This window comes from Callospermophilus lateralis (genome assembly GCF_048772815.1).
Source record: "Callospermophilus lateralis isolate mCalLat2 chromosome 14 unlocalized genomic scaffold, mCalLat2.hap1 SUPER_14_unloc_1, whole genome shotgun sequence".
In the NCBI taxonomy this organism is placed as follows: domain Eukaryota; kingdom Metazoa; phylum Chordata; class Mammalia; order Rodentia; family Sciuridae; genus Callospermophilus; species Callospermophilus lateralis.
The window spans coordinates 2,053,140-2,197,318 of NW_027510158.1; positions in this window are offsets into that span (position 1 = coordinate 2,053,140).

The window sequence follows — 144,179 nt, forward strand, 5'->3', positions numbered from 1 at the left end:
TCAAGTGAGTTATGAACTCCCATTTCTACCCCATATACACATTGCACAATAACATTGTTTACACATCCACATTTTTACAACATGCCATATTAGTAACTGTTGTATTCTGCTACCTTTTCTATCCTCTACTATCCCCTCTCTTCTGCCCTCCCATCTTCTCTCTCTATCCCATCTGCTGTAATTTAAAGTTTGGGAATTGGAAACCACACTTTAAACTCACTCTGCTCCCCTTTTTCCCTTCTGTCATATTACTCATCATCTTCATCTATTTCTCCTCCTCCTCCTCCTCTTCCTCTTCCTCCTTATACCTTTCATTCATTCATCATACACTCATGCATTGGTTCATACATTATTTTCACATATGGAGTTGGGGATCCAACACAGGACCTTTGAAAGTGCGAAGCCAGCACACTAGTGCTGAGCCAAAATCCCAGCACCTGTCTTTCTGATTTTATGACTGTTTATATGAAATTCAGAATTGCATTCTGCTATGGTTCACTGATATGTGGATTGACCTAGTCCTTGATTTCTGAGAGACTTTTGGAAAATACATATAAATTATTAGGAGGTTGAAATGAAGAAACAAAGAGGAAATTCCCCAATTTCTTATTCTTAAATTCCACACTCTGACTCTGCCTACCTGGTATAAAAAACTTTTAAATGCTTACTCCCCATTTCTATATCATTGCCAACAAGTGAACATTCACTGCCCTACAACAAACCAGAGAATTCACATTGAACAATGTTTCCCCATTAGAGACCAAGAAACAATACTTTTTACAAAAAATACCCTAGTTATGAATTAGTAGTTAAAGCTTTATTTGAGTATTAAATGTGCTCTAATTATGTGTTTGTGTGTTTGTTGATGTGTGTGTGTGTGTGTCTGTGTGTGCTTGAGTGTCAAACATGCACTGAGGTGTAAAATAAATGCAGGATTGCAACGGCCTTCTTAAAAATAAGAAGCAGCTTTATTACATTTGAAGCCCAGGGAAGAATCTGCCTGATACTTGACCTACAATTAATTGAAATGTGAAAAATTCAGACCTAGAAAAACAAAGCCAACATACATAATAAATCTAATCAGTCTGTCTCACCTGTTTTCAAATCAGTTCTTTAAATAAACCTAAATTGCCAGCATAAAACATCAGTTGCTCTAAACTTTAATGAAGGTAATTTCAGGCTGCAAAGGAATAAATTGATTTTACTAACTGGTTTTTGGAAAACACTTCCATGAGAAATTGTCAATATGTTCATAAAGGCATCTACATGTCTTTCCACAGGGGTTTTACTTAATGGGGGAGGGGGTGAGGTCTGGATATAACTTAACTGTCCATTAGTAGGTAGAACAATGTAATGGGAATCACAATGCACATACTGGTTTGAACTCAATCTAGGTAACATGGATTCATTTCTGTGTAAGAGGCCTGCTTCTGAAAAACACAATGTAGAGCTCCAAAAGCAGAATGATACTTTCAGAATACCATGTTATGTTTGTAAATAGATAGACAGATAGATATACAGAAATCAAAAATCTGAAAACGGTCTGGAAGTGTACATTTCAATAACTTACAATGTCAGTAGTGGGAGATTAATAGCAGATCAAGAAGACTGTATCTGCATGCGAGATGGTTCAACTTTTAAAGAGTTTTTTAAATGACAATGGACAAAGAATTCAAAGGGTTACAGTAAGTGTTGAGGAGTGACTTGGTAAAAGGAGCACCGAGGTGAGAAAGAATTAAGTAGAGTTCAATAGAACCAGGTATAATATCTCTACACATGACTCCATGAACAGGAGCAAAGGGGACAGTTAAAGAAATCATAAGGACTAAGGAGAGATCAGGATTAGGGGGCTTGTAGGAAGAGCTGAAAAAAACAAAAACATGCAATGGGCAGAAACTCTGGAAGAAAATGCCTCACAGGTGGTAAAATGATAGATCTCTCCCTGGTAGTTCATCTGAATGAATAACAGTGAGGCCGGCTAAGTGGCAAAGTACTTGGAAACTCTGTTCATGCAGACAACAGAAAGTGCCACCAGAGTGAAAAAAGGAAACCTAGTAAGGCAGCTTAGCCCCTTCTCCTCGGTGTTTTATGCAAGCTATCTTTCTTACTGTGCCTCTGTTCATCTACACTGATACGTGTTAGGTCCAAAGGCAGTGGCAAACATTGTTACATGTATTGATGAATCCTGCCAATTCCACAAAGCACAGCCATTTTACTTAGTGTTCTCAATACCTTCTTTTTGACTCTCATCTCGTTTGAAGAAACACTTTCAGAGGAAAGAAGTTCTCCCTAAGCCACATGTGTCCTTAAGTAAACTATGAATTGAGTGCTATTTCAAGGTGTTTGGGCTGATTCCTCCACATGGCCCGTAAAACCTAGAAAAGTGTCATGCACCAACAGGTAGTACATCTTCACTGAGTCCTGTTCCTTGCACTCCAGGGTCATATAATTGTCCATTTAATGGTAGGAAAAACAGTGTTACAGTGAGTATCCTTCTTAGTAGTAGGACTAAAGTGTTTTGGACTCGCATGTTCAGTTACTGAAAAGGCTCAGGGAAGTCCACTTGAGAGCTGGTCATTCGATACAGGTACTTGAGAGGAAAACAAGCTACTCTCATTTGGCAACTTTTAGACACTGATACAGCTTTGGCCATGTAAGTGTAAATAATAACAGGTCTAATCATTCATGGTGGCCTATGGGTTTGGAACTTGCATGCTTAAAAAACCAGTGATTACTTGTGCATCTTCTCCTTCGAACATCATATGTGAATCATCAACTAGTCAAGTGTTAACTTGGGAGGAAAACATAATCTTGGGATGTCCTTTTTGTACATCAAGCCATGAACTCTTTGTCTTAACATCAACAATATAATTAATGTTCAGGAGTTACATCTATTTCAGAGAGTCATATCCATCATTCTTTTGGCTGTATATTTTTAAGGACCAGCCAGTTTCCTTAGATGTTTTCAAGACCATGAAAAGACCAAAAGAAATAAAAAACATCTAAAAGAAGAGTTTGAAGAATTTTCAACAAATACTAATCTAGAAATGTTGACATGAAAACCAGCTAAAGTTTTCAACTCCTACTTTTTTGGAACATTAGCTGTGCTGTGCTTTTCAAAAATGACTTCTCAGAACTGACTTGTGCCCATCTTAGCAACTCTTCTGAAATTACTTTGAAAGTAGACTAATGTGAGAGTTTCTCTTTATAGATAACTTGCATCGGAAGTGGCAGTAGGTCTGGGGATGTTGTAGCTCAGTGGCAGTGACCTTGCCTAGCTTGGGGCTGGCCTGCGATGGACTTTCACCCAAACACTTGCAAGAAGAGAAAATGGAGGGAAGGGAGAGGGAAAGTTGGAAGGGAGGAAGGCAATGTTGGAGGGATGGAGGGAGGTAGAAAAGAAGGAAGAAGAAAAGGAGAAAAACCAGGAATGGAGGAAGGAAGCAAGGAAGGAAGGAAATAGGGAGAGCACAAGGGCAGGGAAAGGACTGAGTCACTAAAACAAAAGGCAAAGGACACAAAGACCAATAGAGGTCATAAAAGCTGTTGGAACAGTTTAGACAGCTTTAGAATTTGAGTGACATCAAACTGAATGTTATTATGACTGGATGGAATCTTCCTACTTAACCCCGCCTTGGCCTGGCCTAAACCAAATCAAGGGGTGGGTGGCATGGAGAGGAATTCTCTCTGGCTGGAGTGGGAGGGACCTAAACCTGTGGAACTTGAGGATGCACTGGGTAGGGAAGGGGACAAGAGTCCCCTGATGGGCAGTTGAGCACAACAAGGCTCCTGGGAGCCCTTGATCATGGCTCCTACCGCCATACGCCCACCACCCGCCATACGCTCAGCCCCTGAAGGGGATCACAGTGGTCTGCTCCGTTGCCTGGTGCAGGTTGGAGTTCCTGACCAAACACCTGAGTGTCCACAGCCTGTGTTGGCCTGACTGGGCAGGCTGCGGTTGTGGTGGCAAGAGCCAAAGCAATCTTGGCGTGATGAAGGAGCCAAGGGCTGCCTCTCAGCCATACTAGTGGGTGGTTCTGGAAGAAGCACCCAGGGTTGTGGCAGCATGGTCCGAAGACATGAAGCCAGGCCATTTTTCTTATGGCTTTCCTTGGGAGTTGGTGATGTGTACAGCTCTTGGATTTTTTGCTCTTCTCTCACTTTTCTGGAGAAGTATTCAGTCGGTTAGTAGCAGGCTTTACGTGGCAAGAGAAAAAAAGCTGGCTCTAAATCTTGCTGGACTTATTGAAAACAAATGTGGACTTCTTGAGAAAGTTAGCCTTGTTGAAAAAGAACATGAAGGCTTAGATTCATCTTTAAAGGATTGCAGGTTTGAGAAGGGTTCAAGGGAAGCACAACATCTGGAGGCAACCTACGAAAAGCTGCATAGGTCCGAATCCAGCCATCGCGTTGAAGTGCTCTTTCTGGAAGAAGAGCTCAAATCACAGAAGGCTAAACATGGTCAACAGGATGAAACGATGGCGCATCTATCAAGAAGGATACAGTCCCTCCAAGGTGAAGCTGAATCCCTCAGATCACAAATAGCTGAAGCTAAATCAAACTGGATACTCTTTCAAGTCAATGAGGAAGAACTGAAGCTGGCAATGAAAGAGGTTTTGAATGAAGGATCCCAACTTCCGCAAACGCAGAGACCAACAATACAAGGAGAAGCTGAAGCACAGAGGAAACAAAGAGGTGTCCAATGTAAAGCAAAAATCCCATTAGAGGACTCTAAAGTCACTGGAGAACAAGTTCTAAGGGACACAGAAAATCACATGGAGTCTCTGAGTGTATGCTTGCTGAAGATGAAGCATAGGTCTTCTCCAAGCCTGGGAGCCCAAAGGGATGGTGGTCACCTGGAATTGGGAAGGACGAGTGAACCAGAAATTGGTGCTCACTTGGAGGATGAGTCCAAAGGAGCTTTGAGGAACCTGGTTTATGGTGCTAAGCTAAAGGCCTCCTTAGAAATCTTGGCAGGAGGAAGAAATAAAAAATGTACTTTCTCATCTGAAGTGGCGAAAACCACGGAAGACCTTACAGAACACCTTAAAAGTCTGCAGACTGAACAGGCATCCTTGCAGTCAGAAAATGCACAGCTACAAAGTGAGAATGAGACCCTACAGAAGAACTTTAAAGTCATGGTGGAACGCTATCAAGAAAATATGATGAAACTGCACAGGAAATTAAGAGTGGAGAAAAACTCCCGGGTGGAGCAAGAGGAGAAACTTTCCAAAGTCGAAGAAAAGTTGAGCCATACAAAGGAAGAGCTGGAGACGTACAGAAAGAGAGCCCAATATCTTGAAGAAGAATGGCAGAGAACCATTCATTCCTGTATGGGGAAAATTATTTCCTCTGAGAAAGAAGCACAAGCAAGTGAGTTGGCAGCTCGGATTCCTGAAAGAAACCTCAATTATTTCAGGAAACAAAATGCGTGCAACAGTCAAAAATTAACTGAGAAGGAGCTTAGATTGGAACTTGTAGAAAAAGATCCCTATGATGCACTGGATGTTTCCAACTCAGCAATGGGCAGAAAGCCTTCTCCAAATGGGCCCTCACCAATAGGTCAGCCTTCATCGGAAAGGAGACCTCCTCATTTTGAAAAGAGTGGTCCACTCACACTCTCACCTTTCACTCCAGTGGGAGGAGGAAGAGGGTCAAGGGGCCCTGGAGAATCCTCTGGACCATGCGACTAGCAGTAAAGGAAGAGAATCCGGCTGTCATAAGTTCACTGATTTTCAGAGAGCACCTTCTCAGACTGGGCCCCTCTCTCCTCCAGGGGAACTGGCCAGCAGGCTGATGATCCCTCCACCAGGCCAACCATATTCTTCTGATCCACATCTTCCTCTACAAAGGCAAGATAGGTTTTACTCAAATTGTGGTAGACCATCGGGACCAGCAGAACACAGAACTCCTAATATGCCTCCTTTGGATAAATGGGATGGGCCTATGTCTTTACCAAGGCAATCCAGTAGAAAGGAGACCATAGTCGATCTCAGGGACTCTGACGTGCCTGATTCACCTCTCCATGCTGAAAACCAAGCAAGTGGCTCTGGCTCTGTGTTGGCACCTTTCCCTCCAGTCAGAGGTGCCTTGTTTCCAGTTGACCCACGGAGTCAGTTCATGAGAAAGGACCTTTTTTTTCCTCCACCTCTCCCAGGAATCGTGTATGCGAACCTGGAGATCATTTTCCACCAGGCCTGCCACCCACTCCATTTCCAATGGGAAATGACTATGCAGGGAGGGGGTTTTCCTCACAATCTTCCCCCAAGAGCTGGAATTAAGCCCTCTACACCCGCATTCCGAAAGTACAAGTGAATTCCCTGAAGGGTTCCTTCCACCTGCAAAGAAGCCTGTTACTCAACATCCAGAACCAAACAAGAAACCTCATGCTGTTGCTCTCTCTTCAAATGTAATTGGACTTATCTCTCATTTTTAGTTTTTAAGTAACTGTTTTTACTTCAGTAATTGACTATACTTTGGCTCCATTTGAAGCTCAATGAAACTATTATTCTTAAGATAGTATTTTGTAAATAAATTGGTTTACGTAGGAATCTTATGAGTAAATTATTCCTATTTTATTTTATTCCAGAATACAGCATTTAATCTGATGAAGCCACTATTATATAAACAAGAATGGGAGTTCTAGGTACTTGTAATCTAGCTGATGGAAATATACTCTAAACTCCCAACAAAGAAGTGTATTTAGTATGACTGTAGCAAATGTCAAGTGACTTTAGGCTTAATGAAAAATTGTCACTGATTTACAGACTGGTGGGGCATATCAGCAAGTTTTTCCATATCAGAATAACTAGAGCATGGGAGGACCGAAGGAGAGAACACAACGAAACATGTCACGGAAACAGGAGATCTCAACTACAAAGAAAAATGAAGACCTCTTTTTTATATTGGTTGCTGAAAACATTACATAGCTCTTGAGATATCATATTTCCTACATTAGATTCAAATGAGTTATGAACTCCCATTTCTACCCCATATACACATTGCACAATAACATTGTTTACACATCCACATTTTTACAACATGCCATATTAGTAACTGTTGTATTCTGCTACCTTTTCGATGATCTACTATCCCCCCTCTTCTGCCCTCCCATCTTCTCTCTCTCTCCCATCTGCTGTAATTTAAAGTTTGGAAATTGGAAACCACACTTTAGTCTCACTCTGCTCCCCTTTTTCCCTTCTGTCAAATTACTCATCATCTTCTTCTATTTCTCCTCCTCCTCCTCTTCCTCCTCCTCCTTATACCTTTCATTCATTCATCATACACTCATGCATTGGTTCATTCATTCCTTTCACATATGGTGTTGGGGATCCAACTCAGGACCTTTGAAAGTGCGAAGCCAGCACTCTAGTGCTGAGCCAAAATCCCAGCACCTGTCTTTTTGATTTTATGACTGTTTATATGAAATTCAGAATTGCATTCTGCTATGGTTCACTGATATGTGGATTGACCTAGTCCTTGATTTCTGAGAGACTTTTGGAAAATACATATGAATTATTAGGAGGTTGAAATGAAGAAACAAAGAGGAAATTCCCCAATTTCTTATTCTTAAATTCCACACTCTGACTCTGCCTACCTGCTATAAAAACTTTTGAATGCTTACTCCCCATTTCTATATCATTGCCAACAAGTGAACATTCACTGCCCTACAACAAACCAGAGAATTCACATTGAACAATGTTTCCCCATTAGAGACCAAGAAACAATACTTATTAAAAAAATACCCTAGTTATGAATTAGTAGTTAAAGCTTTATTTGAGTGTTAAATGTGCTCTAATTATGTGTTTCTGTGTTTCTGGATGTGTGTGTGAAATAGGGAGAGCACAAGGGCAGGGAAAGGACTGAGTCACTAAAACAAAAGGCAAATAACACAAAGACCAATATAGGCCATAAAAGCTGTTGGAACAGTTTAGACATCTTTAGAATTTGAGTGACATCAAACTGAATGTTATTATGACTGGATGGAATCTTCCTACTTAGCCCCGCCTTGGCCTGGCCTAAACCAAATCACTGGGTGGGTGGCATGGAGAGGAATTCTCTCTGGCTGGAGTGGGAGGGACCTAAACCTGAGGAACTTGAGGATGCACTGGGTAGGGAAGGGGACAAGACTCCCCTGATGGGCACTTGAGCACAACAAGGCTCCTGGGAGTCCTTGATCATGGCTCCTACCGCCATACGCCCACCACCCGCCCTACGCTCAGCCCCTGAAGGGGATCACAGTGGTCTGCTCCGTTGCCTGGTGCAGGTTGGAGTTCCTGACCAAACACCTGAGTGTCCACAGCCTGTGTTGGCCTGCCTGGGCAGGCTGTGGTTGTGGTGGCAAGAGCCAAAGCCGTCTTGGCGTGATGAAGGAGCCAAGGGCTGCCTCTCAGCCATACTAGTGGGTGGTTCTGGAAGAAGCACCCAGGGTTGTGGCAGCATTGTTAGAAGACATGAAGCCAGGCCATCTTTCTTATGGCTTTACTTGGGAGTTGGTGATGTATACACCTCTTGGATTTTTTGCTATTCTCTCACTTTTCTGGAGAAGTTTTCAGTCGGTTAGTAGCACGCTTTACGTGGGAAGAGAAAAAAAGCTGGCTCTAAAACTTGCTGGACTTATTGAAAACAAATGTGGACTTCTTGAGAAAGTTAGCCTTGTTGAAAAAGAACATGAAGGCTTAGATTCATCTTTAAAGGATTGCAGGTTTGAGAAGGGTTCAAGGGAAGCACAACATCTGGAGGCAACCTACGAAAAGCTGCATAGGTCCGAATCCAGCCATCGCGTTGAAGTGGTCTTTCTGGAAGAAGAGCTCAAATCACAGAAGGCTAAACCTGGTCAACAGGATGAAACGATGGCACATCTATCAAGAAGGATACAGTCCCTCCAAGGTGAAGCTGAATCCCTCAGATCACAAATAGCTGAAGCTAAATCAAACTGGATACTCTTTCAAGTCAATGAGGAAGAACTGAAGCTGGCAATGAAAGAGGTTTTGAATGAAGGATCCCAACTTCCGCAAAAGCAGAGACCAACAATACAAGGAGAAGCTGAAGCACAGACGGAAGAAGGAGGTGTCCAATGTAAAGCAAAAATCACATTAGAGGACTCTAAAGTCGCTGGAGAACAAGTTCTAAGGGACACAGAAAATCACATGGAGTCTCTGAGTGTATGCTTGCTGAAGATGAAGGATAGGTCTTCTCCAAGCCTGGGAGCCCAAAGGGATGGTGGTCACCTGGAATTGGGAAGGACGAGTGAACCAGAAATTGGTGCTCACTTGGAGGATGAGTCCAAAGGAGCTTTGAGGAACCTGGTTTATGGTGCTAAGCTAAAGGCCTCCTTAGAAATCTTGGCAGGAGGAAGAAATCAAAAATGTTCTTTCTCATCTGAAGTGGCGAAAACCACGGAAGACCTTCCAGAACACCTTAAAAGTCTGCAGACTGAACAGGCATCCTTGCAGTCAGAAAATGCACAGCTACAAAGTGAGAATGAGACCCTACAGAAGAACTTTAAAGTCATGGTGGAACGCTATCAAGAATATATGATGAAACTGCACAGGAAATTAAGAGTGGAGAAAAACTCCCGGGTGGAGCAAGAGGAGAAACTTTCCAAAGTCGAAGAAAAGTTGAGGCATACAAAGGAAGAGCTGGAGACGTACAGAAAGAGAGCCCAATATCTTGAAGAAGAATGGCAGAGAACCATTCATTCCTGTATGGGGAAAATTATTTCCTCTGAGAAAGAAGCACAAGCAAGTGAGTTGGCAGCTCGGATTCCTGAAAGAAACCTCAATTATTTCAGGAAACAAAATGCGTGCAACAGTCAAAAATTAACTGAGAAGGAGCTTAGATTGGAACTTGTAGAAAAAGATCCCTATGATGCACTGGATGTTTCCAACTCAGCAATGGGCAGAAAGCCTTCTCCAAATGGGCCCTCACCAATAGGTCAGCCTTCATCGGAAAGGAGACCTCCTCATTTTGAAAAGAGTGGTCCACTCACACTCTCACCTTTCACTCCAGTGGGAGGAGGAAGAGGGTCAAAGGGCCCTGGAGAATCCTCTGGACCATGCGACTAGCAGTAAAGGAAGAGAATCCGGCTGTCATAAGTTCACTGATTTTCAGAGAGCACCTTCTCAGACTGGGCCCCTCTCTCCTCCAGGGGAACTGGCCAGCAGGCTGATGATCCCTCCACCAGGCCAACCATATTCTTCTGATCCACATCTTCCTCTACAAAGGCAAGATAGGTTTTACTCAAATTGTGGTAGACCATCGGGACCAGCAGAACACAGAACTCCTAATATGCCTCCTTTGGATAAATGGGATGGGCCTATGTCTTTACCAAGGCAATCCAGTAGAAAGGAGACCATAGTCGATCTCAGGGACTCTGACGTGCCTGATTCACCTCTCCATGCTGAAAACCAAGCAAGTGGCTCTGGCTCTGTGTTGGCACCTTTCCCTCCAGTCAGAGGTGCCTTGTTTCCAGTTGACCCACGGAGTCAGTTCATGAGAAAGGACCTTTTTTTTCCTCCACCTCTCCCAGGAATCGTGTATGCGAACCTGGAGATCATTTTCCACCAGGCCTGCCACCCACTCCATTTCCAATGGGAAATGACTATGCAGGGAGGGGGTTTTCCTCACAATCTTCCCCCAAGAGCTGGAATTAAGCCCTCTACACCCGCATTCCGAAAGTACAAGTGAATTCCCTGAAGGGTTCCTTCCACCTGCAAAGAAGCCTGTTACTCAACATCCAGAACCAAACAAGAAACCTCATGCTGTTGCTCTCTCTTCAAATGTAATTGGACTTATCTCTCATTTTTAGTTTTTAAGTAACTGTTTTTACTTCAGTAATTGACTATACTTTGGCTCCATTTGAAGCTCAATGAAACTATTATTCTTAAGATAGTATTTTGTAAATAAATTGGTTTACGTAGGAATCTTATGAGTAAATTATTCCTATTTTATTTTATTCCAGAATACAGCATTTAATCTGATGAAGCCACTATTATATAAACAAGAATGGGAGTTCTAGGTACTTGTAATCTAGCTGATGGAAATATACTCTAAACTCCCAACAAAGAAGTGTATTTAGTATGACTGTAGCAAATGTCAAGTGACTTTAGGCTTAATGAAAAATTGTCACTGATTTACAGACTGGTGGGGCATATCAGCAAGTTTTTCCATATCAGAATAACTAGAGCATGGGAGGACCGAAGGAGAGAACACAACGAAACATGTCACGGAAACAGGAGATCTCAACTACAAAGAAAAATGAAGACCTCTTTTTTATATTGGTTGCTGAAAACATTACATAGCTCTTGAGATATCATATTTCCTACATTAGATTCAAATGAGTTATGAACTCCCATTTCTACCCCATATACACATTGCACAATAACATTGTTTACACATCCACATTTTTACAACATGCCATATTAGTAACTGTTGTATTCTGCTACCTTTTCGATGATCTACTATCCCCCCTCTTCTGCCCTCCCATCTTCTCTCTCTCTCCCATCTGCTGTAATTTAAAGTTTGGAAATTGGAAACCACACTTTAGTCTCACTCTGCTCCCCTTTTTCCCTTCTGTCAAATTACTCATCATCTTCTTCTATTTCTCCTCCTCCTCCTCTTCCTCCTCCTCCTTATACCTTTCATTCATTCATCATACACTCATGCATTGGTTCATTCATTCCTTTCACATATGGTGTTGGGGATCCAACTCAGGATCTTTGAAAGTGCGAAGCCAGCACTCTAGTGCTGAGCCAAAATCCCAGCACCTGTCTTTTTGATTTTATGACTGTTTATATGAAATTCAGAATTGCATTCTGCTATGGTTCACTGATATGTGGATTGACCTAGTCCTTGATTTCTGAGAGACTTTTGGAAAATACATATGAATTATTAGGAGGTTGAAATGAAGAAACAAAGAGGAAATTCCCCAATTTCTTATTCTTAAATTCCACACTCTGACTCTGCCTACCTGCTATAAAAACTGTTGAATGCTTACTCCCCATTTCTATATCATTGCCAACAAGTGAACATTCACTGCCCTACAACAAACCAGAGAATTCACATTGAACAATGTTTCCCCATTAGAGACCAAGAAACAATACTTATTAAAAAAAATACCCTAGTTATGAGTTAGTAGTTAAAGCTTTATTTGAGTGTTAAATGTGCTCTAATTATGTGTTTCTGTGTTTCTGGATGTGTGTGTGAAATAGGGAGAGCACAAGGGCAGGGAAAGGACTGAGTCACTAAAACAAAAGGCAAATAACACAAAGACCAATATAGGCCATAAAAGCTGTTGGAACAGTTTAGACATCTTTAGAATTTGAGTGACATCAAACTGAATGTTATTATGACTGGACGGAATCTTCCTACTTAGCCCCGCCTTGGCCTGGCCTAAACCAAATCACTGGGTGGGTGGCATGAAGAGGAATTCTCTCTGGCTGGAGTGGGAGGGACCTAAACCTGAGGAACTTGAGGATGCACTGGGTAGGGAAGGGGACAAGACTCCCCTGATGGGCACTTGAGCACAACAAGGCTCCTGGGAGTCCTTGATCATGGCTCCTACCACCATACGCCCACCACCCGCCCTACGCTCAGCCCCTGAAGGGGATCACAGTGGTCTGCTCCGTTGCCTGGTGCAGGTTGGAGTTCCTGACCAAACACCTGAGTGTCCACAGCCTGTGTTGGCCTGCCTGGGTAGGCTGTGGTTGCGGTGGCAAGAGCCAATGCCGTCTTGGCGTGATGAAGGAGCCAAGGGCTGCCTCTCAGCCATACTAGTGGGTGGTTCTGGAAGAAGCACCCAGGGTTGTGGCAGCATTGTTAGAAGACATGAAGCCAGGCCATCTTTCTTATGGCTTTACTTGGGAGTTGGTGATGTATACACCTCTTGGATTTTTTGCTATTCTCTCACTTTTCTGGAGAAGTTTTCAGTCGGTTAGTAGCAGGCTTTACGTGGGAAGAGAAAAAAAGCTGGCTCTAAAACTTGCTGGACTTATTGAAAACAAATGTGGACTTCTTGAGAAAGTTAGCCTTGTTGAAAAAGAACATGAAGGCTTAGATTCATCTGTAAAGGATTGCACGTTTGAGAAGGGTTCAAGGGAAGCACAACATCTGGAGGCAACATACGAAAAGCTGCATAGGTCCAAATCCAGCCATCGCGTTGAAGTGGTCTTTCTGGAAGAAGAGCTCAAATCACAGAAGGGTAAACCTGGTCAACAGGATGAAACGATGGCACATCTATCAAGAAGGATACAGTCCCTCCAAGGTGAAGCTGAATCCCTCAGATCACAAATAGCTGAAGCTAAATCAAACTGGAGACTCTTTCAAGTCAATGAGGAAGAACTGAAGCTGGCAATGAAAGAGGTTTTGAATGAAGGATCCCAACTTCCACAAAAGCAGAGACCAACAATACAAGGAGAAGCTGAAGCACAGACGGAAGAAGGAGGTGTCCAATGTAAAGCAAAAATCACATTAGAGGACTCTAAAGTCGCTGGAGAACAAGTTCTAAGGGACACAGAAAATCACATGGAGTCTCTGAGTGTATGCTTGCTGAAGATGAAGGATAGGTCTTCTCCAAGCCTGGGAGCCCAAAGGGATGGTGGTCACCTGGAATTGGGAAGGACGAGTGAACCAGAAATTGGTGCTCACTTGGAGGATGAGTCCAAAGGAGCTTTGAGGAACCTGGTTTATGGTGCTAAGCTAAAGGCCTCCTTAGAAATCTTGGCAGGAGGAAGAAATCAAAAATGTACTCTCACATCTGAAGTGGCGAAAACCACGGAAGACCTTACAGAACACCTTAAAAGTCTGCAGACTGAACAGGCATCCTTGCAGTCAGAAAATGCACAGCTGCAAAGTGAGAATGAGACCCTACAGAAGAACTTTAAAGTCATGGTGGAACGCTATCAGGAAAATATGATGAAACTGCACAGGAAATTAAGAGTGGAGAAAAACTCCCGGGTGGAGCAAGAGGAGAAACTTTCCAAAGTCGAAGAAAAGTTGAGCCATACAAAGGAAGATCTGGAGATGTACAGAAAGAGAGCCCAATATCTTGAAGAAGAATGGCAGAGAACCATTCATTCCTGTATGGGGAAGATTATTTCCTCTGAGAAAGAAGCACAAGCAAGTGAGTTGGCAGCTCGGATTGCTGAAAGAAACCTCAGTTATTTCAGGAAACAAAATGCCTGCAACAGTCAAAAATTAACTGAGAAGGAGCTTAGATTGGAACTTGTAGAAAAAGATCCCTATGATGCACTGGATGTTTCCAACTCAGCAATGGGCAGAAAGCCTTCTCCAAATGGGCCCTCACCAATAGGTCAGCCTTCATCGGAAAGGAGACCTCCTCATTTTGAAAAGAGTGGTCCACTCACACTCTCAACTTTCACTCCAGTGGGAGGAGGAAGAGGGTCAAGGGGCCCTGGAGAATCCTCTGGACCATGCGACTAGCAGTAAAGGAAGAGAATCCGGCTGTCATAAGTTCACTGATTTTCAGAGAGCACCTTCTCAGACTGGGCCCCTCTCTCCTCCAGGGGAACTGGCCAGCAGGCTGATGATCCCTCCACCAGGCCAACCATATTCTTCTGATCCACGTCTTCCTCTACAAAGGCAAGAGAGGTTTTACTCAAATTGTGGTAGACCATCGGGACCATCAGAACACAGAACTGCTAATATGCCTCCTTTGGATAACTGGGATGGGCCTATGTCTTTACCAAGGCAATCCAGTAGAAAGGAGACCATAGTCGATCTCAGGGACTCTGACGTGCCTGATTCACCTCTCCATGCTGAAAACCAAGCAACTGGCTCTGGCTCTGTGTTGGCACCTTTCCCTCCAGTCAGAGGTGCCTTGTTTCCAGTTGACCCAAGGAGTCAGTTCATGAGAAGAGGACCTTTTTTTTCCTCCACCTCTCCCAGGAATCGTGTATGCAAACCTGGAGATCATTTTCCACCAGGCCTGCCACCCACTCCATTTCCAATGGGAAATGACTATGCAGGGAGGGGGTTTTCGTCACAATCTTCCCCCAAGAGCTGGAATTAAGCCCTCTACACCCGCATTCTGAAAGTACAAGTGAATTCCCTGAAGGGTCCTTCCACCGGCAAAGAAGCCTGTTACTCAACATCCAGAACCAAACAAGAAACCTCATGCTGGTGCTCTCTCTTCAAATGTAATTTCACTTATCTCTCATTTTTAGTTTTTATGTAACTGTTTTTACTTCAGGAATTGACTATACTTTGGCTCCAATTGAAGCTCAATGAAACTATTATTCTTAAGATAGTATTTTGTAAATAAATTGGTTTACGTAGGAATCTTATGAGTAAATTATTCCTATTTTATTTTATTCCAGAGTACAGCATTTAATCTGATGAAGCCACTATTATATAAACAAGAATGGGAGTTCTAGGTACTTGTAATCTAGCTGATGGAAATATACTCTAAACTCCCAACAAAGAAGTGTAGTTAGTATGACTGTAGCAAATGTCAAGTGACTTTAGGCTTAATGAAAAATTGTCACTGATTTACAGACTGGTGGGGCATATCAGCAAGTTTTTCCATATCAGAATAACTAGAGCATGGGAGGACCAAAGGAGAGAACACAACGAAACATGTCACGGAAACAGGAGATCTCAACTACAAAGAAAAATGAAGACCTCTTTTTTATATTGGTTGCTTAAAACATTACATAGCTCTTGAGATATCATATTTTCTACATTAGATTCAAGTGAGTTATGAACTCCCATTTCTACCCCATATACACATTGCACAATAACATTGTTTACACATCCACATTTTTACAACATGCCATATTAGTAACTGTTGTATTCTGCTACCTTTTCTATCGTCTACTATCCGCCCTCTTCTGCCCTCCCATCTTCTCTCTCTATTCCATCTGCTGTAATTTAAAGTTTGGGAATTGGAAACCACACTTTAAACTCACTCTGCTCCCCTTTTTCCCTTCTGTCAAATTACTCATCATCTTCTTCTCTTTCTCCTCCTCCTCCTCCTCTTCCTCTTCCTCCTAATACCTTTCATTCATTCATCATACACTCATGCATTGGTTCATTCATTATTTTCACATATGGTGTTGGGGATCCAACTCAGGACTTTTGAAAGTGTGAAGCCAGCACTCTAGTGCTGAGCCAAAATCCCAGGACCTGTCTTTTTGATTTTATGACTTATATAAAATTCAGAATTGCATTCTGCTATGGTTCGCTGATATGTGGATTGACCTAGTCCTTGATTTCTGAGAGACTTTTGGAAAATACATATGAATAATTAGGAGGTTGAAATGAAGAAACAAAGAGGAAATTCCCCAATTTCTTATTCTTAAATTCCACACTCTGACTCTGCCTACCTGCTATAAAAACTTTTGAATGCTTACTCCCCATTTCTATATCATTGCCAACAAGTGAACATTCACTGCCCTACAACAAACCAGAGAATTCACATTGAACAATGTTTCCCCATTAGAGACCAAGAAACAATACTTATTAAAAAACATACCCTAGTTATGAATTAGTAGTTAAAGCTTTATTTGAGTGTTAAATGTGCTCTAATTATGTGTTTGTGTGTTTGTGGATGTGTGTGTGAAATAGGGAGAGCACAAGGGCTGGGAAAGGACTGAGTCACTAAAACAAAAGGCAAAGGACACAAAGACCAATATAGGCCAAAAAAGCTGTTGGAACAGTTTAGACATCTTTAGAATTTGAGTGACATCAAACTGAATGTTATTATGACTGGATGGAATCTTCCTACTTAGCCCCGCCTTGGCCTGGCCTAAACAAAATCACTGGGTGGGTGGCATGGAGAGGAATTCTCTCTGGCTGGAGTGGGAGGGACCTAAACCTGAGGAACTTGAGGATGCACTGGGTAGGGAAGGGGACAAGACTCCCCTGATGGGCACTTGAGCACAACAAGGCTCCTGGGAGCCCTTGATCATGGCTCCTACTGCCATACGCCCACCAACCGCCATACGCTCAGACCCTGAAGGGGATCACAGTGGTCTGCTCCGTTGCCTGGTGCAGGTTTGAGTTCCTGACCAAATACCTGAGTGTCCACAGCCTGTGTTGGCCTGCCTGGGCAGGCTGCGGTTGTGGTGGCAAGAGCCAAAGCCGTCTTGGCGTGATGAAGGAGCCAAGGACTGCCTCTCAGCCATCCTAGTGGGTGGTTCTGGAAGAAGCACCCAGGGTTGTGGCAGCATTGTCCGAAGACATGAAGCCAGGCCATCTTTCTTATGGCTTTCTTTGGGAGTTGGTGATGTATACAGCTCTTGGATTTTTTGCTATTCTCTCACTTTTCTGGAGAAGTTTTCAGTCGGTTAGTACCAGGCTTTACGTGGAAAGAGAAAAAAAGCTGGCTCTAAATATTGCTGGACTTACTGAAATCAAATGTGGACTTCTTGAGAAAGTTAGCCTTGTTGAAAAAGAACATGAAGGCTTAGATTCATCTTTAAAGGATTGCAGGTTTGAGAAGGGTTCAAGGGAAGCACAACATCTGGAGGCAACCTACGAAAAGCTGCATAGGTCCGAATCCAGCCATCACGTTGAAGTGGTCTTTCTGGAAGAAGAGCTCAAATCACAGAAGGCTAAACCTGGTCAACAGGATGAAACGATGGCGCATCTATCAAGAAGGATACAGTCCCTCCAAGGTGAAGCTGAATCCCTCAGATCACAAATAGCTGAAGCTAAATCAAACTGGATACTCTTTCAAGTCAATGAGGAAGAACTGAAGCTGGCAATGAAAGAGGTTTTGAATGAAGGATCCCAACTTCCGCAAAAGCAGAGACCAACAATACAAGGAGAAGCTGAAGCACAGACGGAAGAAGGAGGTGTCCAATGTAAAGCAAAAATCACATTAGAGGACTCTAAAGTCGCTGGAGAACAAGTTCTAAGGGACACAGAAAATAACATGGAGTCTCTGAGTGTATGCTTGCTGAAGATGAAGGATAGGTCTTCTCCAAGCCTGGGAGCCCAAAGGGATGGTGGTCACCTGGAATTGGGAAGGACGAGTGAACCAGAAATTGGTGCTCACTTCGAGGATGAGTCCAAAGGAGCTTTGAGGAACCTGGTTTATGGTGCTAAGCTAAAGGCCTCCTTAGAAATCTTGGCAGGAGGAAGAAATCAAAAATGTACTTTCTCATCTGAAGTGGTGAAAACCACGGAAGACCTTACAGAACACCTTAAAAGTCTGCAGACTGAACAGGCATACTTGCAGTCAGAAAATGCACAGCTGCAAAGTGAGAATGAGACCCTACAGAAGAACTATAAAGTCATGGTGGAACGCTATCAGGAAAATATGATGAAACTGCACAGGAAATTAAGAGTGGAGAAAAACTCCCGGGTGGAGCAAGAGGAGAAACTTTCCAAAGTCGAAGAAAAGTTGAGCCATACAAAGGAAGAGCTGGAGACGTACAGAAAGAGAGCCCAATATCTTGAAGAAGAATGGCAGAGAACCATTCATTCCTGTATGGGGAAGATTATTTCCTCTGAGAAAGAAGCACAAGCAAGTGAGTTGGCAGCTCGGATTGCTGAAAGAAACCTCAGTTATTTCAGGAAACAAAATGCGTGCAACAGTCAAAAATTAACTGAGAAGGAGCTTAGATTGGAACTTGTAGAAAAAGATCCCTATGATGCACTGGATGTTTCCAACTCAGCAATGGGCAGAAAGCCTTCTCCAAATGGGCCCTCACCAATAGGTCAGCCTTCATCGGAAAGGAGACCTCCTCATTTTGAAAAGAGTGGTCCACTCACACTCTCACCTTTCACTCCAGTGGGAGGAGGAAGAGGGTCAAGGGGCCCTGGAGAATCCTCTGGACCATGCGACTAGCAGTAAAGGAAGAGAATCCGGCTGTCATAAGTTCACTGATTTTCAGAGAGCACCTTCTCAGACTGGGCCCCTCTCTCCTCCAGGGGAACTGGCCAGCAGGCTGATGATCCCTCCACCAGGCCAACCATATTCTTCTGATCCACGTCTTCCTCTAGAAAGGCAAGATAGGTTTTACTCAAATTGTGGTAGACCATCGGGACCAGCAGAACACAGAACTGCTAATATGCCTCCTTTGGATAACTGGGATGGGCCTATGTCTTTACCAAGGCAATCCAGTAGAAAGGAGACCATAGTCGATCTCAGGGACTCTGACGTGCCTGATTCACCTCTCCATGCTGAAAACCAAGCAACTGGCTCTGGCTCTGTGTTGGCACCTTTCCATCCAGTCAAAGGTGCCTTGTTTCCAGTTGACCCAAGGAGTCAGTTCATGAGAAGAGGACTTTTTTTTCCTCCACCTCTCCGAGGAATCGTGTATGCAAACCTGGAGATCATTTTCCACCAGGCCTGCCACCCACTCCATTTCCAATGGGAAATGACTATGCAGGGAGGGGTTTTTCCTCACAATCTTCTCCCAAGAGCTGGAATTAAGCCCTCTACACCCGCATTCTGAAAGTACAAGTGAATTCCCTGAAGGGTTCCTTCCACCTGCAAAGAAGCCTGTTACTCAACATCCAGAACCAAACAAGAAACCTCATGCTGTTGCTCTCTCTTCAAATGTAATTGGACTTATCTCTCATTTTTAGTTTTTAAGTAACTGTTTTTACTTCAGTAATTGACTATACTTTGGCTCCATTTGAAGCTCAATGAAACTATTATTCTTAAGATAGTATTTTGTAAATAAATTGGTTTATGTAGGAATCTTATGAGTAAATTATTCCTATTTTATTTTATTCCAGAATACAGCATTTAATCTGATGAAGCCACTATTATATAAACAAGAATGGGAGTTCTAGGTACTTGTAATCTAGCTGATGGAAATATACTCTAAACTCCCAACAAAGAAGTGTATTTAGTATGACTGTAGCAAATGTCAAGTGACTTTAGGCTTAATGAAAAATTGTCACTGATTTACAGACTGGTGGGGCATATCAGCAAGTTTTTCCATATCAGAATAACTAGAGCATGGGAGGACCAAAGGAGAGAACACAACGAAACATGTCACGGAAACAGGAGATCTCAACTACAAAGAAAAATGAAGACCTCTTTTTTATATTGGTTGCTTAAAACATTACATAGCTCTTGAGATATCATATTTCCTACATTAGATTCAAATGAGTTATGAACTCCCATTTCTACCCCATATACACATTGCACAATAACATTGTTTACACATCCACATTTTTACAACATGCCATATTAGCAACTGTTGTATTCTGCTACCTTTTCGATGATCTACTATCCCCCCTCTTCTGCCCTCCCATCTTCTCTCTCTCTCCCATCTGCTGTAATTTAAAGTTTGGAAATTGGAAACCACACTTTAAACTCACTCTGCTCCCCTTTTACCCTTCTGTCAAATTACTCATCATCTTCTTCTATTTCTCCTCCTCCTCCTCTTCCTCCTCCTCCTTATACCTTTCATTCATTCATCATACACTCATGCATTGGTTCATTCATTCCTTTCACATATGGTGTTGGGGATCCAACTCAGGACCTTTGAAAGTGCGAAGCCAGCACTCTAGTGCTGAGCCAAAATCCCAGCACCTGTCTTTTTGATTTTATGACTGTTTATATGAAATTCAGAATTGCATTCTGCTATGGTTCACTGATATGTGGATTGACCTAGTCCTTGATTTCTGAGAGACTTTTGGAAAATACATATGAATTATTAGGAGGTTGAAATGAAGAAACAAAGAGGAAATTCCCCAATTTCTTATTCTTAAATTCCACACTCTGACTCTGCCTACCTGCTATAAAAACTTTTGAATGCTTACTCCCCATTTCTATATCATTGCCAACAAGTGAACATTCACTGCCCTACAACAAACCAGAGAATTCACATTGAACAATGTTTCCCCATTAGAGACCAAGAAACAATACTTATTACAAAAAATACCTTAGTTATGAATTAGTAGTTAAAGCTTTATTTGAGTGTTAAATGTGCTCTAATTATGTGTTTCTGTGTTTCTGGATGTGTGTGTGAAATAGGGAGAGCACAAGGGCAGGGAAAGGACTGAGTCACTAAAACAAAAGGCAAATAACACAAAGACCAATATAGGCCATAAAAGCTGTTGGAACAGTTTAGACATCTTTAGAATTTGAGTGACATCAAACTGAATGTTATTATGACTGGATGGAATCTTCCTACTTAGCCCCGCCTTGGCCTGGCCTAAACCAAATCACTGGGTGGGTGGCATGGAGAGGAATTCTCTCTGGCTGGAGTGGGAGGGACCTAAACCTGAGGAACTTGAGGATGCACTGGGTAGGGAAGGGGACAAGACTCCCCTGATGGGCACTTGAGCACAACAAGGCTCCTGGGAGTCCTTGATCATGGCTCCTACCGCCATACGCCCACCACCCGCCCTACGCTCAGCCCCTGAAGAGGATCACAGTGGTCTGCTCCGTTGCCTGGTGCAGGTTTGAGTTCCTGACCAAACACCTGAGTGTCCACAGCCTGTGTTGGCCTGCCTGGGTAGGCTGTGGTTGTGGTGGCAAGAGCCAAAGCCGTCTTGGCGTGATGAAGGAGCCAAGGGCTGCCTCTCAGCCATACTAGTGGGTGGTTCTGGAAGAAGCACCCAGGGTTGTGGCAGCATTGTTAGAAGACATGAAGCCAGGCCATCTTTCTTATGGCTTTACTTGGGAGTTGGTGATGTATACACCTCTTGGATTTTTTGCTATTCTCTCACTTTTCTGGAGAAGTTTTCAGTCGGTTAGTAGCACGCTTTACGTGGGAAGAGAAAAAAAGCTGGCTCTAAAACTTGCTGGACTTATTGAAAACAAATGTGGACTTCTTGAGAAAGTTAGCCTTGTTGAAAAAGAACATGAAGGCTTAGATTCATCTTTAAAGGTTTGCAGGTTTGAGAAGGGTTCAAGGGAAGCACAACATCTGGAGGCAACCTACGAAAAGATGCATAGGTCCGAATCCAGCCATCGCGTTGAAGTGGTCTTTCTGGAAGAAGAGCTCAAATCACAGAAGGCTAAACCTGGTCAACAGGATGAAACGATGGCGCATCTATCAAGAAGGATACAGTCCCTCCAAGGTGAAGCTGAATCCCTCAGATCACAAATAGCTGAAGCTAAATCAAACTGGAGACTCTTTCAAGTCAATGTGGAAGAACTGAAGCTGGCAATGAAAGAGGTTTTGAATGAAGGATCCCAACTTCCGCAAAAGCAGAGACCAACAATACAAGGAGAAGCTGAAGCACAGACGGAAGAAGGAGGTGTCCAATGTAAAGCAAAAATCACATTAGAGGACTCTAAATTCGCTGGAGAACAAGTTCTAAGGGACACAGAAAATCACATGGAGTCTCTGAGTGTATGCTTGCTGAAGATGAAGGATAGGTCTTCTCCAAGCCTGGGAGCCCAAAGGGATGGTGGTCACCTGGAATTGGGAAGGACGAGTGAACCAGAAATTGGTGCTCACTTGGAGGATGAGTCCAAAGGAGCTTTGAGGAACCTGGTTTATGGTGCTAAGCTAAAGGCCTCCTTAGAAATCTTGGCAGGAGGAAGAAATCAAAAATGTACTTTCTCATCTGAAGTGGCGAAAACCACGGAAGACCTTACAGAACACCTTAAAAGTCTGCAGACTGAACAGGCATCCTTGCAGTCAGAAAATGCACAGCTGCAAAGTGAGAATGAGACCCTACAGAAGAACTTTAAAGTCATGGTGGAACGCTATCAGGAAAATATGATGAAACTGCACAGGAAATTAAGAGTGGAGAAAAACTCCCGGGTGGAGCAAGAGGAGAAACTTTCCAAAGTCGAAGAAAAGTTGAGCCATACAAAGGAAGAGCTGGAGACGTACAGAAAGAGAGCCCAATATCTTGAAGAAGAATGGCAGAGAACCATTCATTCCTGTATGGGGAAGATTATTTCCTCTGAGAAAGAAGCACAAGCAAGTGAGTTGGCAGCTCGGATTGCTGAAAGAAACATCAGTTATTTCAGGAAACAAAATGCGTGCAACAGTCAAAAATTAACTGAGAAGGAGCTTAGATTGGAACTTGTAGAAAAAGATCCCTATGATGCACTGGATGTTTCCAACTCAGCAATGGGCAGAAAGCCTTCTCCAAATGGGCCCTCACCAATAGGTCAGCATTCATCGGAAAGGAGACCTCCTCATTTTGAAAAGAGTGGTCCACTCACACTCTCACCTTTCACTCCAGTGGGAGGAGGAAGAGGGTCAAGGGGCCCTGGAGAATCCTCTGGACCATGCGACTAGCAGTAAAGGAAGAGAATCCGGCTGTCATAAGTTCACTGATTTTCAGAGAGCACCTTCTCAGACTGGGCCCCTCTCTCCTCCAGGGGAACTGGCCAGCAGGCTGATGATCCCTCCACCAGGCCAACCATATTCTTCTGATCCACGTCTTCCTCTACAAAGGCAAGATAGGTTTTACTCAAATTGTGGTAGACCATCGGGACCATCAGAACACAGACCTGCTAATATGCCTCCTTTGGATAACTGGGATGGGCCTATGTCTTTACCAAGGCAATCCAGTAGAAAGGAGACCATAGTCGATCTCAGGGACTCTGACGTGCCTGATTCACCTCTCCATGCTGAAAACCAAGCAACTGGCTCTGGCTCTGTGTTGGCACCTTTCCCTCCAGTCAGAGGTGCCTTGTTTCCAGTTGACCCACGGAGTCAGTTCATGAGAAGAGGACCTTTTTTTTCCTCCACCTCTCCCAGGAATCGTGTATGCAAACCTGGAGATCATTTTCCACCAGGCCTGCCACCCACTCCATTTCCAATGGGAAATGACTATGCAGGGAGGGGGTTTTCGTCACAATCTTCCCCCAAGAGCTGGAATTAAGCCCTCTACACCCGCATTCTGAAAGTACAAGTGAATTCCCTGAAGGGTTCCTTCCACCTGCAAAGAAGCCTGTTACTCAACATCCAGAACCAAACAAGAAACCTCATGCTGTTGCTCTCTCTTCAAATGTAATTGGACTTATCTCTCATTTTTAGTTTTTATGTAACTGTTTTTACTTCAGGAATTGACTATACTTTGGCTCCAATTGAAGCTCAATGAAACTATTATTCTTAAGATAGTATTTTGTAAATAAATTGGTTTACGTAGGAATCTTATGAGTAAATTATTCCTATTTTATTTTATTCCAGAGTACAGCATTTAATCTGATGAAGCCACTATTATATAAACAAGAATGGGAGTTCTAGGTACTTGTAATCTAGCTGATGGAAATATACTCTAAACTCCCAACAAAGAAGTGTAGTTAGTATGACTGTAGCAAATGTCAAGTGACTTTAGGCTTAATGAAAAATTGTCACTGATTTACAGACTGGTGGGGCATATCAGCAAGTTTTTCCATATCAGAATAACTAGAGCATGGGAGGACCAAAGGAGAGAACACAACGAAACATGTCACGGAAACAGGAGATCTCAACTACAAAGAAAAATGAAGACCTCTTTTTTATATTGGTTGCTTAAAACATTACATAGCTCTTGAGATATCATATTTCCTACATTAGATTCAAGTGAGTAATGAACTCCCATTTCTACCCCATATACACATTGCACAATAACATTGTTTACACATCTACATTTTTACAACATGCCATATTAGTAACTGTTGTATTCTGCTACCTTTTCTATCCTCTACTATCCGCCCTCTTCTGCCCTCCCATCTTCTCTCTCTATTCCATCTGCTGTAATTGAAAGTTTGGGAGTTGGAAACCACACTTTAAACTCACTCTGCTCCCCTTTTTCCCTTCTGTCAAATTACTCATCATCTTCTTCTATTTCTCCTCCTCCTCCTCCTCTTCCTCTTCCTCCTAATACCTTTCATTCATTCATCATACACTCATGCATTGGTTCATTCATTATTTTCACATATGGTGTTGGGGATCCAACTCAGGACCTTTGAAAGTGTGAAGCCAGCACTCTAGTGCTGAGCCAAAATCCCAGGACCTGTCTTTTTGATTTTATGACTTATATAAAATTCAGAATTGCATTCTGCTATGGTTCGCTGATATGTGGATTGACCTAGTCCTTGATTTCTGAGAGACTTTTGGAAAATACATATGAATTATTAGGAGGTTGAAATGAAGAAACAAAGAGGAAATTCCCCAATTTCTTATTCTTAAATTCCACACTCTGACTCTGCCTACCTGCTATAAAAACTTTTGAATGCTTACTCCCCATTTCTATATCATTGCCAACAAGTGAACATTCACTGCCCTACAACAAACCAGAGAATTCACATTGAACAATGTTTCCCCATTAGAGACCAAGAAACAATACTTATTAAAAAAACATACCCTAGTTATGAATTAGTAGTTAAAGCTTTATTTGAGTGTTAAATGTGCTCTAATTATGTGTTTGTGTGTTTGTGGATGTGTGTGTGAAATAGGGAGAGCACAAAGGCTGGGAAAGGACTGAGTCACTAAAACAAAAGGCAAAGGACACAAAGACCAATATAGGCCAAAAAAGCTGTTGGAACAGTTTAGACATCTTTAGAATTTGAGTGACATCAAACTGAATGTTATTATGACTGGATGGAATCTTCCAACTTAGCCCCGCCTTGGCCTGGCCTAAACCAAATCACTGGGTGGGTGGCATGGAGAGGAATTCTCTCTGGCTGGAGTGGGAGGGACCTAAACCTGAGGAACTTGAGGATGCACTGGGTAGGGAAGGGGACAAGACTCCCCTGATGGGCACTTGAGCACAACAAGGCTCCTGGGAGCCCTTGATCATGGCTCCTACCGCCATACGCCCACCAACCGCCATACGCTCAGCCCCTGAAGGGGATCACAGTGGTCTGCTCCGTTGCCTGGTGCAGGTTGGAGTTCCTGACCAAACACCTGAGTGTCCACAGCTTGTGTTGGCCTGCCTGGGCAGGCTGCGGTTGTGGTGGCAAGAGCCAAAGCCATCTTGGCGTGATGAAGGAGCCAAGGACTGCCTCTCAGCCATCCTAGTGGGTGGTTCTGGAAGAAGCACCCAGGGTTGTGGCAGCATTGTCCGAAGACATGAAGCCAGGCCATCTTTCTTATGGCTTTCCTTGGGAGTTGGTGATGTATACAGCTCTTGGATTTTTTGCTATTCTCTCACTTTTCTGGAGAAGTTTTCAGTCGGTTAGTAGCAGGCTTTACGTGGAAAGAGAAAAAAAGCTGGCTCTAAATATTGCTGGACTTACTGAAAACAAATGTGGACTTCTTGAGAAAGTTAGCCTTGTTGAAAAAGAACATGAAGGCTTAGATTCATCTTTAAAGGATTGCAGGTTTGAGAAGGGTTCAAGGGAAGCACAACATCTGGAGGCAACCTACGAAAAGCTGCATAGGTCCGAATCCAGCCATGGCGTTGAAGTGCTCTTTCTGGAAGAAGAGCTCAAATCACAGAAGGCTAAACATGGTCAACAGGATGAAACGATGGCGCATCTATCAACAAGGATACAGTCCCTCCAAGGTGAAGCTGAATCCCTCAGATCACAAATAGCTGAAGCTAAATCAAACTGGAGACTCTTTCAAGTCAATGAGGAAGAACTGAAGCTGGCAATGAAAGAGGTTTTGAATGAAGGATCCCAACTTCCGTAAAAGCAGAGACCAACAATACAAGGAGAAGCTGAAGCACAGACGGAAGAAGGAGGTGTCCAATGTAAAGCAAAAATCACATTAGAGGACTCTAAAGTCGCTGGAGAACAAGTTCTAAGGGACACAGAAAATCACATGGAGTCTCTGAGTGTATGCTTGCTGAAGATGAAGGATAGGTCTTCTCCAAGCCTGGGAGCCCAAAGGGATGGTGGTCACCTGGAATTGGGAAGGACGAGTGAACCAGAAATTGGTGCTCACTTGGAGGATGAGTCCAAAGGAGCTTTGAGGAACCTGGTTTATGGTGCTAAGCTAAAGGCCTCCTTAGAAATCTTGGCAGGAGGAAGAAATCAAAAATGTACTTTCTCATCTGAAGTGGCGAAAACCACGGAAGACCTTACAGAACACCTTAAAAGTCTGCAGACTGAACAGGCATCCTTGCAGTCAGAAAATGCACAGCTGCAAAGTGAGAATGAGACCCTACAGAAGAACTTTAAAGTCATGGTGGAACGCTATCAGGAAAATATGATGAAACTGCACAGGAAATTAAGAGTGGAGAAAAACTCCCGGGTGGAGCAAGAGGAGAAACTTTCCAAAGTCGAAGAAAAGTTGAGCCATACAAAGGAAGAGCTGGAGACGTACAGAAAGAGAGCCCAATATCTTGAAGAAGAATGGCAGAGAACCATTCATTCCTGTATGGGGAAGATTATTTCCTCTGAGAAAGAAGCACAAGCAAGTGAGTTGGCAGCTCGGATTGCTGAAAGAAACCTCAGTTATTTCAGGAAACAAAATGCGTGCAACAGTCAAAAATTAACTGAGAAGGAGCTTAGATTGGAACTTGTAGAAAAAGATCCCTATGATGCACTGGATGTTTCCAACTCAGCAATGGGCAGAAAGCCTTCTCCAAATGGGCCCTCACCAATAGGTCAGCCTTCATCGGAAAGGAGACCTCCTCATTTTGAAAAGAGTGGTCCACTCACACTCTCACCTTTCACTCCAGTGGGAGGAGGAAGAGGGTCAAGGGGCCCTGGAGAATCCTCTGGACCATGCGAATAGCAGTAAAGGAAGAGAATCCGGCTGTCATAAGTTCACTGATTTTCAGAGAGCACCTTCTCAGACTGGGCCCCTCTCTCCTCCAGGGGAACTGGCCAGCAGGCTGATGATCCCTCCACCAGGCCAACCATATTCTTCTGATCCACGTCTTCCTCTACAAAGGCAAGATAGGTTTTACTCAAATTGTGGTAGACCATCGGGACCATCAGAACACAGACCTGCTAATATGCCTCCTTTGGATAACTGGGATGGGCCTATGTCTTTACCAAGGCAATCCAGTAGAAAGGAGACCATAGTCGATCTCAGGGACTCTGACGTGCCTGATTCACCTCTCCATGCTGAAAACCAAGCAACTGGCTCTGGCTCTGTGTTGGCACCTTTCCCTCCAGTCAGAGGTGCCTTGTTTCCAGTTGACCCAAGGAGTCAGTTCATGAGAAGAGGACTTTTTTTTCCTCCACCTCTCCCAGGAATCGTGTATGCAAACCTGGAGATCATTTTCCACCAGGCCTGCCACCCACTCCATTTCCAATGAGAAATGACTATGCAGGGAGGGGGTTTTCGTCACAATCTTCCCCCAAGAGCTGGAATTAAGCCCTCTACACCCGCATTCTGAAAGTACAAGTGAATTCCCTGAAGGGTTCCTTCCACCTGCAAAGAAGCCTGTTACTCAACATCCAGAACCAAACAAGAAACCTCATGCTGTTGCTCTCTCTTCAAATGTAATTGGACTTATCTCTCATTTTTAGTTTTTAAGTAACTGTTTTTACTTCAGGAATTGACTATACTTTGGCTCCAATTGAAGCTCAATGAAACTATTATTCTTAAGATAGTATTTTGTAAATAAATTGGTTTACGTAGGAATCTTATGAGTAAATTATTCCTATTTTATTTTATTCCAGAGTACAGCATTTAATCTGATGAAGCCACTATTATATAAAAAAGAATGGGAGTTCTAGGTACTTGTAATCTAGCTGATGGAAATATACTCTAAACTCCCAACAAAGAAGTGTAGTTAGTATGACTGTAGCAAATGTCAAGTGACTTTAGGCTTAATGAAAAATTGTCACTGATTTACAGACTGGTGGGGCATATCAGCAAGTTTTTCCATATCAGAATAACTAGAGCATGGGAGGACCAAAGGAGAGAACACAACAAAACATGTCACGGAAACAGGAGATCTCAACTACAAAGAAAAATGAAGACCTCTTTTTTATATTGGTTGCTTAAAACATTACATAGCTCTTGGATTTCATATTTCCTACATTAGATTCAAGTGAGTTATGAACTCCCATTTCTACCCCATATACACATTGCACAATACCATTGTTTACACATCCACATTTTTACAACATGCCATATTAGTAACTGTTGTATTCTGCTACCTTTTCTATCCTCTACTATCCGCCCACTTCTGCCCTTCCATCTTCTCTCTCTATTCCATCTGCTGTAATTTAAAGTTTGGGAATTGGAAACCACACTTTAAACTCACTCTGCTCCTCTTTTTCCCTTCTGTCAAATTACTCATCATCTTCTTCTATTTCTTCTCCTCCTCCTCCTCTTCCTCTTCCTCCTTATACCTTTCATTCATTCATCATACACTCATGCATTGGTTCATTCATTATTTTCACATATGGTGTTGGGGATCCAACTCAGGACCTTTGAAAGTGTGAAGCCAGCACTCTAGTGCTGAGCCAAAATCCCAGCACCTGTCTTTTTGATTTTATGACTTATATGAAATTCAGAATTGCATTCTGCTATGGTTCACTGATATGTGGATTGACCTAGTCCTTGATTTCTGAGAGACTTTTGGAAAATACATATGAATTATTAGGAGGTTGAAATGAAGAAACAAAGAGGAAATTCCCCAATTTCTTATTCTTAAATTCCACACTCTGACTCTGCCTACCTGCTATAAAAACTTTTGAATGCTTACTTCCCATTTCTATATCATTGCCAACAAGTGAACATTCGCTGCCCTACAACAAAAAGAGAATTCACATTGAACAATGTTTCCCCATTAGAGACCAAGAAACAATACTTATTAAAAAAATACCCTAGATATGAATTAGTAGTTAAAGCTTTATTTGAGTGTTAAATGTGCTCTAATTATGTGTTTGTGTGTTTGTGGATGTGTGTGTGAAATAGGGAGAGCACAAGGGCTGGGAAAGAACTGAGTCACTAAAACAAAAGGCAAAGGACACAAAGACCAATATAGGCCATAAAAGCTGTTGGAACAGTTTAGACATCTTTAGAATTTGAGTGACATCAAACTGAATGTTATTATGACTGGATGGAATCTTCCTACTTAGCCCCGCCTTGGCCTGGCCTAAACCAAATCACTGGGTGGGTGGCATGGAGAGGAATTCTCTCTGGCTGGAGTGGGAGGGACCTAAACCTGAGGAACTTGAGGATGCACTGGGTAGGGAAGGGGACAAGACTCCCCTGATGGGCACTTGAGCACAACAAGGCTCCTGGGAGCCCTTGATCATGGCTCCTACCACCATACGCCCACCACCCGCCATACGCTCAGCCCCTGAAGGGGATCACAGTGGTCTGCTCCGTTGCCTGGTGCAGGTTGGAGTTCCTGACCAAACACCTGAGTGTCCACAGCCTGTGTTGGCCTGCCTGGGCAGGCTGTGGTTGTGGTGGCAAGAGCCAAAGCCGTCTTGGCATGATGAAGGAGCCAAGGGCTGCCTCTCAGCCATACTAGTGGGTGGTTCTGGAAGAAGCACCCAGGGTTGTGGCAGCATTGTCCGAAGACATGAAGCCAGGCCATCTTTCTTATGGCTTTCCTTGGGAGTTGGTGATGTATACAGCTCTTGGATTTTTTGCTGTTCTCTCACTTTTCTGGAGAAGTTTTCAGTCGGTTAGTAGCAGGCTTTACGTGGGAAGAGAAAAAAAGCTGGCTCTAAATCTTGCTGGACTTATTGAAAACAAATGTGGACTTCTTGAGAAAGTTAGCCTTGTTGAAAAAGAACATGAAGGCTTAGATTCATCTTTAAAGGATTGCAGGTTTGAGAAGGGTTCAAGGGAAGCACAACATCTGGAGGCAACATACGAAAAGCTGCATAGGTCCGAATCCAGCCATGGCGTTGAAGTGCTCTTTCTGGAAGAAGAGCTCAAATCACAGAAGGCTAAACATGGTCAACAGGATGAAACGATGGCACATCTATCAAGAAGGATACAGTCCCTCCAAGGTGAATCTGAATCCCTCAGATCACAAATAGCTGAAGCTAAATCAACCTGGATACTCTTTCAAGTCAATGAGGATGAACTGAAGCTGGCAATGAAAGAGGTTTTGAATGAAGGATCCCAACTTCCGCAAACGCAGAGACCAACAATACAAGGAGAAGCTGAAGCACAGAGGGAACAAGGAGGTGTCCAATGTAAAGCAAAAATCCCATTAGAGGACTCTATAGTCGGTGGAGAACAAGTTCTAAGGGACACAGAAAATCACATGGAGTCTCTGAGTGTATGCTTGCTGAAGATGAAGGATAGGTCTTCTCCAAGCCTGGGAGCCCAAAGGGATGGTGGTCACCTGGAATTGGGAAGGACGAGTGAACCAGAAATTGGTGCTCACTTGGAGGATGAGTCCAAAGGAGCTTTGAGGAACCTGGTTTATGGTGCTAAGCTAAAGGCCTCCTTAGAAATCTTGGCAGGAGGAAGAAATCAAAAATGTACTTTCTCATCTGAAGTGGCGAAAACCACGGAAGACCTTACAGAACACCTTAAAAGTCTGCAGACTGAACAGGCATCCTTGCAGTCAGAAAATGCACAGCTGCAAAGTGAGAATGAGACCCTACAGAAGAACTTTAAAGTCATGGTGGAACGCTATCAGGAAAATATGATGAAACTGCACAGGAAATTAAGAGTGGATAAAAACTCCCGGGTGGAGCAAGAGGAGAAACTTTCCAAAGTCGAAGAAAAGTTGAGCCATACACAGGAAGAGCTGGAGACGTAGAGAAAGAGAGCCCAATATCTTGAAGAAGAATGGCAGAGAACCATTCATTCCTGTATGGGGAAGATTATTTCCTCTGAGAAAGAAGCACAAGCAAGTGAGTTGGCAGCTCGGATTGCTGAAAGAAACCTCAGTTATTTCAGGAAAAAAAATGCGTGCAACAGTCAAAAATTAACTGAGAAGCAGCTTAGATTTGAACTTGTAGAAAAAGATCCCTATGATGCACTGGATGTTTCCAACTCAGCAATGGGCAGAAAGCCTTCTCCAAATGGGCCCTCACCAATAGGTCAACCTTCATCAGAAAGGAGACCTCCTCATTTTGAAAAGAGTGGTCCACTCACACTCTCACCTTTCACTCCAGTGGGAGGAGGAAGAGGGTCAAGGGGCCCTGGAGAATCCTCTGGACCATGCGACTAGCAGTAAAGGAAGAGAATCCGGCTGTCATAAGTTCACTGATTTTCAGAGAGCACCTTCTCAGACTGGGCCCCTCTCTCCTCCAGGGGAACTGGCCAGCAGGCTGATGATCCCTCCACCAGGCCAACCATATTCTTCTGATCCACGTCTTCCTCTACAAAGGCAAGATAGGTTTTACTCAAATTGTGGTAGACCATCGGGACCAGCAGAACACAGAACTCCTAATATGCCTCCTTTGGATAACTGGGATGGGCCTATGTCTTTACCAAGGCAATCCAGTAGAAAGGAGACCATAGTCGATCTCAGGGACTCTGACGTGCCTGATTCACCTCTCCATGCTGAAAACCAAGCAACTGGCTCTGGCTCTGTGTTGGCACCTTTCCCTCCAGTCAGAGGTGCCTTGTTTCCAGTTGACCCAAGGAGTCAGTTCATGAGAAGAGGACCTTTTTTTTCCTCCACCTCTCCCAGGAATCGTGTATGCAAACCTGGAGATCATTTTCCACCAGGCCTGCCACCCACTCCATTTCCAATGGGAAATGACTATGCAGGGAGGGGGTTTTCGTCACAATCTTCCCACAAGAGCTGGAATTAAGCCCTCTACACCCGCATTCTGAAAGTACAAGTGAATTCCCTGAAGGGTTCCTTCCACCTGCAAAGAAGCCTGTTACTCAACATCCAGAACCAAACAAGAAACCTCATGCTGTTGCTCTCTCTTCAAATGTAATTGGACTTATCTCTCATTTTTAGTTTTTAAGTAACTGTTTTTACTTCAGGAATTGACTATACTTTGGCTCCAATTGAAGCTCAATGAAACTATTATTCTTAAGATAGTATTTTGTAAATAAATTGGTTTACGTAGGAATCTTATGAGTAAATTATTCCTATTTTATTCTATTCCAGAGTACAGCATTTAATCTGATGAAGCCACTATTATATAAACAAGAATGGGAGTTCTAGGTACTTGTAATCTAGCTGATGGAAATATACTCTAAACTCCCAACAAAGAAGTGTAGTTAGTATGACTGTAGCAAATGTCAAGTGACTTTAGGCTTAATGAAAAAATGTCACTGATTTACAGACTGGTGGGGCATATCAGCAAGTTTTTCCATATCAGAATAACTAGAGCATGGGAGGACCAAAGGAGAGAACACAACGAAACATGTCACGGAAACAGGAGATCTCAACTACAAAGAAAAATGAAGACCTCTTTTTTATATTGGTTGCTTTAAACATTACATAGCTCTTGAGATATCATATTTCCTGCATTAGATTCAAGTGAGTTATGAACTCCCATTTCTACCCCATATACACGTTGCACAATAACATTGTTTACACATCCACATTTTTACAACATGCCATATTAGTAACTGTTGTATTCTGCTACCTTTTGTATCCTCTACTATCCCCCCTCTTCTGCCCTCCCATCTTCTCTCTCTATTCCATCTGCTGTAATTTACAGTTTGGGAATTGGAAACCACACTTTAAACTCACTCTGCTCACGTTTTTCCCTTCTGTCAAATTACTCATCATCTTCTTCTATTTCTCCTCCTCCTCCTCCTCTTCCTCTTCCTCCTTATACCTTTCATTCATTCATCATACACTCATGCATTGCTTCATTCATTATTTTCACATATGGTGTTGGGGATCCAACTCAGGACCTTTGAAAGTGCGAAGCCAGCACTCTAGTGCTGAGCCAAAATCCCAGCACCTGTCTTTTTGATTTTATGACTGTTTATATGAAATTCAGAATTGCATTCTGCTATGGTTCACTGATATGTGGATTGACCTAGTCCTTGATTTCTGAGAGACTTTTGGAAAATACATATGAATTATTAGGAGGTTGAAATGAAGAAACAAAGAGGAAATTCCCCAATTTCTAATTCTTAAATTCCACACTCTGACTCTGCCTACCTGCTATAAAAACTTTTGAATGCTTACTCCCCATTTCTATATCATTGCCAACAAGTGAACATTCGCTGCCCTACAACAAACCAGAGAATTCACATTGAACAATGTTTCCCCATTAGAGACCAAGAAACAATACTTATTAAAAAAAATACCCTAGTTATGAATTAGTAGTTAAAGCTTTATTTGAGTGTTAAATGTGCTCTAATTATGTGTTTGTGTGTTTGTTGGTGTGTGTGTGTGTGTGTGTGTGTGTGTGTGTGTGTGTGCTTGTGTGTCAAATATGCACTGAGGTGTAAAATAAATGCAGGATTGCAACAGCCTTCTTAAAAATAAGAAGCAGCTTTATCACATTTGAAGCCCAGGAAAGAATCTGCCTGATACTTGACCTACAATTAATTGAAATGTGAAAAATTCAGGCCTAGAAAAACAAAGCCAACATACATAATGAATGTAATCAGTCTGTCTCACCTGTTTTCAAATCTGTTCTTTAAATAAACCTAAATTGCCAGCATAAAACATCAGTTGCTCTAAACGAGTGGATGGATGTCCCCTGCCGTGGGCTGTGTAAAATACATGGAGAATCCCGCACTTATTGTTATCTAGAATGACTTCTGCCTGAACTACTATTAGTGAATAGTTGCTGATATACTGCGGTTCTTATACCAGTAAACTTTAATGAAGGTAAATTCAGGCTGCAAAGGAATAAATTGATTTTACTAACGGGTTTTTGGAAAACACTGCCATGAGAAATTATCAATATGTTCACAAAGGCATCTACATGTCTCTCCACAGGGGTTTTACTTAATGGGTGAGGGGGTGAGGTCTGGATATAACTTAACTGTCCATTAGTAGGTAGAACAATGTAATGGGAATCATAGTGCACATACTGGTTTGAACTCAGTCTAGGTAACATGGATTCATCTCTGTGTAAGAGCCCTGCTTCTGAAAAACACAATGTAGAGCTCCAAAAGCAGAACGATACTTTCAGAATACCATTGTATGTTTGTAAATAGATAGACAGATAGATATACAGAAATCAAAAATCTGAAAACGGTCTGGAAGTGTACATTTCAATAACTTACAATGTCAGTAGTGGGAGATTAATAGCAGATCAAGAAGACTGTATCTGCATGCGAGATGGTTTAATTTTTAAAGAGTTTTTTAAATGACAATGGACAAAGAATTCAAAGGGTTACAGTAAGTGTTGAGGAGTGACTTGGTAAAAGGAGCACAGAGGTGAGAAAGAATTAAGTAGAGTTCAAAAGAACCAGGTATAATATTGGTACACATGACTCCATGAACAGGAGCAAAGGGGACACTTAAAGAAATCATAAAGACTGAGGAGAGATCAGGATTAGGGGGGCTTGTAGGAAGAGCTGAAAAAAACAAAAGCATGCAATGGGCAGAAAATGTGGAAGAAAAGGCCTCACAGGTGGTAAACTGATCCATCTCTTCCTGGTAGTTCAACTGAATGAATAACAGTGAGGCCGGCAAAGTGGCAATGTACTTGGAAACTCTGTTCATGCAGACAACAGAAAGTGCCACCAGAGTGAAAAACGGAAACCTAGTAAGGCAGCTTAGCCCCTTCTCCTCGGTGTTTTATGCAAGCTATCTTTCTTACTGTGCCTCTGTTCATCTACACTGATACGTGTTAGGTCCAAAGGCAGTGACAAACATTGTTACATGTATTGATGAATCCTGCCAATTCCACAAAGCACAGCCATTTTACTTAGTGTTCTCAATACCTTCTTTTTGACTCTCATCTCGTTTGAAGAAACACTTTCAGAGGAAAGAAGTTCTCCCTAAGCCACATGTGTCCTTAAGTAAACTATGAATTGAGTGCTATTTCAAGGTGTTTTGGCTGATTCCTCCACATGGCCCGTAAAACCTAGAAAAGTGTCATGCACCAACAGGCAGTACATCTTCACTGAGTCCTGTTCCTTGCACTCTAGGGTCATATTATTGTCCATTTAATGGTCAGAAAAACAGTGTTACAGTGAGTATCCTTCTTAGTAGTAGGACTAAAGTGTTTTGGACTCGCATGTTCAGTTACTAAAAAGGCTCAGGGAAGTCCACTTGAGAGCTGGTCATTCGATACAGGTACTGGAGAGGAAAACAAGCTACTCTCATTTGGCAACTGTTAGACACTGATACAGCTCTGGCCATGTAAGTGTAAATAATAACTGGTCTAATCATGCATGGTGGCCTATGGGCTTGGAACTTGCATGCTTAAAAAACCAGTGATTACTTGTGCATCTTCTCCTTCGAACCTCATATGTGAATCATCAACTAGTCAAGTGTTAACTTGGGGAAAAACAATATGTTGGGATGTCCTTTTTGTACATCAAGCCATGAACTCTTTGCCTTAACATCAACAATATAATTAATGTTCAGGATTTACATCCATTTCAGAGAGTCATATCCATCCTTCTCGTGGCTATATATTTTTAATGACCAGCCAGCTTCCTTAGATGTTTTCAAGCCCATGAAAAGACCAAAAAAAAAAAAAAACATCTGAAAGAAGAGTTTGAAGAATTTTCAACAAATACTAATCTAGAAATGCTGACATGAAAACCAACTAAAATTTTCAACTCCTTCTTTCTTGGAACATTAGCTGTGCCGTGCTTTTCAAAAATGACTTCTCAGAACTGACTTGTGCCCATGTTAGCAACTCTTCTGAAATTACATTGAAAGTAGACTAATGTGAGAGTTTCCCTTTAGAGATAATGCAGATTACTTGCATAGGAAGTGGAAGCAGGTCTGGTGATCTTGTAGCTCAGTGGCAGTGACCTTGCCTAGCTTGGGGCTGGCCTGCCATGGACTTTCACCCCAAACACTTGCAAGAAAAGAAAATGGAGGGAAGGGAGAGGGAAAGTTGGAAGGGAGGGAGTCAATGTTGGAGGGATGGAGGGAGGTAGAAAAGAAGGAAGAAGAAAAGGAGAAAAACCTTGAAAAGAGGAAGGAAGCAAGGAAGAAAGGAAATAGGGAGAGCACAAGGGTAGGGAAAGGACTGAGTCACTAAAACAAACGGAAAAGGACACAAAGACCAATATAGGCCATAAAAGCTGTTGGAACAGTTTAGACAGCTTTAGAATTTGAGTGACATCAAACTGAATGTTATTATGATTGGATGGAATCTTCCTACTTAGCCCCACCTTAGCTTGGCCTAAACCAAATCAAGGGGTGGGGGGCATGGAGAGGAATTCTCTCTGGCTGGAGTGAGAGGGACCTAAACCTGTGGAACTAGAGGATGCACTGGGAAGGGAAGGGGACAAGACTCCCCTGATGTGCACTTGAGCACAACAAGGCTCCTGGGAGCCCTTGATCATGGCTCCTACCGCCATACGCCTACCACCCGCCATACAATCAGCCCCTGAAGGGGATCACAGTGGTCTGCTCCGTTGCCTTGTGCAGGTTGGAGTTCCTGACCAAACACCTGAGTGTCCACAGCCTGTGTTGGCCTGCCTGGGCAGGCTGTGGTTGTGGTGGCAAGAGCCAAAGCCGTCTTGGCGTGATGAAGGAGCCAAGGGCTGCCTCTCAGCCATCCTAGTGGGTGGTTCTGGAAGAAGCACCCAGGGTTGTGGCAGCATTGTCCGAAAACATGAAGCCAGGCCATCTTTCTTATGGCTTTCCTTAGGAGTTGGTGATGTGTACAGCTCTTGGATTTTTTGCTGTTCTCTCACTTTTCTGGAGAAGTTTTCATTCGGTTAGTAGCAGGGTTTACGTGGGAAGAGAAAAAAAGCTGGCTCTAAATCTTGCTGGACTTATTGAAAACAAATGTGGACTTCTTGAGAAAGTTAGCCTTGTTGAAAAAGAACATGAAGGCTTAGATTCATCTTTAAAGGACTGCAGGTTTGAGAAGGGTTCAAGGGAAGCACAACATCTGGAGGCAACCTACGAAAAGCTGTATAGGTCTGAATCCAGCCATGGCGTTGAAGTGCTCTTTCTGGAAGAAGAGCTCAAATCACAGCAGGCTAAACATGGTCAACAGGATGAAACGATGACGCATCTATCAAGAAAGATACAGTCCCTCCAAGGTGAAGCTGAATCCCTCAGATCACAAATAGCTGAAGCTAAATCAAACTGGAGACTCCTTCATGTCAATGAGGAAGAACTGAAGCTGGCAATGAAAGAGGTTTTGAATGAAGGATCCCAACTTCCACAAACGCAGAGACCAACAATACAAGGAAAAGCTGAAGCACAGAGGGAACAAGGAGGTGTAAAATATAAAGCAAAAATCACATTAGAGGACTCTAAAGTTGCTGGAGAACAAGTTCTAAGGGACACAGAAAATCACATGGAGTCTCTGAGTGTATGCTTGCTGAAGATGAAGGATAGGTCTTCTCCAAGCCTGGGAGCCCAAAGGGATGGTGGTCACCTGGAATTGGGAAGGACGAGTGAACCAGAAATTGGTGCTCACTTGGAGGATGAGCCCAAAGGAGCTTTGAGGAACCTGGTTTATGGTGCTAAGCTAAAGGCCTCCTTAGAAATCATGGCAGGAGGAAGAAATCAAAAATGTACTTTCCCATCTGAAGTGGCGAAAACCACGGAAGACCTTACAGAACACCTTAAAAGTCTACAGACAGAACAGGCATCCTTGCAGTCAGAAAATGCACAGCTGCAAAGTGAGAATGAGACCCTACAGAAGAACTTTAAAGTCATGGTGGAACGCTATCAAGAAAATATGATGAAACTGCACAGGAAATTAAGAGTGGAGAAATACTCCCGGGTGGAGCAAGAGGAGAAACTTTCCAAAGTCGAGGAAAAGTTGAGCCATACAATGGAAGAGCTGGAGACCTACAGAAAGAGAGTCCAATATCTTGAAGAAGAATTGCAGAGAATCATTCATTCCTGTCTGGGGAAGATTATTTGCTCTGAGAAAGAAGCACATGCTAGTGAGTTGGCAGCTCGAATTGCTGAAAGAAACCTCAGTTATTTCAGGAAACAAAATTGTGCAACTGTCAAAAATTAACTGAGAAGGAGCTTAGATTTGAACTTGTAGAAAAAGATCCCTATGATGCACTGGATGTTTCCAACTCAGCAATGGGCAGAAAGCCTTCTCCAAATGGGCCCTCACCAATAGGTCAGCCTTCATCTGAAAGGAGACCTCCTCATTTTGAAAAGAGTGGTCCACTCACACTCTCACCTTTCACTCCAGTGGGAGGAGGAAGAGGGTCAAGGGGCCCTGGAGAATCCTCTGGACCATGCGACTAGCAGTAAAGGAAGAGAATCCAGCTGTCATAAGTTCACTGATTTTCAGAGAGCACCTTCTCAGACTGGGCCCCTCTCTCCTGCAGGGGAACAGGGCAGCAGGCTGATGATCCCTCCACCAGGCCAACCATATTCTTCTGATCCACGTCTTCCTCTGCAAAGGCAAGATAGGTTTTACTCAAATTGTGGTAGACCATCAGGACCAGCAGAATACAGAACTCCTAATATGCCTCCTTTGGATAAATGGGATGGGCCTATGTCTTTACCAAGGCAATCCAGTAGAAAGGAGACCATAGTCGATCTCAGGGACTCTGACGTGCCTGATTCACCTCTCCATGCTGAAAACCAAGCAACTGGCTCTGGCTCTGTGTTGGCACCTTTCCCTCCAGTCAGAGGTGACTTGTTTCCAGTTGACCCAAGGAGTCAGTTCATGAGAAGAGGACCTTTTTTTTCCTCCACCTCTCCCAGGAATCGTGTATGCGAACCTGGAGATCATTTTCCACCAGGCCTGCCACCACTCCATTTCCAATGGGAAATGACTATGCAGGGAGGGGGTTTTCGTCACAATCTTCCCCCAAGAGCTGGAATTCAGCCCTCTACACCCGCATTCTGAAAGTACAAGTGAGTTTCCTGAAGGGTTCCTTCCACCTGCAAAGAAGCCTGTTACTCAACATCCAGAACCAAACAAGAAACCTCATGCTGTGGATCTCTCTTCAAATGTAATTGGACTTATCTCTCATTTTTAGTTTTTAAGTAACTGCTTTTACTTCAGTAATTGACTATACTTTGGCTCCAATTGAAGCTCAATGAAACTATTATTCTTAAGATAGTATTTTGTAAATAAATTGGTTTAAGTAGGAATCTTATGAGTAAATTATTCCTATTTTATTTTATTCCAGAGTACAGCATTTAATCTGATGAAGCCACTATTATATAAACAAGAATGGAAGTTCTAGGTACTTGTAATCTAGCTGATGGAAATATACTCTAAACTCCCAAAAAGAAGTGTATTTAGTATGACTGTAGCAAATGTCAAGTGACTTTAGGCTTAATGAAAAATTGTCACTGATTTACAGACTGGTTGGGCATATCGGCAAGTTTTTCCATATCAGTATAACTAGAGCATGGGAGGACCAAAGGAGAGAACACAACGAAACATGTCAGGGAAACAGGAGATATCAACTACAAAGAAAAATGAAGACTTTTTGTTTATATTGGTTGCTTAAAACATTACATAGCTCTTGAGATATCATATTTCCTACATTAGATTCAAGTGAGTTATGAACTCCCATTTCTACCCCATATACACATTGCACAATAACATTCTTTACACATCCACATTTTTACAACATGCCATATTAGTAACTGTTGTATTCTGCTACCTTTTCTATCCTCTACTATCCCCCCTCTCCTGCCCTCAAATCTTCTCTCTCTATCCCATCTGCTGTAATTTAAAGTTTGGGAATTGGAAACCACACTTTAAACTCACTCTGCTCCCCTTTTTCCCTTCTGTCAAATTACTCATCATCTTCTTCTATTTCTCCTCCTCCTCCTGTTCCTCCTTATACCTTTCATTCATTCATCATACACTCATGCATTGGTTCATTCATTCCTTTCACATATGGTGTTGGGGATCCAACTCAGGACCTTTGAAAGTGCGAAGCCAGCACTCTAGTGCTGAGCCAAAATCCCAGCACCTGTCTTTTTGATTTTATGACTGTTTATATGAAATTCAGAATTGCATTCTGCTATGGTTCACTGATATGTGGATTGACCTAGTCCTTGATTTCTGAGAGACTTTTGGAAAATACATATGAATTATTAGGAGGTTGAAATGAAGAAACAAAGAGGAAATTCCCCAATTTCTTATTCTTAAATTCCACACTCTGACTCTGCCTACCTGCTATAAAAACTTTTGAATGCTTACTCCCCATTTCTATATCATTGCCAACAAGTGAACATTCACTGCCCTACAACAAACCAGAGAATTCACATTGAACAATGTTTCCCCATTAGAGACCAAGAAACAATACTTATTAAAAAAAAACCCTAGTTATGAATTAGTAGTTAAAGCTTTATTTGAGTGTTAAATGTGCTCTAATAATGTGTTTGTGTGTTTGTTGATGTGTGTGTGTGTGTGTGTGTGTGTGTGTTCGCTTATGTGTCAAACATGCACAGAGGTGTAAAATAAATGCAGGATTGCAACGGCCTTCTTAAAAATAAGAAGCAGCTTTATCACATTTGAAGCCCAGGGAAGAATCTGCCTGATACTTGACCTACAATTAATTGAAATATGAAAAATTCAGGCCTAGAAAAACAAAGCCAACATACATAATACATCTAATCAGTCTGTCTCACCTGTTTTCTAATCAGTTCTTTAAATAAACCTAAATTGAAAGCATAAAACATCAGTTGCTCTAAACGAGTGGATGGATGTCCCCTGCCATGGGCTGTGTAAAATACATGGAGAATCCCGCACTGATTGTTATCTAGAATGACTTCTGCCTGAACTACTATTAGTGAATAGTTGCTGATATACTGCGGTTCTTATACCAGTAAACTTAAATAAAGGTAATTTCAGGCTGCAAAGGAATAAATTGATTTTACTAACAGGTTTTTGGAAAACACTGCCATGAGAAATTATCAATATGTTCATAAAGGCATCTACATGTCTCTCCACAGGGGTTTTACTTAATGGGTGAGGGGGTGAGGTCTGGGTATAACTTAACTGTCCATTAGTAGGTAGAACAATGTAATGGGAATCACAGTGAACATACTGGTTTGAACTCAATCTAGGTAACATGGATTCATCTCTGTGTAAGAGCCCTGCTTCTGAAAAACACAATGTAGAGCTCCAAAAGCAGAACGATACTTTCAGAATACCATGTTATTTTTGTAAATAGATAGACAGATAGACATACAGAAATCAAAAATCTGAAAAAGGTCTGGAAGTGTACATTTCAATAACTTACAATGTCAGTAGTGGGAGATTAATAGCAGATCAAGAAGACTGTATCTGCATGCGAGATGGTTCAATTTTTAAAGAGTTTTTTAAATGACAATGGACAAAGAATTCAAAGGGTTACAGTAAGTGTTGAGGAGTGACTTGGTGAAAGGAGCACAGAGGTGAGAAAGAATTAAGTAGAGTTCAATAGAACCAGGTATAATATCGGTACACATGACTCCATGTACAGGAGCAAAGGGGACACTTAAAGAAATCATAAGGACTGAAAAGAGATCAGCATTAGGGGGGCTTGTAGGAAGAGCTGAAAAAAACAAAAGCATGCAATGGGCAGAAAATGTGGAAGAAAAGGCCTCACAGGTGGTAAACTGATCCATCTCTCCCTGGTGGTTCAACTGAATGAATAACAGTGAGGCAGGCAAAGTGGCAAAGTACTTGGAAACTCTGTTCATGCAGACAACAGAAAGTGCCACCAGAGTGAAAAACGGAAACCTAGTAAGGCAGCTTAGCCCCTTCTCCTCGGTGTTTTATGCAAGCTATCTTTCTTACTGTGCCTCTGTTCATCTACACTGATACGTGTTAGGTCCAAAGGCAGTGACAAACATTGTTACATGTATTGATGAATCCTGCCAATTCCACAAAGCACAGCCATTTTACTTAGTGTTCTCAATACCTTCTTTTTGACTCTCATCTCGTTTGAAGAAACACTTTCAGAGGAAAGAAGTTCTCCCTAAGCCACATGTGTCCTTAAGTAAACTATGAATTGAGTGCTATTTCAAGGTGTTTTGGCTGATTCCTCCACATGGCCCGTAAAACCTAGAAAAGTGTCATGCACCAACAGGCAGTACATCTTCACTGAGTCCTGTTCCTTGCACTCCAGGGTCATATTATTGTCCATTTAATGGTCAGAAAAACAGTGTTACAGTGAGTATCCTTCTTAGTAGTAGGACTAAAGTGTTTTGGACTCGCATGTTCAGTTACTAAAAAGGCTCAGGGAAGTCCACTTGAGAGCTGGTCATTCGATACAGGTACTGGAGAGGAAAACAAGCTACTCTCATTTGGCAACTGTTAGACACTGATACAGCTCTGGCCATGTAAGTGTAAATAATAACTGGTCTAATCATGCATGGTGGCCTATGGGCTTGGAACTTGCATGCTTAAAAAACCAGTGATTACTTGTGCATCTTCTCCTTCGAACCTCATATGTGAATCATCAACTAGTCAAGTGTTAACTTGGGGAAAAACAATATGTTGGGATGTCCTTTTTGTACATCAAGCCATGAACTCTTTGCCTTAACATCAACAATATAATTAATGTTCAGGAGTTACATCCATTTCAGAGAGTCATATCCATACTTCTCTTGGCTATATATTTTTAAGGACCAGCCAGTTTCCTTAGATGTTTTCAAGCCCATGAAAAGACCAAAAAAAAAAAAAAAATCTAAAAGAAGAGTTTGAAGAATTTTCAACAAATACTAATCTAGAAATGCTGACATGAAAACCAACTAAAGTTTTCAACCCCTTCTTTTTTGGAACATTAGCTGTGCCGTGCTTTTCAAAAATGACTACTCAGAACTGACTTGTGCCCATGTTAGCAACTCTTCTGAAATTACATTGAAAGTAGACTAATGTGAGAGTTTCTCTTTAGAGATAATTCAGATTACTTGCATATGAAGTGGCAGCAGGTCTGGGGATGTTGTAGCTCAGTGGCAGTGACCTTGCCTTTCTTGGGGCTGGCCTACCATGGACTTTCACCCCAAACACTTGCAAGAAAATAAAATGGAGGGAAGGGAGCGGGAAAGTTGGAAGGGAGGGAGGCAATGTTGGAGGGATGGAGGGAGGTAGAAAAGAAGGAAGAAGAAAAGGAGAAAAACCAGGAAGGGAGGAAGGAAGCAAGGAAGGAAGGAAATTGGGAGAGCACAAGGGCAGGGAAAGGACTGAGTCACTAAAACAAAAGGCAAAGGACACAAAGACCAATATAGGCCATAAAAGCTGTTGGAACAGTTTAGACAGCTTTAGAATTTGAGTGACATCAAACTGAATGTTATTATGACTGGATGGAATCTTCCTACTTAGCCCCGCCTTGGCCTGGCCTAAACCAAATCAAGGGGTGGGTGGCATGGAGAGGAATTCTCTGGCTGGAGTGGGAGGGACCTAATCCTGTGGAACTTGAGGATGCACTGGGTAGGGAAGTGGACAAGAGTCCCCTGATGGGCAATTGAGACAACAAGGCTCCTGGGAGCCCTTGATCATGGCTCCTACTGCCATACGCCCACCACCAGCCATACGCTCAGCCCCTGAAGGGGATCACAGTGGTCTGCTCCGTTGCCTGGTTCAGGTTGAATTCCTGACCAAACACCTGAGTGTCCACAGCCTGTGTTGGCCTGCCTGGGCAGGCTGTGGTTGTGGTGGCAAGAGCCAAAGCCGTCTTGGCGTGATGAAGGAGACAAGGCCTGCCTCTCAGCCATACTAGTGGGTGGTTCTGGAAGAAGCACCCAGGGTTGTGGCAGCATTGTCCGAAGACATGAAGCCAGGCCATCTTTCTTATGGCTTTCCTTGGGAGTTGGTGATGTGTACACCTCTTGGATTTTTTGCTGTTCTATCACTTTTCTGGAGAAGTTTTCAGTCGGTTAGTAGCAGGCTTTAGGTGGGAAGAGAAATAAAGCTGGCTCTAAATCTTGCTGGACTTATTCAAAACAAATGTGGAGTTCTTGAGAAAGTTAGCCTTGTTGAAAAAGATCATGAAGGCTTAGATTCATCTTGAAAGGATTACAGGTTTGAGAAGGGTTCAAGGGAAGCACAACATCTGGAGGCAACCTATGAAAAGCTGCATAGGTCCGAATCCAGCCATGGCATTGAAGTGCTCTTTCTGGAAGAAGAGCTCAAATCACAGAAGGCTAAACATGGTCAACAAAATGAAACGATGGCGCATCTATCAAGAAGGATACAGTCCTTCCAAGGTGAAGCTGAATCCCTCAGATCACAAATAGCTGAAGCTAAATCAAACTGGAGACTCTTTCAAGTCAATGAGGAAGAACTGAAGCTGGCAATGAAAGAGGTTTTGAATGAAGGATCCCAACTTCCACAAACGCAGAGACCAACAATACAAGGAAAAGCTGAAGCACAGAGGGAACAAGGAGGTGTCCAATTTAAAGCAAAAATCACATTAGAGGACTCTAAAGTCGCTGGTGAACAAGTTCTAAGGGACACAGAAAATCACATGGAGTCACTGAGTGTATGCTTGCTGAAGATGAAGGATAGGTCTTCTCCAAGCCTGGGAGCCCAAAGGGATGGTGGTCATTTGGAATTGGGAAGGATGAGTGAACCAGAAATTGGTGCTCACTTGGAGGATGAGTCCAAAGGAGCTTTGAGGAACCTGGTTTATGGTGCTAAGCTAAAGGCCTCCTTAGAAATCTTGGCAGGAGGAAGAAATCAAAAATGTACTTTCTAATCTGAAGTGGCGAAAACCAAGGAAGACCTTACAGAACACCTTAAAAGTCTGCAGACTGAACAGGCATCCTTGCAGTCAGAAAATGCACAGCTGCAAAGTGAGAATGAGACCCTACAGAAGAACTTTAAAGTCATGGTGGAACGCTATCAAGAAAATATGATGAAACTGCACAGGAAATTAAGAGTGGAGGAAAACTCCCGGGTGGAGCAAGAGGAGAAACTTTCCAAAGTCGAAGAAAAGTTGAGCCATACAATGGAAGAGCTGGAGACCTACAGAAAAAGAGCCCAATATCTTGAAGAAGAATTGCAGAGAACCATTCATTCCTATCTGGAAAAGATTATTTCCTCTGAGAAAGAAGCACATGCTAGTGAGTTGGCAGCTAGGATTGTTGAAAGAAACCTCAGTTATCAGGAAACAAAATGTGCACAACAGTTAAAAATTAACTGAGAAGGAGCTTAGATTTGAACTTGTAGAAAAAGATCCCTATGATGCACTGGATATTTGCAACTCAGCAATGGGCGGAAAGCCTTCTCCAAATGGGCCCTCACCAATAGGTCAGCCTTCATCTGAAAGGAGACCTCCTCATTTTAAAAAGAGTGGTCCACTCACACTCTCACCTTTCACTCCAGTGGGAGGAGGAAGAGCGTCAAGGGGCCCTGGAGAATCCTCTGGACCATGCGACTAGCAGTAAAGGAAGAGAATCCAGCTGTCATAAGTTCACTGATTTTCAGAGAGCACCTTCTAAGACAGGGCCCCTCTCTCCTCCAGGGGAACAGGCCAGCAGGCTGATGATCCCTCCACCAGGCCAACCATATTCTTCTGATCCACGTCTTCCTCTACAAAGGCAAGATAGGTTTTACTCAAATTGTGGTAGACCATTGGGACCAGCAGAACACAGAACTCCTAATATGCCTCCTTTGGATAAATGGGATGGGCCTATGTCTTTACCAAGGCAATCCAGTAGAAAGGAGACCATAGTCGATCTCAGGGACTCTGACGTGCCTGATTCACCTCTCCATGCTGAAAACCAAGCAACTGGCTCTGGCTCTGTGTTGGCACCTTTCCCTCCAGTCAGAGGTGCCTTGTTTCCAGTTGACACAAGGAGTCAGTACATGAGAAGAGGACCTTTGTTTTCCTCCACCTCTCCCAGGAATCGTGTATGCAAACCTGGAGATCATTTTCCACCAGGCTTGCCACCCACTCCATTTCCAATGAGAAATGACTATGCAGGGAGGGGGTTTTCGTCACAATCTTCCCCCAAGAGCTGGAATTCAGCCCTCTACACCCACATTCTGAAAGTACAAGTGAGTTCCCTGAAGGGTTCCTTCCACCTGCAAAGAAGCCTGTTACTCAACATCCAGAACCAAACAAGAAACCTCATGCTGTGGCTCTCTCTTCAAATGTAATTGGACTTATCTCTCATTTTTACTTTTTAAGTAACTGCTTTTACTTCAGTAATTGACTATACTTTGGCTCCAATTGAAGTTCAATGAAACTATTATTCTTAAGATAGTATTTTGTAAATAAATTGGTTTATGTAGGAATCTTATGAGTAAATTATTCCTATTTTATTTTATTCCAGAGTACAGCATTTAATCTGATGAAGCCACTATTATATAAAGAAGAATGGGACTTCTAGGTACTTGTAATCTAGCTGAAGGAAATATACTCTAAACTCCCAACAAAGAAGTGTATTTAGTATGACTGTAGCAAATGTCAAGTGACTTTAGGCTTAATGAAAAATTGTCACTGATTTACAAACTGGTGGGGCATATCAGCAAGTTTTTCCATATCATTATAACTAGAGCATGGGAGGACCAAAGGAGAGAACACAACGAAACATGTCACGGAAACAGGAGATCTCAACTACAAAGAAAAATGAAGACCTCTTTTTTATATTGGTTGCTTAAAACATTACATAGCTCTTGAGATATCATATTTCCTACATTAGATTCAAGTGAGTTATGAACTCCCATTTCTACCCCATATACACATTGCACAATAACATTCTTTACACATCCACATTTTTACAACATGCCATATTAGTAACTGTCGTATTCTGCTACCTTTTCTATCCTCTACTATCCCCTCTCTTCTGCCCTCCCATCTTCTCTCTCTATCCCATCTGCTGTAATTTAAAGTTTGGGAATTGGAAACCACACTTTAAACTCACTCTGCTCCCCTTTTTCCCTTCTGTCTAATTACTCATCATCTTCTTCTATTTCTCCTCCGCCTCCTCCGCTTCCTCCTCCTCCTTATACCGTTCATTCATTCATCATACACTCATGCATTGCTTCATTCATTCCTTTCACATATGGTGTTGGGGATCCAACTCAGGACCTTTGAAAGTGCGAAGCCAGCACTCTAGTGCTGAGCCAAAATCCCAGCACCTGTCTTTTTGATTTTGTGACTGTTTATACGAAATTCAGAATTGCATTCTGCTATGGTTCACTGATATGTGGATTGACCTAGTCCTTGATTTCTGAGAGACTTTTGGAAAATACATACGAATTATTAGGAGGTTGAAATGAAGAAACAAAGAGGAAATTCCCCAATTTCTTATTCTTAAATTCCACACTCTGACTCTGCCTACCTGCTATAAAAACTTTTAAACGCTTACTCCCCATTTCTATATCATTGCCAACAAGTGAACATTCACTGCCCTACAACAAAACAGAGAATTCACATTGAACAATGTTTCCCCGTTAGAGACCAAGAAACAATACTTATTAAAAAAAATACCCTAGTTATGAATTAGTAGTTAAAGCTTTATTTGAGTGTTAAATGTGCTCTAATAATGTGTTTGTGTGTTTGTTGATGTGTGTGTGTGTGTGTGTGTGTGTGTGCTTGTGTGTCAAACATGCACTGAGGTGTAAAATAAATGCAGGATTGCAACGGCCTTCTTAAAAATAAGAAGCAGCTTTATCACATTTGAAGCCCAGGGAAGAATCTGCCTGATACTTAACCTACAATTAATTGAAATGTGAAAAATTCAGGCCTAGAAAAACAAAGCCAACATACATAATACATCTAATCAGTCTGTTTCACCTGTTTCAAATCAGTTCTTTAAATAAACCTAAATTGCCAGCATGAAACATCAGTTGCTCTAAATGAGTGGATGGATGTCCCCTGCCATGGGCTGTGTAAAATACATGGAGGATCCCATACTGATTGTTATCTAGAATGACTTCTGCCTGAACTACTATTAGTGAATAGTTGCTGATATACTGCGGTTCTTATACCAGTAAACTTTAATGAAGGTAATTTCAGGCTGAAAAGGAATAAATTGATTTTACTAACTGGTTTTTGGAAAACACTGCCATGAGAAATTATCAATATGTTCATAAAGGCATCTACATGTCTCTCCACAGGGGTTTTACTTAATGGGTGAGGGGGTGAGATCTGGATATAACTTAACTGTCCATTAGTAGGTAGAACAATGTAATGGGAATCACAGTGCACATACTGGTTTGAACTCAATCTAGGTAACATGGATTCATCTCTGTGTAAGAGCCCTGCTTCTGAAAAACACAATGTAGTGCTCCAAAAGCAGAACGATACTTTCAGAATACCATGTTATGTTTGTAAATAGATAGACCGATAGATATACAGAAATCAAAAATCTGAAAACGGTCTGGAAGTGTACATTTCAATAACTTACAATGTCAGTAGTGGGAGATTAATAGCAGATCAAGAAGACTGTATCTGCATGCGAGATGGTTTAATTTTTAAAGAGTTTTTTAAATGACAATGGACAAAGAATTCAAAGGGTTACAGTAAGTGTTGAGGAGTGACTTGGTAAAAGGAGCACAGAGGTGAGAAAGAATTAAATAGAGTTCAATAGACCCAGGTATAATATCGGTACACATGACTCCATGAACAGGAGCAAAGGAGACACTTAAAGAAATCATAAGGACTGAGGAGCGATCAGGATTAGGGGGGCTTGTAGGAAGAGCTGAAAAAAACAAAAGCATGCAATGGGCAGAAAATGTGGAAGAAAAGGCCTCACAGGTGGTAAACTGATCCATCTCTCCCTGGTAGTTCAACTGAATGAATAACAGTGAGGCTGGCAAAGTGGCAAAGTACTTGGAAACTCTGTTCATGCAGACAACAGAAAGTGCCACCAGAGTGAAAAAAGAAAACCTAGTAAGGCAGCTTAGCCCCTTATCCTCGGTGTTTTATGCAAGCTATCTTTCTTACTGTGTCTCTGTTCATCTACACTGATACGTGTTAGGTCCAAAGGCAGTGACAAACATTGTTACATGAATTGATGAATCCTGCCAATTCCACAAAGCACAGCCATTTTACTTAGTGTTCTCAATACCTTCTTTTTGACTCTCATCTCGTTTGAAGAAACACTTTCAGAGGAAAGAAGTTCTCCCTAAGCCACATGTGTCCTTAAGTAAACTATGAATTGAGTGCTATTTCAAGGTGTTTGGGCTGATTCCTCCACATGGCCCAAAAACCTAGAAAAGTGTCATGCACCAACAGGCAGTACATCTTCACTGAGTCCTGTTCTTTGCACTCCAGGGTCATATTATTGTCCATTTAATGGTCAGAAAAACAGTGTTACAGTGAGTATCCTTCTCAGTAGTAGGACTAAAGTGTTTTGGACTCACATGTTCAGTTACTGAAAATTAAATCTCAGTTATTTTTACTTTGACACAGCCTACAAGGGGTCCCCCTAGCCTAGCAGGCACTCCAAGGTCATCTGCCACCACCTATGCCCTTACTTACAGTGCTTGGAAGGATGATGTCAAGAGGGATCCAAGTTTTCCTATGGTGTGGGCATCAAGGTATAGCAAAGTCTAGATGCAGGGCCTGCTCCATCACGGAGCAGTGAAGTTGGGCATCCAGGCATAGGCCTGAAGGCTCCGGCCCTAGCCGAAAGGACACAAAGGCACAGTTTCCTAGGCCATCCCATCCTTGGTGCCAGGGGCCCCTCTGCCTTGGGCCATTCTTCTGCACTGCACCACCTCTAGGCCCCACCACACCACCCCAAAGGCCTGACTGCCTAAAGCTGCAGAACGCCCCTCGCCTCCCCTCCCCCCGCACAGCCCTTCCACCTCCACAAATACCTGCCCCATTCTAAATTAACTGCCATCTGGCCCCCCCAAGGTATAGTAATAGCCTTCTACCTCCTTATTTACATTTCACTGCCACCCTGTGACTGCAGTTAATTCTCCACACAATAAAGCTAAAAGAGATGCCACTCCCTTGAGGCAACCTTGCCAGCAGTTTTCAATTAAATCTCAAATATTTTTACTTTGACACAGCCTACAAGAGTGCCCCCTAGCCTAGCAGGCCTACAAGGTCATCTGCCACCACCTACCCCCTTATTTAGAGTGCTCTGAAGGATGAGTCCAGAGGGATCCAAGTTTTCCTATGGTGTGGGCATCAAGGTGGAGCAAAGACTAGGGACCTGGACTGCTGCATCATGTTGGAGTGAAGTAGGGCAGCCAGGTGCAAGCACAGGCCTTCAAGGCTCCGCCCCCAGCCTATTGGACACAAGGGCACAGTTTCCTAGGCCTTCCCATCCTTGGTGCAGGGGGCCCCTCTTCCCTGGGCCTTTCTTCTGCCCTGCACCACCTCTAGGCCCCACCACACACCCCCCACAGCCGTGACTTGCTATAGCTGCAGAACGCCCCTCCCCTCCCCCCGCATTGCTCCTACACCTCCACAAATACCTGCCCCATCCTCACAAAACTGCCATCTGCCCCCCCAAGGTATAGTAATAGCCTTCTATCTCCTCTTTTATATTTTACTCCCACCCTGTGACTGCAGTTAATTCTCCATACAATAAAGCTAAAACAGATGCCACTCCCTTGAGGCAACCTTGGCAGGAGTTTTCAATTAAATCTCAACTACTTTTACTTTGACACAGCCGAAAAGGGTGTGCCCTAGCCTAACAGGCACTCCTAGGTCAACTGCCACCACCTACCCCCTTACTTACAGTGCTCTGAAGGATGATGTCAACAGCGATCCAAGTTTTCCTATGGTAGGGCATCAAGGTGGAGGAAAGTCTAGGGAACTGGCCTGCTGCATCATGGTGGAGTGAAGTCAGGCATCCAGGCGCAGGCGCAGACCTCCAAGGATCCGTCCCCAGCCTAAAGGACACAAAGGCATTTTCCTACGCCTGCCCATCCTTGGTGCAGGGGGCCCCTCTGCCCTGGGCCATTCTTCTGCCCTGCACAACGTCTAGGCCCCACCACACCCCCTCACAGCCCTGACTGACTAAAGCTGCAGAACGCCCCTGCCACCCCCTACCCCGAACAGACCCTCCACTTCCACAAATACCTGCCCCATTCTAAAATAACTGCCATCTGCCGCCCGCAAGATATAGTAATAGCCTTCTATCTCCTTATTTATATTTCACTCCCACCCTGTGACCGCAGTTAATTCTCCACACAATAAAGCTAAAACAGATGCCACTCCCTTGAGGCAACCTTGCCAGGAGTTTTCAATTAAATCTCAAATATTTTTACTTTGACACAGCCTACAAGAGTGCCCCCTAGCCTAGCAGGCCCTCCAAGGTCATCTGCCACCACCTACCCCCTTACTTACAGTGCTCGGAAGGATGATGTCCAGAGGGATCCAAGTTTTCCTATGGTGTGGGCATCAAGGTGGAGCAAAGTCTAGGGGCCTGGCCTGATGCATCATGGTGGAGTGAATTCGGGCAGCCAGGTGAAGTCACAGGCCTACAAGGCTTTGCCCCCAGCCTAATGGACACAGGGCACTGTTTCCTAGGCCTTCCCATCCTTGGTGAAGTGGGCCCCTCTGCCCTTCACCATTCTTCTGCCATGCACCACCTCTAGGACCCACCACACCCCCCCACAGCCGTGACTTGCTGCAGCTGCAGAATGCCCCTCCCCTCCCCCCGCACTGCCCCTCCACCTCCACAAATACCTGCGCCATTCTAAAATAACTGCCATCTGCCCCCCCCAAGGTATAGTGATAGCCTTCTATGTCCTCATTTATATTTCACTCCCACCCTGTGACTGCAGTTAATTCTCCACACAACAAAGCTAAAACAGATGCCACTCCCTTGAGGCAACCTTGCCAGGAGTTTTCAATTAAATCTCATATATTCTTACTTTGACACAGCCTACAAGGGTGCACCCTAGCCAAGCAGGCCTTCCAAGGTCATCTGCCACCACCTACCCCCTTACTTACAGTGCTCTGAAGGATGACGTCAAGAGGGATCCAAGTTTTCCTATGGTGTGGGCATCAAGGTGGAGCAAAGTGTAGGGGCCTGGCCTGCTGCATCATGGTGGAGTGAAGTCGGAGATCCAGGTGCAGGTGCAGGCATGCAGGGCTCCGACCCCAGCCTGTGGGACACAAAGGCACAGTTTCCTAGGCCTTCCCATCTTTGGTGCAGGGGCACCTCTAGCCTGGGCCATTCTTCTGGACTGCACCAACTCTAGGCCCAACCACACCGCCCCACAGCCCTGAATCACTGCAGCTGCAGAACACCCCTCCCCCCCACCCAGTGCCCCTCCACCTCCACAAATACCTGCCACATTCTACAATAACGGCCATCTGCACCCCCCCAGGGTATAGTGATAGCCTTCTATGTCCTCATTTATATTTCACTCCCACCCTGTGACTGCAGTTAACTCTCCACACAACAAAGCTAAAACAGATGACACTCCCTTGAGGCAACCTTGCCAGCAGTTTTCAATTAAATCTCATATATTTTTACTTTGACACAGCCTACAAGAGTGCCCCCTAGCCTAGCAGGCCCTCCAAGGTCATCTGCCACCACCTACCCCCTTACATACAGTGCTCTGAAAGAGGATGTCCAGAGGTATCCAAGTTTTCCTATGGTGTGGGCATCAAGGTGGAGCAAAGTCTAGGGCCTGGCCTGATGCATCATGGTGGAGTGAAGTAGGGCAGCCAGGTGCAGGTGCAGGCCTGCAAGGCTCCACCCCCAGCCTAATGGACAAAAGGGCACAGTTTCCTAGGCCTTCCCATCCTTGATGCAGGGGGCCCCTCTGCCCTGGGCCATTCTTCTGCCATGCACCACCTCTAGGCCCCACCACACACCCCCCCCAGAGCCGTGACTTGCTGCAGCTGCAGAATGCCCCTCACCTCCTCCCGCACTGCCCTTCCACCTCCACAAACACCTGCCTCATCCTCAAATACCTCCATCTGCCCCCCCACCCAAGGTATAGTAATAGCCTTCTATCTCCTCGTTTATATTTCACTCCCACCCTGTGACTGCAGTTAATTCTCCACACAATAAAGCTAAAACAGATGCCACTCCCTTGAGACAACCTTGCCAGGAGTTTCATTAAATCTCAATTATTTTTACTTTGACACAGCCTACAAGGGGTCCCCCTAACCTAGCAGGCACTCCAAGGTCATCTGCCACCACCTATGCCCTTACTTACAGTGCTTGGAAGGATGATGTCAAGAGGGATCCAAGTTTTCTTATGGTGTGGGCATCAAGGTGTAGCAAAGTCTAGGGGCAGGGCCTGCTCCATCACGGAGCAGTGAAGTTGGGCATCCAGGCATAGGCCTGAAGGCTCCGGCCCTAGACGAAAAGACACAAAGGCAAAGTTTCCTAGGCCATCCCATCCTCGGTGCCAGGGGCCCCTCTGCCTTGGGCCATTCTTCTGCCCTGCACCACCTCTAGGCCCCACCACACTACCCCACAGGCCTGACTGCCTAAAGCTGCAGAACGCCCCTCGCCTCCCCTCCCCCCGCACAGCCCTTCCACCTCCACAAATACCTGCCCCATTCTAAAATAACTGCCATCTGGCCCCCCCAAGGTATAGTAATAGCCTTCTATCTCCTTATTTACATTCCCACCCTGTGACTGCAGTTAATTCTCCACACAATAAAGCTAAAAGAGATGCCACTCCCTTGAGGCAACCTTGCCAGGAGTTTTCAATTAAATCTCAAATATTTTTACTTTGACACAGCCTACAAGAGGGCCCCCTAGCCTAGCAGGCCCTACAAGGTCATCTGCCACCACCTACCCCCTTACTTACAGTGCTCTGAAGGATGATGTCCAGAGGGATCCAAGTTTTCCTATGGTGTGGGCATCAAGGTGGAGCAAAGTCTAGGGGCCTGGCCTGCTGCATCATGTTGGAGTGAAGTAGGGCAGCCAGGTGCAAGCACAGGCCTTCAAGGCTCCGCCCCCAGCCTATTGGACACAAGGGCACAGTTTCCTAGGCCTTCCCATCCTTGGTGCAGGGGGCCCCTCCTCCCTGGGCCTTTCTTCTGCCCTGCACCACCTCTAGGCCCCACCACACACCCCCCACAGCCGTGACTTGCTATAGCTGCAGAACGCCCCTCCCCTCCCCCCACATTGCCCCTACACCTCCACAAATACCTGCCCCATCCTCACAAAACTGCCATCTGCCCCCCCAAGGTATAGTAATAGCCTTCTATCTCCTCTTTTATATTTTACTCCCACCCTGTGACTGCAGTTAATTCTCCATACAATAAAGCTAAAACAGATGCCACTCCCTTGAGGCAACCTTGGCAGGAGTTTTCAATTAAATCTCAACTACTTTTACTTTGACACAGCCGAAAAGGGTGTGCCCTAGCCTAACAGGCACTCCTAGGTCAACTGCCACCACCTACCCCCTTACTTACAGTGCTCTGAAGGATGATGTCAACAGCGATCCAAGTTTTCCTATGGTAGGGCATCAAGGTGGAGGAAAGTCTAGGGAACTGGCCTGCTGCATCATGGTGGAGTGAAGTCAGGCATCCAGGCGCAGGCGCAGACCTCCAAGGATCCGTCCCCAGCCTAAAGGACACAAAGGCATTTTCCTACGCCTGCCCATCCTTGGTGCAGGGGGCCCCTCTGCCCTGGGCCATTCTTCTGCCCTGCACAACGTCTAGGCCCCACCACACCCCATCACAGCCCTGACTGGCTAAAGCTGCAGAACGCCCCTGCCCCCCCCTACCCCCGAACAGACCCTCCAATTCCACAAATACCTGCCCCATTCTAAAATAACTGCCATCTGCCGCCCGCAAGATATAGTAATAGCCTTCTATCTCCTTATTTATATTTCACTCCCACCCTGTGACTGCAGTTAATTCTCCACACAATAAAGCTAAAAGAGATGCCACTCCCTTGAGGCAACCTTGCCAGGAGTTTTCAATTAAATCTCAAATATTTTTACTTTGACACAGCCTACAAGAGTGCCCCCTAGCCTAGCAGGCCCTCCAAGGTCATCTGCCACCACCTACCCCCTTACTTACAGTGCTTGGAAGGATGATGTCAAGAGGGATCCAAGTTTTCCTATTGTGTGGGCATCAAGGTGGAGCAAAGTCTAGGGGCCTGGCCTGATGCATCATGGTGGAGTGAATTCGGGCAGCCAGGTGAAGTCACAGGCCTACAAGGCTTTGCCCCCAGCCTAATGGACACAGGGCACTGTTTCCTAGGCCTTCCCATCCTTGGTGAAGTGGGCCCCTCTGCCCTTCGCCATTCTTCTGCCATGCACCACCTCTAGGACCCACCACACCCCCCCCACAGCCGTGACTTGCTGCAGCTGCAGAATGCCCCTCCCCTCCCCCCGCACTGCCCCTCCACCTCCACAAATACCTGCGCCATTCTAAAATAACTGCCATCTGCCCCCCCCAAGGTATAGTGATTGCCTTCTGTGTCCTCATTTATATTTCACTCCCACCCTGTGACTGCAGTTAATTCTCCACACAACAAAGCTAAAACAGATGCCACTCCCTTGAGGCAACCTTGCCAGGAGTTTTCAATTAAATCTCATATATTCTTACTTTGACACAGCCTACAAGGGTGCACCCTAGCCAAGCAGGCCTTCCAAGGTCATCTGCCACCACCTACCCCCTTACTTACAGTGTTCTGAAGGATGACGTCAAGAGGGATCCAAGTTTTCCTATGGTGTGAGCATCAAGGTGGAGCAAAGTGTAGGGGCCTGGCCTGCTGCATCATGGTGGAGTGAAGTCGGAGATCCAGGTGCAGGTGCAGGCATGCAGGGCTCCGACCCCAGCCTGTGGGACACAAAGGCACAGTTTCCTAGGCCTTCCCATCTTTGGTGCAGGGGCACCTCTAGCCTGGGCCATTCTTCTGGACTGCACCAACTCTAGGCCCAACCACACCGCCCCACAGCCCTGAATCACTGCAGCTGCAGAACGCCCCTCCCCCCCACCCAGTGCCCCTCCACCTCCACAAATACCTGCCACATTCTACAATAACTGCCATCTGCACCCCCCCCAGGGTATAGTGATAGCCTTCTATGTCCTCATTTATATTTCACTCCCACCCTGTGACTGCAGTTAACTCTCCACACAACAAAGCTAAAACAGATGACACTCCCTTGAGGCAACCTTGCCAGCAGTTTTCAATTAAATCTCATATATTTTTACTTTGACACAGCCTACAAGAGTGCCCCCTAGCCTAGCAGGCCCTCCAAGGTCATCTGCCACCACCTACCCCCTTACATACAGTGCTCTGAAAGAGGATGTCCAGAGGTATCCAAGTTTTCCTATGGTGTGGGCATCAAGGTGGAGCAAAGTCTAGGGCCTGGCCTGATGCATCATGGTGGAGTGAAGTAGGGCAGCCAGGTGCAGGCGCAGGCTTGCAAGGCTCCACCTCCAGCCTAATGGACACAAGGGCACAGTTTCCTAGGCCTTCCCATCCTTGATGCAGGGGGCCCCTCTGCCCTGGGCCATTCTTCTGCCATGCACCACCTCTAGGCCCCACCACACACCCCCCCCAGAGCCGTGACTTGCTGCAGCTGCAGAATGCCCCTCCCCTCCTCCCGCACTGCCCTTCCACCTCCACAAACACCTGCCTCATCCTCAAATACCTCCATCTGCCCCCCCACCCAAGGTATAGTAATAGCCTTCTATCTCCTCGTTTATATTTCACTCCCACCCTGTGACTGCAGTTAATTCTCCACACAATAAAGCTAAGACAGATGCCACTCCCTTGAGGCAACCTTGCCAGGAGTTTTCAATTAAATCTCAAATATTTACTTTGACAGCCTACAATGGTGCCAGCTAGCCTAGCAGGCCCTCCAAGGTCATCTGCCAACACCTAACCCCTTACTTACATTGTTCGGAAGGATGATGTTAAGAGGGATCAAAGTTTCCGATGAAGTGGGCATCAAGGTGGAGCAAAGTCTAGGGGCCTGGCCTACTGCATCATGGTGGAGTGAAGTCCGGCATCCAGGCACAGGCCTGCAAGGCTCCGCCCCCAGCCTAAAGGACACAAAGGCACAGTTTCCTAGGCCTTCCCATCCTTGGTGAAGGGGGCCCCTTTGCCCTAGGCCATTCTTCAACCCTACACCACCTCTAGGCCCCACCACACCCCCCCACAGCCCTGACTCGCTAAAGCTGCAGAATGCCCCTCTCCTCCCCTCCCCCCACTCAGCCCCTCCACCTCCACAAATACCTGTCCAATCCTAAAATAACTGTCATCTGTCCCCACCAAGGTATAGTAATAGCCTTTTATCTCCTCATTTATATTTCACTCCCACCCTGTGACTGCAGTTAATTCTCCACACAATAAAGCTAAAACAGCTGCCACTCCCTTGAGGCAACCTTGCCAGGAGTTTTCAATTAAATCTCAAATATTTTTACTTTGACACAGCCTACAAGGGTGCCCCCTAGCCTTGCAGGACCTCCACGGTTATCTGCCACCACCTACCCCCTTACTTACAGTGCTCTGAAGGTTGATTTCAAGAGGGATCCAAGTTTTCCTATGGTGTGGGCATCAAGGTGGAGCAAAGTCTAGGGTCCTGGCCTGTTGAATCATTGTGGAGTAAAGTCGGGCATCCAGGCGCAGGCCTGCAAGACTCTGCCCCCAGCCTAAAGGACACAAAGGCACAGTTTTTTAAGCCTTCCCATCCTTGGTGCAGGGGGCCCCTTTGCCCTGGGCCATTCTTCTGCCCTGCACCACCTCTAGGCCCCACCACACCCCCCCCACAGCCCTGACTCGCTGCAGCTGCAGAATGCCCCTCCCCTCCCCCTGAACCGCCCCTCCACCTCCACAAATACCTGCCCCATCCTAAAATAACCGCCATCTGCCCCCCGACACAAGGTATAGTAATAGCCTTCTGTCTCCTCATTTATATTTCACTCCCACCCTGTGACTGCAGTTAATTCCCCACACAATAAAGCTAAAACAGATGCCACTCTTTGAGGCAACCTTGCCAGGAGTTTTCAATTAAATCTCAATCATTTTTCTTTGACACAGCCTACAAGGGTTCCCCCTAGCCTAGGAGGCCCTCCAAGATTATATGCCACCACCTATGCCCTTACTTACAGTGCTCGGAAAGATGATGTCAAGAGGGATCCAAGTTTTCCTATGGTGTGGGCATCAAGGTGGAGCAAAGTGTATGGGCCTGGCCTGCTGCATCATGGTGGAGTGAAGTCGGGCATCCAGGCGCAGGCCTGCAAGCCTTTGCCCCCAGCCTAAAGGAAACAAAGGCACAGTTTCCTAGGCCTTCTCATCCTTGGTGCAGGGGGCCCCTCTGCTCTGGGCCATTCTTCTGCCCTGCACCACCTCTAGGGCTCACCACACACCCCCACAGCCCTGACTTGCTGAAACTGCAGAATGCCCCTCCCCTCCCCCTGCACCGATCCTCTACCTCCCCCGCACCACCCTTCTATGCACCGCTCCTCCCCCTCTCCCGCAGTGCCCCTCTCCCGCACCGCCCCTGTCCCACACCGCCAATACCCCTCACTACCCATCTCCCTCTCCACCACCGCCCTTCTACTGCACCGCCCCCCCACCGAACCTCTACCTCCCCAGCACTGCCCTTCTATGCACCGCCCCTCCCCCTCTTCTGCACAGCTCCTCTCCAGCACAGCCCCTCTCCCACACCACCCATTCCCCTCACTGCCCCTCTCCCTCCCTAGCACCCCTTCTACTGCACAGCCCCTCTGCATCTCCTGCACCGCCCCTCCCCCGGCACAGTCCCTCCCCCTCTCCCACACTGCCCTTCTACCACACCTCCCCACTCCCTCTCCTGCACTGCCCCTCTCCCTCACCGCCTGTCCCCCTCTCCCACACTGCGCTTCTATGGCACTGCGCTTGTACCGCACCGCCCCTCCCCCCACACAGAACCTCCACATCCCCTGCACCGCCATTCTATGCACCGCCCCTCCCCCTATCCTGCACTGCCCCTCTCCCGCACCGCCCCTCTCCCACACCGCCCATCCCCCTCACTGCCCCTCTCCCTCTACAGCACCGCCCTTCTACCGCACCGCCCCTCCCCCTGCACCATCCCTCCACCTCCCCTGCACTGCCCTTCTACTGTACCGCCACAGCCCCTCTCCTGCACAGCCCCTCTCCAGCACAGCACTCCTGCATGATCCCTCTCCCGCAGGCCCCTCTCCCGCACGGCCCCTCTCCCGCACAGCCCCTCTCCCTCTCCAGCACCGCCCCTATCCAGCACCGCCCATCCACATCACTGCCCCTCCCCCTCTCCCACACTGCTCTTCTACCACACCGCCCCTCCCCATCTCTTGCAAGGCCCCTCTCCCTCACCGCCCCTCTCCCTCACCGCCCCTCCCCCTCTCCCACACTGCCCTTCTATGGCACTGCCCTACTACGGCACCGCCCCTCCCCCCCCCCCTCACCGAACCTCCAGCTCCCCTGCACCGCCCTTCTACACAGCGCCCAGCCCCCTCTCCTGCACCGCCCCTCTCCTGCACCGTCCCTCTCACACTCCGCACATCCCCCTCACTGCCCCTCTAGTTCTGGAACACTGCCCTTCTACCGCACAGCCCCTCCGCATCTCCTGCACCGCCCCTCCCCCTGAACCATCCCTCCACCTCCCCCGCCCTGCCCTCTACTGCACCGCCACAGCCCCTCTCCAGCACAGCCCCTCTCCAGCACAGCTCTCCCGCAAGGCCCCTCTCCCGCAAAGCCCCCGTCCAGCACCGCCCCTCCCCCTCTCCCACACTGCCCTTCTATGGCACTGCCCTTCTACCGCACCGCCCCTCCCTCCACACCGAACCTCCACCTCCCCTGCACCGCCCTTCTATGCACAGCCCTGCCCTCTCTCCTGCACCGCCCCTTTCCCACATGGCCCATCCCCCTCACTGCCCCTCTCCCTCTCCAGCACTGCCATTCTACTGCACAGCCCCTCTGCATCTCCTGCACCGCCCCTCCCCCTGCACCGTCCCTCCACCTCCCCCACACTGCCCTTCTACTGCACCGCCACAGCCCCTCTCGGCACAGTCCCTCTTCAGCACAGCCCCTCTCCAGCACAGCTCTTCCGCTCCGCCCCTCTCCCGCACCGCTCCTCTCCTTCACCGCCCCTCTCCAGCACCGCCCATCCACGTCACTGCCCCTCCCCCTCTCCCACACTGCTCTTCAAAAACACCGCCCCTCCCCCTCTCCTGCATGGCCCCTGTCCGTCACAGCCCCTCTCCCTCACCGCCCCTCCACCTCTCCCACACTGCCCTTCTATGGCACTGCCCTTCTAGTGCACCCCCTTCCCTGTCTCCTGCACCGCCCCTTCCACCGCAGGTAACCTGCACCTCCCCTGCACCGCCCTTCTTTGTACCACCCCGCCCTCTCTCCTGCACCGCCCCTCTCCCACACCGCCCATCCCCCTCACTGCCCCCTCCCTCTCCAGCACCGCTCTTCTTCCGCACAGCCCCTCTGCATCTCCTGCACCGCCCCTCCCCCTGCACCGTCCCTCCACCTCCCCCGCACTGCCCTTCTACTGCACTGCCACAGCCCCTCTGGGCACAGCCCCTCTTCAGCACAGCCCCTCTCCAGCACAGCTCTCCTGCTCCGCCCCTCTCCAGCACCAACCTCTCCTTCACCGCCCCCCTCAAGCACCGCCCCCCTCCTGCACCGCCCCTCTCCAGCACCGCCCCTCTCCTTCACCGCCCCTCTCCGGCACCGCCCATCCACCTCACTGCACCTCCCCCTCTCCCACACTGCTCTTCTAAAACACCGCCCCTCCCCATCTCCTGCACGGTCCCTCTCCCTCACCGCCCCTCCCCCTCTCCCACACTGCCCTTCTATGGCACTGCCTTTCTACCGCACCGGCCCTTCCCCGGCACCGAACCTCCACCTCCCCTGCACAGCCATTCTATGCACCGCCCCTCTCCTGCACCGCCCATCCCCCTCACTGCCCCCTCCCTCTCCAGCACCGCCCCTCTTGTTCTCAAACACTGCCCTTCTACCGCACAGCCCCTCTGCATCTCCTGCACCGCCCCTCCCCCTGCACCGCCCCTCCACCTCCCCTGCACTGCCCTTCTACTGCACTGCCACAGCCCCTCTCCAGCACAGCCCCTCTCCAGCACAGCTCTCCCGCACAGCCCCTCTCCCGCATGGCCCCTCTCCCGCAAGGCCCCTCTCCCTCACCGCCCCTCCCCCTCTCCCACACTGCCCTTCTATGGCACTGCCCTTCTACTGCACCGCCCCACCCCATCTCCTGCACCGCCCCTCCCCCTCAGGCAGCCAGGCGCAGGGGCAGTCCTGCAAGGCTCCGCCCATAGCCTAAGGGACACAAAGGCACAGTTTCCTAGGCCTTCCCATCCTTGGTGCAGGGGGCCCCTCTGTCCTGGGCCATTCTTCTGCCCTGCACCACCTCTAGGCCCCACCACACCCCCCCCACAGCCCTGACTTGCGGAAGCTGCAGAATGCCCCTCCCCTCCCCCTGCACCGCCCCTCCCCCTGCACTGTCCCTCCACCTCTCTCACACTGCCCTTCTATGGCACTGCCCTTCTACCACACCGCCCCTCCCACTCAGGCAGCCAGGTGCAGGGGCAGGCCTGCAAGGCTCCGCCCCCAGCCTAAGGGACACAAAGGCACAGTTTCCTAGGCCTTCCCATCCTTGGTGCAGGGGGCCCCTCTGCCCTGGGCCATTCTTCTGCCCTGCACCACCTCTAGGCCCCACCACACTCCCCCCATAGCCCTGACTTGCTGAAGCTGCAGAATGCCCCCCCCTCCCCGTGCACAGCCCCTCCCCCTCTCCTGCACCGCCCCTCTCCCGCACTGCCCCTCCCCCTCTCCAGGACCACACCTCTCCAGCACCTCACCTCTCCTACACTGCCCATCCCCCTCACCATCCTTCCACCTCTCCCCCACAGCCCTTCAACCGCACTGCCACTCCCCATCTCCTACACTGCCCCCCCCCGCACCTCCCCCTCTCCCGCACTGCCCCTCTCCTGCACTGCCCCTCTCCCACACCGCCCATCCCCCTCACTGCCCCTATCCCTCTCCAGCACCGCCCTTCTACTGCACATCCCCTCCGCATCTCCTGCACCGCCCCTCCCCCTGCACAGTACCTCCACCTCCCCCACACTGCCCTTCTACTGCACTGCCACAGCCCCTCTCCTGCACAGCCCCTCTCCAGCACAGCTCTCCTGCAAGGCCCCTCTCCCAGGGCCCCTCTCCAGCACCACCCATCCACCTCACTGCCCCTCCCCCTCTCCCACACTGCCCTTCTACAGCACCGCCCCTCCCCCCCTCCCCCTTGGGCAGCCAGGCGCAGGGGCAGGTCTGCAAGGCTCCGCCCCCAGCCTAAGGGACAAAAAGGCACAGTTTCCTAGGACTTCCCATCCTTGGTGCAGGGGGCCCCTCTGCCCTGGGCCATTCTTCTGCCCTGCACCACCTCTAGGCCCCACCACACCCCCCCCACAGCACTGACTTGCTGAAGCTGCAGAATGCCCCTCCCCTCCCCCTGCTCCGCCCCTCCCCCTCTCCTGCACCGCCCCTCTCCCGCACCGCCCCTCCCGCTCTCCAGGACCACATCTCTCCCGCACCTCACCTCTCCCACACTGCCCATCCCCCTCACCGTCCCTCCCCCTCTCCAGCACTGCCCTTCTACCACACCACCCCTTCCCATCTCGTGCACCGCCCCTCCCCCCCAACCTCCACCTCCCCCGCACCACCCTTCTACGCACCGCCCCTCCCCCTCTCCTGCAATGTCCTCCCCAGCACCGCCCCTCCCCCTCTCCCGCACTGCTCTCTCCCACACTGCCCCTCCCCCTCTCCAGCACTGCCCCTCTCCTGCACCGCTGCTCTCCTGCACCGCCCCTCCCCCGCAACACCCCTCCCTCGCACCATGCAGCCCCCAGCAATCCCCCCAGCCCCATGTCCATCTGTCCATTCCCCCCAGCGCCCCACCTGCCTGCCTGTTGGGAGCACAGATGGCCTGTGCTGCAGTTTGCCCCTGTGTTTTATGGAGAGACAGGGTCTCATTGAGATGCTCAGCAGCTTGCCATTGATGAGGCTGGCTTTGAACTCAAGATCCTCCTATCTCAGCCTCCCCAGCTGCTGGGATTACAGGCCATCGCCACTGGGCCCTGCAAAAAAAGTTATGGTTTTGTTTTTTAAAAAATAGCATACGTTTTACATCCCTGTCCCCCAACCACAGACACACACACACACACACACACACACACACACACAGGTGTTGTTTAGGCTTTATCACCATCACCAGCCAGGATGGGACCTGGTTGTTTGTATTTTTAAAATTCTACCAGTAATTCTGAAATCGATCCATGGTTAAGAACCACAGTGTGCAATGATTCAGGGCAGATTTATCACTCTCCCCCTCTCTTGGACCTTAGGTTTTTATCTCCCATGCACAGAGTCTAATGGGCAATGGGGTTGCAAAATTTCATGGAAGATACCTGCTCAAGGCTTTGGCCTCTCCTTTCAGTCAGCCTTCCCAGGAGAATCAGGAGACCTGGAACAATACAAGCATTAGTTCTGCCCACACCCCACCTCTCTTTCTCTAATTAATTGTGATGATGGTTCCCAAGGGGAGCCACCTGAAGTGAAAAGCTGGATTTATCTCTTAGCCTTTGATGTCTGAAATAATCACAAAATATACTGTAATGCCTAATCAAACACTGAAAAAAATTGATTATACCAAAAGATATAAGCATTTATTTTAATTAAAATGCCTGGAATTATATTTTGCTGAATTCCAATTTTAAATTGAGTATTGAATTTTTGCTATATTTGTGCTCTTCCCCTCTGCATCCAGATGTCAAAGCTGCTCTCCTAAAATGCCATCAAGTCCACCAGGCAGAGGAGATTTCTCAACAACAAGGTCACGAAGATCATCCTGTCCCTGTATGCTACCACCACCAAGTAACTGACATTTCAATTTAGGACAGGTCCATGTCCAGCCTCAAGTTCAACAAGTTACTCAACATGGTTGTACTCCAATACAAGAACCACTACATACTGGAGTACAAGAGGGAACATGGTGGCTCTGCTGAACAAGGAGTGCATCTGGCTGAAGGGGTGACTGTGGACTAATGAGTGTTAAACATAGGCTACTACCAGGGCAAGGTAGGCCTGGTGCACCTGAAGAATGTTCTGGTGGTCAGGAGAGCCAGGCCCAGCCTGCTCCCAGGCCCCTAATTGAGCACCTTGATGCAGCTGGAGCACATTCTCATGCTCTGCAAATTCCTCACCTACATCTGTGCATCAGTGCAGACCCTGCTCATGGAAAACATCAACAGCTGGTGCTCCTTCCCGCATGCCCTGGTCTACTGGAGCCTGCTGCTCATCTTCTTCTGCTGTGTGGAGCTGGACATCTGTGTCCTGGAGAAGCTTATAGAGGACTGTAACCACTCCCCCCATGCTTCTGGGACAGACAATGAGCAGGCCTCATAGGGCTCAGAGAAGCTCCAGGAAACATTCTGAAAGTGCTAGAAGAGGTGGGAGGCATGGGCACTAGGCAAGGTGCTGGCAAGTTACACTCACAGGAAGCTGTGAGAGCCATCAGTAGCAGCTGGAGTAAGGGACAGGGGATGCCCAAATGCACTGAGGTGGCACACAAGAGATGTCTGATGCACACACCAGGTGGAAAACTGGTTGTTGCTTCCATCATTTTAGATTCTTTACATTACTGACAAATTGCTGATCCATACACAGTAACCTCATATAAAAGTTACATGAAATAAAAAGACTTTTGCCAAGCACTCTCCTGGACATTGCTCTCTCTATCCATGAGAATAGTCAACATTTAAAAAGAAATGTTATTCACTTCCAGTGTCAAAGTAGGAATCACATCTGAAAAACATCTACTCCAAGGATCTGTCTAGAAAACTCTGCCTAGGTTAATGTCATGTGCAGAAAATGAAGAATCAAATAAAACTGTTCCTTTTTTACACATGGGGAAGAAATCATTTTCACAAATTTCAAGGCACCTCTGGCTTTACAGAAACAGCTTTTTTAGGTGTAGCAGTTTAATGTGAAGTTTTAAAACAATGTGAATTTTCACAAAGAGCTCTAACACAAAGCTCCTGAAAATGCTGCTTCTCTGAGAATCTAATACTGATCCTTTCATGGTGAAATTAGGCTGCAGCAAACAGGTAAGATACTAGGTACTTTTTCACTTACTAAAAGACTTTAAATAATAGGGTCCATTGGATCATAAACCTGTCAGTTGAGGAGACAACACAGGCTACAAAACCAGTCCTTGGGAGACTATACACAGTTCTTAAATTATTATTATTATTATTATTATTATTATTATTATTATTATTGTTATTATTATTATTATTGTTATTATTATTATTATTGTTGTTGTTATTATTATTATTATTATTATTATTATTATCTGAATCCTGGCATACAGCTGCTCCACTCCTCTCTGAGAACAAAGTATAATGAAATTTCACCCTAACCTTAAAAGGAAGAGTTCAGCAAAGACTATTAAATGAATTAGAATCCTTCTTGCCTGAAATGTCGTGGTGAAGGTGAACAGTGCTTTACTGGAGTCCAAAGGCAGCAAGCAGATGAAAGCTAGGCCTTAAGTCTAGTCTTCTGAGGGCCCTCTCCATTAATGCCCACCTTAATGAGACAAATTAAGCTTAGAGATCAGATATTTAATTTTAATTAAAATATTAGCATTAAAAATGTATACTTATAAGGATTCTCAGTGGACACAAGAGCTTTGAAATATCTCAACACAGTTAAGTTAGATACTATTACCTCTAATCACAAATAAAGCACCTGAGGCGGAGAAAGAGGAGGCATTTCTTTTAAGTAAAAAGCCAAGGAGTATGATAGGGCTGGATTCAAACTCCAGCCACACTATACCATCATCTCCCTTATTTATGGCCTCTCATTTTGCATTTTCAATTACCCATGGTTAGTTGAGGTCTGGATAATTAGGTAGAAATTTAAAGAAATAAACAATTCATAAGTTTTGGATAACATTTATTATAGCAGATTGTTACCCACAATGGTAACAAAGAGGCACCTGCTTCTTCCAATCTCAGCTCTCTGAGTGTAGGTTTTGATGTGTTTTGCTTTCCTTTCTGTAGCAGTGGAATGTGCAGGGACACCTCTGCTTTGCTCCTGGTGATAGTGACACATTTGTTCTCTCTTTATCTGTCCTGTTTATATTTGTTCATTTTCACTTGATTCTGTGAATTTTAAAAAGTCCTTGATAGCTTCCTCATTGGCTCATGGGTTATACAGAATGGTTCTGTTTAATATTCACATTTAAAGATTTTCCTGGGGTCCTGTTGTTTACTGCTGGTTCATTTCATTATGGGAAAAGAACATTCATTTCTCATTGCAACTTTGATTCTTCTGAATCTGAGGTTTCCTTTGTGAACTGGGACATGGTCTCTCTTGGTGATGTTCCAAGAATGCATGTTCTGTGATTACTGCACAAAGCAGTCTATGAGTGTGAATAAGATGCAGCTGATTATGGGACTGTTCAGTTTTGCTCTATCCTTACTGACTCCTGCCTGTTCTGTTTACTAGACATGTCAATTATTGATACAATGTGTCCAATGCCAATATCTTCAAATTGGAGTCTTCAACTCTAATAGTGATTTGATCTGTTTCTCTGTTCAGATGTGTCATCTTTTACCCCAGTGGTTTGAAGCTCAGTGATTTGGTAGATACCTATTTAAGAAAGCACGTCTTCCTGGTGGAGTCCTTTCCTCCCTACATAGGGTCCCTTGAGGACCCCACACATATTCTTTGCTGTAAAGTCTACTCATATGAAACTAATGTGGTCACTGTTGCATTACTAAATTAAAGAGACTCAACACAATTTTACCTCTCCTTTACTGACAGCTCCCATATCACTATGCTTTAAGGGAGCTTTTTGTATACAACATGTAATAGCCTTGTATTTTTTTTAATTGACTCTATCATTGTTTCTTTCTTTCAAATGGTATATTTAGATCATTGACATATTAAGTATTGTTAATTTAGGGCTAAGGGCAGATGTTTTATTATTTATTTTTGATTTTTCCCTCTGGGGTCTTGCAAATACATTTTGACTTTCTGGAGCAGTTGCTTGTGTATTCTTCCCAGCGCCACCTAGGAACCACAGGGTGCACTTCAGGCCTGCTGCGACACACCTCTATGAAGTACTGAGACCTTGAGTGAGGCCACTACTCTGCCCACTCCTAAAATAGAGTTATCTTAAACTTGATTTTCACACCTTGAGCATCAAATACAATTTGCATTTCAGCTTTTCCATATCACTTAAGAAACTGAGCAGTAAGAAATAGCTTATTATATTTACACACATTCATTAACACATCTCAAAATATTTTCATTTCTGAAATTTCAGGAACACCAGTTTCTTTCTGCCTCTATAGATACATTTGAAGAGGGTTCCGGATGGACAACATATAATTTACCTTGCTCTGCCAATCTCTGTGTTTTGATTAGTATATTTAGAACAATAATGTTTAATGTAATTGATTTACCAGCATTAAAGTTTTTCATTTTATTTTTATTTTTTGGAGGGGATCTGTTCCTTCTAGTTTTAATTATTACCTTTCAGATATTTGTTCATTTGGTTTTTGGTATTCCTGTGAGTTCCTTGAACCTTCTCTAGAGTTCTGCTTTTACACATCTATGGCATTTTCCAGTGCTTCTCCATGTGCTGTATTTCAGTTGCTGCTCTAGGTAACCTCATCTACTCATGTCTCACCCTACGAGTTGAGTTCACCTCCAACATTGTGGGTTTTCTTGGATCTGCATAATCCCTATAACCAAGGTCTCTCAAACTTGTTGCTATTGACATTTTGAATCTGATATTTTAGGGTTGTGGGCAGGGGGCAGTGGCCTGGAACCTAGAAAAGGAGACGAGGAATGCTGCTAAGCATCCGACAATCTGTAGGATCCCCACACACATGAATACACACTTTAGAGATGGGAACTTTGGCTTTCAAGTCCAGAGAACAAGCAAAGCAATCAGACTCCCCAGGTCTACGCTCTAACACTGAGCCACAACCGCAGCCCATGTCTTTTAACTGTTTAAATTCCTTTAAAATTATAATTGTGTTACTAGTAAGTAACACTGTGAATACCTTCTTTCATCTATCTTTCAACTTTTACCATTGATATTTTAAACCTTATATTATCCCATTAGTATTAATGATGCAATTTAACTTGATCCCCCACCTATTATAATTTTGCTAAATTGTACATATTCTTGGAAACTAGACCTAGCCCCCAAACTGTCATCTTTAGGAAGCTTCACTGTTAGCTCTCGTCCCACCAGTCTGTCCTTTGCAAAGCCCTGCATTCATGCATTCACAACTCATTGCCTTATATAATTACAAAAGTGTCTTTTGGCACTGCTGGGTTTAGAAGTGAGGGCCTTGTACATGCAAGGCAGCGTTGTGACACTGAGTTACAACCCCAGCCTTGTGGCCAATTTTTTAATGTCAACACATTAAATATTTTCTCTTAATCACAAAGACAGTTGTAATGAATGGGAGCTATAGCCAGAATACCAGAAAAACTTGCAAAATGACACATCAAGAAGTAGAAATTTTCCACTTAAGGACGCAGATAGCTCAACTCTCCAGGGTTAAAAACACAGGTTTCAAATAATGATTATAACATTGAATAATGGAAAATTTCAAGCCATGTACTTCCTTAGTGTATTTGAAAACACCTGTCATGACTGGAAGGATTTTATAAGAAATTCATTAACTTTTTTATATTTCGACTACAAGCATTCAGAAACATGAGGTAAGTATTATTTGAGAGTTACAGAATTTGTCCAGAAATATAAGCTACTATTTTATCTTTCAGACTGTCTTGAATTCTTTCTGTCCTTATCTATCTATTTATATAGACATTACCATCTTCCAGAAAACATTCAACATGATTATCTAAAATATATAAAAACACAAAATAAATCAAATAGTCAATAGATGCAAACTTTTTTAAGCATATATGTATGGAAATAAGTATTTTATTGGAAAAAAATTATAGTGGCATTCACCAATATTTAACTAGTGGTATTAATACAGATAAATTTTTGTTTTCCTATTTTAAATTTATAAGTTTTCCCCAAAGTTTATATAGTTTCGGAATTAGATTATCTTAGAATTAGGGCTTTAAAATGCATATTTTTAAGCAAAGGAGAAGTATTTGGAGAAGAGAAGATGAAAAAATAAGATGAACATTAATGAGATTCATGAATACACAAAACAAAATCCATAAAGCAGAGATTTGCGCCAACCCTGGCTTTAAATTCTATGACAGCTCTACCAAACAATAAGCTCTGCTTTCTAAAGCCAGTTAGTTAAGTGAGCTGGATATGGTTGGACCAGGGGCTACATCTTTACTTCACATTGATATTTCCCAGGAATCTAGGAATTCTGAGAAATGTTAGTGTCCACGAAGAACAAAAAGATTGGATTGGGTGGATGTCTTCTCTATTAGGTTGATGTCTTCTTTAAGTTAGGAGAGTGACTCTCTATTCCTGTTTTGGTGCTTTATAATACATATCAACTTAATGAGGAATTGGAGAAATAATGAAGTAAAGAAACATGAATAAATTTGTTTAACCGAGTATTTCTCAAACATATTTGTACACACTAATCACTACTGATTAACCCCTTTTTCTCCTGCTAAATACTGTTGGGGATGCTCTGTGCCACAATGTATATATCCAATGGTAAATATACTGCCATTTACACATCAGTGAAGATATTATTGTAGCAAATCAGAAAGATATTTTACACATATTATCATAACCAAAACATTACTCCTGATGCTTGGTCAACAGAGGAATCTATCACTGTATTTCATAAAGGAAGTTAAGTAGACTCGAAGTGACACAGATAATTTAATTGAACATGTTTTCTTTGGTTTTGAAGCTTAAACATTTAAAATGGTGGAAATAAACTAAATAGGAATGCTGTCTGTAGGCATGCCTGGAAGACCAACTAGGAAAAGGAAGTGAGCACTGCATTCCAGCCTTGCTTAGTGTGCTAGCCTATTCTCAGTGGGCCCAACAGCATTTCTGAAAGGCTACGTACCCACATTTAGGACTCAGATTGTAAGTCAAAATAGCAAAACTCAAGACCACTTAACTTCACACTTTGCATCACCCCAGATTCCCTCTTCTAAAGAAAAAAGAATGAAATCAAATTTAATCTTAGATACAGGCTAAGGAGAATCTAGTTTACTTTCACCATCAGAAAAATCTTGTAGGAAAAACATTTTAAATCATATTCACTATTCTTTCAATTTTTCAATATTTATATCTTACACAATATTCAGGCTTCACATATGTATGGAGGTGAAAGAGATATTTTGGTTTGTAGACATGTCATAACTCATAACTAAGGAATGTTAGGTTTTCTTTTTTTATATGAAATCAGAGCCAAAATAAGTTTTGGAACTCTAATAGTTACAGTCAAAAATAATGTCATAGCAAATATTTCAGTGTCGGTAAGCAGAGGAAAAATCTGTGATGAGAACATAAGCAGAGGTTGATTTACTTTTATCTATTTCTCTAATCAAATGTTTCCTAAAGAATCTGCAGTTTCCATTCTCAAAAGGAGAATTCCATTGTCAATGTCAATGGAAGGAACAGAACGTATGACATACAAAGAATAGTCACCATACCAAAATGTCTAACACTAACCATAGTCTATTTAGTGCACCCCAAAAAGTCTCATGCATTCACTTGCTCTATTTCAAAACTAATGAGTTTAAACATACTTGTAAAAATTATTTTTGAAATGAAAAGTCAAAGTGCAATAATTCTCTTAAATTTTATCCTAATTCTTTTAATGGATAAGTCATTTGTTCCTTGAACCTGAAAGAGTTTTATTCAAAGCCTCCTGTACATTGTAAATTCATTATGGCCAACCTAGTTCCCATCATTAGAGGTACAAAGATGGAAATTAAAATCAAAACTGAGAAGTGAGTGGTGCCTGAGCAAATTAATAATACAAGTGAAACCATTATATAAAAATCATTGTATGGCTGGAAATATCTGACATGCATTATAAAAGCATTTTGGGAAATGTTGATAGAATTCTGCATTGAAACACAGAAGTCACTTTAAATGGCAAAGCAGGAATTTTTTTCAGGGAAAAATGGTACAGGATTAATGAGCCTATTCCCTTTGGCATATTTCAAGAGATAAAAAAGTAGAATGGTTCTTTCTATTGCTCTGATTGCTCTCTAACTAAATACCATACTTGCCTGTGGATGAATCTGAGCACATACATTTAACTAGTATTATTTTTTTTTTTAGGCACAGGAAACTCTTTAAGACAGAAATTTTCTTCCAAGCATAGATGACATAGTGTGCATGCAAAGGAATACTATGAACTGTCCTATAAATTATGAGCTTATTAATATGTTTGGAAATCTCAAAATTCATGATAACTAATGGAGGTCCTGGTAAACAAGGCAACATATTTTTTAAAAATAAAATTAGGGTGTTGGGGGTCATAGCTCAGTGTTAGAGCACTCACCTAGCATGTGTGAGACCCTGGGTTCGATCCTCAGCACCACATAGAAAATAAATAAATAAAATGAAAGATATTGTGTCCATCTCCAACTAAAAAAAAAAAATTAATGTTTAAAAATAAATAAATAAATAGGGGACTGAGATGTATAACTCAGCAAGAGTAATTGTACAGCATGCAGGAGACCCTACATTTAATACTCAGCACTGCTAAAAGCAAAATAAATGCAAATAAAATTATAGAATGAACCAGTAGAAGGAACACAGACTTGCATCATAAAACTCATGTTTTCTCTATGTATATATTTTGGAAAGTCACAGAGCACCAGAGCCATCATTCCACTCAGACAAAAATGAAACATAAACACACATGCACAAAAAATGGCAACCAAAAGCATTAGGAATATTAAAAAGATGAATGAAAATATCCAAACACTAACCTCCTTCATAGAAAATCTTCCTGGGATATCATTTTTAGTTTGTTTCATTTATTGTTGTAAGACTGAGAGCACCCTACCTCTAGAATTGTCAAAAACACTGAATTTGACATCAAGGTTGTGGGTCTAGAATTCTAGTTCTGGACAAGATTTAGCTTTATAATCTTGATCAAGGTACAAAACACACACTTAAACCCCATTGTATTCAAAGTAAAAGAGACATACTTCCCCTTGCTTTGGCCACTATGAACATCAAATGCAACAGTACAAAGAGTAGTTCATTGTGAGTCTTGTAAACTCCAATAACAAAAGTGTAAGATTGCTTTCTCATCCCCTGGAATTTCAATAAGCAATTCCTCATCAGTTTATAAAAGTTGTTTTCAAATGGCTGTTGAATGTAACTCTAAATTCACTTCACTGGTCATTGTTACTCAACATGGAATGATCTAACAGTACACAATCATCTTTCTGGAAGATGAAAGAAAACCTAAGTGGAAAAATAGCACAAATTGTGATAATAGTGAAATATAAGAATTAGGAAATAAATGTCACATTGGAAAGGAAAAAATATGGTGAAAAACTAATTTCTCTGAATTCTTATTATGAATAAAGAGACTCAAAAGGTAATATAAAAATTCAAATTATTTTCAAGTGAGTACTTCTTAAGTATTACTTTCATATAATGCATACTCATAGTTGGCTGAGGTAGCATTTTAAACTTTTTTTATATTTAAAGCAATTATAAATTCAATATTAATGTGTTCTCCTACCTCCTATGTAAAAGTTCTGAATTAAAACCACTGACATTGGGGTTGGGGATGTGGCTCAAGCAGTAGCGCGCTCGCCTGGCATGCATGCGGCCTGGGTTTGATCCTCAGCATCACATACAAACAAAGATATTGTGTCCGCCAAAAACTAAAAAAATAAATATTAAAAAATCTCTCTCTCTCTCTCTCTCTCTCTCTCTCTCTCTCTCTCTCTCTCTTTAAAAAATCATTAAAAAAAAACACTGACATCCACTTTGGCTCAAATGAGGTTTTCTTCCTCTCTCTTAAAAAAAATTTCATTACAATATATTTACCTCACAACCATCAGTATTTAAAGTAGAAAAAATGAAACAGAATCTCTTTCTAATGAGGCTAAACAAAATAACTGAAGTCTCCTGTTTCATTCGTATTCTCTCCTCTTCTGACTTGAAGGAGTCCTGCATTTTTATTTTACCCATTTTCTCAATCTTGTTCTTTTTTCAATGTTTGCCAAACCTATTGGTAACAAAAATTCTAACTTGTTGATATATACAAAATGAAAGGCCAAGGTTCGTCGTCGGAGATTAAAATTCACACACACAGATAGCAGTGACAAAGATGAAGCACTTTACTGCAAGCTGGTTCTAGCTTATATAGAAAGTGAGAGTCAGTTATCTTAAACCAGGAAGCTCCCAGGGACAATCATAGTAAAGGTCAGGTCATCACCTTATTGTGCATGCACGTCCGCCCTGCAAAAGATTCATGGGGACCACGAACTGTCCACAAGCGCTGAAGACAGGAGGACCAATTAGAAAATTTTCAAAACAACTTGTTATCTGCCCACTGGCAACTTGCCCGCCGCCATGTTGCATTAGGGGCTCCTTATCTGAAAGGCCCGGAGAGTTCTCAGGGAGACTCCCAACATTCCCCCTTTTTTGTTATTATATGGAAAGGGACGTCGATTCATTCTGGCTGCTTCCTGCTGAGTGGAGGCATTGCTGGGGAAGGGGTCTGAAGGAAGGAAGTTAAGAGTCCCCACAAGAGATCTGCAAAGATTGGTATAAGGTCAGATGTGACATCACAAAATGTTCCCTGTAGCCAAAGGTCCATTATCACTTCAGTCCAGTCGGTATAAGTCTCTATGGCAGGTACAAGCCAGGCATCATCAGATATTGCTCTCAACAAGGTATCCCAGGAATCTTTGAAGGGTTTTTCAGTATTGAGAGGGATGTTCTCTGGAGAAGGCGGTTGATTCATCTGTGGCCAGAAACTGATAATTTTTAAGTAGAAGCTTGAATCTCCAGACATACGATGGCAAAGGCATTACTCTTGGGGTGAGGATGAGGATCAGAAAGTCAAGGTACATTTTCAAATATGTTTTCAGCTATGGGTGTAAGGGCAGAAACATGAGAGAGACGAATTTTTACACGGTCAGTAGGGTGGGGAGAGCAAGAGTATGTAGGTGTGGATTCTTGCGAGACCTCTGGTCCAATGTTGCCAGAATCAGTTTCCCGGATGCATGGTTTGAGCCTGGAAATGTGAATCCATGGAGTTAATTGATTATTTGTGAGTCTGAGTTTTGTTGCCGAGGGAGTGCACATGATAACCGAGGCGGGGCCCTCCCATTTGGGGTGCAGTTGGGGTCTTTCACCTGGGGGGCAGTAATATACCTGTTGGCCGGGTGTTAGGGTGAGGGGGTTTTGAGTAATGGTTGGGTCAGGTAAAAGCCAGTCCTGGTATTTCCACAGTTCAGAGCATAGATGGAAAAAGGAGAGGTAGAGCGTAGGAATCAGGAATAGGTAATTGTTCAGTCTGTATTCTGGGGTAAGAATGAACGGCCGTACATAACCTCAAATCGGGAAAGGTTGGATGGTTTCTTTGGTAAAGCCCTGAGATGCAACAGGGCCAAGGGGAGGACTTTAGTCCAGTCTAAACTTAATTCCATGGTGAACTTGGTGAGGGTTTCTTTGAGAGACAGATTAGTTCTTTCAACTTTCCCGGAAACTTGGCAATGGAAATACCAAGGGAGTGATAGTGCGCTAGCTAGCCCCTGAGTTATCTGCGAGGTAAATTCTGGACCATTATCTGACTGAATGGAAGTGGGCATCCCGAAACAAGGGATTATGTCAGATATCAACCGATCCACAACTGTGGATGCCCACATATTGGATGTGGGAAATGCCTCTATCCACCCTGAGAATGTGTCCACCAGTACTAAGAGATATTTGATGATTTTACTCTGGGCATGTTTGTGAAATCAATTTGCCAATCAGCTCCTGGGGTGTGACCACAGGCCTGATGAGAAGGATAGGGTCTGGATTTTAAGGTGGTGTTGGTATTGGTCCTCTGGCAGATCTGGTATGTGGATGTAACCTGTTGCAGAAAGGTCTGATTGCCAGAGGAAAGAGGGAAAAAAGATTGAAGGAAAGTCGATAAGTTCTGGGGGCTAGAATGGAGCAGTGAATGGAGGAATCTAATGAGCTGGTGAGGGTCAGGAGGTCGCTCCTCAGAGAAAAAATGGAGTAATGAGGAAGAGGATGGGGCCTGTAGGGTGGCTGACCTGGTCAGCTTTAGAGTTGCCCACTGTGGCAGGAGAAGAGTCGGTCTGATGGGCTTTACAGTGTACTATTCCCAGCTGTAAAGGCAGCGTGGAAGCTCATAGCAAATTAGAAATAAGGCTGGAATTTATAATAGCAGTTCCTTTAGTAGTTAGGAGTCACCCAGTTGAAGAGGGTCCAATTCAGTTTGTGGTTGTGCTGAGATTGAGGCAATGAATGGTGCAGGAAGGCACCGGTCTGTGTGTTCCCTTAGGAGTTTATGCAGAAGTGTGAGATAGGGCAGGTAGGACACAGGGGGAGGAGGAGTGATTGAAAAGCTTTAGGTGGTTAAGCAGGGCACCCATAGAGTTGCTCAAAGGGACTAAGGCCTGAGTGAGCCCTTGGGGCTGCCTGAATTCAGGTGAGGGCCAACATCAGGAAATTGGGCCAGAAGAGCCTAAGTTTAATAGCAAGTTTAGTGAGATGATCCTTGAGAATGCCGTTAGGCTTCTTAACCTTACCAAAGGATTGGGGTTGGTAGGAGATGTGGAGCCTCCAAGTGATGTTGAGGCCTCTGGAGACTACTTGAACAACCTGAGAAGTAAAGGCTGGACTGTTGTCTGACTTGATGGAGGTGGGAAGTTCGAACCTGGGAATGATCTGCTCAATGAGGATGGAGGCAACAATGTCAGCAGTTTCCCTGTATGTAGGGAAGGCTTCTATCCAACCTGAAAAAGCATCAACCAAAGTAAGTAGGTAGTGAAGCTTTTTGTGCCTAGGCACATGAGTGAAGTTGATCTACCAGTCTTCGCCTGGCTAGTGGCTCCTCATCTGAAGTGTGGGGAGTTTAGGTTTGATGCTTCCTTGTGGGGATACTGTAGAGCAGACAGAATAAGCAGGTGGACCTGCTGGAGAGTAGTTCTCATTCATATGAAGTGAAAGAGGAGTTGTGAAACTGGAAAAGGGGGTTAGAGAGGGTTTTAGATGGGCACAGAGTCTCTGGAGCCGGAGGAGTTGGTCATGAGTCATAGGTCTCCATCTTGGGTGACTGGTTTGTGAATATACATATATCTGATCTTGCAGGAATTTCTGTAGGCAGTTTAACAGACATGGTCCTATTAGTGGTCTTATTAGGAGAAAGCTAAAGAGGACTAATAGGGGTCCTGCAAGGGGGAGGAGCTAAGGCCATACTTGACTGAACATTCCCCATGGAGACTGTTGGCTAGTTGTTGTCTCTTCTTTTCTAGCTATTTTTGTCTTTCATTACTCATAGGAATGACTTTTTGGCTTAACTGTTTTTGGTAGGTGTTTAAGATCAAGCGGGTCAAAATTGACTTTGTTTTGAATCTATTGTTAAGAGTCAGCTGAAATCCCATGGTGTTGCTCGTGGGGGAACTTGAGAGCAGCTTCTTAGTTCTGCTAGTGCCATTTGCACTAGGATGGGTCCAGGTCTTGCTTGACCATGTGGCTTCCCTTGGAAGCATCAGGGATATCTTCCTTCTCTGGTGACCTTCCTATTCACAGAAAATGCACAGATTGGCTTTTCATTCTCCAGTGGTCTCATTAATCTCCCTGATCAGGAGGTTATGTGGCCCAGAGTTGCAAAGCTCTTTAGAGAAGTTCCCTGTTCTCTGGATTCAGATTGACTAAGAGGGCAAGAGCCAAACATTGGTTTTCTTGGCCCTTTTAATTTAACTTTAAATTTTGATCATAAACATCCAGCAAAGTCAATTTCACTTTAAATTAAGAGTACTGGGCTTTACCTGAAGTTTGGCCTACTTTGGAGTCATTCTCACATGTAGTAAGATGGGAGGCACAGCTTTATCTCAGGTAAGGCGGGGTTCTTCATAAATCTTAAGTGCTGTATTTCTGAAGCTGATCTTTGCTTTTTAAATATCATTTTATAAAGTTTACATAAATTGTTGTTCAAGTTCACATGAATATTAGCTAACACAATATAATATCACATCTAAAACATGAATTAAAGAAAGGATGAAAGCTTTTAACCTTTTGTAGAAAAGTAGCAAAGTACTTTTGTTTTTGTAGTACACAATTAATCACATCTGTTGACCATTTCATGAAAACATAAACAATGTTTAAGTATATGGAATTACTGTTGTAGGGACAAAGCAAGGCACCTAAGATAGCACCGAAGAGAGGGAAACAGTCTTATTTGGTTGCAACAGGATTTAGAGGACACTGCTTCTGTTGTAATCAATTAATACCCTGAACCCCAAGTTTAGGTAGTTTCAGAATTTTGCATCCAGCACGTAAAGGGAGGGGCTCAGAAGTTCACAGTCGGTAGAAGTTGACAAAAAACAGTTTTTGTTTCTGATTTTTCCTCTGTTCTGGGCAAGTTAACTTTTCAAGGACACCTGGGAGGGGGAGAACTTTTTCTTTTCTTTCTTTCCTCCCTCCCCCTGTCAGCTGTTACCATGGAGCCCAGTTGGTAACTTCCTTATCTTAGAAATGTAGCCATCTCTGTGAAGCCCCAGCTCAAGGCCAGAGGCCTTGTTCACATATTTTGTGAAAAACTAGTAAGGGGGTGTCTAGCTTTAGAAGTGCTGATTTTTTCCAGCCAGTGGCCAAGTAGAACAGGGCAACACGAAAAGAGGAAGTTTATCTATACTGAATTCTTTTATAGGGACTCTTTTGCTGAAAGTTCTAAAGTCAGCCATGGTGAATATTTCTGGAGAAGGTCAGTTAAGACTTTTCTGTGGGCCTGGTAGGGAGAGGGAAGATGGGAAGGTGGGGCTGAAAGCAGCTCTGGTGGATCTGAGAATGAGGAAGGAGAGATGTAAAAGAATAATGGGAAAGGGGTTTGGGATTTTCCTTAGCGATGAAAACTTGAGCAGTAGAACACGTAGAGCAGAGGGGAAGATGGGAGTGAGTATCTCAAAAAGCCTGTGAGGGACATTAAATTCTTAGTAACCTGTTTTCAGTGATGACAAAGCAATGTTAAAGGCCATTTTCACCAGATCTTGAATAGGGGTCTGAAGGCTCTCCTCAGCTGGTTTGAGCTTTGGGTTAGCTGGTAAGAGGACCTGGTGGGACCCGGTTTGGGCACTGACAGGAGAAGAGAGGAGTGAGTTGGTGGAGGGGTACCTCAGTACCTGCTACCTCAGCAAGGGGGCAATGGTTTGAGAACTGGCGGAGGTTTGGGTTTTTGATCTAGTAATTGGAGGGGAGAAATCAGGTTGCTGAGGTGGGAGTGACAGCAGAGAGTCTGGAGCAGAAGGCTGAGGGTGAGGATCTATTGGAGAAGCATAGTTCAGGGTGGAAGCGAAGGAGGGAAAAGGCCTCCACATAGGGGAATCTCCTTCCATCCTTTTGAGCACTTGCAGAAGTTAAAAAGGTCATGCAGAATTTGAGGATCTGGAGACCCTTCTGAGGGCCATCAGTTTTGGTTATATAATTGGTAGTATGGCCAATTTTGTAAACTGAATTTGATGAGGAGTTTGGGTTTGATGTCCAGAGTGAGGGACAACCAGTTGAGGTTAGCCAGAAGGCATTTGAGAGGGGAATCAGCGGGGGAGGAAAGAAGAGGCTCCCATAATGACTCTTGATAGAAAGAAAAGAGGTGAATGGCCTGGACTGGAACAGATTTTGGTTGAGTATCCTGCAGGTGTCCCCGACAGGAGAAGTCAACTAAAGAGACTCTGGAGAGCCGGGGCCGGGAGGGCAAATGAGTCATCACCCAAGAGCCCAACCAGCAAGACCTTCTGAAGGCTGGGAGTCACAGGCAACCTGATGTCAGGGCTTTTCCAGGAGAAGAGAGAAAAATTTTGAGAGACTCAGAGAGTGCCTATTCTTCTGTCCCTTATAGCTCATCAACCATGAGATGGGCATCCAGAGAGTCCACCGTAACTGTGAAAGTTGTGGTGAAGTGCATTCTCTCCTCCAACCTAGGCATCAAGAGCCTTCCTGGACGTTCACAGTCAAGACCTTTTGCATATAGCCGTTTGGAGATAGATTCCTAAAGAGGGGGAGGGGGACTCACTGGTTGTCAATCAGAAGTAGTTACCTATTGGAGAGCCAGTGTTGGGTGGAATGTAGCAGCACTCAAAAAGGTGAATGAGGACAGTGAACCTTGAGAGAGGGGGGTCCTCAGAATGAGGAGTTTCCCCTCCTGGGTTTCGACACCAATGAAAGGCCAAGGTTCATCGTCAGAGATTAAAATTCACACACACATATAGCAGTGTCAAAGATGAAGCACTTTACTGCAAGCTTGTTCTAGCTTATATAGAAAGTGAGAGTCAGTTATCTTAAACCAGGAAGGTCCCGGGGCCAATCATAGTAAAGGTCAGGTCATCACCTTACTGTGCATGCACGTCCACCCTGCAAAAGATTCATGGGGGGCACGAACTGCCACAAACACGGAAGACAAAAGGACCAATTAGAAGGTTTTCAAAACAACTTGTTATCCGCCCACTGGTAACTTGCCCACCACCATGTTTCATTAGGGGCTCCTTATCTGAAAGGCCCAGGGAGTTCTCAGGAAGACTCCCAACAAATTTCTTTGTAATAAAGACACATACTTAGAGAAATGTCCTCTTCTTCAAAATGAGAGTTAAATGCCTCTTGCCATCAGTATTAATAATTTTCAATCAGAATATCTTACTTTTTTTTTAATTACAACATTCCAGAGAGAGTTTTTTTGGAAAATGGCCTCAGTAGCAACTTTTTTTTGGCAAAACAAAACAAAGAAATGAGCAATAAGACTTGCAGTTTTGCCTTATGCAACAAACAATAACCCTAGAGGACCAAGAGCTTGAGTACCGCAGGTGACAGAAGAAAAAAAGAAAAAAAAAGATCTGCACTGGAGTGAATTTCTCTCAGAATGATATCTAAAGAATAATAATCCACAATCATCTATTTAATAATCTTTCCATAAACAACTATTCCTCTTTATTTTCTTGGCCAGTTTGTTGGACACATTCATCACAGTTTAAAAACTGACAAACAAGGACATGTTTGCAAGGTTTAAGGCACAAAAGATAATTTACACTGCTATAATACTTGGAGCTTATTAAATTAGAAGTTTTCAGGCTTCTCATCCAACACTTTCTAAAGTCTGATGAAAAGTGATTGCTGAATGTGAAATCTTTGACTTGGAAATCTAGATCTGATCAACAACAAATATCACGAATAAATACATGATTGAAAAATGGCTCACAAACTGTCATGGAAGGATGCTGACCTCAAGCCTCCTTAAAGAAACACTAATATTATTCTATTCTGGCATGCAAAGTTCTCAGAAACCTGAAGCTTGATATCAATTCTTTTCCTGCAGTCATTTTCCCTATAAAGAGACCATGCACCCTGCAATGCACATTCTCTATATCCTAAAAGTCATAGTCATCTGTAGAGAGCTACAGGCCACCTGATATTTCAAGCCAGAAATCTTTTAGAATTATGCAATTAAGCATTTGTAAATAAAGTACATTGCATATTTCGATCGAAGGAGGAACCAGGAATCTAACTTATGGAGACATTTAAGTATCACAAAAGAGAAGAAGAAAGAAATGTACTGAAAGTTGGTATAAATAAGTGAATATAGCCACTAAGTGTTTGGGGGTTAAATCCAGGGCCTCAGGCATGGTATACAATCGCTCTTCCACTGAAATACATCCACAGCCCATTTTTGAATGTTTTAAAACAACTTTCAGCTTTTTATCTCACATACAAGTAAACAGAAGTACAAAAAAATAAAGAGTAAAATCCTGATTTTCAATTAATAATGCATTTTTTCTTATTGTGTTAGGTAGCAAAATATTAATTTCCTATATCACCTCCTACATGACTATAATATTATTTGCAAATTTGTAATCAAAATAGTATAAAATAATTTCCTGGAGATTTTTTTGCTAAGAAATAATTTTTGTTCTGAATAAGTATTATTCTTTTTAATGTGAATAGTTACTGGTTGAGTACTTGCCCAAGGTTCTTTAACAGCAGTTAAAACAATTAAACTTATGCAATTACATAATTTTAACTAAATATTGTCCACTGATACAATTTTCAGCACCAAATTTTAGATCTTAAGAGAGGCCTTGAGAAATCTTAGATTCAGTTACTTTGAACCAATAACAATTCTGTTTTCACACATCTTATATACTGGCCTACCAATAGCTCTCAATTCCAGTCAATACATTCCATTCTGCAAAAAGGAGGGTTCTATCCCCATTTCTAATCAAAACCAGTTAGCTATACCTAAAATTTCAAAGATTAATGCTTTTAAATGCCCACTAAGTTTTGAAGTACAAAGACCTAACTTTTAGACAAAACTATACACCTTTAAGTTATTGAATTTCTGTCTTATTCAACAAGCTGACTCAGTAAATTTAATCTACTACATGCAAAAAAAAAAAAAAAAAAACTAACAAACCTACAACCTGAAGCTGGAGAAATACTCTTGCCAGCACTGCTGAATATAAGCTGCTAATTTATACAATTAATTTATTCTATCAAATCTGAATAAAACTAAGATATACCCAAAAGGTGTCAGAGCACCTGAAATCTAAAAAGCACCCCCCAAAAAAGTAGCAATTCTAGTTTACAATACTTCAAGTAGGAGGTAAAGTTTAACCTCTACAATTACCATTTGCTACATTCAATACCCTTGAACATACACATTATCATCCTAGATCAAAAACTGCTCAATCTCCATTCTATTAGGTATGCCAAGACCACTGAACATATAATGCTACTGAAATGTAAATTTAATGGCCCAGCCTACATCATTCTATCATCATCTCATCAGAAAAGAAAAAGGCCAATTTAACAAAGGTCTATATAAGTCATATTATGGCTCTATTGATTTCAAACTACAAAACTTCTAAATACAGTTCAAAGTTGTTATTAACTTAGTTTAAACACACAAATCTACTTTGTCCTCAGATGCACACTATGTATGAAAAATGATTCTGCTTTTTTTCTAAGAGAGAGAGAGAGAGAGAGAGAGAGAGAGAGAGAGAGAATTTTTTAATATTTATTTTTTAGTTCTCAGCAGACACAACATCTTTGTTTGTATGTGGTGCTGAGGGTGGCACCCTGGCAGCACGCAGCACTTTTTTTGTTGTTGTTCATTTAGGAGACCTGATTACGAAGCTCACTAATCCACTAACAATGTACAGTATTCTGTATTAACGGACAATAGCCCTTGGAAAGAACACACAGACTGAGAAACCAATATGTGCCTTGACACTTGCAACCAGGCAAGAGTTCCATGTAGCCAAACACACCCTAGGTTGAATGCATTGAGGAGACACAAAATATATGATACAGAAATATGATCATGGTAAACGTTACAGTCCCCCAAACTACGGAAATTGTTCACATCCGTCTACTCCCACGTTATAAAACAGTGACAGAAAAGCAAAGAGTAGTAGCCTCAGATATGGATATAGGTCAAGTCTAAGTCAAACCCATCCTATTGATATCTCCTTTTGTTTCTGCTAATGACCTCTTTGATGATGGCTGTCATGTCTGGGAGCCTCTGACTTAAGAAAAAGAAGGAGATGGCAGAAACTGCTGGTGGCGAGGCTTCTTGTGCAGGATGGAAATGGCTCTGGACTTGGCAGTGGTTGATGCCCCCTTGCTCTACTGCTGCTGGGCTCTGGACCACAGCTGGGTAATGGCTGCTTTAGCAGCTGCTGGATGGTTGCAGAGACTGGGCCTAACTCTCCTCAGCAGCCAGGGGCCTGGCAGCGGCAGCAGCAGAGTGGAGAGAAGACGAATAATCCTCAGAAGGGCTGCCTACTCCAGGCCTTCAGAGCCTGGGCCAGGAGGGCGTGCAGCGGCCGCAGAGAGGAAGTTTAAAACCGGCTGGGCCCCTGAATGTGTCCCCGCTGAGGTGTTGGAGGCAGTAAAAGGGGAGAGACTAACACTCATGCATTCCCAGCCCTGGAAATGATGACAGGCTACTCCGACCCCCTCCTCGGGGCTGGGGCTGCAGCCTCCAGCGCTTCTCCCCACCCCAGTCCAGGAGTGGGAGATGCTGCCTTGGATCCTCAGCTGGCTCCCGCTGGAGCCCATGGCTTCCACCTTCCCTTTCAGGAGAAGCCAGGAAGAGGCTGCAAGACCAAAAGGAGGTGAGGAACTCTGAGGCTGCAGTCATCGGGATCCAGGAGGGCACTTCCCCCATGGCTGCTCACCTGCTGCTGTCTCTCATCTCCCTAGCCTGAGCCCAGCCTAGCTTCACAGTGGCTCAACTCTCAAACTAACATCGTGGCTGCAACTTCAGAGAGGAGAGACCAGAGCCTGGTATTTTTTATATTATAGATTCAAGATTAATTTATGAAAAAGTTTTGAAAAATGTAGATAAAATGTTTATAGGTTAACATTTGGACATTTCCCTTAATACCTGCTTTGGTTAATAAATCATGTAATTTCTTGAAGGCATACTATAAAATCACAGCATATTACTTTATGATTGGGGCAAAAATGGATCCCTCAGCTCTAATTTTCTTGATGGAATGAAATAAACACTATAAGTAAAAAATATATATACCAACCATTCTAGAGCACAAAAATAAAAATAAAACTATCTGTACACTCATCCACTCTAGTTGCCAGCATATTCTACAGGTTTTTGTTTTGTTGTTTTAGTACTGGGGATGAAGCCCAGGGGTGCTTTACCCCAAGCTATATCCTCAGCCCTTTTAAATTTATTTTAAGTCAGGATCTTCTGAAATTTCTCAGGCTGGCCTCAAACTTGCAATCCTGAGTTGCTGGGATTACAGGTGTGAACCATAACACCCAGTTTACTGTAGTTCTTAATCAATGGTTGTTTAATTCTTCCTGAAAAGGCAGAAGATGGTCACTGAAAAATGTCAGCTGCACATGTGCTTGCCAAGTCAGCTTCGCAGCTGAAATCAATCATCAACCTCCAAAGATGAGCATTTAATAGCAAGATGCTTAACAGCTTGGAAAATATCAATTACTTGTTTACTAATTTCTTTTAAAAAGCCATGAATGAATGAATGTCAACTGTTTTTTCTTTCTTTTTTTTTAAAAGAAAAAAAAACAGATCTGGAAATATACTGGGCTTTCAGTAGATCTAGGAAACAAGCCTGTTTTGAACAGAAAATTAGTGTTTTGCTAACTGCTCCCTGATGGACCCACACAGACATCCCTAAGAAAAACTGCTACCACCCAACAGATGTGAGGCTTAGAGGTAGAGTGGCCACCTACCCCCGGGCCTCAGGAAATCTGCTAATCATGTTAACATGGGAGAATGCTGTTGTAAAAAAGAGAGAAATGAAAGAGAAATATAGAGCTTGGACAAAACAAAAAAGTTCATAGGAGAAAACTTGCTTTAGAGTTGACACCCTGGGGAAAGCACACAGAAAAACACAAGCCAAAGTAACACTGGAGTCTCATTCACAGAAAGACATAATGAATGAGCCTGTCTCATAAAAACCATGACATTAACAATTCTTAAACACTGGACTTTCCTCATTATGGATTCAGCAACATTTACACTCAGCTAAAATAATCTCAAAAGTAATCTGCTTAATGGGTTTTATTATGACATGTTATCCATGAACTCATTGCTGTCTTTGAGATCAGCCATGTGTCATCACAGTAAAAAAAATGACAGGCACGAAGAACACTTGCTGACCAATGGGAGCAGCAAGCAGACAAAATCACCGTGACAGGTTATGTTTTTAACTACTGTTAATGGATGGACACGATATCCATAATCAAATCTTGTAGGATTTAAAGAGTAACCTTAAAAATAAGATTTTCTTCAAGAGATGTCACTGAAATCTGGTATATCTCACTGCTAATTACCACAGTCTTTTACTTCAAGGAGGTGGTCTCAGATGCTAGGCCTACTCATTGGCAATCACAAGCAAAATAGAGGGGTCTGTGAAAGCATGTAGTGTTAGCCAAGACATCGTTCTGGAATTGGAGGCAGTGCCACTAATATCAGTCTAAATGTTCAGTGTTCTCCCACTTACATTTATTTTCAAAGGGTATCATTATGTTGCTTCCCTGGCTACAGTTTAAAACTGGTCTTAAATAGTGTGTATGACCATGGTGTATTAGTGAACCTAAGATCATAAACCCTCAAGGGTAGAAATAACCTTTTTGTAGTGAAGAGACTCAGATATCTACTTAAGAAATAGTTGGAAGAATTAGCTAAGGGAAGAAAAAACAAATAATATGAACTAACAAATGCACAGTAGGTTAAAAGTCCAAAAGGCTATTTTTCATTGAGTTCTTAAAATTAAAAGTGAAAAAAGTGGAAATTAAGTAACTGTGGCTGATATGGAGGATAGGTATAAGAGGTGGTAGGCAGGGCTTGAAAAAGTGGGTAATGAATTCTAAATCCTTAAATCTCTCTAGCACACTTTTCTCCCTCTGAGATGTACCTCAATCCTTTTGTACAACTAAAGTTCTTCATGTTGACTTACACATCAAGAGTCCATGAAGTAACATCTTTGTTATGCCTACATTAAAAATACACTTTAAAAACAATCTCTGCCAAGGAACAATAGGTGATCTAAAACCAACTAGACTGTAAAAAACTTTGGAAGTGGTAAAACACAGAATAACAGTCAGTTCATTCTGCTAATGGATAGATGTGAAATGATCAGACATAAAAATACCAAAGCAATTTGGATAATATCTGAAGATCCACTCAGTTCTAATTATCCATATCAGCTGAGATTGGGTAGCAGTAGATTTTGTCAGCCTTTGCACTTCTGAAATTTGCGGCAAGATAATCTTGAGCAAAGGCAGACTCTCTTATGCACCAAAGAAATTTAGCAGCATCCATAGCTACTAGATTCCAGTAGCACCTATTCCCTATTTGTGACAAAAAAAAAGTCACCAGACACTGACAAACACTCATGGGGCCAAACTTCTGGAAATTGAGAACAACTTGGCTAGGATTTAAGACATTATATTCTTTATTTCTGAAGAATAAGATAAAAGAAGTAAAGAGACAGTAGTACACATGTAGATTTTTACCCCCCAAAGATGTATATATTTCAGGATTTCTTCTAAATACTAAGAAAGGAAGTCTCTTTGTATTGAAATGGTTAGAGTTGCATGCAGATAACCATCTAAATCTCAGAAGACAAGATCTGGCATTGAAACACAAAACATGATCTAGCATGCTGAAACAAGAATACTTTATGAGATGTATCCATAAGGTACCAAAGTCAGTCAGTACAATCAAAAGAGCCTGCCGCTCCAATCAGAAATACATGGGCCACTCCATATGTGACACATAGCACTACTAAATAATAATAAAAAATACTATGTATTGAAAAAAAAAGTAGTAGCAATGATTTTAAAAAGCTCTCATGTTCATGTTTGAAACTATACAGCAACTGCTGGGAGAAAGCAACACTCAATACATAATGGACAGTATTTTTATACAATAGTATTTGTTTATCCATCCTGTCTCCATTTCTAGGTAGCTATTCCAGGCTCCCTCCATTTGGAAGATCATGACTGTTTATGTGATAGATATAATGTTTGCCACCATATGTGGTCTACTCCCTGTCCTTTGATTAAACCAAACTGATTTGGCCAGCAGTGATTAGTTTTGGCTAGCACAATGGAGCAAGGGTGGACAATAGACTAGAGCTATGAGGTAGCTGTGGCTTCAGAGGCCCGAAGCCACTCTTTAGAAACCATGAGGTAAATAGAAAAGTTCTTAGCAATAAGTGATCCATAGCAGATTCTGCTGGCTGCTACCCAATATTTAATCTTCTCTTCCTCCTCCTATTAGAATCTTGATTGACAGGGCAATAGGATATGACATAAAATGACATTTTCCAGCCATGACTGGAAAGAGGAGCAAAAGATGGAAGACATTTGTCAAGAGCACAGACTTGAGTCATAATCCTGGGTTCACATCCTTGCCTCACCTCTTAGTAGCTCTATGACAAATACCTATGTGATTCACCAGCTTAATCTCCTTGAGCCTCAGTTTACTCTTTGGTCACGTGCAACCATCACAAGGTGTATTGTGAAGATTAAGTGAATTATACATCCCTGTATGCTGGCACATACAAGTACTTAATAAACAATTACTATTTTAAGCAATTATGGAGAGAAACATAAAATTAACTGGAAGGCTGGAACATATTAAGTAGTTAAATTAGCTCATTTCAAAGTTTTTGTTACTGTGTATTAATAGAGAACATAAGTTTTCTCTTTTCTAAAGACTAAAACTGTTATGAGAGAAAAATATGTAAGTTACAATATAAATATCACTGAGAGAAATAGAATGTAAGTTACAATATAAATATTATAAATTTTATGGAAGGAGAAACCAAGGAGGTGAGGTTATCACCCTGTCAATCTACACTTTATTGGATTCCAAGCTGCAGAAGCCTCAACAGTGTGTGAATCCCAGGCCAGAAGGAAAAAGAAAAAGCTGCTGAGTGTCCCCCTTTGGTAAGGCAGAGGTAGCAGGTGACTTGCCAATGCCTATGGCTTCAGAGCAAAGGAGGCTTTATATCAATTCACTCTTTTACCAACTCACTCACACAGGAGCAAGAGCAGCATTCTGACTTCTTTAAGGGACAGGATCTTACCCCAGCTGACCTCATATCCTAGACCCTGATATTTTGTGTCTATGGAAAACATTGATAGGGCAATGTTAGTTAATAATGAATTGGCAAGTCTGGTGTGGGGCCTGTGATTCTTTTGTTTATTTTTGTGGTCAGTGGACCTTTATTTATTTCTATATTTTTGGTGCTGAGAATCAAACCCAGTGCCTCACACATGCTAGGCAAGCACTTTACCACTGAGCTGTAACCCTAGCCCTGATTCTGCTTTTCTGCCAGGATCCCAGGTTGTGTCTTGATCCTGGTCTGAGGATGACCCTTTTCTAGATAAATATGTAGAACTTATGGCCTAGAAATATAAATTTAAGGGCCATGAGGACTGAGATACATTTACACCAGCTTTCATGAACCACTGGTTGACAGCTACTCTGAGGAGGGGTTATTTGCAGGCATCTCCAAGAGGCCCCATCAGAGGAGCAGAGCTTCTTTTTAAGACTCCAGAGAGGCAACTGAAGAAGTTCAGACCACCAGCATCTTATTGGGTACTTATTATGCAGCAGTCTGCCAGGTATAGAGCTGGGGAAAAGAAAAACAATAGCATTCCTTGCTGTTGTCAACTTAATTGTAAACCAAATAAGTGGACAAGGCATCTCTTAGCAAGTGTAAATGAGAAAAATAATGCCCCAAAGTGGGACTACAATGGTGGCAGGGAGTGCAACTTGCAATTCTGTACTGATCCCCCTGATAAGCTGACACTTGAGTGAAGATGGTAAAGAATGAGAGTGAACCCATGGATATCTTACAAAAGAATATTCCAGACAGAGATATGAGCAAAGGCACAGGCTCTAGTGGACTGGACAAGTTCAGGAAAGAGAAGGCCAGTTGTTGCCAGAGCAAAGATAGCAAAAGAGAGAGTAGTGAGAATGGGATCATAATGGGAGTGATAGGGGCATTCTGTGGCTCCCAGCAGTTGACTTGATGTTTCTAATTTTAGTCTGAGTGACTTGGAAGGCTTTGGGGGAGTGGGGGTTGGAGAGAGGACACATTGTGTCTTTGGACTACAGTGTTAACAGTACAGCTTGGGGAACTAGGGTTGTGGCTCAGTGATAGAGCACTTGCCTAGCATGTGTGAGGCCCTGGGTTCAATCCTCAGCACAACATAAAAATAAATAATAAAAGTATTGTGTCCAACTACAACTAAAAAATAAATATTAAAAAAAGAGTACAGTTTGGGGGAAAAAAAGTGGCATCAGGGAGCAAAGTTGAAAGAACAGGCTGGATGCTTGGACTACAATATTCCTACTTGCTATATTAAGGGTTCTCCATTTACCTTCTTCCAGTTAATTTATAGGGTTGCCCATTATCACATCTTGGCCCACATTTCTGATTTTGTTCGGTGATAATGTTGGTCATTAGTGGTCACTATGTCAGCAGGGTGGAGAGTAAAAACATCCTAGGATTGTAGACAGGGATTGAAAACATACTAAATGGGTTTTACTTTTGTACATTAACAAATAAAATATATTGTATAAGTGGAAAAAATAACAATCAGGGATGACTCTAAGGTTTGGAAATTAACCAACTGAATAAGCCAATCTGCCATTATCTGAGACAGGGAAGATGAAGGAGAAAAACTCAGGGACTATCCAGAACTGAGTTGGGTTTGCATAATGTTTCAGCTATCCATTTAACATTCATGAAAATGTCAAGAAGATGACTGGATTTAGAGATCTAGAGTTCAAAGAAGATGCAAAGGCAGGAGATGAGACCTTGGGAGTCATCTGCCTATAGATTGTATTTAGAGCCCAAAGGTTCTGTTTCCTGAGCATATCAAAATTGTGCTATTGAGCAAAGAAGAGGAGGAGGAAACTAAAGATTGAGCAGAGCATGAAACAGAATTAATCAAGAAGATCAAAATGGAGTTGGCAGTGAAGGAAAGGAATCCAGCAGAGCTATCCCAGAGAAGAATGATCAACATAAGAAGCATGTCTGCTGATGTGAGGAGGGAGGAGGATAGACACAGATTTGCCAATGCAGTGGCCATCAGAGACGTGGATAGCAGCAGGCTTTGTGGAGCAGACACAGGACTCATTAAAGGTCTTTCAAGAGAGAAAAGAAAATGGAACAAACAGAAAGGAATCCAAGGGTTTGCTGTGAAGTGGAGGAGAGAAAATGAGTTTACAAGTTGAAGGGAAAATTTTTCTCCAGAATGGAGAAAATAATGATAGAATGCTGTGGTTTATCCAGCACCAAAGAGCTATCACTGATGATGGAGGATAGAAAAGAAGGAATGGCTGAGGTAGGAACAGGGAAGAGGGTCAGCAGGGGTTTAAGGGACCTGGTTTTAGATCAGAGTATGGATTAAAAATAAAACAAAATGAAAGTGGGAAAGGTCAATAGCAGACATGGTTCTAACACTGTGATTCAAAATTTAGTCTTTTGTTTCTAGCTTGATTATTATTAAACTTTGAAGAAAGCCATCCAACATTCAATTATGTCAGAGGTCACTCTCCCAGGGAATTCTTTTTTTATAATATTTATTTTTTAGTTATAGGAGGACACAATATATTCATTTTATTTTTATGTGGTGCTGAGGATTGAACCTAGTGCCTCACACATGGTAGGCAAGCGCTTTACCTCTGAGCCCCAGCCCTAGCCCCACCAGGAAATTCTTTAAAAGACTGAAAGGGTAAAATGATTACCTTTATACATAATTTGTGACCTGCTAAAATGTATTTTGGAATCATGTGTATTTGATTAATCATATTTAATGTAAAAGAGAGAGGCCCTCTAATGGTAACAAATAAAATTATTTAGAAAGAATATCATAATTATATATTGTGGTGAATGTCATTAGCTGAGCCTGTGTTCTAGTACATTTTCAACAGTGTAATAGTATTTATTTATCCTATGTTATTAGAAACTGAGTAGTCACTAGGCTTCAAATTTCACATCATTTGAAGAAAAAAAAAAGATTCCACTTTCTACCCAGTCTGAAATTGAAACTGACTTAGCATCTTGGAACTGTCAAAAATTTCTTTTTCTAAAATGTCTGCTTTACAGAGACTATAAAGTAAGTGTCATCCTTGACACTTGCCTTCTTTATTCACTCCACAGGTCAGTGGAAAAGAAACGTTAAAGGACACAGAAAAAAGTCTTTGAAAGGCCTTATCTGGCATACTTTGCAGTCATATTCAGTGCTCTAGATGTCATGGGGTCTCTAAAAGTGCTAACAAGGAAGAGAAGAATAATTGAAAAATATGATATCAGCTATTCCAGAACTTCTCTTTGCCCTCAGGTTAGTCTGACATTTAACTTTCCCAGTGTTTCCAAAAGGGGGGGCTCTATTTAGATTCAATTCAAAAGATGTATACATTAAGCCCCTTAGGATTTACAAATTTAAAACATAGTTCAAGGAAACCTCCTATGATGTACATTAATAAAACAGAGCTATTCTATGTCCAGATAACAAATAAGAAAACAAATGAAATCATGCAAAATTCATTTAAAGTTCTTTCTTTTCATTACAAAGTACTGTCCTTGGGTTTTATTTAGAGAACCATAGTCTACTATATGCTTATTTTAGCTGCATTCATGAAACCCCCAGCAGATTGCATAGGATACCATTCAATTTTACCAATGTGAAACTGGTCACATTTACCCACATGGCAATTAAACCCATGCCATAAAAAACTACAGACCATGAGCAACTGAGCAGAGTAACGTGTACCTCCTTTGAATAGAGGTGGTGATTTTCACCACAATGGAGTGGGTTGAGGGTGTGACTGCAAACCATGGCCCAGTCCAAACCAAATTAAATCCTTCTTACACATTCTCAGCCCAATTCCATAGTACCCTTTATTTAACGGTTTTCATTTTCACATTTATTTTTAATTAGGATGCTAACATTCTCAGGAAACAGAGATAACTAACCAGTCTTTGAAATCCTGAGAAGCCATGAATAATGGAGGGATTGTGAATTAAGGCTTCTGACAAGGCAGGGAGCTTTCTTCTACAGTAAGAGTAGTCTGAGCTCCAACTACACTAACTAGTCCTTGGATATTAAATTTGAACACTCGGTCAGACAGACTCTTTCCAGAAATATCCATAAAAAAGGGTGCACTTCATGATTTGCAGTCTCAGCAGACCTTGATGTTTGCCAAAGTATTTCTACTTTTATGCACTGGGAAAAGTTGCTACTTCAGCCATCCCTGCGCACAGAAATTTAGTTTCTCAACCCTTTTTTGTCTAAACTTTATAATCCATAGAAGAAATAATTTTGCTCAAAAAAGATGACTTTAGATTGGACCATTTGGTCATTGATCTTTGTTCTGCTGCATCTCAACTAGGACGGGTGACCTCTACAACCCACAAATCTCATTGCCTTTGCCCTGTTCATTCTCTACTTGTCTGTGTTCCCAAGCCAAAGGAAAACCATCCAATGGTGATACTTTGTATAATCTTGGAAGCACTGGTTCTGACATCCAAGTGGTGGTATGCTGCTGATATCTGAATATACCAGCAGCCAGGACTATGGTTTTCCACTAGGATAAGGAGCTGATTAAAAATATACAGAAAAAAAAAATCTTGTCTTTACCTTTTGAAACATTCACTTAAACCCCCAATCTTGAAATCATAATTTAAAAGTTCCAAATTCATTAATATGGAAATTACTAAACTATTTGGAGATAGAAACTAAGACCAAAATATGATGCTTTAAAATGCTCTAGCTTTCCTTTAAAACTGTATATTTAAATCATTATACCTATATCTCTCACATTCTAAAATAAATATTGAGTTACCTCTTCACAGACAACCTCATACAATAGCAGGATTCTCAGAAATATTTTATAGTATGAAATTTGGATAGACACACATCTGAGCCTCAAATATACACAAAGATTCAAAATTTTAGACCCTCCCATGATCTACAGTTCACATGCAGACTGATTGCATTCACAATTATGTTTATCCAACTGTAAACACACTCAGGTTTCTTAGATACAATGCAAATTTAATTAAGGCAATAAGATCTCCTTGTGTGACAAAGAAGATGCAATTTGTACAAGGAGAAATTAATAAAAATATGCACTCCTTCACATTTGTTTTCGGATTCCTTATATATTTAAATTTGCTATTTAAAACTTGCATTAAGGCAGGTTTTGCCCTTCATATACTCCACAATTTATCAAGAGAAGAAAGATTCATAGGAGTCACAACTTTCTCTCCTAGAGCTATTTATCGATAATTAAGTTATTTTTGTGACTACCATTCAGTGTGTGAAATAGGAAACGATGTCATCTGTATATTCCAAAGGCTGAATACTGACCTCAAAATTATCAGGAGTGGACTCTGTGAGGGGATTAGGTCATGTGGATAGGTCTTTATGAGTGAAATTAGCATCCTTATCAAAGAGGCCCAGGAGCATTCACTTGCGAGGATGAATGCAGAAGGTCTCTCCATGAGGCAGAAAGGGCAAGACATGGAATCTGCTGGCACCTTGATCTCAGACTGTCCAGCCTCCATGATGGTGAGGAATGATTTATGTAATGTATAAGCTACTTGGTCTATGGTATTTGGTTCTAGCAGCCTGCATAGATGAAGACAACCTCCCTCTAAACATGCTGCTCCTGGAGCATCTCAGACAATGGCAAGATCATGGTTCCAGTTCTCAGGACCTAAGCTGGGAGTCACCTTTGTCACCTCACTTTCAGTAGTCCATCAGGAAAATTTACCCCATCTCTGAAACATACCAAGCCTGCCCCAAGCTTTCCTCCACTGTCCCCACTGGATCCCAGCTCCATCTCTCCCAGCATCTTACCTCCTGCCCTTCAGGCCTGCAACAACTCCTGGCCTCCTCTGCTCAACAGAGTACTCTGAATGATGTCTCCGAGCATGGAGCAGAACCTGTGGGACCTCTGCTGTGAGCCCTCTGTTGATTATTCATCTTATTCTCATTGTCAAGTAGGGAAGCGAGCAGTACCAAAGAATAGATCTGGCTCCAATGACAAATTCTTCCCTGGTTCTAGAAATATGGGCAACTCTGTGACTTAATTTCCCCACATCTGGTCCTTCTTTAAAGTCACTAGATGGGAATATTTTAAAAGAGAGAGGCGTTAGCAGACCTGAGGTCTTCCCAGGCCTCCTCCATACCCTCTACTCTGATTCACCATGAGGACTGTGCTTTCTGATTCACAGTCATAGCCCTGCACCCCATACTCCATGCTCTCCTCCTCCTACTTGCACAGGTTCTATCCCTCCTACAGGCCATTCTACTGATGCACAGGTTTTTAGAGAGTGTGGTGACAGTTGCATTTGAAACATTGAAAAATGAAAAGAAAAAAAGAGAAAATAAAACACAAAATAGGAGAAAAAAAATCTCCTATGAGGAGTGGTGGTGGCTGTATAGTTACAAGGCATGTGAATTTGTTTTCCTGGCAGGGTTTGGAAGTACAGAAACCCAGCCAGGCCCTGAGCTCACAGACTCCTAACAGCAATATCTGAAAACATGGAGAACAATTAGTCTCTGTTTACCAATAATTCCTGTTCACTTGCTGGATTCCTCTCCTGTGACATTATCCACAGCCTTGAGCCAAGGCTCCACCTGTTGCCTCACATACTGTAACCTCTGTCCCAAGATGCAGATCTTGACATTCACTGTAAACATGCCCCCTGGAAGAATATAACAAAATTTCCTTTATCTTTATCAACCCCCAGTACAGCTCCTCCCCAGCTTCCCATTCCTCTTCAGGCTCCATGGCCAGGTGTGTTGCCACCTCAGACATCCAGTTGTCTCTGGCACTGTAGTTGGGATGCTTTGGGCTACAAGGAACCATATTCCCTACAAAGTAAGTTCTGAAAATGCTGAGAAACTTAGAACAAAATCTGTAAGATTGATACCAGACATTACCTACCCCAGATTGGCCCAGAACAAGGAGAAAATGGCCATTTAGGGAACAGTCTCTTTATACTCCTAAAAGATATAATAAACTTTCACAGGTCTCCATTGGCCAGAGTCCTCAGAAAAGAGATACCTGAGGTGTCTGACCAAGTTACTGGGAGAGCCAGAATGGATTTTGACAGCTCACCATTCCTTTTCATTTTGCCTAGAAAAACTATGCAGCAGGCAAAGAGGAGGCCGTGGTCCAGAGGCAGACCTTGGTTTTCCCAATTGCTCCCTTCTCTGCCAGCATTCTGCCTTGGCTGCAACCTCATCCTTTCCTCCCCTCAGGTGTACCTCTGGAACTGCCTCTTCCTAGATCTGCCTCAGATCATCTGTTTCTCCAAAGACTGACTGATGCTGATCCCTCAAATATGATGCTCAGCCAAGCACTCCAGCACCCAAATGTCCTGGTGTCTCTCTAATCCACTCTGTAAGTTGGCTGTCCATCACTGTAACCAAAATTTATAACCAACAAACCACCTAAAGTAAGAAAAGCTTCTTTCAGCTCATGGTTTCAGTGGTTCGGTCCATGCTTGGCTGACTCCATCACTCTGGGCCTGAGGTGAGGCAGAACATAATGGTGGAAGGTGGAGGAATGCTTCTCAGCTCATGGCCACCAGGAAAGAGAGGGAGAGAGGGAGCCAAGGACAAAATATCAACCCAAAGGTACACCCCCAATGACCTGCTTACATTCTACTCACCTGTAATTATCACCCATTAACCCCTTCAAATTATTAACCCACCAAATAAATTAATCCAGTGATTATGTTACACCTCTCATGATATTATCATTTCACCTCTGAACAATTCCATATTATCACACACACAAGCTTTTGGGAGATACCCCCTATCTAAATACCACCTACCACACTAGGTATAAACCTTCTCACACTGAAAGTCAAGGCCTTCTGCAATATGTCCATTGATAAAATAAAATCAGTGCCATTTCTATCTAGTCCCTGAGAGAAGTTGAGAAAGGAAAAAATGATCTTCCTGACAGTAGGTGGCTTGTCCATGATCTCCCCAAGTCAACACAAGCAATGCTAATAGAATGAAAACCTCAGGCAGGACCACATGGTGCTCATATTGAAAATTATGAGGAGACTGACTCTGAGGTCACAGAAATCACCAAGTCCTTCCTTTTTCTAACATGAGTGACAGCTGCCTCTTTACCAACATGAACTGTGACTCTCCATTAATCTTCCCAACACTGAGACAAAAGTAGTTAAGGTGCCCTGTTGCCAAGCTGCCTCACTTCTTCACTCTGTCCTGACTCACATTTAGAAGTCATTGAATAGAAGCCATAATACCCTAAGGGACACTGCTCAATGCTTCTTTATGAGATGCTTCTGTGTGGCTGTGGAGCCACCAGAAATCTAACTATACTGATCCTGACCAAAGGTGAGAGCCTGGTGAGCTTCAATTGGTAAACATTGGCATCATGATCTCCTTGATTATGTTATTTTCTTCAGGTTCCAATATCTACTTTATAATTCAGAACTTTTTTCAGCATCAGAGGTCACTCTGAACCAGTCTCTACATCCAGCTGCCATTTTACAAGAGATATGGAGGAAAGAGAAAGGAAGGTGTAGACTATATTCTAATTATGAATTAGCAGAATCCAGATTTGAGAACCTCCATGGGCCACAGGGCCCACCACTGTTAACAGAGAGAGTTCAAGGAAAAGACACACATGGTGGGGAACCTCCAAACCAAGACCCACACCAAGATATACCAAGTGGTGCTTGGGTTGATGCAGTCTTTGAGCATGTGGGCCCGTGGGATGGTTATTTTTGGAGAGAGGAGGGACTAGGGCTTGGATGCAGCCATGCAGGATGCTGGCAAAATGCTGTTCCTGACTTGGGTCTAGGGTGTTTCACACAATTTTCACTAAGTTACATCTTTTTTTCACTGTGGTCCCCTCCCCTGCTTGGTACTTATGTTGCTTTTCATTACTGTGACAAATATCTGAGGTAATCAACTTAGAAAGACAAAGGTATATTCTGGCTTACTGTTTGCAGGCTTCAGTCCATGGTTGGTTGCCCTGTTGCTCTTGGGTCTAAGGTAAAAACACATGTCACCCTGGGAGTGTATGGTGGCAAGTGACTCACTTCATGGTGGCTGGGAAGCAGAGAGAGAGAAATGGAGGGACCAGGGTTCCACAGTCTCCTGAAAGCAAACCCCTAAATATGGAGACTTCCCACTAGACTCCCAATCTTAAAGGTCCCACCATCTCCCAAAAGCACCTCTGGCTGAGACTAAAGCTTTCCAACCTGGGCCTATAGGGGTCATCCAAGATTCAAACATTAGTAGTGGCAGTGCTTCATTTTAAAAATAAAGGATTGGAAGGGTAGCCTCCACTGGTATTTTCCTACAGATAAGAGTCTACAGGTGGGAGAAATCAGGAGACCACCTAGGGTTATCCCAGCAACCAGGAGAGACCACAGCTTGACCAGGGAGGCCAGAGCAGTGGAGGCATGGAGTGGAGGCCAGGTTCTGGATGAACTGGAAGTAAGAACCAGCACAGTTGTGGACAACTGGATCTAGCATAAAGAAAGAGAAGATGGCACCGGGGTGTAGATCACAGGCAGAACACTTCCTGGCATGTGTGAGGCCATGGATTCCATCCCCAAAAGCACAAGAGAATTTTTAAAAAAGAAAGAAATAGGAGACACAAGGTCAGGTCTGTGCTTCTCCTTCCTTTGTTGCAACCCAGGTGAACAGTGTGGCCAACCAGAAAATAACAAACTCTTTCACCTTAGGTTGGTATTGGTCACCGCTGGGGTGAAACAGCAATATGCAGGTAGTTGTCATGGAAATCTGCTTTGTAGCAATGAGAGTCCCAGTTCTCCTGGCTTGCATTCTTGTCCCTGGAAGGTGCCTTTAACTTTGTTTATGTTCTCCCACTAGCTGAGGTTGCCTAGCCAGAGCCCAGCAAGTAATGCAGGCACAGCCAGCATTTAACTGGTCCAGGGGCACTATCAGTCTAGATCCCAGGAGAGTCCTGGTGTCCCCTGTGTCACCAGATCATCCACTAGGAAGGTGCTCTTGGCAGGAAGGCTACCTGCAGCTTCAGTTGCTACAGGGTAGGGCCTGGGGAGTCTGCAGCCACCTTCCATGGGAGTAGGGGAACTGATCCCAGTAACAAACACAGCTGCCTCCTCCCCCAACTCACATTGTTAGTTGATTGATGGGCCCAGAAATCTGCTGCTTTGGGAACCACTGAGTCCCAGTTATCTTATTTTTAAGAAATAGGGATTTCATTTTCCATGTATTTCCTCATTTAAATCTACATTCAGAGGCAAGGAAATGAGTAGCACGGATGGGGATCCACATCTTCCCTTGGCCTTTATCCCAGAACACTTGGCCCTGAGGTAGAAAATCTCCTGTCCTTCAGGAGCAGCTGTCCTGGTTTTCCCAGCTCCAACTAACATACTGTATGCACTCAATAAAAGTTAATTTTACATGAGTGGATGAAGGAGGAATCCAATAATATTTCTGAAGCATCCTTATAGTCAGTATGTAGCCTGTGCCTCATGCTGCTTTTCTTACACAATCAGTCTTACTTGCAGTCACTTAGCAGAATTCCTTATCTCACCACATTTTTAGAGTTGTAGGTCATTTTGCATTCACTCACACAAGCATTTATACTGTACCCACTATTTGCCAACAACTGCTTCACAGCAGCTTACAATATGTAAACAAAAAAGAAAAATAATCACCTGCCTTGTATGTGTCATTCTGATGAAGGGAAGCAGACAACAAATAATAAGTACAATAAATAATTCAGTAATTCAGAAAAAGTAGACCTATGGGGTTGGCAGAGTATCACAAGGGATCTGATGCAGAGAGAGGGACTGACTGTATCATCCTAACATCTCAGCACAGGAACACAAGTTCCAGAGCGTGTCTTGTATGTTTGCTGAAGGGCAACCATGACTTTGATTTTTACTTAATAGTGTGCCAAAATATATTAAATGAGAATACAACAATCCTAAAAATAAAATACAAAAGTATTACTGAGCTTATAGAAAATAAAATAAAAATGAGAATGCCTAGGATACTCAGAAGTTATTGATGAGATTAATAAATAAGTTTTTGTCCAGTTTCTGTCTATAAAACTTCAGAGAATAAGAAAATATTTTAAATTGATAGCTAAATGATACATAAAATGCAAAATTTGTACATATTCATAGAGTACCATGTGATGTTTTGATACATTAAACATGGTACAATGTTCAAATCAGGTTAAAGACACCTACCTCCTCAAACATTTCCCCTTTGTTTATGGTGAAATCGTGTAGGCTCTTTTCTTCCAGCTAGTTGAAATATATCATATCTAACTGTTATCAATACTCACCACCCTACTGTGCAACAGCATTCCAGAAAATGTTTGCTGTTGGCTTTTATTTATTTGTTTGTTTGTTTGTCAATGAGCCTTCATTTTATTTATTTATTTAAATGTGGTTCTGAGATTTGAACACAGTGCCTCATACAAGCTAAGCAAGTGCTCTACCACTGAGCTACTCGAGCCCTGTTTGCTATTCTGCTTTGTTTATTTCTGAAGCACCAGGGACTGAATCCAGGGCCTTTCACACTGGGCAACTGCTCTACCATAAAGCTACATCCACAACCCACCAGAAAGCATTTCTGGAAGGAGTAAGAGAATGGTCAGAATCCTCCCCTGAAAGAAACAAATTTGGACTACAAACAAATTTGGATTACTTCCATTCTTTTTTCTACTTGGTCTCATGTCTTTTTAATTACAAAAGTCATGAATACTCTTTGTAAAAAATAAAAGAGCCATACTCTACATTTATAAAATATGTGTAAAGTCCTCAGAGAACTGAGAATACTTCTCTTATTTTGACTTTACAAGAGGATCAGTGAGTTAAAATATATATATAATTTCAAAAACATGGAAATGTACATCTCCTTAACAGATAGTCAGTACAATGCCCTGTAGGCAGAGAAATGAAGGTGTTTTCATTCTCTACTTTTTCTTTAAATGTTGATATTGAGTACCTTATATGTGTATACTTAAAATCTGATTAAATGAGAGGTATGCAGTGATATTTTATAAACTAACCAGTGCATAGTACAATACTTAACACCCAGTAAGCTAGATAGTAAGTACTAGTTTTCCCCTCCAAACTCATGGCAGAATAGAATTTGAAACCTAATTTGAATATCCAACTAATTACATGGGGATTGCTATTAGGAAAAATACACATTTCCTCCCTTTATCAAAATTTCAAGAAAGAAAGCACTTTTTCTTGACACTACACACAAGGTCATTGGTCTAATGCATCTTCCATGGTGTCTCATACAATAGTCCAACCCAATCCCAGCCAGGCTCTCCACCATCCCCAAGTCCTCACCTGTGGTGTCCTCATGCAGACCAATGTCAAAAGCCAGTTTATCAATTAAAGACCACCATGTGAAGAGGCAGCACAGATACTAAAACCACAGAACCAGAAGTGATCACTCAACATTTATAGTCATCGTGGAGTCCTGTTGTGACAATTGATTTGATATGTGTGTCTCTCTCTCTGCTGATAAGCCTTTTTCTAAAAATCTGGATGCCTCTGCCCAAAACCCAGGTTTTTAATGACTTAGGCAGAACAGCCCTTGCACAGCATTCATTAGGAGTGATATTGAAAGGAAACTTATATTTTTCCCTCATACAAGACTAAGGAAATGTGCTGTGTCACAATAAGGCAAGTAACTGTGGATATGTTTGTACATCTCTCACTTCATGTGATATTCAGGATCCCCAGCATGAGCTATGTGATCTGACAGTGAGAACCAGCTCCCAAGCAGAAAATGAAAAACTATTCACTTTTACCTGCTAGTTCTGTTTTCTCCTCATTTTTTATATGACTGAAATCCACCCAGAAATGCTTAATTTTGGTGCACAGCATGTCACTTTACTAAAATGAAGTTTGATTTTGCATGTGCTTCCCTAGGAGGAATTGGTTTCCCTCCATAATATCATGGCCTTCCACCCCTAGGTCTTCCTAACTGTATGGTCATGAAGTTCAGGGTCATTTTCCAGATCAACTCCTCTACTCCTACACCAACTCCAAGCACCTTGTTAAGTGTTGTATGGAAGAGGACACAAAATGAATGTGGTATGAACTTGCAGTAAACCACCATCTGCAAAAAGCAGGCTTAAAGCCAGTAATAACAGGACCATTGAAGAGGACACAGATAGTTCTTGGGATTAAGAATGGCCAGGCCCCTCTCCAGAAGCTCTGTACAATTAATGCAAAGGCTATAAAATTCCCATTTTGGAACAGGGCCCATCCAGCTAAATAGTGGCCAGTGAGTGTGTACAGGCAGGAGACGAACTGATTGGGGAAAAGTCAACTGCACAAAACTCAATCATAGGGATGTGTCACCTATGAGACCTGGAGACTCAGAGTTGGCCTGATGACTATGAGCACTGGCTTTCATGTTACAGAAGAGGCTTCAAGGGCCTCCAAACTTGTATTGAGTTAGCACAGAATTGTGTGTCTGACCTGGAGACAGGCAACACACAGGGATCCCTGAAGTTCATGGACATCAGATATGAGCAGCGTTAAATGTCTCTTTTTATTATAGAAAAGTAACAACTCTACAATACTCAGACTTCCCAAACAAAAACAAGGTGATGCCTATGGAAGTCTCCTGAAAATTTTCTCAACAATATTACACTCCTCAGCACTGCAGTTATTAATAGACATACTGTCGTCTAAGATTCACAGTAACATTGTGGTAGATGCTATAATTATTATCCTACTAGCTTCCTTAAATTCCATGGTGGCTCGGACTTGGCCTATTTGCTCTATACTCCACACTTAGGATAGTGCCTTGCACACAGTAGTTGATCAAGCAAAGTGATTAAAGAAACAAAAGAAACTTTCAGACACAATAAAAGTTTTAAAAACCCAGTAAAATATGCCAGGCTATGTGGAGGCAAGTGTGGCTGAACCTAGATCTCAGCACTAACCTGCAGAGTTGTTTCAACTCTAAGACAAGACACTCTTAATGCCAAAACGCAGAGAGTAACCTCAGTTTAGCCACCACTGAGTGTGCAGGAGATAGCAGCTGGGTCAACAGACATCAATGACCAGATAGCTGTCAGGTTTCTTGCTCATGTTTTGACTAGTTAAAATTAGTTTTAACTGGGCTGGGGATGTGGCTCAAGCGGTAGCACGCTCGCCTTGCATGCGTGCGGCCCGGGTTCAATCTTCCGCACCACATACAAACAAAGATGTTGTGTCCACCAAATACTAAAAAATAAAAATTAAAATTCTCTCTCTCTCTCCCTCTCTCTCACTCTCTCTTTAAAAAAAAATTAGTTTTAACTAATTTGCACTTAGCCACAAATTTTAATGATATTCATATAAAAATCCCAAAGACAATTCCTCACAGAACTAGAAAAAGCAACCATGAAATTCATGTGGAAAAACAAGAGACCCAGAATAGCAAAAGCAATCCTTGGCAAGAAAAGAGAAGTAAGACACATCATAATAGTATATCTTAAACTGTACTACAGAGCCACAGTAGCAAAAATGGCATTGTATTGGCACCAAAACAGACTCGGAGACCAATGAGTGGTACAGAATAGAAGACACAGAGACAAACTCACAAAAGCACAGTTATCGCATACTAGACAAAGGTGCCAAAAACATACATGAAAGAAAAAAAAGCCTATTCAACATGTGGTGCAGGGAAAATTGTAAAGCCACATAAAACAAAAAGAAAGGAAACTTCTCTCTCACTCTGCATAAAACTCAACTCAAAATGGATCAAAACTTAGGCACTAGAACAGAGACCCTGCACCTAATAGAAGAAAAAGTAGGCCCAAATCTTCACTATGTCAGCCTAAGATCTGACTTTCTTAATGAGGAAGTATATTCCAAGAAGTAAAATCAAGACTCAATAAACAGGATGGATTGAAATTAAAAAGCATCTTCTCAGCAAATGAAACAATCAATCATGTGAAGAGAGCCAACAGAATTGAAGAATATCTTTACCACATGCACCTCAGATACAGCATTAATCTCCAGGATATATACAGAACTCAAAAACTTAACACCAAAAAATCAAATAACCAAATCAAGAAATTGGCTAAGGAACTCAATGGACATTTCACAGAAGAAGCAATACAGTTGATCAACAAATACATGAAAAAATGTTCATTATTTAACCATTAGAGAAAAACAAATCAAAACTACTCCAAAATTTCATCTCAGCCCAGTCACAAACATGATTATCAAGAATACAATTATCGAGTAGCAATTAATGTTGGCGAGGATGTGGGGGAAAAAGTGCATGCACACATTGCTTGTGAGACTCCATATTGGGGCAACCATTATAAAAAGCAGTATGGAGATGCCTCAGAAAATTTGGAATGGAATCAACATTGGACACAGCTATCCCTCGCCTCATTTTATACCTAAAGAAATTAAAATTAGCATATTACAATGACACAGCCACATTATGTTTAAAGCAGAACAATTCATAACATCTAAACTGTGGAACTAACCTAGATGCCTTTCAACAGATAAATGAATAAAGAAAGTATGACAGATATATATGATGGAATACAACTCAGGCTTAAAGATGAATGAAATTATGACATTTTATGGCAAATAGATGGAGCTGGATAATATCATGCTAAGTGATAAGCCAATCCAAAGAAACAAAATGGTAAAGATTTTCCTGATATGTTTATGCTAATCACAGTAAGGGCAGGGGGGTATAGGGTAAAATAGAGTTATTTCAGATTGCATAGAGTATTGAAGAGAGGGAACGGATAGTAGAATTAATCAAACATTATCATCCGATGTACATATACAAATGCATGACTGGTGTGATGCTACATCATGTACAAGCAGAAAGATGGGAAATTATGGAACATTTATGAATGATACATCAAAGTGCATTCTGTTGTCATGTAGAATTAGAACAAATTATTTAACATAAATACCAATTTGCAGAAAAAAAATGACTATGATATCTACCAATAAATGGATCGACCTGGAGACAACCATGCTAACTGAAGCAAAGCCAGTTTAAAAAGATCAAAGCTTTTCTGTGATATGTGGAAGCTAACCCACAACAGGAGAGGTGATGGGAATAGAAGTGCAGTAGATTAGACAATGGGGAACAGAGGCAAAGGAGGTGGGATAAGCAAAGGAAAGACAGTGGAAAGACTCTGATGCAGCTTTCCCATGTGTATAAGTGAAAACAACATAGTGAATCCCACCACCACGTACATCATAAGAATGAAACTCTAAATAGATAAGTTATAATTATACAAAAATGAACTATATAAAAATGAATTTTATGGGGCAAGGTGGTGGCTCAGTGGCAGATCACTTGCCTAGCATGTGTGAGACACTGGGTTCAGTTCTCTGCACTACATATAAATAAAATAAAATGAATGGTCTATTAACAACTACAAAAAATAAAAATAAAAACCAGATTTTGTAACTGAAAATAACCAATAAATGAAAAATAATAAAATGAAACATCTCCTAGGTTCCTTTAAACATTTTGATAGCACTGAAATAAACTTAAAATGAATGGAAAAAAAAGGGCTTTTAAGAGTGGGTTTACTCTCTTTCAATTTTCTTCCAAAAGACGACACAACCATTGGGGCAGACTTTTCCCACTTCTGACCTTCAAACTATGGGAAATAATTTTCTATTCTTTTATGAATCACAGAATTTTTACTAATAGAAATTAAAATTAACAAATTTCGTTAGTTAGATCCTAATTATCTGACATACCTTTGAAACAGGAGTTCGAAGATGAAAATCCTTGGTTTCTGCTGGCAGGTATGGGTTTGTGCAGCAGTGGCAGGCCTCTGCAGCAGAGAGGAGTCCTAGCTTCTCATGGAGGGCCATTCTGTCCAGCATTGCAGCAGACTCCAGTAGATCATAGACCATGGACCATTTCTTCTTCTTTCGGTAGTCTCATGGAATTCCAGCTCAGCAATCCCGATGACGACAGCAGCTTCTCCCCATCAAAACAGCCTCTAAGGTGTTTATATAGCACTTGGTCCCCTGCTATTGGTCCAAACTTATGCTAATTAGGATTTGAAAGAAGAACCAATGCTATTGGTCCAAAGTTATGCTAATTGGGTTTGGCATAAGTGAATGCCATTGGTTAGTCTTTTTTTTAATTTTTTTTTAATATTCATAGTAGATTCATTCATAAAAGCAGCCCAAAATTTCTACACCTGAGAATGAATGAATGGACTGGGAAGCAGCTCAATGGCAAAGCTGCAAAGCTCTTGCCTCGCATTCCCAAAGCTGTGAATTCGATCCCCATTCCGAAAAGAAAAAGGAAAAGAAAAAAAAAATGACAGATAAATGAACGTCAGCAACGAAGAAAATAAACAAATTTTATCACTACACAAATCCTTATTCAAAAGCATACTTGCTCTCTGTTCTGTAGGATCTCTGTCATGTGATCCCTTATCCTTCACCTCTTCCAAAAATTTTTCCCAAAAGTTGAGAGTCATGGACCATGTCTTAATCACCTCTCTTCTACAAGTGTGCCAGATGTGGATGTGTGGGATGTAATCAAGCTGAGGATCAAGGTCTGATCTGGAGTCAACTTGGGAAGCATTGCTGGTAATATCACATAATAACCATTTGTTAAAATTTAAATGCATGCATTAACAAATGATATAGAACCAAAAGATGTTATGATTAAAGATCAAGAAGAAGCAAAGAGGACTGGGGTTGTGACTCAGTGATAGAGCTCTTTCCTCACACGTGTGAGGCGCTGGCTTTGATTCTCAGTAACCCATAGAAATAAATGAATAAAATAAAGGTCCAGAGACACCCTCCTGAGCTCAGGTTGGTTGCAGATTCACCCCACAGACATGCCTGGAGACTGAACCCAGTGTAGCCCGGTTTCATCCCACCACCAGCAGGATGCTCAGGGCCAGCCCAGGATCACTTCCACTAACTAGCAGAATCTCCCCAGAGTTCATGTACAGTCCAGATCTGCCCTGCTGACCTGCATGGGAGTCCAGATACAGCATAGGACCACGTCAAACCCTGAACCTGGAGACCTGCACAGAGCTCAGGTTCAGCCCAGTACAACTTTCACACACCAGCAAACACCCGCCTGAGCTCAGGCACAGTCCAGATCAGCGTCGCCAACCTGCATGGAAGCCCTTGAAAGGGTAGGTCCGGATCCATCCCGCCACAGGCCGACCCTTGCCAGAACTGAGACTCAGGCCAGGACCTGCATGCAGGAGCTGAGATTCAGTCCAGAGCCAATTCGAGGACCTGCACGGGAGCTGAGGCCCAGGATAGCCCGAGTCCATCCAGTCACTGTGAGACTGGACCCAGAGCTCAGGTTCAGCCAGAACAGCCTCTGCCCTCCAGCAGCTCCCTCTGCAGCTCACGTTTGGACCAGGACAGATTGCCCACCAACAGACACTCGCTGGTGGCCAATCCCAGCCCAAGACAGCCTTAAGGACCTGAGTGAGAGCTGGAGCCCAGGGTATGCCCAGGTCCTTCTCTCCACCCGCAGACCCCTGGCCAGATCTCAGGATCCGACCAGATAAGCCTTGCAGATATGTACAGGAGCCCAGGTACAGGGTAGCCCTAGGAATATATGGCCACCACCAGACTTCTATCAGAGCTTAGGCTCACCCCAGGACTGACTCCACCCACAGGCAAGACACCCTCCAGAGCTCAGTCCCGACCCAGGAACACCTCAATGACCTGCACAGGAGTCCCGACAAGTATAGGCCTGTTCCATTCCTCCACCAGCCCACCCATGCTGGAGCTCAGGCTTGGTCCAGGACCGCCTTCGCCATCGGGCAGACCTCTGCCTGAGCTCATACACAGCCAAGATCAGCCTCCCTGACATGCACTGTATCCCAGGCAAGGGGAGGCCACGTTCCATCCTGCCACCCACAGAAAACCGCCAGACCTCCAGCTCTGCCCAGATCCAACTCCACGACCTGGCAGGAGATGGAGACCAAGCCCAGGGTAGCACAAGTCCATCCAGCCATCTTGAGACTAGCACCCCAGCTCAGGCTCTGCCCAGGACTGACTCTGCCCTCTGTCAGACAATAGCCCAAGATCAGCCCCAGCCCAGATTACTCTGGATGATAGCCTGGCCCATGGTAGGCCTGGGACCAACTGCCACAAACAGGCTCAGAGCAGAGCTCAGGCCAGATACAGGACCTCCTCTGCCCACAGGCAGTACCCTCCTGGAGCTCATACATGGCCCAGATCCACCTCGCTGACCTTTGGGAGAGCCCTGGCAAGTGGAGGCCCTTTTCCATCCTGTCACCACACAATTTTGCCAGAGTTCCAGCTCTTCCTAAGTCCAACTAGACAACCTGGCAGGAGACTGAGCCCCAGCCCAAGGGTAGCCCAAGTTCACCTACTCACCTTGAGACTGGCACCCCAGCTCAGGCTCCACCCAGGACTGACTCCACCCACTGTCAGACAGTGACCCAAGTTCAGCTGGAACCCAGATCAGCCTCAAAGACAGGTGCAGGAGCCTGGAACCAACTGCCACAAGCAGGTCTTGAGCAGAGCTCAGGCCGGTGTAGGACCACCTGCACCCACAAGCAGACCCCTGCTGGAGCTCATATGTGATCCACATCCATCACACTGACATGCTCAAGAGCCCAGGCAAGGGGAGGCCTGGTTCCATCCTGCCACCCACAGAACCTCGCCAGAACTTGAGTTCTGCTGAGATCTGCCTTGCTGGTCTCACTGGGAGACAGGGTAAGCCCAGCAGGGTAAACCCAGGTGGTTCCTGCCACCCGCAGACCCCCACAGAGCTCAGGCTGTGCCCAGATCCGCCTTACTGATGTGCACAAGAGTCCAGGCAAGGGTAGGCCTGGTTCCATCCCTCCACCTGCAGAACCCCTCCAGAGCTCCAACTCTGCCCAGATCTGGCTCTCCAACCTCAGGGTAGCCTAAGTTCATCTAGTCAACTGGAGACTGGTGCTGGAGCTCAGGCTTCACCCAGGACTACTTCCTCCCACCAGCAGCTCCCACCAGAGCTGAGATTTGGCCAGGACAAACTCTGTCTACTGGTAGATACTCACTGGCCTCAAAAACCTGAGCAAAAGCCAGAGCCCAGTGTAGGCCCGGGTCTTTCCCGCCACCGGCAGAACCCTGCTGGAGCTCGAGCTTTGCTCAGATCTGCCTTGCCGACCTGTCTGAGAGCCCATGCACAGGGTAGCTCCGGGTCCATACTGCCACTGTGAGACCCCCCACCAGCGCTCAGTGTTGGCCCAGGACTGCCTGTGCCCAACTGCAAATCCCACCAGGGATCAGGCTCGACCCAGGCTGCCTCTGCCCACTAGCAGCTCCCGCTGGAACTCAGGTGTGGTCCGAACCAACTCTTCCCACCACCAGACACCCCCTGGGGCTCAGACCAGAGCCAGACCAGCATGGACGACCTGAGTGGGAGCTGGAGCAAAGGGTAAGCCCAGGTACTTCCCATCACCTGCAGACCCCTGCCAGAGCTCAGGCTCCACCCGCCTTGCTAGGCTGCATGGAAGCCCAGGCCCATACTGCCACCGTGAGACCCCCACCACTGCTCAAGTTCAAGCCAGGACCCCCTCTGCCCACCGCCAGACACCCATCGGGGCTCAGCCCAGGCTCACTACAGCCTCGAAGATCTGAACAGGAGCCGGAGCACAGGGTTAGCCTTTGTCCTTCCGGCCACTGGCAGACCCCCTCCAGAGCTCAGGATCAGCTCAGATCTGCCATGCCAATGTGCACAGGAGTCCAGGCACAGGGTAGGCCTGAGTTCATCCCATCACCTTGCCACCGAATACCCCTACCAGAGCTCAGGCTCGGGCCAGGTTCCACTCTGCCCACTGGCAGACCCACTCTGGAGCTCATCCAGGCTCAGATCTGCCTCACTGACCTCCACAGAAGCCAGAACCCAGGTTATGCTAGGTTACATCCCGCTAGCCAGCAGAACCATGCCAGATTTTGAGCTCTACCCACATAGGCCTTGCTCACATGCACAGGAATCAAGGCTCACCAGACCCCCCACTGGAGCTCAGGCTCAGCCCAGGACTGAATCTGTCCAGCAGCAAACTCCTCCAGAGCTTAGGCTCAGCCCAAATTAAACTGGAAGACTTACATGGGAGATGAGCCCAGGGTAGCCAGGGTCCATCCAGTCACAGCAGACACCCTCCAGAGCTCAGGCTCTGCCCAGGACTGGCTCTGCTGACTGGCAGAACCTCTCCAGAGCTTAGGCTCAGCCCAGAACTGACTCTGCCCACTGGTAGACACCTGCCAGAGTTCAGCCCCAGCCCAGATTAGCCTTGCTGACAGGCATGGGAGCCTGCTCCAAGGTAGGTCTAGGTCCATCCTGTCACTGGCTGACTCCCACCAGAGCTAAGGATAGACCAGGACTGCCTCTGTCCACAGGCAGACACCTTCTGGAGCTCAGGCTCAGCTCAGATCAGCCTAGTCCACCTGCCTGTGAGCCCGGGCAAGGGTAGGCAAAGTTCTATCCCGTCACTGTTCGATCACCACCAGAACTTAGACTTGGCCCAATACCACCTCCACCTATAGGCAGATCCCTGCCAGAGCTGGGGCCTGGACCAGGCTTGCCTTGATCACTCACAGACACCTGCTGGAGCTGAGGCTCAGACCAGATTATCCTAGTACACCTGTGGGAGTCCAGATCCTGGGTAGAACCAAGTTCATCCCACCACCTCCAGATCGCTGCTGGATTGTAAGCTTGGTTCAGGAGCAACTGGATAACTTGCATGGGAACCCTGTCAAGGGTAGGACTGGTTCCATCGGGCCACCTGAACATCTCCACTGGAGCTGAAGCTCTGCCTAGGAGGGAGGCCCCAGTGAAGGCTCTGATTCTACCACCAGCACCTGATGTCCTGGTCCTTATGCTCTGCCCAGAACTGCCTCCACATATAGGCAGACACCCTTGGGAACTCAGGATTGCCCCAATTCTGAGATGATGTCCTGCAGTGCAAGCCTGGGCACAGGATAGCCACAGGTCAATTCTGCCACTGGAAGACAACTGCTGGAGCTCAGGATTGGCCCAGATCCAGCTTTCAAATCTATAATACAACACAGGCTCAATATAGACCTGGGTCCATACTTCTATCTGCCCAGAACAGGCTGAGCCCAGGATCCTGGCAACAGAGAAGGCCTAGATTCTATCCAGCATGACCACCTAATGCCCCATAGATCCTGTGGCTCAGCCAAGGACTGCCTCCACTCATCAGCAACTATCCTTGGGAGCTCAGCATCAGTCCAGATATCCCAGGACAACATGAGGGGGCATCCCAGAAAGAGGGTAGTCAAGGTCCATCCAGTCAAGAGCTGACCCCAAGTAGGAGCTCAGACTTACCCCAGGAATGACTGTGACCACTGTCAGATGGCCTCCAGAGATCAGGTTCTGCACCACACTGACTCTGCCTACTGGAAGACAACTGCCAGAGTTCGGCCCCAGGCCAGGTCAGGATGGCTGCCATGCTTGGGGGCCTGGCTGAATGTAGGCCTGGCTCCTCCTTGACACCAGCCTACCCAGACCAGAGCTCAGGGCAGACCCATGATGGTGTCTGCCCAAAGGGAAACACCTTCCAGAGCTCAGGCTCCAGCCTGATTGGCCAAGGCCAGCTTCATGGGAGCCTGGGCAAGGGTAAGCACAGTTCCATCCAGCCACCATTGGACCCCTTTAGAAGTCAGGCCCAGGCCTGATTCTCCCACTGAACTGCACTCCCGCCCAGCAAGAGGGTAGTCACAGGTCCATCTAGCCTCGGGATGACCCCTGCAGGTGCTCAGACTCAGCCCAGGAATGACTCCACCCACTGTCAGATGCCCTCCACAGCTCAGGTTCAGCCCGGCATAGACTCCACCTACTGGAAGACACCTGCCAGACCTCAGCCCCAGCCCAGGTCAGCTTTGCTTACAGGCATGGAAGCCTGACCCCAGGTAAGCCTGACTGCATCTGGCAACCAGCTGGCCCCCACCAGAGCTCAGATCAGATCAAGGACCCCCTCTTCCCACAGGCATACACCTTCCAGAGCTCAGGCTATTCCCTCGTCAGCCAAGGTCACCTGTGCAAGTGCCTGGACAAGGGAAAGCAAAGTTTCATCCTAGAACCCTCACACCCCTACAGAGGTCAGGCCCTGGCTTGGTCTGCCCTGCGAAACTGCACACCAGCCCATTCTCAGGGTAAGCTTGGGCCATCCCACCACTGGCTGACCTACACCAGACCTCAGGCTCTGCCCTGGTCAGCCTATTCTACCTGTTTGGGAGCCCTTACCTAAAGTAGGCCTTGGTCCACTCCGCCACCTGCTGACTTCCACTACAGCTGAGACTCCCCCCAGATTGACCTCACCTGAAGTTCAAGAAAGCCCAGCACAGGGTAGGCTCCAATTCATCCTGCCCCCGCCAGATTTCCTCTGTGCTTAAGCACTGCTCAGGCCCACCTCGCCCACCTGCATGGCAACCTTGGACAGGGGAAACCCAGTTCCATCCCACCACAGGCTTATCCATGCTGCAACTGAAGCCCTGCTCAGGAGCAGGGCTCCAGGGAAGGCCCAGGTTCAACCCACCATCTGCTGAAGTCTGTAGGGACTTAGGCTCAGCCCAGGACTGCCTCCACTCATCAGAAGACAACCTTGGGAGCTCAGGATCCATCCAGATCTACCACAAGGACCTGGGGCTGTAGCCCAGGCACAGGATAGCCACAGGTTCATCCGGCCACTTGCAGAGGGCTGCAGGAGCTCAGGCTTGGCCCAGATCTGTCTTGCCAACCTGGTATGGAGAGGAGGCCCAGTAGAGGCAGGGGTTTCCCCTGCCACTGAAGAACCCAGCCTGAGTCCAGCTTCAGCCAAAACCACTTCTGTCCAGGGGCAGACACCTGCTTGCGACTTGGAAAATTTTGTACAGGGAATGTAAATTGAGATGAAGAACCAGAATTCTCAAGCTGGCTAAGTGCTCTCTGAAAGAGGCAAAAGTGTTGCCAATTACAGAAAAACAACATATGGGGGATATTCCTGTTGGTGTCTGCACAGCTCAGAAGACCTTAATCACAAACCCAGCCCCAACAAGTCAATTAGGAGAAACAAACAGCCAATAAAAATGGGAAAACACAATATTGGCTGTTTATAAAAAAGAAGATCGCAAAATTTGAGAAGCCTTTCAACATCACAGTCTAGTGACCCAAAGGAAACAGAACGTACATGTGTTTTTCTCTATCGATTACAAAGAACAAAAAGAGTGAAAAAAATCAAATGTTGACAGTGTTAGAAAATGGAAATGTCATAACCTCCACTGGATCTTGGGTCTACCCTCATCAGCCTGTTCCACCTCATTGGGAGACCATACCGAGGTTTGGCCTTGGTCCATCCCACCACCTGCTGACTTCCACTGGGGCTGAGACTCTGCCCAGATTCACCTTGCCTGAAGTGCAAGGGAGACCAGGCAAAGGTAAGCCCCGAGTTCATTCTGCCCCCACCAGATTTCCTCTTTAGCTGAGGCAATGAACAGGACCACCTCACCCACCTGGGTGGCAACCATGGCAAGGGGACACCCAGTTTCTTCCTGCAATAGGTGGACCCCTACTGCAACTGAAGCTCTGCCCAGAAGTTGGGGCCCAGGGAAGACCCAGGTTCTCCACACCACCAGCTGAAGTCGGTAGGGCCTTACGCTCAGCCTGGACTACGTCCATTAATCAGCAGACAACCTTGGGAGCTCGGCATCTGTCCACATATGCCACAAGGACCTGGGGCTCTAGCCCAGGCACAGGATATCCAAAGGTTGGTCTGGCCTCGTGCGAAGGGCTGCAGGAGCTCAGATTTGGCCCAGATCCACCTTGCCAACCTGCCATGGAGCCAGAGCCCAGTAGAGGCCTGGGTTCTCCCTGCCACTGAGGAACCCAGCCTGAGTCCAGGCTCTGCCCAGGAACACTTCTGTCCAGGGGCAGACAACCTCTGGGGCATGGAAAACTTTGATCTGGGATTGCAAATTGAGATGAAGAACCAGAATTCTCAAGCTGGCTAAGAGCTCTCGGAGAGAGGCAAAACTGTTACCAGTTGCTGGAAAAAGAGGATTTGGGGGATGTTCCTGTGCATGTCTGCACAACTCAGCAGAACTTAATCACAGACCCAGCTCCAACAAGTCAATTAGGAGAAACAAAGAGCCGATAAAAATGGGAAAACACAATATCGGCTCTTTATAAAAGAGGAGATATCAAAATTTGAGATGCCGTTCAGTGTCACAATCTAGTAACCCTAAGGTAAAAGAAAGCATATGTGTGGTTTTCTCAATCAATTACAAAGAATAAAAAGAGTAAGAAAAATCAAATGTTGACAGTGTTGGAAAATGGAATTGTCATGCTCTGATAAATGCAATACAAAAATTGTCATAACTCACCTGCAGAGAAATTTCCAAAAATAGGCCAAAATTTAAAGTGCATGCCTAGGTTAAGCCCAAGAATTTCAATTGAAATAAGTTATTTATTGTTATTGTGGCAATTTTTAAACTTTTTCCCTGAAGGTGTCCATTGTAATCATTTCACATGCATATTCAAAATATATTCTCACTAGTTTTTTTTTGTTGTTGTTGTTGTTTCAGTGGAAGTGTAGTTGGACACAATGCCTTCATTTTACTTATTCATTTTTATATGGTGCTCAGGATCAAACCCAGGGCCTCTCCCATGCTTGGTGAGCACTCAACCCCTGAGCTACAACCCCAGCCGCTCTAGTGTTTTATTTCTTAAAAAAACAATTTTACATATCTGTATACATATTCCTAATAATTATATCTCAGACACGTTGTTTGAAAAGTTACCACGGGGGCTGGGACTGTAGCTCAGCCACAGAACACTTGCCTGGCATGTCCGAGGCACTTCATTCCATTCTCAGCACCATTTATAAATAAATACAATAAAGATCTACCAACAAGTAAGAAAAAAAAAACATTAAAAAATTATAGACGGTGCTTGAAAAAAAAAGTAACATGGCTTAAGTTGTACATGTTCATGATAGGAGACAATTAACATTTTAACTTTTTAAAAAGGTGTATGGTTCTATAGCACCAAAGAAAATCACATTATTAAGCAGCCATCACCACCATTTGTCCATCCCCAGGACTTTTCTACTCACCCATTCAACCTTTCCTCATTAAATACTATCTTGCAACTTGTCCCTGTTGCTAATCCCAGTAATCCTTGTTCTACTACCTGTGTGTAAGAATTTGATAATTTCAAAGATTTATTTAAACACCAGAAAAGTACAAGAGCAATGTGTGCTGGGGTATGTTTGTACATGTACACACACACCTACACCTCCATATACATAGAAAACATGCATTAGTAACCAAGTTTGCCTTCTTGCTTTCTACATTTATGTTTAGAAATCCTCCTATATTGTGTAAACCTTCATTTATTTTGTTCCTGGCCTTTGATAATTTACACATTTAATGTGTCAGAGCCTCTGGAGGTGATGTTGATGTCCATAGTGAGGTAGGGATTAAATTTCATGTTCTGACCTACATAATTAGGCATCTTCAAAAGGGTCCCCAGGACCTTTTACTGAATAATTGGTCTTTCTCCAAATCATGGAAATGTGACCTTTGTGACATTATAAATTGTTTTATCTATGCAAGTGTTTCCTGTAATCTCTTTGCAGTTCTGTCACTCTGTTCCCACACTTCAGATATTACAATTCTCTATGTGAAGAGACCTCTTGGTGCTAAATCCATGACTTATTGCATTTTACCAAAATGATACTTTTGTGTTGGGCATGATGGCTTATGACTCAGCCCAGGAATGACTCCGCCCCCTTTCAGATGCACACTAGAGCTCCGCCCCACATTTACTCTTCCTCCTGGAAGACACCTTCCAGAATTCAACCCCAGGCCATCGCACTGGCTGCCATGCTCAGGAGGCTGGCTGAATGTAGGCCTGGCTTTCCTCTCCTTCCCACATCAGAGCTCTTCCAGACCCAGGCAGGCCTTGCCCACAGGGGAACACCTTCCAGATCTCAGACTTCAGTCTTATTGGCCAAGGCCAGCTGCAGGGGAGCCTAGGCAAGGATAAGCACAGTTCCATCCAGCCACTATTGCACCCCTGCGGACATCAGGCCCAGGCCTGATTCTCCTGCTGTACTGCATGTGTGTCCAGGGAGAGGGTAATCACAGGTTCATCTAGCCTCGGGCTCACCCCTGCAGATTCTCAGACTCAGCCCAGGAATGACTCTGCCCACTGTCAGATGCCTTCCACAGCTCAGGTTCAGCCTGGCAGGAACCCTGCCTACTGGAAGACACCTTCCAGAGATCAGCCCCAGCCCAGGTCAGCCTTGCTTACAGGCATGGGATCCTGGCCCCAGGTAAGCCTGGATGCATCTGCCACCACCGAACCTCACCAGAGCTCAGGCCACATCCTGGACCGCCTTTGCCCACAGGCCTACACCTTCTGGTGCTCAGGCCAGTCCCAAATTAGCCAAGCCAACTGCATGGAAGTCTGGGCCAGGGTAAGCAAAGTTCCATCCCTCCATCCGCACACCCTGCAGAGGTCTGGCCCTGGCCTGCTCTGCCCTGTGGAACTGCAAGCTAGCCCATTCTCAGAGTAAGCCTGGTTCCATTCCACCACTGGCTGACCTCCACCAGAGCTTGGGTCTTCCTAATAAGCCTATTCCACCTCCTTGGGAGCCCTGTCCTAGGGTTGGCCTTGGTCCATCTGGCCACATGCTGACTTCCACTGGGGCTGAGTCTCTGCCCAGATTCCCCTTGTCTGAATTGCAAGGGAGCCTGGGCACAGGTAGGCCTCAGTTCATCATGCCCTCGCCAGATTTCCTCTGTAGGTGAGGCACTGAACAGGACCACCTCACCCACTTGCATGGCAACCTTGCTCAGGGGACACCCAGTTACTTCAAGCAACAGGCCGACCCTTGCTGCAGCTGAAGCTCTGCTCAGGAGCTGAGGCCCAGGGAATGCCCAGGTTCTACCTTCCATCTGCTGAAGGCTTTGGGGCCTTTGACTCAGCCCAGGACTGCCTCCACTCATCAGCAGATAACCTTGGGAGCTCAGGATCTGTCCAGAAGTTCCACAAGGACCTGGGCCTCTAGCCTCGGCACATGACAGCCACAGGTAGTACTGCCACCTGGGACGGGCTTCAGGAGGTGAGACTTGGCCCAGATCCACCTTGCCAACGTGCCATGGAGCCAGAGCCCAGTAGAGGCCAGGGTTACCCCTGCCACCAGAGGACTCCAGCCTGAGTCCAGGGGCAGACAACCTCTGGAGCATGTAAAACTTTGGACTGGGATTGTAAATTGAGATGAAGAACTGACTAAGAGCTTGAGGCAAAACTGTTACCAGTTGCTGGAAAAAGAGTTTTTGGAGGATGTTCCTGTGCATGTCTGAATAGCTCACCAGAGGTTAATCACAGACACAGCTCCAACAAGTCAATTAGGAGAAACAAAGAACCGATAAAAATAGGAAAACACAATATCGGCTCTTTATAAAAGAGGAGATATCAAAATTTGAGATGCCTTTCCATGTTACAATCTAGTAACCCAAAGGTACAGAAAGAACATTTGTGTTTTTTTCCTATCAATTACAAAGAATATAAAGAGTGAGAAAAATCTAATGTTGACAGAGTTTGAAAATGGAATTGAGAAGTCCTGACTCAGTAAAAGCTCTTTCCCCTGCACCAGGCTTGGAGGGGTGTAGTTCTTGCTAAAGGTCAGCTGAGGAACACTGGCATCTGCAGGGGATCCATGTCCCTTGGAAGGTTTTAATGTAAAATGTTTGGCTTTCCCAAGGGCAGTATCATGTCACACTGACAAGCCCAGGAGTGAATTGATATGCACCTAGAAAGAACAGCAAACGATTTCTTTCTCTCCCCTCAACCATTTCTTTTTTTTTCTGATAAAATCATGTAAAGGCACTCCCCAGTGCACATATCAAATTCCACTGCCTTTTATTATTTCCTTACTAGGGCTTAGTTTATCATTTCCTGGCTTCTCAGGTTCAATCACTTTTTTTTCTGTTGGTGATGGGGGTCAAATGGTCGGGTAATGTTTCCCAGTGCAGTGTCTGTTTGGGTAGCATTATGGACTAGGCCATGCATGCTCACACCTCAAACCATGCATGCTGTTTCCTCAGCATGGAATGTCTTTCCATGGTTCCATTCACTACCAAATGATATCATGTTGATCTGTTAGGTTTCAAAGTAAAATTAATTTCCTAAATTTCTTTCGGATTTCCCCCCAACCATCACTATTCACCCTCTCCTCTATGGTCCTCCACACCTGCTTTCTCTCTCTCTTGTGGCCTTTATAAGTGTCTAACTCTTCTTGTAGTTGGGGTAGGTACATTTCATTTGTTATTTGGGGGATGAACATTGATATTATCATTACTAGGTTTTAAATGCTTTGGAACAAGTGCTCTGTTATTCATCAATGTACATTCAGCATAGTTGGCTTTTCAATTGGATAACTCAACAGAATTAGTAAATCCAGAGTGGCAGGCCTGTAGGAGGTTTCAGGGTTACTGAGCTCTGTCCACTATACCATGCAAAATAAATTCAAAATAAATCCGGCTTAATGGGGAGACTGGGAGTACTGAGCCATAATGGCAACTTGGGAAGGCCCTAAGCAAAAAGTCAGAAACTCATGATGCTCTCATTGGTAAGAACTTCACTATTTTCTGGGAATCTGGAGACCTGACACTTTTAAATATCACTTGAAGGCAAGCTCTTGGGGAGCAAGGCTTACATTCTTATTTCTTTCTATAGAACTCAAAGCATCATTAAATGTCCAAGTGGCTCAGATTAAAGTAAGTTTCTAGACACTTGAAAGCTCCACAAAGCCAGCCTTGCAAGGCCAGCCTGAGATACATCCAGAACCCCACTGTGTTTTTCTTTCACAAAATTTTAAAACCAGTTTGTCACTTGGTGGTGGTACTAAGGGGTCAATTCAGAAGATGGAGTTGACCAAAACAGCAAAATAGCCCTTCTTTCCCACATATCATAATCTAGGTCTTAATTCACTATTGTGGTCATGCAAAATGCAGGCAGATTTTCCTTTTGAGTCCACAAAACAATCATGGGCTGCACACCATGATGAACACACTGTCTAAAATTCAGGTGCAGGAACATGGTCCATGTCAGAAACCTTTCCACTTTTTAGCCATCATGAAGTTTGGAGATATAGAATGAAAGCTAAGGACCCTCTCAGGAAGGAGGTTCACAAGTAATAAGATGTGAAAATGGGACTCTGTCTAGGTCTGACTACCTTTGGATGCTAAGGGCAAAATAGGTATATTTAAGTGCCTCCCACCTTCAGCTGGGCCACCAATACAGGGGGTGTGTTTAGGGGCTCAGGGTTCAGAGATCTTACTTCGTAGACTCCATTGCTCTGGGCCTGAGGTCGGCAGAAATCATGGCAGAAGAGTATGACACAAGAAAGCAGCTGGGGACATGGTACCAGGAAGCAGAGAGAGCTCCACTTACCAAAGACAAAATATAAACCCCCAAAGGTACATCCCCAGGGACCTGCCTCCTCCAGCCACACCCTACCTGCCTCCAGTTACCACCCAGTTAACCCCTATCAGGGGATTAATGCAGTGATTATGTTCATACAGTCATAACCCAATCCTGCCACTGCTAAGCTTTCCTGTATTGTTTCATGCATGAGCTTGGGGACACCTCACATCTAAACCATAACACTCTGGTCTTTATTCTTTATTACAAAGCTATGAAAAAAAATCATATAGAATTGGTATACCTGCAGGTTCTGCGTGCAACTGTTCATTCAATTCACCACAGATCAAAAGTATTCTGGAAAAAAATCGTGCTCACATATTTTTTCTTGCCATTCTCCCCCAAACAATACAGTGCAGCAGCTATTTACCCAGCATTCCCACTGTCTTAGGGGTCAGAAGCAAGCTAGCTGTCATTTAGATACAGGAGAATGTAAGTAAGTTATGCACATGCAGTTATATAAGGGGCTTGAATAGCCATGGATGTGCACATCCCCAGTGGTCCTTCCTGGACTCTGTCCTCCATAGATACTGAAGGTCAGCTGACTATTCCTAGGGTCTTTCTTGGACCATATACTCAATAGACACTGAGGGACTGCTGACTATTTTTTCCTCATAGAGTTTCAAGGAAACACAGCTGGGGAGGCAGTGGTGCTGGTTCTATGCTTCTCCCTCAGTCTCCAGCTCCTTCTTTGCAACAGAGAAATCTAAGCAGAACATGCTGGAAGAATGGAAAATGAAGGCTCAATCTAGGTTTGCAGGTTTTCACTGGGTTCCATCTACTCTACCCTTGTTAAGTGGAAAAGATCTTCTGATTTTGGTAACAACTTACCTAATCATGCTACCTTCCATTCTGTCCTGTGAAGAATACTGATTAATTACACATTTGTTGTATTCATGCTTTGAACTAAGTTGAGATGAAGGAATGTTTACATGGACACAAAGAATGCAAAAGTGAACGATCACTCCAAAAAACCAGCGTTAGAAGTCCTTTGTTTTGTGCAAGAATGATGGTTGATTGGAGCCTTGTTTTGCAAATAATGCTCACCAGGAAGATACGGAAGAGACCAACACAAAAACCACCAAATGAGGTTTACATTCCCATGTGACTTCTTTTCTATGCACCTTTCCAGTTTTGTTCTCTAATACTACCCTATTTCCCTCACTAAAGTTACTTCTTATTCATTGAACAGAATATAGGTCCTAAAATTAAGGCCCAATATTATATGTGAACTTGACATCTGAATAATTGAAAAAGACTCAAAATACTTAACCTTAAGACCCCCTTCCATCCTGTCCCTGCAGTCTCCTGGCCAGGCACCTGCTGTCATTCTCAGGCACCCTCTACAGAAGTTGCATCATCCAGGGGGAACAGAGTCACCTGGTCCTGTACACACCAGGAGGCTGCCTCCCATGGCCCCTGCTGGAAGGTCTGCATCCTCTCCTGTGAGTCATCCCCATAATGAGTCACCTGCAACAAGAAAAACCTCTGTAGCATGTTATTATCCTGTAAACACCTCTAGCCTAAGGACAGGTGGTCACAAACTGCTGTGGGCTCTTTTTTATGGTACCCGGTGCTGAGTGCTTAGTTCTCCTCATAACCTTTCCTCCAACAGGTGAATAGGAGGGCATTTCATAAAGCAAGTCTGGGGGACTTGGAGAATGTCTTGTTGCTTGTTCAAGGAGGTCATAGAACCTGAGGCATACCAAAGAGACACCCTGTCTTAAGTAGAAATTAACACTATTTACGGTCCACATCAACCACCAGTCCTTTGTGTTGACTGTAATTGAGATTTGCAGATCCTGCCTTCTCAGGATGTCGGGTTGCTCTGAGTCTGTGTGTTACCATATATTTCCGTGTAGCAGAGATCCCCAACACTTTGTTATGTATGTAAAAAAACACACACTTATCTTGGGTTTCATGGCTCAGAAATCCAGCCATTGCTGAGCTCTCTGCTCCATGGTCTCTCATGAGGCTGCAGTGACAGTCCCAGCCCTGGGCTTCTCACAGGACTGCAGTGAAGATAAAAGCCAGGCTCCAGTATTCCTGATCCAGAGGCCCATTCAGTGGTTGCTGGAAACACTCAGTACCCTGCAGAGTGTTGGTCTGAGGCCCAGGGTATTTGCTGTGCTTGGTCAAATCTTCCTTCAGGCCCTGGTGGGATTGCTTTCCCCATGAGATCAGTGTGAGAAGGACAGAGGGTGCTGTGGAGCAGGGCAGTCAAAGGGTGATTGTGCAGCATGGCTATGGAGCTTTTCTTGGCCTCTCTGTGAAGCATTCTCTCCTTATGGATATAGGCAGGACCTCTTCTGAAATGAGGATCTTATGATCTACTACCAGACAAAGGAATTCAGAGCATTTCTTCATGGCAAGCTTCAAGATACAGAGTAGGCTTTGTGTCTTGATTGGGAGAAGGGGCTCTGGTTGTCATGAACTGCCTTGAAGAAAAGGAATTCTAGTTTCTAGGAATTTCCTGAGGGGTTGGGTGGGGGCAGGAGGATAGAGGGTAAAGCATCTGAGGCTTCTTCTGTTCCCAAAGTGTCAGGCTTCAGGGTACCATTTTCAAAGTCCCAACAGTGTGAATGTCAAGAGACAGGATCTTGGGAATTTCTGTCAAGAGCTGTCCACGCCCCTGGGCTTGATAAATAGATAGGTACAGTAAGGCCTGTCTAATTATCAAGCCCAGGGTGGCCATTCATCCATCAAAGATGTTGCTTCTTATTCCAAAGGGAAGGCCTCTTGCTGGGAGGCAGTGCCCCCCAATACCCTACTCCAGACTCTCCCTGGGGGCCCACACAGCAGACCTTGCCCATGGTAAGAGCAACAGTGACAGGGTCCATCTCAGCTTCCCACACTTGCTTGCTTCTCTTCTCCATCTTGATCATCCTACCCATCTTGGAGGCCATGTAGTGAACATGCAAAAACCACCAGCAGATAGGCCTGAACCTCTGTACCTACTGTTCAGAAGAGAACCAACCAATGCCTTGGAATAAGCTTGTGAGACCTATTGAAGTGAGAACCCAACTCAGTCATGGTTACACTGCATATGCTCAGGAGTTTGTTTTAACAGCCATCATTGTGATAAATGACATGTTCATGCATCTGTGCATGCACACACATGTGCAACACACATACACACCCCACAAAGACATTCCTATATTCTGCACAACAGTTAAGTTTATCAGTTCATAGACTGTTATCCATCCCTTCCCCCAACAAATATTTCCATTATTCTATCTGAGCATGGGCAAGGCATTTTCTAGGAGCTGTGGATGAACTAGAGCATGAGACACACTCTTTCCTGATCTAGAAATTGTAGTGTGAAAGACACATATAGTGTGTAGCTTTTGGGAACATGCATCAAGTCCTTTGACCCTCAGGATGTTTCTGGAAGCAGTCATGGGCCCCTCCATTTATTCCAGGCATGATCCCTAAGGGCCAGGAGGTCAGCACACATGGCCCACAAAGTGCTAAGAGGAGACTGCAGTTGGTCTGAAGCTGCTGCTGCCCTCTCTGCCCACCCACATGCCTCAAGGCACAGGAGGCACTGCACATCCCACATGGAGTCCAGAACCTCCCACCCTGAGAGAGAAGAGTTAGGCCCCCTGAACCTTAGCTCTACCTTTTATCTATTCTGGTTTTGCAGTTGCTCCTTTTTCTCACTTCTTCAGAGTCATTTCATGTTCCTGAACTATCTGGTGAGACCCTGTATATTGCCCACAGCCAGCACAGATGATTAATTATTCAGTCACACAGGGAAATTTCTCAGGGAGTTAGAAATAAAACACAGACACACAATTTACCTTTAAACCAAGCTCTGGGATGGCTCCTCTTCCCTCTGCCTCAAGCTCCCTAAGCTGTGGAGTGAGGATCTCCACGAGAGGCTAGCAAGAGAGAGTGAGCATGCTTTGGAGTGGGCTTTTATTGGGAAAGTCTAAATTCTGGGGAAATCCCATCCAATGAAGGTCAAGGTGGGCAGGGTTGCAAGGACAGGTAAGGTAATTGGGTCCCTGGGGTTATGGAGAGACACAACACTACACAAAGACACCATTACTTGAACCCTAAAAGGGCAGGATAGTCTAGCATCATGACTGCTGCCTGATGCCTCATCACCCAGCAGGGGAGATAACTCAGTCACATGAGAGATTGGTCTGCCACACCTGTAGATGTGAAATATATTTATTATATTAATATATTTTTTTCCAAATACTTTCTTCTCCATAAATAGGGTTTCAAGTTTGTATCATTAAAGTCAAGGTGTGGATTGTAGGATCACTCCCATCATAATATTAAGAACATAAATGTTTTTTAAAACTAAAATGAGCAGAATTAGAAAGATTAGCCATGAAATTCCTTCTCAAAATATGAAAGAGAAAGAAATGCTGTTCTGGATAGAAATAGAGTGCCAGCACTTACATGGGTGCTTCAAGAGAATCTCCCACGTGAGAACATCTGCACAGGCCAACTTACCAGAGAGAAGAAAGTGGGCTCTAGATTTGGAGAGATTTACATGATGCCACCACATGGCAGGATGGTGCTCACAAAATTTCAAAAGAACATAGGTAAGAAGTTCAAGAAAACAGAATCTCAGAGAGAAGTGGCTATGGCTTGGTCCAGAGACTGTGGCCCCTGGAAGCGCCACATAGCAGAATTCAGGAAAGGACCTGACTTGGGATGTCTCAGGAAGAGGCATCCCACAATTCCCAGAACACAGGGTTGTAGGGGGAGGAAGTACCTTTCCTTATAAGATCAAGCCATGAACACACCACGGGAACACCATCATTCTGCACATGTACAAGAACAGGGTCCTAATTAGAAGAAGACACAATCCATGTTTGTGAAATTCTATCAAAATGGATTCTATTGTCATGTATGACTAAAAAGAATGAAGGAAGAGGAAGAGGATGAAGAAGAGGAGAGGAAAAAGGGAGGAAGAAGGAGAAAGAGGCAAGAGAATGAGGAGAAGGAAGAGGCAGGAGGAGGAGGAAGAGGAGGAGGAGGAGGAGGAAGAGGAGAAGGAGAATATTCAGGAGATGGAGATTCATTGGATAAAATGGACCATCTGCAATAGAATGACTAAAATCATCTTTTTCAAAACCTCCCTAGAATCCAGAACAGACTTACTGTGCCTGTGGATTCACCCTCATGCACTTGGGTAAAACAAAAACAGGAGGCCTGTAAGCCCTCAGAACATATTTTTATTCCAATGGACCCATCAGTAAGAACAGATCACTTGATTATTCTTCAGCTTGGTAGGAGATGTGTATCACAGAGCCTCAGTGAGCAAGAGCCTTCTCTGAAGCTCCACACTCTGTCCAGCCTGGCTGGACCTGCTGGATGTCTGAAAGGCAAGCGCTGGTCCTCTCCAGCAATCACCACTCCTCACCTGTGTAACTCAGTACTAGGGGTGCCACTGGTGCAAATGAGGGACAGATTTTTGCAGGTGGCTGCAACTACTCAGGCACATGAGAAGTCACTTTCTCAGGCACTGGTTCAGAGTTTGCTTCTGCCTTCCCCAGGAAGCTACTTGCAAAGTTGAGGCACCTTCCCAACAGAATCCATGAGCATAGAAAGTAGATGCTAACATAAGAAAGCTTTGTGTTGGGATGTATGGAAACATAGCGATTATTCCAGAATTCTAAAATCAACTTGATTTTTTTAAAAATGCAACTTGGTACTGATATTTTTGCCACTTTTCTCCACAATATACAGATTCCTCACTTCCAAAATATAAAATGCCCTCCTAACATTGAAACAGTAGTTCCTGCCCACTACACTGTTTCCTTGTAGCTCAGTTATCTTTATGCAACAACTACTATGTTTCTGGTTTAAAGCTGGCCTGAGATGTTTAAAGATGTATGAACTCTGGTATGCACCCTTGCAGAAATCACAGGCAAGCTACAGAGACACCAGCCAGTGGTACAGAAGACTAGGAAATTTCATACTCTATTCTAGCAAGTTACCTAGGGAGAATTCCTTCACCTTTTAATATTATTGAGAATAAGATGCATCATGCATTTGAAGGGGTCTCCAAATTGCAATTGGCATCATTCTTTCTCACTGGTGCAAAGTAATAGTGGTATGTAGCTTTGTCAGACACCTATTCCTCACCACTCACCCCTCATGACCATAATTTCTCAGCTTCTGTAATTTCACATTTTTAGATTGCTCAGGTAAGTGAGATCATGTCGTATATCTCCTCATCTGGCTTATGGAATTCAGCACAACGTCCTCTAGGTGCATCCAAGTTGTTGAAAGTGCCAGCATTTCCTACCTTTTCAGGTTGAATAATATTTCACTATACACTTGCTAATTTGCTTATCCATTTATCCACAGGACATTAAAATGGATTCTGTCCCTTGGCTATTTTGAAGGGTGTTGCAAGCAAACCCATTAGTACAGACATCTCTTCCACATGCTGATTTCATTTCTTTTAAATATACACAGAAGAGGACTTTCTGGGCCATATGGTCATTCTATTTTTATTCTTCAAAGAAACCTCCATACTGCTCTCCATGGTGTCTCCACTTGCACATTTGCAAATCCTCAGTGAGTGATGCTTCAAGGAAATCAATGAGGGAGCAGGCTGGGGAGTCAGCCATATGCTTCCAACCACAGGATTTGTTAAGTGAATGGGCATGCAACCTTGGAGTCTACAGAAAATAAGCTCAGTGGCCTTGAAGAGTGGCACTGCCATGCATAAATCTTACGGAAGGTGAAGCTTGTGGCAGAAGCATATGGCACACGTGCTTCAGGAGACATCAGGCTGGAGGTCTGGTGCTGGTCTGCCCATCCATCTGAGGGTCTGTCAGTAGTGAGGCTTCACTTAGTTCCTGTTCTCCCCAGTGCTATCAGTCTTAAGCCCTGAAATGGTTTTCTGGTGACATCTTAAAAATCTGCTGTCAGCTAAACATAGCACCTTCTCCTCCCACCCACTGCTTCCCATGCTGGCAATGCCAGCCTCCCCTGTGTCCACTGGACCTGCTGGCTGCCTTGCAGCCAACTTCTGCAGACCAATTCCTAAAAGGGATTTAGTCCAGAAGACCCAAGCAGGCCCCTCCACTTCCACTAAGGATGCAGTTACAACGCATCCAAGGCTTGATGACTCCCTGAGAAAAGTTGTTTTTTTTTCTAGATATAAACCCAAAGGGATGTGAGGCTGTAGCTGCCTCCATGAGGGAATAGGCTGTCTGATAATGGGACACACACAGCAGAAGGCAAGAAATGAAAGTTTCTTCAGCTAGGGGCTGGGTTGTGGCTCACAGGTAGAGCACTCACCTATGATGTGTGAGACTGGGATTGATCCTCAGCACCACATAAAAATGGGGTAAGGATATTATGTCCACCTAGAACTAAAAAGTAAATTAAAAAAAAAAAGTTAAGATAAGCTATACCCTGATGAACCCCTGGATGCTACTGGACCTGCAGTCCACTCTTCCCCTGAATACTTCAACTATACAGTGTTATTCTTTGTTGTTTGTTTAAACCTGTTTTAATTGTTATCTTCCTTTTGCAAATCACAGAGAATCCAAACTGATATATTTCATAGACTCAGGACCATTTATATTGCAATTTTTTGTTTTTCTACTATGTAGAATAGCATCTCTCTTCCTGAAAAAAAAAGAAGGAAAGAAGGGTTGAGGGAGGGAAGAAGGAAGGAAAAAGGGAGGAAGAAGAAGGGAGATTGAGTATAGGATCTAAGGCTTAGCTGAGCACTCAGCCTAAGATAAGAAGGGAAGACATGGATGGTCTCACTGTCTCCACAAAGAATGGCCACCTGCGCTCAAGGTGGGATCAGTCATGAAATACAGTGGGCTATTAGGCTTATCTATCTCTCCCATGGCACTCTATTTAAATAACCACCTTTTAAAATCTTACTATCTTGAAAGATAGTAATTTAAGTATCTTTAATTAGATGGGAAATTATAAGGACCAGTGAGTGGTCTTTGATTAAAAAAAAAGCTATTACAAACTGACTCACTAGAAACCCCTTTCTAAAACCATAAACACTGCTGGAGATTCCATGCCTCAGCCTCACCTGTGGTCCAGGAGGTGGGTGCTGCCACTGAGGCATGGAGGACTCCCCAGCCATGAGGAGACTAAGCCTGAAGGCAAGGGCTATGGTTACAATTTACCCTGAAAAATGGGCTTTTTGAGGGTTTGGATGCAGAGAAAATCCACATTAGGGCCACCGATATCTTGCTTCTCCTGGAAAATGTACAGAAGCTGCAGGTGCAGACACAAACCCAGAGATCAGAGGCAAAAATAGCTCAGCTCAAAGCTCAAGCCCTTTAGGTCCACAGAGGAACCCTTGGTGGGCCTGGAGGACCTTGTCAATCTGGCCACAGAGGTAAAGCAGTCAGTGCACAGAACAGGAGGACTGGACTCTTTTTTTTTAATCTGAAATGTTTAAGCATGTTGAAGCCCACTGTTGTCTTCAACTCTAATGCACTAATTAAAAAATTAAAAATTAAAAAATCAAATTTGAAACTTCAAAGCAAAACTCAAAGCAGTGCCTTCCTTGATTTCCACAAGCATCTCTCACAGGGATCTGCAAACCTGGAAGTGCCATAGCCACTGTGGCAGGTACTAGGGGAATTCTCAAAAGTCCTGTGGCATAGGTGTGCGGGCACAGGAACCCCAAGAACATTGCTTCAGATTGCCCTGGAAACTACTGAGCTAACTAAACACTTACCCAGACAAAAGTCCTGCATGCCAAATGGATGCGCAGGAAAGACTAAGGACAAGGACACAGTGCTTAGTGTGCACGCACCTCAGTATGACCTCACAATTCCCTGCCTCCATAGCCAGGCTATCCCAAGTTTCACAGTCACCACTGGGCACCATTCATCAGTTCTAGCTGAGGGTGTTTTTATTATTATTATTTTTTAATTGTTGCTGTAGATGGACAGTATACATTTTTTTTAAAATTTTTATTTGGTGCTGAGGATGGAACTCAGTGCCTCACAAGTGCTAGGCAAGTGCTCTGCCACAGACTACAGCCCCAGCTCCCTGACAATGGTTTTTACAAAAGCCTCAGGTAATCATTTCAGAATTTTCGCATCTCCAATGTTCATGGAGGTGATTTTCGTGCAGGTGCACCTCAGGGTTCAACCCCTGGGTGGACAGACCTCCACCTTTGGCCAGCCTGGGCACCTGAAAATGGGTACACTGGCATCCTCTGCTTTCCCATGGTGGCTAGAGCAAATTTGGACACCCTGGGAGACTTAAAGACCTATCCTCTGTGTCCTGGAGGTAAAAATACTGAGCCTGGTGCCCAGGCCATGCTGTAGGTCACCTCCAGGTGCCTTCCTGTGCCCTCCCAGCTCCAGTGGCCCCCGCAGACCTCAAAGCCTTTCCATCCCAGCTGCCTCGCTTCAGCCTCTTCCTCTGTCATCACAGGAACCCTGTGTATCCTCTTCACCCAGTGAGGCCCTCATAAGGACATGGTCACCCTGCATAGGGGCACTCCCTGCTGTAATGTCACCTCATCTTGACTGCAACAACCCAATTTTGAATCTGCTCATATCCTGTCCTATGGGGCAGGATGTCAACCTACCTTTGGGCAAAGACAACAATCGCAGAGCTCTAACCCCAGTCCCTAGAAAGCACATCCTTTTCAGGCTCACACCCAGGCCCATAACCCTAAGAGTGTCAATTCAGCCAGTACTGGGTGGGACATGGGTGAAACTCCTCCCTTCTGTGACCTGTGGAACTGACCAGCATGCCACCTGTTGAGCTGCAGGCCCTGTCACAGCAGCCTGAACTCTGGGTGCCTTCTGGCTTTGCCAGCCTCACAGCCCACACACTCCCTTGTGGTCCCCCTCTGAAGGAACAAGGGAAGGGCCACTTCATAAGAAGGGGAAATGCATCACTTCTGCCCTCACCTCAGGTGCAAGAAGCAGTCCTTAGTCTTAGTGGGTGGCTTCAAAGGGGCCAACCAGGTTCCCCAGGAAGAGGAGGGGGAACAGACAATAGCTAAGCATTACCAGTCTGCACTGCAAGGTCAGGAAGGCAACCCATCAGCACTGACCTCTGGCACTGCAAATACAGCAGAGGGCTCCAGGTCCCTGGGAAATGGAAGGGCCTTAAAATGAATAGAATCTAGTCTCCCTGTGAAGCTGCTGCTTCCCAGCCTCTCCCAGTTGGCTGACTGCCCCTGGTCTCCAAGTAACTGCCTCCTTCCCAGCCTCTCCCAGCCAGCTGACTGCCCCTGGTTTAAGTGAGAAACTGCACTATGACTAATTTCCATTGGCCATAGCCACTGGGACTTGGGCATCATCCTTGGCTCCAGCCAGTGGGATCTTAATTGAGTCCCAGACCAGACACTTTGCCTCAAGAAGAACCATGCTGTGTAAAAAATGCTGCTCCTGACTGCAAAAAAAAAAAAAAAAAAAACGTAAAAAGAAAAACCCTGGAATCATGACAATTCTCATCATCCCCTCCGCAAGTCAATAAGGTATCTACAGTTCCTAGTGTCTCATCTTAACCACCAGATTCTCTAGCCTCTGTAGGACGATTGGTGTTAATGCCCTAAGAATCCTCAGGGAAATGAGTCCCAGAGGCAAGAGAAGAAACTACTAAATGCCAGTACTAACCAAAAGTCTTACAAGTCTTATGAACCCTCAGTCAAGATATGCATCAAAAGTGTTTTATCATCTTCCTTATTAACTATCAAAATGTTTTCTTATTTAAACACTTTCTTGTTGAGGAAAACCTTTTATTCTCTATGGGGCATTTACTTTATTGTGTATTAAGCCAAAGAATAGGAAAATCACTCTGACATTTATTCTAATATGTGATTGAATGTGCACATGTGTGAGTCTAGAGAGACTTTTTCCTATCTCTGCATGCCAGAGTGCTTCCTTTCTATGGGCTGCAGGAAAGTTTTTAAAACAGCTTTATAACATATCCTTCCCTGTGGATGAAATCCCTAATTTATTCTCATTTTAATTCAGAGTTTAACCTCCTACCAGCTTCTCCAATGGCAGTACCTGAAAAAAATATATTGAAATATTGGCCACAAATTTCTCTTTAAAAGAAAAATTGGTCACACCGCTTATGGATTTAATAGTATTACTTATAAGAATGGGTCCTAGCCAACCCAGAAAGCCACTACATCTTATTTTCTTGAGCTCTCTTCTCACTGATTCTTTCTATTGAGGGAGGCAGTAGTTCGGGTTTCTGTGCACAGCTATTGAGGTATTGCATAACTGGACTGTGTACTGTGGTGTCGTGTCATCCTGAAATCCCACCTTCTGGCTGAAGCGATGTGGCCCTTCTGGGGCTGACCAGTTCTCAAAGGAAGTTCCCCAGCCAGGCATCTGTGAAATGCAGACTAATCCCCAGAGCTGGACCTACTGCCTCTGGCCACCCTCACAGTGACTCCATGCAGCCTCAGGACTCAGGCTCCTCCACCTTGTACTCCTGCCATCCTCTAGGCCTCTGAGCCAAGACCTGCATCCTCCTCATTTGGCTGAGAGAAGAGGGCAGGCAGGGATAAGGGACAGTCTGAATCACGGGCTGATAATATGCACATCCCAGACGATACCCAGACCCCAGTTCATTGATGCTGATCATCATCACCAAGGCAAAGGTGAGATGTGGTAGCCAAAAGGCAAGAACTCACTACAGTAATATGACCTCTCCTTGAGCACCCTTGACCCTGGAGGAGACTGTACAAGAACAGCACTTTGCTCTGTGTCTGGCTTGTGACTTGACAGAGTGTGTGAATTAGATCTGAATACACTCTCAGGTTCCCACCTGATATTGTCATTCAGTCATTGTCTTGGGAACCTGTGTATGAGCCCCTGTCTGTAATTCAAAGCCAAAAGTGGGGTTAGATTCTTCCTTTTGATAAGAAACCCAGGTAAAAAACAGCTCAGTATTATTTTAGGAGACACACAGATAAAAAAAAACTGTTATGTGAAAAGCTTGCTCTGAACACACAATAGAAGTTTTCTGTTTCCCACAACCCCGACCAGCCCTGTGGGATTAGGGTAAAAGTATCCTTGTGTGTGAAGGGGGAAAATAATTTGATTCCAAGGCCACAGGGACAATGGAGGGAAAAGAACATCCATCCTTTCCTTCAGCTCTCAAAGGAGAAGAAGGCAATAAAAGAGGTTGTAAACGTCTAGAGCTATTGGCAAAAACAGAATTGAAAAAAAATTTGATTCTTCAGCTTTAATCAGCAACCTGCATTGCACCAGCAATTAAGTAGTCAACAAATTCTGTGGGCACAGAATGGTATTGTGACAAAGACTGACAACTTGGAAACTCAAGGAGAGTGTTGAGAGAGGTTTGGGACTTTTAAAAGCATCCAGGACAACCCATATTCTAGTATTGAAGCCTGAGAATGACAACACCAGTGTAAGACACAATCCCAGAAACTTTAGCATGAGCCATCTGGTTTCCCAAGCAGCACCCTCAGATTATGTCATATTTGGGAAACCAGGCCCATTTTCCTGTGCAGCCTTCCTGTCCCCCAGACAATCCTCATGCCTTCCAGGCATTGTGCACTGACATGTGGACAGTGAATGATGTGATGACCCCTCATCTGTCCATGCTCTAATGCCATGTCAGCATCTTACATTGATTGCTTGATTGCTGCCATGGTCCCTGCTGGTTCTAAAAGCCAGTTGAAGTATGCAAGGTAATGATTCAAGGCACATCAATTTTTGTCTTGAAATATAGAATTATAATGACAGAGAAAAGCATAAGATAATATATTTATTATTAATACATTATCCATGATGTCTAATTCGTCTTGAGAGGTTTGTTAAGAAAAAAGCAGTAAGTTGAGAGAGTTTAAGACAAATGCTAACTTGTAAAATGTCCATGCAAGATGCCATGTATTTGGAAAGTCATAAGCCCTGGATGATGGCACCAGGGTCTAGTTGTGGTGCACGTCAGGCCTTGCTATAGGGCCATGCATCTGTCTGCACAGCTCCAGAGCCAAGGAGAACTGTGTGAGTAGCGCTCTGTGTTCCTCTTGCTGGCCCTCCTGTCTCCACATAGAAACCCCCACAGCCACCCTCCATGGAGGAGAACCTCATTGGCTTTTGGAGGCCACAGAGGTCTGAATGTTGTTCTCTTAAAATAAAGATTTTGAAATCTTTATTCCTCAGATGGTGGTATCAGGAAGAGGAACTCTGGGAGGTGACCTAGATCATGAGGGTGGAGCCCTCATGAATGGGAGTAGTGCCTTTATGAAAGAGGCCCCAGAACGCTTGTCCAGCCTCCCACTGAGAGAGGATACAGAGAGAAGGCACCATTCCTCAGCTGTCCATGGCTCTCACCTGACACCAAATCTGTCATGGCATTGACCTTGGACTTCTAGCCTCCAAAGCTCTGAGAAACACATTTCTGTTGCTTCTGAACCATGCAGTGCACTTCGTTCTGTTATAGCAGCCTGAAGGATGGAGACAGAGGCTGCAGGCATGACTGTGGGTAGCTAGGGAGAAATGGACTCACAAAGTGCATCAGAAGCTGAGCCCAGGACCAGAAGAGCACAGGACAGGAAACAGTATAAGCCTGCCTCTCAGGCTGGGCACATATCCTCATTCTCCCCATTTCAGACTTAAGGCTCAGAGCCAAAGAAGGATAATAGAGTTTTTCAGAAGAGTCTGCAGGTCTCAAGAGAGCAGCATGAGACAGGTATCCATGGACAGTACAACATCCAATTTCCTTTTCTGGTGACGATTTCCTTTCTGTCCACCTTCTATGCCCTGAAGTGTGAGGACCTTGAGTCCTGTGGTTATTAAACAGACTGAGATGTTGGAGGCAGTGAAGATCAATACAGAGCATTGCTTCCAGACTCACACAAAGGCCATATAAGCATGTGACAAAAATTAAACCTTGACTGTGAACTCATCAACTGTCCATCTCCATTGGCTGAGTCATGGTTCTTCCTGAAGGGCTGGTAGCAGCCTGCTCACTGATCCTGTTTATGATGTTCACTTGGACCCTCCTTCTTGGGTCACCAAATATGTTCTTGATCAACTGACATCTTGCCCTGTCTCCACTGTAATGACTTTCAAAGTCAGGACAAGTGAACTGCTGGGGTTTGTGGGATTCTGTGTTGACAGGAGATCATGGGAAAGAATGTCCTACATTGTGTTTGCAGAGAGATGTTAAGCAGGCAGGCTTCCATGGCCATGCTGTGCTAGTATATTCTGGACACTGGTCTGTGGTCACCACAAGCTGAGGTGGCATCAACAGGCCCCTCCATGATTGCTCCCCCACCACGCTAGGAGATACCAGATGTGCCCCTCACACTCCAGCCATGTGCTGACCACCCAGCCTTCTCTCTCCAGAGCAGACTTGCTGGGAGCTCTGGGATGTCCACCCAGCATGGGCCAGGCCCACCAAGACCAGAGGTAGAGTATGCTTTTCCTCTCCCCTGTGCCCAGGGTTCCTAGCAGGGACTCAGAAATGAGTCACACAGACTCATAATGGAGACCTGATTGCACTTGTGTCTTGTCCACAGAGGCCTTCAGACTCCACCTCTGTGTCCCCTCTGACCCTGTCTGGACAATCAATGAGAAGCCAGTTGGTGTGCTTTCCATGAGGGAAACCCAAGCCTGCAGCTCTGCTGTAGCTTGGAACTTGTCCCCAGCCCCTCTTTTACCCCACAGGGCCCCACCATCCCCTGCCTTGCTCTAACCAACTGGAACTGCTCACTGGGCTCTTCCCCCAGGGGAGCATCCTATAACCAAATTTCTTGTGAATCTTCTTAGTGTCCGGAGTGTCATCAGCCCTGACACCCTACCTATTAGTTGGGAGGAGTTGATCCTTGAGACCCACAAAAAATGCAGATCCATCCCCCCTTACATGGCTTTGGAAAAATAGCTGAAGTCCCCCCAGTTCAGTCCCCTCATCTATGTGATGGGATACTGGTAGATGCAGCTGGCCACTGTCCTCATATCTGCTTTTCCCTTCTTCCCAATGAAAACACCTGAGTTCTGCTCCATCTGGAGTGGCACAGAAACCTCCCAGCCTTCCTTGCAGTTAAGAATAGAAATGTTCTACAGTCCCCGGGGATGAGAAGTAGACAGAAGCCACTGAATGTGGTGTCCAAGTATGGTCATAGAAATAGAATCATTTGGCTTCTCCATTTCACCTTTTCCCTCTGCCTCATTTCCCCTCTTCTCTAAAATAAAGCAAGGCAATAAGAGTCATAGGGCAATCATGACTCAATAGAGGGACAAAAATATTGTCTGGCTGCACCATACTGAAATTCTTATTTCTGAATTTCATGTTATCCAAGAAAATAAATTCCCAACTAACTAAACCACACAAACACACACTCACAAACCTGAGCTTATTCTTCCAGCCTCCAAATGTGCATGTATGATCTTAAGATTCTAGGAGCTCTAGCAACCATCATGCGATCATGAGGGGCCCATACTGAGAACAAGCCAATATGCTAAGGAGGAAGCTGCACTAAGTCAGAAAGAGTCTGGGTCTTGACTACATGGAATAACTCCTGAGCCAGCCCTAAAACTGGGGAGCTCTAGAACTCTTAGAGTATCTGATATTAACACTGATCATTTCAAGGTTTGCAGTTGAATATTCTGTTACTTTGCACCAGTACAAGGTAGCATTTGGGGACCCCTAAAATTGAGAACTTAATGTAAAATTGAAAGACCTGTGATAACTGTGAAAAATATTCAGGGACATCAGGTATGTCCTTCTCCAAAGCCCTGAGCTTAGAAACACAGAGCGGTGTTCGTAGCTGAAGTGTGAGTGCCCGGGGGCCACAGCCCTGTCTTCTCAGCACAACTTCCAGATGCTGTTTCCTGTCAAAGGCATCCCTGGGAGCACTGTGCATAACCAAAGACCCAGATTCACAAAAAGAGATCCATGTCTCAGAGGCCATCCTCACAGGTCAAAGCTCTGGTCTAGATATGTGGGGTGGTCAGCTTCAATGAAGCAAGCCTACTGGATATGGCCAATGTAGTGGACACGTGCAATTTCATCAAAGGGCATGGGAATGAGCTGACTCTTTCCATCCCCATAACAGCTGCCACTGCTCTTAGCCACCTCTGCATAAGCTCACAGGGAAAACCTGCAGGTAGACCCTGCCCCTGGCAGCCTGACCAGCTGACCACTAGACGAGAAGCCCCAGGCCCCACAGCCAGCTGTGAATGCAAGGAACAGTTTTCTAGGTCAGAAAAATATGTCCTTCCAAAGATTCAGGATTACACTGGGCACGTGGGGACATGTACTCAGGGTTCCCCTCCCCTGCCCTGAGGACAGCACCTCCTGAGGCCACCATCTTGGTTCCCATGCATGGTGACAGTAGAGATGGCATTTAAGCACCATGCAATTATGGACTGAGGGCATGTCATTGGGGAGGTTAAACAGACCAGGTTTTAGAGCTCTTGTGTTCCAGCAGTGAGTCATTATGGATGGGAAGAGCTGAATGCGCCCCAGCCATTCTTCATCCAAATAGCTGACAGCACCCCAGTGTTCCAGTTACAGAGTACTCTCCAATAATAGGAGTTAAAAATAACATTCTCGCTGCCTCCTCCCCTCATGGGCCCCACTGCCACCAGCCACCCTGCAGGAGGAGCCATGTGCTTATGGTGGAGAGCCCACGAATAAATAGGAAGTGCTTGTTATTCAAGTGGAATTATAATTAAATCAAAACTTGTTCCCAAACTTTCCAAGATGGCTCATGATAATGTGCTCTGGGGCCTTTCTTCCTCCTGCTTGTGGCATCCTGCTAAGGTGACTGTCTAATGGTGCTGCTGGGGGAGGTCTGTGTGTGTTGGACCCAGTCCTTGCCTCCAAGTCGGCTGGAACCTCCACTCCCACTCCAGCCCCAGAACTTCTCCTCTTCCCACATTGCTGGGCTTGAAGTCAAGGGTCCTTGTGTGTTTTCAAGAGCTTTCAAACTCTGAAGCCCTGTTGTCACTAAGAGGAGTCTCTGGGCTTCTTAAATTTACATACCTGCAAACTCCCAGCCCTCAGGCCAGCTAAAGCACTTCATTAATGACACAGAAGGAGCAGCTGAATTCCCATCATTCTTACCCCACAGTCTTCAGCCTTGCACTCCTGCACCAAGGACAAAGGTGGGGCTGTGTCCTCCTGAGTCCTAGAAGGACCAGCAGTGCCCCTGGCTGCTGGTTCACTAGGCTCATGGTGCTGCACAGTGGTCACCTGCTGGGCTCCCCACCTGGGAAAAAAAGGGCAACTACCCAGCTGCTGCCCAGGGTCCTGCAAAGATGACAGCAGGGAGGGAGTTAGTGCTCTCAGAGACACACACACCTGAGGCACCTGACCCTCCCATGCATCCCCATGGCCATCACAGTGGTCAGCAAGGCCACAGTGAAGAAAGCCAAGCTCACCATGGTCACAGCTTCATGGGTGCTGTGCACTGGGGCAGGTACAAGCCAGGACAAACCCTGGCCTAAAATCTGTGACTGTTCCTGAGCCATGGCTGAGAACCTTGTCTTCTCCGTTTTCACAGGCATGTAACATAAAGAACACTGAACTTGCAGTGTGGGTTGAGAGGTGACTTTGTCTCTCCTGTCTCTCTGGCCTTTAAAAACTGGGCATCTCCCTCATGTGTTCACCCTCCTCCCTTCCTCATCAGTGACATTTTACTGCCGTGTGCCCTGGTCACCCGAGATCAAAGTGCCCACACCTGTCACCCTTCCTTCTGTTTTGGGGCTTCATGGCATCCCAAATGGTTGAAATCATCTTCTGCTTGGCTTCATTTACAGGACAGGAGGCCCTCCCACCGGGAAGCTGTTCCAAGGGCAGGAAGGGGAGCTTCCTTAATGGGCAATCCTGGGGGACTGTCCACTCTGCTCTGCTCTGCCATTTGGTTTGGGGTGGTGGTGGAGCTCAGAGAATTTTAAAAGACAACATAAATGGGAAATGAGAATTGAAAAGGTGGTAATGTGGGTATTTGGACAAAACAGTGAATTCTTTACAACTTAGGAAAAGGTAAAATATTCTCCATTCAACTCAACATCCATAAGCAATAAGGCAAAAATTCTGACAAAACCAACTACATAAAACTTGAAGATAATTAAAGTTTCCTGAGAAACTAAGATAATCAGAAATGCAAACTGAGAAAGACACAACTTTCATCAGAGAAGAAGGTTCATCTCAGCACAAAGAACTTCTAAAAGAATGGAAGAAAGACACTAATGCCCACATGGGAAAATGGGCAAGAGTTATGTGCAAGAACCTTACCAAAAAATAAATGAATGCTATATGTTTCCTCGCAGGAGCATGTCACCTGAAAATACACTTCCCTTGCTGATCAGATTGGTCAAACTCAAAGCCTACCTGGGTGCTCCAGGGGCCAGGCTGTGGGAAAACAGGGGCTCCTTGGTGTCTCTGATGGGAGTGGTCCAAAAAGGAGGAGCTGGGAATGGGGGCTCTTGTGATGCATTTGGGGTAACTGCATGTTGTAAGTACAGGTACATCTTAGCAGTTAATTGATTTTTGACAATGTTTAGAATATTTCCAAGGCCTACTTTATTATTTACTAAGAAAGCTATTCAATGTCTGTAATTTGCTTGATTGAATCGATCAGGAGGTGGGTAGAGTACAGGAAGAATTGAAAGGGAATTAGCTTTGGGTTCATGGTTGCAGAACCAGGACTCTGTGACATGGACTTCACTGGACCAGTCTCCCTGTTTCTTGTGAGTTTGAAATAGCCCTAAAGAAGAAAGGAAAATGGAGAATTCCAAAAGACATCCCACTCACAAATCATGGTTAACCCCTGGTTTGGACTAACTTCTCCTTTCAATGGTTATGAAACCAAAGCTCAGAAAGGTCCTTGACCTGCCCAACATCACACAACAAGCAGCAGCAGTGCTCACAAGGTGGGGTCATTCTGCTTCCTATACCATGTGGAGATGGAAGATCATCATTAGAAAGCCCAAAGAAAACACTCAGCAAATTTACGCAGTCATGGCTGGTCCTGATACCCTAAATAAAATGCTCATTATTTTTATTGTGGCTATTTACTGACAGACTCTGCAATCAGAGGAAAACACTGGTATTCCTACTGTGCTCATCATTAAATCCTCTCTTACTGGACAGTGTTCCCACATAGTGCAGAGATGAATGACAGTCTACACAGCATTGAGCCACATGAGATGAAATCTGGACAAGCAGAACAGGAGTCTGTGCTCCTCATGCCAAGCTTACAGTTCTCAAGAGCAACTGGAAGAAAACAAAATGTCCCCAGATGCAAAACTAATGAAGACTTTGGCCTTTCAGATGTGCTGGATGAGCAATCTTATGTTGGCCCCAGCTCAGCAGCTGATTTGTGGCAAAGGAGCTGTCACTTAATAAAATGTCTGTGCCATCACCATGGGGTTCCTGGGCTCATTTCATACTATGGGCCCTTAGGAGCCCTGAGTTTCTGTCTCCTGATTAGAGTGCTGCCCTCTGCTTGCCCATCTGCAGTGCCAGCTGCCCCTGGCTGGAAGACTCAGCATCTCAGCTCCCTTAGGGATGTGAGGAAATGGAGGCAGGGATTGATTTTTCCCAAGGTGCTACAGAGCTCCCTGGGCTCTGTGAGGGCTGCCCTGAACAGACAAGTGGAGCAGCCAACAGGGGCCCATGCCTTCAGTCTCTAGGAAACAGGTGGAGGACAAGAGCAGTGCCAGCAGCAGGAGGCCATGGTGTGGCCAATGGCAAAGAGGTCTCTGTGATTGTGGCCTCTCCCTCTGTTGCTCTCCTTCTTTCTTTTATTCCCTCCATTAGTTTCTCTCTGTCCAACCACAAGCACCAAAGCAAATAAGAAACCCTGGACAGAGAAGTTTGGGAGAATTTACTGAAGGGAATGCTTCTCCCCATTACTGCATTTTGCTTGCTCATGACCACCCACACCCTCAGATGTGTGAATCCAGAGCTCCAAAGGCAAACCTGGCCCTGCCTTTCAGGGTCCCCAGGAGTGTCCTTCAGCTCAGCACCCTGTTGCTCCAGGGTGGCCTCTGACAGCACTGAGGTCTCTGCATGACTGTGGTGCTGCTCCAAGTTCCAGTGTCTATCCTTACATGAAGCTGGAGAGTTACCCTTTTTCTTACTTCTCAGGGGCCCCCAAGTGGCTGACTGTGTACACTGAGGCAGAGGTGGGTGCAACCTGAAGTCTGAGTACCCGTGAAGCTTGGGCTCCATCCTGAGGTCACTGTTTCCATCTTTCAAAGGATGATGCCAGGCCACCTCACATATGACTTGGGGCATTCAAGAGAACCCCACTGGTGAGGGACAGCACCAAAGGCATGGTCACTGGTCACTCGTGCATACCCATGTCACACCTTTCACCTGTACCAGGGCTCAACGACCTGCCTCAAGCAATTTCTTCAAAGACATTTGATTCCCTGATTGCGCAGCATGGCCTTAGCTGTGACAGTTCCTCTTGGCAGAGGTGTGAGCATTCACAGAGGTGCTGAGTGTGATGCTCATGCCTGGAGCTCAGTGCACAGGACCAATGGGTCAGGACACAGCATTTGGACAGGTCTGGGTGGTCCATAGGAATGGCTGGGAAAACACCCCTCAGGAGCATACCTGGCTTCCTTCTCTGTGATCTTATAGTGGAGACGTGAGGGAGAGGTGAACATAAAGGGAGAGCGTGTGGACCAGAGGAAGCAGCCTACAGGCATAAACTGAGTCCCAGAAACTTCCCTCTTATGAAAATGGCACTCCTGCACACTTCTCTCTAGGTCGCCCTCCACACTAATCAGTGATTTATTAATGAAATTAGTAGAAACCAATCAGGCCTGGCTGCACACACAGAGAAGACTTGAACAGCCACAGCTACCCACAGTGGTTACAACAAGAAAATCTAGGAAAGCTCTGGGCCATCAGTCCTGGATCACCAGTGCTAACAAGTCTGGTGGCTTCCCAGGAACACTGCCAGTGTCAGGAGCTGGGCCAAGGCTTGTGCCTAGAGCAGCCCCACTGGTCAGCAAGTCATTTGTCCCTCCAGCCATTCAACCTTGGCTTCTTCTGCTGCAAGAGGACTCACACCTGGTCCTACCAGATGCTGAGGTCTCAAGGGCACTGGCTTGGGGCGGGGAGAGACATTTCTCATGTAGACAGTCCACAGTCACCCAAGTTAGTGACTGTGTAGTAGATTTATTTGTTTGAGTCTTTTCTGATTTATTTTTGAAACTCCTGGCTAGAGAGGGGCAGTTTCTCTTCTTCAGCCACCAGTTATGTCCACACCCCCAGGCACTTCTGTTATGGTCTCTCATGGGACTTCCAGGGCAAGAGACCCTGCCACCCTGGACAGCTCTTATCCATGTTCAAGAGTCCTACCATTCCACAGGGAGCTTTCAGATTCAGCTAATTCCACTCCACTGTGCATATATAGGCTGCCCCTAGCACCCCAGATTGCTATGTCTCAGCCCATGAGTGCAGCCCCGTGTGTCTCTGCTTGGCACTTTCTCCCTTTGAGGCTCTAAGTCACAGTTATTTCCATCTTCCCAGATGTTCCTGTGTTTTGTCATGTCTTATCATTCCAAGGACCATGGAATCTTGCAAAATAACTGCCAGCATTCCAGCAGACTTGGACAGCCACAGCTACCCACACCTGCTTAGCAGGCCTCTTCTTTGTTCTGATCCCCACATTTTTGTGTTCCTTGTGTGGCATCATATAGCTTCATGGTTGCTCCCAACTCAGATACCCCTGGATTCAAGGCCTCATGCCAACCCTCTTAGCTTCATCTCTGAACTCAGCCCTCCAAAAAAGAGTGTTCATTATCATGTCTCCTAAGGGACTGTGACAAGCACATCCAGGCCATTTCAGATGCCCCTAGGGCAGTCATGGCTGTCTCAGGTGCTAGGACAGTCATGATGTGCACATCATGATCCCATCCCACCTAGCAAAATGGAGTCAGAGGCCAAGGTAGAGCAAAGTTTGTGCTCAGTCCCCACCTTCCTGGGGCAATAAACCTGGGCCTCAGGTCCAAAGAAGATTACCCACCCAAAGTTAGAGCTACACTGATGGGATGGGGAAATGGGTCTTCATCACACACCTGAGAACTTCCACACATGTGTCCTCTATTGTCCTGGTGATGGTACTCCCAAACCATGTTGAATCCCTTGTGAAGTGAAGGATGTATTACACTTTAAAAAATATTGTTTAGTTGTCAATTGACCTTTATTTTACTTATTTATATGTAGTGCTGAGAATTGAACCCAGTGCCTCACACAAGCTGGACAAGTGCACTGCCACTGAGCCACAGTTCCAGCCCCTGTATTACATCTTTTGCAATTTAAAAGCATTTGCTGATTCAAGTGTGAACATTTAAGATGCAGAAATTATTTAGAAACTCCAAGTTGTCTTTGTTTCTTTGAAAAAAAATAAATATTTTACTAAATTTAAAAAGGTCCTTTCCTTAAATCAAAGGGGACCTGCAACAAGTATCGTGATTCCCTGAAATTTGAAATGTTGAGATGAGTTCTGTGTAGATTTCTGTACTTTTGGCAAATGGTTTGCAGGCTTAGATGACTAGATATAGAGGGGAGGGAAGAAGAGGAAAAGAATAGCAATGGGAGGGAAAAGGTACAAACTGGCAAGGTGGCATTGCAGGGGTGGAACTGTGGCCTCAGCAGGGTGCTGTGTCCCCAGGTATGATTTGCACCTGCTGGAGCCCAGAGGCACCACAGTGTGATCCCTCTTGCTTGTGGCAGAGGGTGCAAGACCCTGGAGACCACCAAGAGGGGCAGGCAGGGGGCATTCTAAATAGAGATGGCACGAGCTGAATCCTCATGGCAACTTTTGCTTTGGGTAGTTGTGGGGAGTGTTGCAAATGGTCCAGTGATATTTGTGAAAGCATCTCTCAGGTTGTCTGAGAGTCAGGCATCCCTAAAATGGAATCTCAGCTCTGTGCTTAATTGCATGGCTTTGGAAAGGGGAAGTCACCTCTCTGAACTTCAGTTTCCTTGACCCCTAAAATGGAGACAATGAATACCCCTAATGATAAGTTTGGGGCAAAAATTAAATATGTCCCTGCACTTGGAGGTGGCCTACAGAACACCTGGAAGATACATGTGTGAGCACCCACTCACTGTTCTGGTGTGCCATTGCTGCTCATGAAGAAAAAGGTGCACTTTTTATTTAACCAAATAATGGCTTTTCACTGCTAATTTGCCTGAACTTAATTCTGCTCTTTTGTGGCAATGAGGTCTGGATGTTGACCTAATTATCCAGGTCTAGAATTAGACTCTACTCCTAAGCTAGTGAGAGCTGTTCCTAGCTGCTTCAAAAACATACCCGGTGGTAAAGGGACATATCTAGTCAAAGATTTGTCCTAATCAGCCTTAAGGATGCCATCAGCTAAAGCTGCAGGTAGTGAAGCAAATCTCATTTTCCTCAAGTCCTCACTCATTACAGCATGTCATAACAGGTTTATGTGTGTTTATCCAACAGAATGAAACAATGTACTGATTCCCAATCCAGTCACAAGCTTAACTGCCCTTTAAACAGGGTATGGTATTTAAAATATTAATTTCATTATCTTCTAGCATCTTATAACTCCAACATGTTGCTCACCATATATTTGCATGTGTAAAGAATCCGTTATTCTTCATGGCACAAATGGCTGTTGATTTGACTTATAACCTGAGCTGGAAACTAGCTACTGGGAAAGAGACAACATGTTTTTCTGAACTGAAGCCTCCCAATGTGGGAGAAAGAATGAAAGGGCAACCAGGCAAGAGGAGCACCACATCTCTCACCTGGGAGGCATGCTTCCCCTCAGAGGGGCTCAATGATGCTTGCCTTTTCTGCTGCCAAGTCAGCCAACAGACTGAAAGTCACTTCAAATCACCTAAAGGTCACCCATCATGGAGGGGGCTGGAGGTCACTATCCAGCTGCAAAGTGTTCAGACCTCACTGTCTACATTAGTTCTCTAGGATATTCTCCATAGAGTCTTGATGTATTTTTTTACCAATGAGTACTCACACACACATTCAGAAAATAGTCACTCTAATACCTGTCAGTCCTACCTGCTGAACACTTCCAGTTTACACCCTCTTCAGAAATACCATAGAATTGTAACTCTAGAACCCCTCAACTTGGTAAATCAGATGACTGGCCCTGAGAGAAAATGGCAGGTGCTATAAGGAAGGCACACCTATGATGGGCAGGCATACTCAGAATGGCCAGTGTCAACTGCAGCCCTCCCAGCATGGCCCAAGACACCACAGCTGTCATGCATGACCAGGACCCCTGCCTGGATTTCCTGGCCACATTACCCATGACTGCCCCCCTTTGTCAGCTTTCTATGTTCCCCTGAGGTCCCTTGCCATTCCTCATCTTTCTCTGTAAAACCTTCTCATCTCCACTTACCCCATGGACTGATCCTGCTTGGAAATGAGCTTCTCAACACTCTGGAGGTTTTCCCCTTCCAATCCTGTGTCCACCAGGTACTCTCTGTGCCCCCTAAAATATGCCCATTGCCCTTTTCCACTCTTGACCTACCCTATATTTACTTTTCCTCTCTCTTCCTCGCATTTGCACTTATTTAACTTAAAATAACCCTTTTTACTCTAAACTTTTAAAATTTGGATTCATCAGGACTTAATGCTGCGGAAAGACATATGTATCCAAAAAATGTATATAAGCCTAAGGTACTTTGGAAAGATATTCTAACAGGACAATGGAAAGGTCCTGACCCAGTGATTGTCTGGAGTCGGGGTTCTGTTTTTGTGTTTCCACAGGAAGAACAGCAACCGATTTGGATTCCAGAAAGACTAACTAAAACGATTTCTACAGATCGAAAAGAAGATGATTTGACTCAAATTCATAACAGCTGATATCCAGAACTCCAGCTTGGCCATTCTTACATCTGTGACAGTGATTAACCAGTGATGCAATTTTTATTTCCTTGCCAGCGCACCACATGTTAATTGTGGTAATGCTGGCATACCTTTGCTGATGGTGTCACCAATGATGCAATTTTTCCAAAGGAACCGTGAATTGGCTTGGTGTCATGGCATTTCTGTATCCTCCTCCCTTCTGCTAGGGATGGTCTAAATTTGGGGGCCAATGGCTATAGTCAGTGACGGGTATGATCCAATTGCAGTGGTATCAACCTAAGACAGGAGGCTGACACCTAAAGGTCAGTTTTCCAATGACGGGTAAGAACCATATGTTGAACTGGACAACCTACCAGGCACGGTCCTTAAGCCACATTACTTGTTGTTTAATTAATCAGAAGGGGGGAGATGCTGGGAGCCATCAGCCAAGTAGGTATGACAATTTCCTTGCCAGCTACTCCCATGCTGTCTAGTGGAAGGACTCTTGAAAGGTGACCTTGCTCA